The sequence below is a fragment of the Marmota flaviventris genome, chromosome 10, assembly GCF_047511675.1.
Source record: "Marmota flaviventris isolate mMarFla1 chromosome 10, mMarFla1.hap1, whole genome shotgun sequence".
Classification (NCBI taxonomy): domain Eukaryota; kingdom Metazoa; phylum Chordata; class Mammalia; order Rodentia; family Sciuridae; genus Marmota; species Marmota flaviventris.
The window spans coordinates 80,849,095-80,993,273 of NC_092507.1; the positions used below are offsets into that span (position 1 = coordinate 80,849,095).

Genomic DNA, 144,179 nt, shown 5'->3' on the forward strand with positions numbered 1-144,179 from the left:
TCCAGGCTCTGCAGGTTTGGTTCTCACTGTAGTACCCGGAACCCGGATTCTCTAGGGTGGACAGTGGGGAGACAGCCTGCAGCCTCGGGATATACCATCCTATAGAAACAGAAACTGCAGGGGAGACACCGAAGTGTTGCTGGAGGAGCCACCTGGAGAGCCTGCCTCTTGGAGTGCTGGGTTCAGTTCTTGCCTCTCTACAACTTCCTAGCTGCGTCTCCTCAAGTTACAACACCGCTGTTCTGTGCCTCCGTTTTCCTCACCTGTAGATTGGGGGTATCAGTAGCTTCCGCCTCGTGGTTATTGAAGAATGCCTGTAAAGCGGGCACAGCAGAATACGGCCCACAGTAATTGCTGCTCACCTGTCATACACCGCTCTCACTTCCCCACCCCGCAGGACAATGAGGTGAGACTTCACTTCCTGCTCACTGCGGTGGCAGAACACCTACATCAGGCCGCAGGAGGGCTCGCCCTGGGTCGTGGCGCTTGCAGAGGTTAGGCGACATCCTGGGAGCCACTGCCGCGCAGGTGGTTGATCCGGCCGGCAGCGAGGTGTCCGGGACCTCTTCCCCAAACAGGGCAGGACGCCGGCCAACAGCGGAAAGAGCTAAGCAGAAAATCAAGGCAGAGAAAGGGCGGACCTCAACCCAAGATCGCGGGGGAAGGCGCCCAGGGCCCAGCGCAGGGCGCGCGGAGGCGGCCGCTGTGCAGCACTGCGCCCTCCGCCCCTCCCCGGCGGACCGGCCCCGGCGTCTGGGCTCTGCACGCACCGCGGCCGCGGCCGCTCGGAGTCCCCAACACAGCCGCCGAGGACACGATGCAGTGCCTGGGTGCCGAGTACCTGGTGAGTGCCTACAACTTGGCTCTCGGATTAGAACCCGGAGGGAGGAGTCGAGGCTGATTCCTGCAGGCACCTGCTACCTGCCCAGCCGGGACACTGCTGCCCCCAGCCCTCGGGGATAAGCCTCTGGTCAGGCACCTCCATACCCCCGAGGGCACCTGGCCGGGAGGACTCTGGGCCCCCACTCGGGTGCTGGGGCAGAGATGAGGGAGACGCTGGCCGCGGGGCGGGACAGGGGGGCTGCGGTCAGGTGCACCTCCAGGTAAGAACTTGGCGGCTAGAGATTTAGCATCCGCTCTGTGAGGTTGGGTGTCTACCTGGTTGTTTATTCTTTTTCTCACCTCTCCTTTTTTTTCTGGAAGGTTTCTGAAGAGAGAGCTCCCAGGCCAAGAGAGTGGCGACCCCAGATTTATAGGAAATGCACAGATACAGCATGGCTATTCCTGTTCTTTTTCTTCTGGACCGGTTTGGTAAGCGTAGCTGCTTGGCAGGGAAGAGGCCAGTGTGTGTGTTCCGAAATAAATGTGCCTCAAACGTTAATTGCTTAAAGTTTATGCTGCAATGAAAAACTTCTGTCATTAGTCCAGAATGAACCTTAGTCCGGGGGAATTCTTGTCTGGCACTTGCTGCGGAATCTGTCTTGCTGCAGGCTCCACTGGTTAACTTCATTAGGAAACTGAGAATCAAGAGTTTGCTGTGGGATCATTGTATAGTAAGGCCAGTGAGAATTATCTGAGCTCTCTGAGTGGAAGTTCTCTTACCGTCTGTCAAACCCCTAAATCAAATATTTCTCAAGCTTTTGCTATCCTCTAACAAAGGCAAATCCAGAGAGAGCCTAGAAATACATTACTTTTGTTTTCTCTGAAATGCATACACACTCTTGGTATATTGTGTTTAGTATCTCGGAATGAGCCCTTTAGGTAAGTAGGTAATAACTGTTCCCACTCTAGTTTCCAGGTAGTTGCTGGGAGACCTCATCTGGCTGTGCCATGTTAGTCCTGGGAGAGTCTCTTGGAAGCTGAACCTTGACACATTTATACTTATTTTAGAGTTGTAAGTGCAGCAGAAAAAGTCTCACTCAACTTTTTTCAAAGGCCATGTTCTTGAAATTTTCCATGCCAGGTTGAGCATGCTATTTGCTGCATGGTAAATGATTAATTTATAAAACCTGATAATAACTACCAGGTAGTAAGTAACTATCTTTGTTGAAAGAGTTCAATTAGAATAGACCCTAAAATATCATGTTCATTGTTCTAAGTAAGAAAAGCATTCATGTGTTCACTTGTTGACTTTGCAGACTGGTTTCACATAGCCAGACTGGATTACAGGCACAGTGGCAGGTTGGCCTGAAATTTTATGTTGTTGCTGATGCTGTTTATACCATGGCCTCGAGGAGCTGAGAAAGGCAGTGCACCTTCAACACCTTCTGCCTCCCTTTCCCACAGATGGCAGGTGCTTTTATCTGGGTCTGCTGTTGTATCAGTGCAGGGAGCAGCTGTCCTGCCTTGTGCCTGGCAGCTTTGACCTTGGACTGCTATTGTCATTTAGCGATCTTCCCTAACCCCTCTATGGTTCAAAGCTAATACATCACTTCCAAATCTCAGCCCAGCAACTGTCTGTGGGAAGGATTTATAGATGGTCCACTACAGCCTGAAGAATTATGAACCAGCTGAAACATGACATGAAGCTGGAAAGTGCTTTAAAATTACACTTATTTGCAGAATAGATCTGAAGATTTCCATATATCCAAGTTCTCTTCACTGAGTTCAGATTTAATAAGGAGAGTCCTTTCTTAGTTGACTTTTTGTAGCTTCTGCAACATTTTTAGCCACAAAACATATTTAAAATACAGAAAAAGGTCCCCCCCCCCCACCGTCTTTGCGGATCTGCTTCTTGTCTTGTGACAGATGTTCTAACGGGTGATATACTGGACAGGATTATTGTTGATAGTGCTGCCCTGAGTTTGGGCTAGACAATGAAGGCTTGGGGGAAGATGTCTGAATTACAACTATGGTCTTTTGCAGATAGGAAAAGCACCAGCTAGTGCTTATGTTTGCATAAAATACACAGAACAGAACATCTCCAACTCTGGGTCAACTCTGCTTCTACTTACCTCCCCACGATACCCTCCCACCTTGTCCTTTTCTATTCATATTTCAAGTCTCCATTTCCCTAATATCTCCCATGCACATTGACAGTAATCTCTTTGGTGACCACAACCTCCTATATCACCTCTCAAGTGCAATTGCACATGTATGTTTGCAATTAGAACAATGATGGTTTAGGGTACTAGTTGTGTTATGGCAGGGACTCAGGAAAACTCAAATCCTATTCCTACTTCCTCCTAAAAACTTTCCATTTCTCCCCACAAGCTTTCCAATGAAGAGATCACATACACTCTCATGGCAAATGAAAAATGTCACTTCATAATTAGGTCTCTAGTGAGCTGTGTAGAAGTATAAAACCCTTTTCTTCCCCCTGAGCCCAAATGTAATCAGGACCTTATTTACTGTGCTGCAAGTCAGAAGGACAGGAGGTGGGCATGTCATTGCTGGGTAAGCTTACCATGCCAGCTTTGTGGGCACAGAGTCATCTCTACATCCGCAGACTTTAAATGAGTGAGACCCTGTCTACTAGTAAGGGTGACCTACTCATTCTCAATGAATGACCTACTCATTCTCAAATCTGGTCTCAGATCACAGAGAACCCTGGAAAGTGTAGGAGCAGGAAGGTCAAGGTCTGAGCTGAAAAGTCCTACTCTTTTCTAGGCTGAGTTTCTTTTAATTTTATTTTGTTTTATTTTTTATTAGTTCTAATTAGTTTTACATGACATAGAATGCATTTTGACACACCATACATAAATGGAGTATAATTTCTCATTCTTCTGGTTGTACATGATGTAGAGTTACACCTGTTGTGTAATAATATATGCACATAGGGTAATCATGTCCAATACATTCTACTGTCATTCCTACTTCCACACCCCCTCACCTCTTTTTATTCCTCTCTGTCTAATCCAAAGTACCTCTATCTTCCCTAGCCACCCCACTTTATTGTGAATTAGCATCCACATATTAGAGAAAACATTTGGCCTTTGGTTCTTTGGGATTGGCTTATTTTGCTTAGCATGATATTCTCCAGTTCCATTCATTTACTGGCAAGTGCCATAATTTCATTCTTCTTTAAGGCTCAGTAATATTCCATTGTGTATATGTACCACATTTTCTTTATCCATTCAAATATCTGTTGAAGGGCTCCTAGGCTAGTTGCATAGCTTAGCTATTGTGAATTGAGCTGCCATAAACATTGATATACTATAAATTGTATTATACTGATATTAAGTCCTTTGGGTGTAAACCAAGGAGTGGGATAGCTGGATCAAATGGTGGTTCGATTCCAAGTTTTTGAAGAATCCTCATGCTTTCCAGAGTGTTGCACCAATTTTCAGTACCACTGGCAATGTAAGAGTGTATGTTTTCCCCCCTATCCTCTAAGCTGAGTTTCTTGAGGACAGGGACTAGGTTTTGTTCATCCTTGGATACTCCAACAGAGTCTCTGGCACACACTTGACACTTAAAGAATGTTTGTTACTTTTACTTCCAAATTAGTATTGAAAGCAGAATATCTGAAATGTATTTGACTTTGGATGCCCCTTTGGAACATATATCCATATAGTATGTTACTGAGTGGTATACTATATACTCGGTCCCGCAATGAGCTTGTTTGCATCAAATACTAAACAGTATTCTAAGTAGGTATTGTATTTTGGGAAACTAGCAACACTAAATTTGTGTTATGGGAAGAAACATATTCAATATTGGCAGAAGGCCTGGTAATGCATACCAATGAATAGTTGTTTGAACTGAAATTTCAAATATACCGCATTCACTATAAAATTAGATAAAAATGACCATCAAGCCTGGCATGGAGGCCTCAAGCCTAAAGTCCCAGCTAAGGAAGGAGGACTTCAAGTTGGAAGTCACCCTTAGCAACTTAGTGAAACTCTCAGCAACTTTGCAAGACTCTGTCTTAAAATAAAATTTAAAAATTAAAGGACTGTGGATGTAGCCCAGTGGTCAAGTTCCCCTGGTTTCAATTCCCAGTACAAAAAAAAAAAAAAAAGGCTATTGATTTCAAGATATTTGTGTCCAACAGAATTCCTGAAATTCTCTTTTCTTAAGTTCTCTATTTTGTAAATTTAAGCAGTTACTCCAAAACACTATTTTAAGGCTTCTTGTAAATAATATTTTAATCCACTTCAACTGTGACCTTTACAGAGATCACTAAAAGACGCCCCCCAAATTTTTTTTAAGAAGAAAGGAAGAAAACTTGGGGGAGATAATGAGCCTGGCCTTGATGCACTTAGATAAACCAAAAACCTCAAGGAAAAAAAATTAGTTGTCCCAGTGAAATGTGTCAAAAAACAAAAATTGACAGATTCCTGAAGAAAGTCAGAAGGTGAAGAGGTAAGAAAATGGAGAGGAGGGGCTGGGGATGTGACTCAAGCAGTAGCGCGCTCGCCTGGCATGTGCAGGGCGCTGGGTTCGATCCTCAGCACCACATAAAATAAAAATAAAGATGTTGTGTCCACTGAAAACTAAAAAATAAATATTAAAAAATTCTTAAAAAAGAAAATGGAGAGGAATCTACGTGTTTCAGGTTGCTACCCCTACACACACACCTAACCTGCCAAAACCCAGATTCTAACAGCAGGATACTAAGCAGATTCAGTTGTTGCTTCTAAAGGAGGGAACTGCTGGGGACCTGGAGAGATTTGTGTTTCGCCTGGTTCCATCTTATATCGACATCTTCAGGGACACAGGGGATGGTGTCTTGTGTCCTGTGAGCAGGTCCTCATGTACCCCTGGGCTTTTCTAGATGTTCATCATGGGCTACTCGGCAGTGGCTGGAGCCACAGCAAGACTCCTGTTCGGCTATGACAGCTTTGGCAACGTGTGTGGCAAGAGGAACTCCCCAGTGGAAGGGGCCCCTCTTTCAGGGCAAGACATGACCCTAAAAAAGTAAGTGTCAGAGTTAAGTCCCCAACCTATAGAGGGACTGTGTTTCAAAGCTGTACGAATTTGTGGTTTAGAGTCTGGAAACTGTTTTCCTATTCAAAACTGTCAGCCTCTCTCATTAGCAGGAGGGTCATGTGTGTGTGTGTGTGTGTGTGTGTGTGTACTGGTGAGGGTGCAGCTGTGTCGTCCTAGGTGCAGCTTCAACCTCTGCTGCTTTTCAGCTCTGTGGCCTTGGGCAGAATCCTTAGCCTGTCTGAGCCCAGTTTGCCTAATGATAACTGCGATAGCTAGGGCACAATAAATGTTGTTACTGTTATTATCCATAATGTAATAGAATCACTAAAAGGAAGGGGATTCCACTTAAGAGGTAGATAAAGTAGTTATCCTCAGAAACAGGAAAAGCATGGTTTCCAGAGGAGGAGCAGGGAGAATGGGGAGTTACTGTCCACTGGGAACAGAGTTTCCATTTTGCCAGAGGGAAAGAGGTCTGTGATGGACGGTGGGGTTGGCAACACGTGGTGGCCACACAGTGAATGTACTTAATGCCACCCACCTGACTTAAAATGACCAAGACGGTAAATTCTATGTCTATTTTAACACAATTTCAAAATTTTTAAAAACAAAATATCTATTTTCCAAACACCCAGGAGATGGGTCCCCCTTCTCTTTGTGCACTGCCTCCCTTCCTGCCATCCTCAGCTGGAGGGAAAGTGGCTTCTGAGACCCCTCCTCAAGGCCTCTCCCATAGCAGACAGCCTACAGGGCTCTTCCTTTGACATTCCTGATTTCAGCAGCCTGGTTATGTATTAGACAGTGGCCCAAGAGCTGCCACTGCCTGCAAATGAACCATGAATGGTGATACCAGTTTTTTTCTTCTTGTTGTTTTGTTTTGTTTGGGGCTAGGGATTGAACCCAGGGGCACTTGACCATTAAGCCACACCCCAGCTTTTTTTTTCCCTTAGTTTAGAGACAGGGACTTTTTAAGTTGCTTAGGGCCCCCCTAAATTACTGAGGCTGACTTTGAACTTGTGATCTTCCTGCCTCAGCCTCCTGAGCCACTGAGATTACAGGCATGCACCAGATTGCTGGGCCTGATTTTGTTCTTTGCCCTATCTTACCCAGCCGCTGGGTAGCTGTAGGCAGGGTCTTCTAAATGTCCTGGCTCTTAAACTGCATTTAGTTCCCAACATTGGCCACTTTCTCCTTTCCATTTGTCACTTCCCAGTATTCTGTGTTCAGCTGTTCTCTGGAGTTTATTTGAACACTCTTGGGCAGGATATAGTTGGCAGGGATGCCAGTGTGTACTTTATGCATCCATATCTGGCAATCTATGGGCAGTTTAACTAATGCCTTCTCTCTCTCAGGTACCTCTCAGAATTATGCCCTGAAAATGCTGAATCTAGAGAAGGAAAGTTTTGTTAACATTTGAGTATGGTTCACAAGCTGTGCTACTCTGTAGATGACCCCGGGTTGGCATAATATATATTCAGTGAAGCTGAAACATTTGATTAAAAGTTTGCCTTATTAATTCTCATAGTTGGCAGTATGTAGATACTTTTTTTAATTTTTATTGTTGGTTGTTCAAAACATTACATAGTTCTTGATATATCATATTTCCCACATTTGATTCAAGTGGGTTATGAACTCCCATTTTTACCCTGTATACAGATTGCAGAATCACATCGATTACACATCCACTGTTTTACATATTGCCATACTAGTGTCTCTTGTATTCTGCTGCCTTTCCTATCCTCTACTATCCCCCCTCCCCTCCCCTCCCCTCCCCTCTTCTCTCTCTACCCCATCTACTGTCATTCATTTCTCCCCCTTGTTTTTTCCCTTTCCCCTCATTTCCTCTTGTATGTAATTTTGTATAACAATGAGGGTCTCCTTCCATTTCCATGCAATTACCCTTCTCTCTCCCTTTCCCTCCTACCTCTCGTCCCTGTTTAATGTTAATCTTCTTCTCCTGCTCTTCCTCCCTACTCTGTTCTTAGTTGCTCTCCTTATATCAAAGAAGACATTTGGCATTTGTTTTTTAGGGATTGGCTAGCTTCACTTAGCATAATCTGCTCTAATGCCATCCATTTCCCTGCAAATTCCATGATTTTGTCATTTTTAATGCAGAGTAATACTCCATTGTGTATAAATGCCACATTTTTTTTATCCATTCATCAACAATAAGAAAACAAATAACCCAATCAACAAATGGGCCAAGGACCTGAACAGACACTTCTCAGAGGAAGACATACAATCAATCAACAAGTACATGAAAAAATGCTCACCATCTCTAGCAGTCAGAGAAATGCAAATCAAAACCACCCTAAGATACCATCTCACTCCAGTAAGATTGGCAGCCATTATGAAGTCAAACAACAACAAGTGCTGGCGAGGATGTGGGGAAAAGGGTACTCTTGTACATTGCTGGTGGGACTGCAAACTGGTGCGGCCAATTTGGAAAGCAGTATGGAGATTTCTTGGAAAGCTGGGAATGGATCCACCATTTGACCCAGCTATTCCCCTTCTCGGTCTATTCCCTAAAGACCTAAAAAGAGCATACTACAGGGACACTGCTACATCGATCTTCATAGCAGCACAATTCACAATAGCTAGACTGTGTAACCAACCTAGATGCCCTTCAATAGATGAATGGATAAAAAAAAATGTGGCATTTATACACAATGGAGTATTACTCTGCATTAAAAAATGACGAAATCATGTAGATACTTTTTAAAGTCTACAGTTAAATCCAATGAGAGGCCATGCTCTAAGACATGCTTTCTGCTTCATTTGTCTCCTTAGACATGTGTTCTTTATGAATTCCTGCAAACCGGATATCAAAGATAGGAAGCTTGGTTCCACTGCCCTCTGTGTGTCCAGCTGTCCTGAAGAGCAGCTCAACACCTTGGAAGAGGTTCAGCTCTTTGCAAACACCAGTGGTAGGCACCAAGGGGCCAGTTTGCTCTCCCTGCCACACCTTCCCACAGTGGAGTAACCTGTGGGGATCTAGAGGGGTTAATTTAGCCTGACCCTGCTTTCTTTGGAAAGCTACTCCTTTGGAGGTGCCTCATCTTGTGTGGAAAAGGACTTAAACATTTTCTCATGAGCTTACTCAATTTCATTCCGGCCTCTCTGGATTTATGAAACCTAGGCTGTTTGGCGCCTGCTCCCTGCAGCAAAATGGTCTTCCACAGAGAGTAAGAAAGAGACATCAGACTCTTTTTTTAATTATACCTTTTTTTTTTTAAGTTTTATTTTTCGTGGTACTAGGGATTGAACCCACAAGCACTCTCTCACAAAACTACATCCCCAGACTTTTTATTATGAGACGTGGTCTAAGTTGTTGAGGCTGACCTTGAGCTTGCAATCCTCCTGCCTCAGCCTCTGGAGTTACTGGGAGTATAAGCATGTACCACTACCACCTGAGAGACAGCAGATTCTTAAGGCCTGAGGCTTCAGGTCGAATTGCCTACAAGTTGGTCCTTTGATGAAATTGTCAGGGCTGGTAAATACTTTTGTTGACCTGTTGAATAATCATAAACTGTACCAAAAGCATTCATGTAGCTGAAATACTTGCTCTGGACACACTGGTTCAGATTTTTGTTTTAAGAATTAAACAAACAAAGGAAAGAAAAGGAATGTGAGGCAGCCCACTGCAAATTTTATCTGCCTAAGAAATACAATGCCAGGTTTTTAAAAATTATTTCCAAAGCCAAGTTAAAAATATCAAGCTCCTGCAATAAATTATCTTCAAATAACTTTCATGTCATTTTAGTACCAATCATTTAATGTTTAGTTTTGAATTTGTGGTTTTGGAGAGAGAGAAAAGAGGCCCTAACTCAATCTAAAATTGTGTGTTTATTCATTTTGTTTTTAAGTCACCTGGTTCCTAAATCCAGGTAATGTATTCTGTCTCCTTCTGGCTTGGCAAAATGCTGTGATTTCTTTAGTGGTTTCCCCAGGAAAATGGGTCCAATATAGGAAAATAGTACTGTCTGTGTCTTGTGCTTTCAGGGTCTTTCCTGTGCATCTATAACTTGAATTCCTTCAACTATACCCGGAATCCAAATGCAAACTCACTGTGCCCTAGGCTACCAGTTCCTCCAAGGTAAAATCTTCTGTACTTCTTTATGTATCAACAATAGCTATCAGGTACTTGTCTTCTACTCTTCTAGGCATGTTTTGTAGAAAACATGAAGGACATATTGAGTAAGCTCCTGCAGGGAGCTTAAGGTCCACAGAAGGCCAAGGACAAACAAGGAGGGATCATTTGCAACACACACAATGGACAATGTACTAGTAACCAGGATAAATAAGGAGAAAATTTAGCAAACAATAAAGATATATATAGTCTTCCAACAACACCCTACAGCTAGCCATATATATAATATACATAATATGTAATTTATTACCAAATGAGCGATTTTTATGAAGTAGTTGGTATGTGTTTTTTCTTTAATTGCAAAGTAAAAACATTATGCTTTTTCATACAGCTACACATTGTTCATTTTGTTTTTTTTTTTGTTTTTGGGGGACTGTTTTTTGGTACTGGGGATTGAACCCAGAGGTGCTTAACCACTGAGCCCTTTTTATATTTTATTTTGAGACAGGGTCTTCCTAAGTTGCTTAGGGCCTCGCTATATTACTGAGGCTGGCTTTGAACTCACAATCCTGCCTCAGTCTCCCTAGCCTGTGCCACCACACACAACTATTGTCAGTTTTTATAACTAGATTCCTCCACAAGAAACAGCCTGGGAGAGCAAGGCAGAGTGGGTTCCATATCTTTCTTCTCAAGGATCTACTGGGTGAACTCCTTGCAGGTGTTATTCCTCCCTATCAACTATGGTACAATGTAGGCAATTTACAAATATTTGTAGAATCAAGTTGTAATGATGAAGTAGTGATTGCCAGGGCAAACCGGTTCACATTGGCACCTTCACAAAGTCTAAAGGGAGAAATACAATTCATTATCACAGTCAGGCTACTGAGATTTGTTAATGGAGAACTTGGAATGGGTGTTGCTATCCTTTTGAAAAACATAAGTATATTTACAATGAGTAAGAACTGAGAAAAAAATCCCTGAGAAATAATAATAATTTAAGTGAAAGACTTGTGACAACTTTCTAGTAGTACAGTCTTTGTTAAACTCTTGGTTGGGACCCACATAAGTAAAATAATATATCACAAACCCAGTGTATCTATACCATCAAATTTACTTAGGTATAGAAAACAGAAATAGAGATCTTGCAAAATAAGACTTCCCCTGCATAGGATTCATAATAATAGTTCCTATTCTGCTGCACTTTAAAAAATAATTTATTTCATGTTCTTCTAAGTGGTTGTAAGTACAGCTTGAAAAATACTAATCTTGCAGGTATTCAAAAAAGACTCAAATAAGTTTTAATTACATATGAAGCAGAATATAGTTAGTCATTTTGGTGAAATTCTTTTCTTTTTATTTGTTCTTTTTAGGTATGCATGACAGTAGAGTATATTTTGACATTCTATACATATATGGAGTATAATTTCCCATTTCTGTGGTTGTACTTAATCTGGAGTTACACTGGTTGAGTATTCATATATTGGCATAGGAAAGTTATATCTGATTCATTCTACTGACTTTCCTATTCTCATTCCCCATCCCTGCCCTTCATTCTCCTTTGTCTAATCCAATGAACTTCTATTCTTCTCCCCACTCCCCTATTTTGTATTAGCATCCACATATCATAGAGAACATTCAGCCTTTGGTTTGTTGGGAGTGGCTTATTTCACTTACCATGATATTCTCCAGTTCCATCCATCTACCATAATTCCATACCAAATGCCATAATTTCATTCTTATTTATGGCTGAGTAATATTCCATTGTGTAAATGTACCACGTTCTCTTTATCCATTCATCTGTTGAAGGGCACCTAGGTTGGTTCCATAGCTTAGCCATTGTGAATTGTGCTGCTATAAACATTGATGGGGCTGTGTCACTGTAGTATGCTTATTGTAAGTCCTTTGGGTATAAACCAAGATGTGGGATAACTGGGTTAAATGGTAGTTCCATTCTAAATTTTCTAGGGACTCTCCATATTGCTTTCCATAGTGGTTGCACCAGTTTGCAGTCCCACCAGCAGTGTATGTGTGAACCATTTTTCCTACATTCTTGCCAACATTTATTGTTACTTTTATTCTTGATAATTGCCATTCTGACTGGAGTGAGATGGGATCTCATCATTCTAAATGGAGAAAAATTAAAAGCATTTCCTCTAAAAACCAGAACTAGACCAGGATGCCCTCTTTCACCACTGCTGTTCAACAGAGTCCTTGAAACCCTAGCCAGAGCAATTAGACAAAAGAAAGAAATTAAAGAGATACGAATAGGAAAAGAAGAGCCCAAATTATCCCTATTTGCCAATGACATAATTCTATATTTAGAAGACCCCAAAAACTCCATCAGAAAACTTCTAGAACTCATAAACAAATTCAGCAAAGTAGCAGGATATAAAATTAACACCTGTAAATCAATGATATTCACACACCAATGATGGATCAGCTGAAAGAGAAATCAGGAAAGCTATTGCATTCACAGTAGCCTCAAAAAAAAGAAAAGAAAAAAGAAAGAAAGAAAGTACTTAGGAATCAATATCACAAAAGAGGTGAAAGACCTCTACAATGAAAACTACAGAACACTAAAGAAAGAAATCGAAGAAGACCTTAGAAGATAGAAAGCTCTCCCATGTTCTTGATTAGGCAGAATTAATATTGTCAAAATGACCATACTACCAAAACATAATACAGATCAAATACCATTTCTATTAAAATTCCAATGACATTCTTTAGAAAAAGTAGTCATAAAATTCATTTGGAAAAATAAGAGGCACAGAATAACCAAAGCAATCCTTAGCAAGAAAAGTGGTGCAGGAGGCATCAAAATACCAGACCTTAAATTATACTACAGAGCTATAGTAACAAAAAAGGCATGGTATTGGCACCAAAACAGACATGAAGAAGACACAGAGACAAACCCACATAAATATGGTTATCTCATACTAGACAAAGGGGCCATAAGTATTCATTTGCGAAAAGATAGCCTCTTCAACAAATGGTGCTGGGAAAACCGGAAAGCCATGTGTAATAGAATAGAATTGGTGGCATTCTTTTCTAAAATGAGCACTTGTGTTGTAGGTAACTGAAGGAAGCCAAAATTATTTGCAGAAGAGAGTACTCCGTCCACGTTTCAATGTTATCTTATTTTTTAAATTCTGGTTGTTGTCAGATATCATCAAACATGTCTCAACGAAACCTTACCCAGGAAAAAAACCTAGTATGTTTAAATGGGTTGAAGAAAAATTATTCAGTGCTTAAAGAAAAAGATTTTTTTTAGGAATCCCATTTGTACCTGTACCTACAGATGGAATTGACGAGAATGGAATTGTTAAGGTTGCCACTTAAGCAGAGTTGGGTGAACTCTCCTCTTACAGTATATGGGATGACAACCCAAATTCCACAGCAAGCCTCTATCTTGATACTGATGGCAATCACAGAGAACATTTAACTGAACTTTCGATACTTACCAGGTACTTTCTAAGTTCAAGTTTGTGATGTGTATTAACTTTTGGGGCCTCACAAAGCTTGTGTGCCACGGGTATTTTTTTCATCCCTGCCCTAAACCTGCGAAGACTGATCAGAGAGAGGGGAAGTCAGCCACCCAGCCAGTGGGATGACTGGCATTCACACCCCAGCAGTGTCCGTGTTTGTTTCTAATCCAGTCTAAATGTTCAAGGCCAGGCTGAACCACCTGGCCAGTGGCCTCCTTAGGCTCCCACCAAGCTAGGAGGGAAACCATCCCTACCTTGTGTCCTTGGGTCGCCATCTTTCTGCCTCTCCCGCCAGTCCTAGCCCTTTCCACTCTCAGATTCAGACCTTTCCAATACTAACTTTTCAAGTGAAGACAAAACGGTTGATTGACTGGCCTTTTCTTGGACAGAGTGAGGAAAACAGAAATAGGCTCCAGGGCTCCGTTTCCTTTTCCTACACAAGTCAGTGTTTGTTTAGGATGGAAATTATCATATTTATCGTGGAAGAATGGTGCCAAGATTCAAAAGCTAGAAAACATGAGAAGTGTGGCTATAGGGCCAAAGAACATTTTCCAAATACCTCTTTTTGACTACACCAATTGTTTCGTCTTCCTCTGTTGATCCTATGAGGTATTAGCATCCCCTTTTTATGCAAAAGCTGAAAAAGGTATGAGCTTTCAAGAGCAGCAAAAAAGTACTGCAGAAGATAACAAGCAAGCATATCTTTTTCCTTTTGGTGTTCAATATAATACTGTATTTTGAGTCTCCTGTGTATTTAAAAATCTAAAAGGTTTGAGACTCCCCCTCCAGCCCCAGTAAATTCTAGTTCTAGCCTCTCGCATAGAGGTTCCAGCTGGGCGCTGCTATGTTTGCTCTGAGAATTCCACAGACAGGGTCACCTAAATATGCAGGCAGCTCTCCAGAGAACTTCCTGAAAGTCTGACTGGCTTTGCTAGTGGTAGGAAGAAAAGGAACATGGAGAAGAAACCTCAGACTGTGTCCTAAAGACAACCCCCTGCCTCAGTTAATGATATACTCTGGGGGCAACTAGTCAACTACCCAACCTGGGTGGCCCATACATCACATGCTTCTCTGTGTTGCCCTCAGGGTAGAGATGGGTCATTCTTTCCCAGTATATGGTCATTAAGTGCCTAAAAATCACTATAGTTGACAAAATGAAGGTCTTATGAAGAATTGTGTTTGAGGAAAAAACAAAGTAGCATTAAAGCTGTATCTGAACTTAATGTTCAGAAACACTGAATGAAAGCTCAGAAAACATGTGCTTTCATAACATTTCCGGGAGAGTGGGGCTCAGAAGTGCTCAGAAGCTCAGCAGTAAGATGCTTGTCTAGTATGCATGAGGCCCTGGGTTCCATCCCAGCACCACCATCACCACCAAAACAAAAAAGAAAAGAAAAAGAAAAAAATCAGATTTATTGGTGTTAAGAATCTGTTTAGTGGTAGAAAAAGAAATTAGAGGTTTAAAAATTGAAAAGCAGAACGTAAAATTACTACTCTGCAAATGGTATGATTATAGACCTGGAAACCTAATGACTAAAATGCTCCTATGAACAATAAGAGAACTCATGTAGGTGGCATGCAACATGATTAACATACTGAAACCTAAACATTTGTGCTTTTACGAGAGCAAGAAAAAACACACAGAAAAACACAAAAGTGCCTAGAAGCCAATTTAACTAGGAATCTGCTAGATTCATAGGAAGAAAACCTGTACATGTTCTTCAAATACAAAGAAAACTTGAACAAATGGAAAGGCATACTGTGTGTTCTTTTTTTTTATTATTAGCTACACATGACAGTACAATGATCTTGACAATTCATATATTTGAATCAAATGGGGTATAATTTCTCATTTTTCTGAGTGTACAGGTTGCAGAATCACATTGGTCATACAGTCACGTATATACATACAGCAATAATAATGTCTATTTTATTCTGCTGCCCTTCCTATCCCCCCTTCCCCACCCCTCCCCTCCCATCACTTCTCTCTACCCAATCTAATGTGACACGCTTTTTTTCCCCTCTCATCTTCATACATGTATTCTGTATGACAATGAGGGTCTCCTTCCATCTTCCGTGCAATTCCCCTTCTCCCTCACTTTCCCTCCCATCTCTCTTCCCTATTTAGTGGTAATCTTCTTCTCATGCTCTTCCTCCCTACCCCATTTTGAGTCACCCCCCTTTTATCAGAGAAGACATTCAGCATTTGTTTTTTAAGGATTGGCTAACTTCACTTAGCATAATCTGCTCTAATGCCATCCATTTCCCTGCAAATGCCATGATCTTGTTATTTTTTAGTGCTGAGTAATATACAGTTTGCTAATATAAAGAAAAAATGTCAGTTCTCCCTAAGTTGATCTATAAATTTATCATAATTAGAATAATAGGATTAGACCCAAATGCTTACAAGAATTTACTACATGATAAGATTATCTTCCCAAATAAAGAACTATTCAACAATAGTATTGTACAACCAGTTAACATCCAGGAGGAAAGTACTGGAAGAAGTCAAGGGAGAATTCTTTTATAACCTAAGAGTAGGAAAACTACTATTTATGGCTTAAGATTCATAAGACATAAAAAATTCATTAATTTGACTACATAAAAAAGGAATCATTTCTGCCATACAGAAACACTGGAAGCAAAGTTAATAGGAAAATACTCATAATTCATATAAGAAAAGAAATTGCTTTCTCTAATTTGTGAAAAATCTTGCAAATCGACTTTGAAAAGACCAAAATCTCAGTGTAAAAATGGGGTAGGGCCAGGCGTGGTGGTGCATGCCTGCAATCCCAACAGCTCCAGAGGTTGAAGCAGGAGGGTTGCAAGTTCAAAACCAGCCTCAGCAAAAGTGAGGCGTTAAGCAACCCAGTGAGACCCTGTCTCTAAATAAGATATAAAATAGGGCTGGGGATGTGGCTCAGTGTTCCAGAGGCCCCGAGTTCAATCCCCAGTAGTCCCTGCCAAAAAATGAGGTAGGAATCTGAATAAATGCTTCAAAGAAAAAAATAAAATGTTTATTTTTTTAAAATATTTTTTAGTTGTTGATAGACCTTTATTTTATTTATTTTTATGTGGTGCTGAGAATCGAACCCAGTGCCTCACACATGCCAGGCAAGTGTGCTACCATGAGTCCCAGCCCCAGCCCCATAAATGTTTCTTAAACATAAAAGAGGCTGGACCTCCTTGTGATAGAGGACATGGCATCTAAGTCTCCACTGTCTTCACCTATCAGATGGTCAGCCTCTAAAGGTTTGATAATGCTGTTTTGGGCCAGGGTCTAGGGAGATGAGCACTTTCATAGATTGTTGAGCCAGTGCCCCAAGGAGGGCATCCTTGGCCCTGACAAATGTCATGGCCCTTCACTCTGTTGCCAAAGCCACTCTCCCTCCACATTTCCCAGGGTGGTTCAGATCTTAACCTTTGGGCTTCCCTAAGCTCAATGAGTTTCCCATGAAGCCCTTGTCTTCTGACTTAGGAGAGGTGCCCATGACTCTCTTTCCCTTGGGGACAGGGAGGGGGCACATGAACATTCTCCAGAAAAAAAAAAAAAGAAAGAAAGAAACCTTCAGAATTGCTGTTCTAATGACTCTCTGCACTTGTCAGCACCCGAACAGTAGTGAATTTCACTGTATACCAATAAAAAATAAAATCAGCCAAGGTGTCAGGAGCTCTCAGGATAGAACATAGACAATTAGGAATCTAACTCTATTACAAATATTTCACAGTCTCACTGAAGGAGGTGAAGAAGTTGTCCTAAGTGATTTTGGAAAACAGCTTTGTGACTGTATGCTATAAGCTAGAGACAAAAAGAGCCATATATAAACACTGCTTGATTGAGTGAATTTATCACAGCAGTACCAACTAGCAATTCTTTTTAAAAAACTTTTAAAAATTATTTATTTATGGACTTATTTATTTGATAGTGGGGATTGAACCCAGATGTCGTCTACTTCAGAGTTATATCCCCAATTCTCTCTTAACTTTTTATTTTGCTGGGCTCAGTGGCCCACACTTGTATTCCCAGTGACTCGGGAGGCTGAGGCAGGAGGATTGAAAGTTTGAGACCAGCCTCAGAAGTTTAGCAAGGTTCTCAGCAACTTAGTGAGAAGCTGTGTCAAAAAAAAAAAAAAAAAAAAAGGCCGTGGGGTGGGGTACTGGTAATGTAACTCAATGGTAAAGCATCCCTGGGCACAATACCCACTGCCAAAAAGTAAAATATAATAAAATTTTGTTTTGAGACAGTTTCTAAAGCTGGTCTTGAACTTGAGATACTCTTGCTTTAGTCTTCCAAGTAGCAGGGATTAGAGGCATGGGCCAACACGCCTAACCTGACTAGCAATTCTGAATGTGCCATGGTGGGGGGGTTGATTATAAGGGGACCTAGAATAGAGATACCTGAGTAGCAATAAGCATGTCCAATACTCAGGTTTTTGTTTCTAATTGCTGTTCTCTAAAGGATCTGTGGAGAAATGAAGGATTCTACAGCTTAGATGAGGAAAATACTAGCTAAGCCTGGTGTCATAGCCAGAAAGTAAAGAAGTGCTCAAGGAAAAAATATAAAAAGGACCAGGCATATCAGAAGGACACAGGGGTCCACCTTAAATACCTGCTAGTGACTAATTAATGATCATATTAGATTTTAACAAAAACAATAGACTAAATACCCACGAGCCTATGCTGATAAAAATGAATAATTAAATAAGTAAATAAATGGAGTAAAGAGGCTAAATCTTTACAGAAGAATCCCCATAAGATAAATACTTCTCCCTCCAGGAGATAGAGCTTAATTTCCCTCCCCTTAAGAGTGGGCAGGTCTTAGCAACTTACTTCCAAAGAATAGAGTATGGAAAGAGAAAAATGGCAACTCCACAGGGGAGAGACATGGCTATCCCACCTTAATCAAGCCACCAAGTTCAATAGTGATGATAATCATGTTCCCTAACCATGCCTTTCTCCGATCTTTTCCAAAAACCCATAACTGTGGTCTAACTGCATGAGAAGACATGACAGAATTCCTACAAATGGAAGGACATCTTACAAAATTCCTGACCATAAATCTTCAGAAATGTCAAGGTCATGAGAAACAAGGACAGACCAAGAGATTATCACAGACTAAAGAAGAGATATAACAACTAAATGCACTGTGGGATCCTGATTGGACCCCAGAACAGAAAACAGATATTGTAGAACATGATGAAGTCCAAATAAAGGTTGTGGTTTAGTTAATAGCATAGTGTCAATGTTAAGTCTTCATCCTCTCAAGAGCACTGTTTTGTGTAAGATGCTAACATTAGGGAGAAGCCCGTGAGGGGCACATAGGAACTCTCTTTCCATCTTTATACTTTTTCTGTAACTCTAAAATTATTTCAGTATTAAAAGTTTATTTTTTCAAAATGCTCTTCTAACCAACCCCCAGCCTTTTTTCTGTTGTTGGTGTGGGTGTGGGAGTTAAGAAAAATCTAACCCATTACCCCTTCCCCACCCACGCCCTCTTTTGGCAAGCTCAGCATGGCAGCATCTCACATTTTGTTTTTTGAGTATAATTTTTGTTATTTTTGAGCTCAGCTACAAACTTCTATTTAAATTTCCTGTTACATTTGCATATGCTAAAAAAAAAATGTCTTTAGACTGATAGGCGAGAAACCAAAACCAAGGGTTCCTGTGAGGAAACAGACTCAATGACTCAGGAATGAGGATGGGTGATTTCTAAAGCTTTAGTCTAGTGTATTTTTTTGGAATTTGAGCCAGGTGGCTGTTTTACCCCTTTCAAGACTTAAATTAAATTTTTCTACAGTGTTGCTTCTCTCTTAAATCACCATTTGGTGACTCAGGGACTATTGCTATAATATAGTCACCTCCTAAAGAAGCTCATTCCACGTTTTGTTCATTGAAGTTCCAGAAGCCTTGCCTTCTTCGTTGCATGGAGAAGCTTGCATTTGGGTAGTCCTTTGTTTCATCTTCATACATTTCACAAAACAATTAGTGACTCCTTAGTTTTTTTAGCAACTTGTTAGATAATTTGGTATTTCTTGGGTTGGTATTATTTCCATTGTTTGGGAACCATGGAAAGAAAGCAAGCCAGGAGCCTATGAAGGTATTCATGGCCTCATTAAGATTCTTTAGAATTCTTTAAAATCTGCAGAATATATGTTCCCAGGCTATTTTCACATCTCAAGAAAGAATTCTAAAAGATTAGCTTTCTTGGGTTGGGGATATAGCTTGGTTGATAGAGTGCTTGCCTTGTATGGACAAGGCCCTGGGTTCAATCCCCAGCACCACCAAAAAAAAAAAAAAAAAGTTGCTTTCTCATTTACCCAAGGTGTCACTCATATGTTATTACTCATTTTTTAAGCACTCACTCTGAGAGTGCTTCCTGGGAGGATATAATGAAGCTGGTACTGTCATTAACACAGCTTCAGGTTGGTCCAATGCATATACCTACCAGGGCCTTAAAGAAATCTGATTCTCATGTTAGAGTTGGTAGTTAGTCCAGAAAGGACTAAGACATCAGAGTCGAAAATGATGTTCCCCATAAATAAAATGTGGTATGTACATATACAACAGGATATTATTCAATCTTAAAAAACAAAAAAGAAGAAAAAGAAGGAGGAGGAGAAAATCCTGCTATTTGCAGTATAGTGAACTTGGAGAACGTTATATTAAGTAAAATAAGCCAGAAACAGGACAAATACTACATGATCTCACTTATAAAGAAAGTCTAAAAAAAAATCAAGTTTATTACAACAAAGAATAGAATGGCAAAGAGTAGAATGGTGATTGATTACCAGGACAGAGGAAGGGAAGATGTTGGTCTGGGGTATGTTTCACTTATTAGGAGCATACCACAGACCAACTTTCTAAAGATATAGTGTATAGCATGGAAACTATAGTTAATAATACTGTATTGTAAACTAGAGTTAAGAATAGATCTTACATGTTTCATCATAAAAAAAGAAACTGTAACTATGAGGTGATGGATATGTCAATTAGTTTGTGGTAATAATTTCACAATGTATATATCAAATCATCACATTGTACACCTTAAATATATACTGTTTTCATTTTTAAAGTATTGTTCTGGCTGGGAGTGTTGCTCAGCAGGAGCACCTGCTTTGTATGCACAAGGCCCTGGGTTTGATGCCCAGCACCAGAAACAAAACAAAAATGTTGTTCCCCAAGTTCAGGTTTCAGGCTTCTGTGGGTCCCCATCACCTGCTGCCTGGCTTCCTAAGGTGTACAGATATCTAAACACCCTTTTAATACTACAGATCTTAGCCTTTCTTGGTTGTGCAGAATTTTAAATGAACATCTTTTTAAAGATGAATAATGAAATAAACATTTTTTCTATCACTTCTTTTACTTTTAGCAAGTCTTTCCCATTGTTTAACCGGTGCGTGCCTCAAACACCTGAGTGCTATTCCCTGTTTGCATCTGTTTTGATAAATGATGTTGACACCCTCCATCGAATTCTAAGTGGAATAATGTCAGCAAGAGATACAATCCTTGGCCTGTGTATCTTCGCATTAGGTAATTTTAATTTTATTTTAGCAACTATTTGTGGAATGCCAAAATTTCTACTGCTTAAATATGTAGTGCCTTGAAATTAACTTCTTAACTTAAATATAAAACTTTATGTTTATTTTCTTTGAAGATATTTTCAACATTTCAGGTTAAATTTGGGAAAGGGACAGTGGGAATGGAAGAGGTCAGCTGGCTATCTGCCAGGAAGCCTCACTGGATTATATTCACCAGTTTCCGGGGGTTTTTTGTTCTCAGCTCTGCATGAGGGATGGATGCATAAAGCAGAGAGTAAGTTTGTACTTTGGCTCTGAAAAGTACAACCATCAGGGGATAAGAAAACACATCTTCTGGCCAACGTGCCTTCTACCTGTAGGTGAGCCAGATCAGCGGGCTGTCTGGTGAGCCCGGGAGGAGTGTGCATCCACATTAAGAGGGTCAGACTGCAGTGCCCGTGAATCCAGCTCTTCAAAGGAACATACCTACTTTGGGTTGTACTCAGAAGAAGTCCTTGGGCCAAGACATGCCTCTCCTGGGCATTTCTGGAAGCAGTGACCCACTCTTGATCCTTGACTTCCCACTTTCTCTCTTTCCACTTGCTGAGTCCCTGGAGCCAACTGTCTCTTTGAACAGGTTAACGCCCTCTGCAACTTTAGACCATAGCAATAACCTATTATCTAGTCCCTTCCCAGTTGGTCATCCATTAACATATTTTGGCCATTTCCACAAATTGAGTTTTCCTCAATTTCATTACCAAAAGGTTACTAATTCCCCAGTGCTTGGGGAAACTTAAGTAATCACCATATATAGGGTCCAAACTTTTTACTTAGACTGAGAATGACTTCAAATGACCCAAATAGTATTTTCTGACTCCCAGACACTGACGTGGTAACCACAGATACAAAAAAAAAAAAAAAAAAAAAAAATCCAGGCTAGTCCTGATATCATATACCTCAACCTAATGTCCCCACAAGGGCTGTACTTGTTAGATTCATAATGGCATTAACAGCTGTTATTTCCCAAGCAGTTCTCAGGTACCAGGCACTGTGCTTATTATCACATTAAGGCTTTAATGTGATAAACCCCATTCAGCTCAGAGTAGAGGAACCTGAGGCTTAGAGAGTTTAAGTGCCTTGGCCAGTAGTAGAATGGGTGGCAGCTAGTAGAATGGATGACAGAGCTGAGACTCAAACCCAGGTATGTCTAATTCCAAACTCCATGTTCTCAGCCACCACACTGAAATATCTTTATGCAATCCTGATTTTCTGTTTAGTAAAAAAATAAATAAAATAGCATTTATAGATTCACTGAAATATTTAGAAAAATTCATAAGCATACAAGCTCAAATATTGGAAAGTGAAATGCAATGCTTTATACAGCTTACTTTATATACTTAGACTCAAATTTTTTATTTTAAAGGCATTATTCTTTTAGGTTTAATAAAAGTACCTAAGGCCATTTAAAGTCAGAACTTTACACAACTCAGTATGAAACTTAGTATAGTAAAATTTTTAAACAGTTCAGTTAGACTTGTAAGGTAACTTGAACTTTTGGGAATAAAATACCTTCTTTTTAATTTTAACTCAGGAAGACTGGCTTTGTTACAGCCTACTAAACCCCACATGCTTCAGAGGGTGCCCTGGTTGTATCCTGTATTTTCCTTTAGCATTTAGCAGGTGTCCCAAGACATTTGGAGACGGAGTAAAACCTGGGCCCTCACTTTTCCTGCTTCTGCCACCATCACCCTCGCCCTTTGCTGCTGTTTGGGTTTATGTGTTTTACTTAATTTTTCAGCCTTGTCCTTGACCATGATGTTCACCTTCCGATTCATCACCACTCTTCTGGTTCACATTTTCATTTCAGTGGTTATTCTTGGATTGCTGTGTAAGTATGTCTTCTTGATGGATTTCTTTTTGATTAAATGAAAAGCCTTTCCATTAAGTACAGAACTTTAAAGTTGGTATTTGTGAGCTAAATGGAGTCTCAGAGAGTGTCTCATCCAGCCCCATCGGTTTGCACGTAAGAAAAATCAAACCCAGGGAGATTGACAGGAGTTGCTCATGTCACAGATCATGGCAAAGTTAACGCCAAGTCTGTTGTCGCTTCTAGTATATTTTGCGGGCCTGAGATGAGCCTGGTACCCATAATACTAAGAGAGAGTTCCAGTGCCATCACAAGCATTTTGGAGGATCTTTTCTGAACCTGCACCTCACTCATTGGCATGTTGGTGACCACAGTTGTCGGGCAAAGGCTCTGCAACCTGGAGAGCAGGCCTGAGTAGGCATAGGGTTCTGAAGGCCCCTGTGGGCCCATCATCAGTTGCTGGATTGTGGGTCTTCCTAGGATCATTGGGAAAAGGGTATCAGTGTCTTTTATTTTTAATGAGAGACGGTAGTGTTTCATTCCTCTGAACTATCAGCTCTGCGCTTAGCATGGGAGCACCCCAGAGCCCTGTGCTGGATGGCAGCACTGACTTGTGAGGGGTGCTTTCCTCACCTATAGTTAATGGGTGGCTGTGACCTCTGTAGAGTTCCTGTGGAGGTGGCTTATAGTAGTGTTTTATAGCTAAATGCAAAGTATTTGCAATGTCAAGGTATCCTCAGAGTAAGCCTCTGATATACGTGAGTCCCACAGCCTGTGTAAGTTGCCTGGATTTGGTGGGTCAGAAGCCAGTGTCCAGGCTCCTGTAGCAGAGATCTCCAGCAGAGTTTGCCTGATCATTTTAGTCTTTGGACACTAGCAGAGTTCCCCTCACTATCCTGTTGATGTAGCTACTTTCCTGTTCACACTAGACCAACCTGTGGGCTAGGCACCTGTATTCTGGGGCCACCTCCTGGGTCTCCCAAAACCAAAGGCTCTTATGGGCTGGGGGGTACTCTGTGGGCTACCCTGGCTCTGCCCAGCTCCTCCAGAGGGTAGCTGCTGGCTATAAATGCCCCAGGAACTTGGGACCCACCTCCTAAGCAGGGCCACCCAATGGGCTTACAGTGGGAGGACGTTACCCCAGGGCGTGTGTGCTGAGCCCTGCTGGTGTTGTTTTCTAGTTGTCTGCGGTATCTTATGGTGGCTGTATTATGACTATACCAACGACCTCAGCATAGAATTGGACACAGAAAGGGAAAATATGAAGTGTGTGCTGGGGTTTGCTATTGTGTCTACAGTCATCACGGTAAGAAACCCCCTCCAACTGGGTGTGGTGGTGCACACCTGTCATCCAGCGATTTGTGAGGCAGGAGGATCACAAGTTCAAAGCCAGCCTCAGCAACTTAGCGAGGCCTAAGCAACTCAATGAGACCCTGTCTCAAAATAAAAAATAGAAAGAGCTGGGATATGGCTCAGTGGTTAAGCACCACTGGGGTGAATCCCGATACTCACCCCTCATCCCCTCAAAAAAAAAAAAAAAAGAAAAGAAAAAGAAAACCCTTTCAGCAGTGGGTTGAGTCACCAGCCAGAGCTCTGAAACCCGGATCATTGAATTTTAGTCAAAAACAACTAGCATTTGTTTTTCTTTCACCTCAGAATGTGCCTACATGATGGGGTACCTTCTTTGGATTTCAGATACCTATGTAGGAATAAATCAAAACCTTCAAAAAAATAAATTCTTTCCAAGTCATTTCTGTTGTCCTCCAGAGGCTGATTCTATATCCTTGCTGTTAGGCCATTCCTACCCAAGGGGCTCCAACGGTGGACCTGCGGGGAGGAGGGAGCAGTTTATGACAGCTCTCATTTCCTGTTTGTGAGCCAGTGGGTACTGAGCTCTCCCAGGGTGTGCCAGCTCCGCTGCCCTGAGCACACAGGGCCCTTTGTCTCCACACCTGCCAGCCACTGAGTTATTTTGGTTGGCAGACAACCTGCTGCCTCCTCAGTGAACTCCCTAGTTAAAAACAGGAGAACTGGGAATATTAAGGCAGGGGATAGTGGTTGTTGGAGGAGGGTGACTGGCAACCAAAAATCATTTCAGTCACTCCTCAGGTGGCATAGAGGTGCTAGAATCACCAGGCTCTGGGCAGGGGGGCGTTGGTGTTGAACCTCTGGTAACCCCAGGTCAAGTGCTAGCTGTTGCTCACTCACCGTTGTGCAGGAGAGAGGCAGCCAGGGCCTTCCACAGCCCATTAAACCTTTCTGCAAATGCAGATTCTCTCACCAGCTCCATTCTCTCTTCTGAGGAAATCCTTCATGTCTCATATTGGGTACAGGCTTCACATTTTCTCCTTTCCACAGTGAGTTTTCAGGTTTATGTTCTTTACATAAGATGTGTCAGGGAGCAAGTGACATCAAATAAAGCACCCAACTTCTTCCTCAGTCAAGGGCCAGGCTCGCTGCTAAACAGGGACTGTGAAGGAGGCTGTAGAGGAAAAGGCTCCCCAGCAGCCAGGCCTGGGGCTTTGGGGCTCAGGGGAGGAGGAGCGGGGCCCAGAGCTGGGGAGAGAGCCAGGTCCTCCCCAGCCCTCCACAGGGTCCCCTTTGTCCTCACACACTGCACTATTCATGGCCACCAGATCTCAGGGTCAGGGGTGACTTCTCCTCTTCACCTAGTATGAGGTGAGGGAAAGGTGAGTCTGTGTCACCTGTCCCTGAGTGTCACAGGTGGCTGTACAGAGGGCAGAATCCAGCCTTGGCTCATGTGCCCTCATTTGGCTTGGGTTTCTCTCCTGTGCTGGCCCGGCTGGCTCTACTCTTACCCTCACAGGAGCCCAGATCCTTTGTCTCCGTCATCAGTTACACGCAACTTCTAACAGACACAGGGCTCAGCACTAAACAGTGGAGCTAGAGAGGCCCTGACACAAGCCAGCACAGCCTGTGACCAGGTGAAGTGCACAGCAGGCAGTGCCATGGCACAGCGCATAGGAAAAGAGCCCAGTCTCGGTGGTCCCAGGCCTGTGCCCAAATCCAGGGCCCACCACTGAGACCTGGGAAAAATTACTTGGTCTCTGAGGCCCTGGTCTCCTCATGCATCAAATGGGAATGCTGTTGAGAGGTATGGTCCCCAGGGACCACAGAGGACCTCCTAGGCAAGGATGTGTTCCTGTCTCCTGGAGTTCTTAGCAGGAGCCTTACAAATGAACTTGAGCACATGTTCTGGGAAGATGGGGGCCAACTATGAATATCACTTAAGGAGTTTCAATATAACCACTCTAAACAATGAGGAAAATGGGGTGAGTGGCATTATATGCCCACTTCAGCCAATACTCTAGGATGATTAGCAGAATGCAGCTCCCTGCCACTTAGAAGTGAAGCCTGTGTGGTGAGCTCTGCCCACCCACTCGGTCCACACCCGCAGCACTGGGTGGTGACACTGATCTCCATCCAGATTGGGGAAAGGAACAAATTAGAGTCAACCCTTTCCTTGTGATGGACATGCTCACAGTGTACTCTAAGTGTGAGCAGGGCATCAACTGGATATTTCTAATACAAGTTGTAACACACACACACACACACACACACACACACATTTAAATACTCACCTAGATTAAGGTTCCTCTTAGGAGCCAGAGCCAAATTTATTTGCCTAAAGATTATATTGTTTTGCTTCCTGAACAGTTAAAGTGAAACAGTCCCTTCCTTGTTGATTGTGTTAGGCATTGAGAGCCCTTTGCAGTTTAAAGGTCTCTTCTGGGCTTGGCTTCTCAAGAACCCCCCACAGTAGGGGTGTGCTCGCAGATCCTGGAGTAGCTTCTGCACAATTTATCCTACTTTCCTCTGAAGTCTTTCCTCCACTTTGTGAGAGATCTTTGAGGGCAGAAATACTCCAGTCCACTTGGAAGAAAAAGGGCAGCTCAGGCAAGGAAACAGAGTACACAGGGTCACATGGATATGTGCCCTCCATGAAAGTCTGAGGCAGGTACAGGGAGGGCTCATTTCTATAAGATCCGGATCTGTGATAATAATGAGTCTGATCTTTATCCAGATGTTCTGGAGAACCATTGATGGATTTTTAGCAAGGAGATGACACCCTAGGCTTTACCCTTTAGAAAGGTCCCTTAGCTGTGAGGTGGAGGAAGGATTGAGGTGGGGGCATATCAGGAAAATTAAATGCAGACAAATAATGAGGAGGCTATTGGGGGCCAGATAAGATATGATGAGACTGGACCTGGGACATCATCAGTGGTGTTGGAGAGGAGAGGATGACTTAAGAGATATTTAAGAAACTGAATCAGAGGTGACAGGGATTATGCTGTGTGCTAGCCTCAAGGAAATCAATCTAAGGGGAGATTCAGATATAAACATATGCAGTGGAAAATGCCAAATACTATGGTTAGGAAACCATAGGACAGAATGCAAGAAAGGAATCTTGGAGTCCAGAAAAATTAGGACCACTAGAGGTAGGGAATACAAGGAAGAAGAGATTTTGGTATAAAGATATTGAATTTGGTTCAGGACAGGGTGAGTTTGAGACATTTAGGATGTGTATGCCCTTTTTAATATCTAATATGCTTCTTCATCCAGTGCTTAGAGAAAGGTGAGGCTGGGGTTTTTATTTGAAGGTCATCAACATCTGGGAAGGAAGCTAAAACCACAAAGGAGCAGAAGATTCCTTCCCCACAATGATCCTAAGAAGCAATAACTGAAATAGTAGAAGAGCCAGAGAGATTGTGGAAGGGACCAGAAAAGGGAGTGAACAGTAGATTCAAATGCTATGCTGTGGCCAAGCAAGACTTGGAGGGGCTGGGGGTGTGGCTCAGTGGTAGAACAGTTGCCTGGCATGCACAAAGTCCTGTGTTCATTCCCCAACACCGCAAGGAAAAAAAAAAAATACTTGGAATGTAGAATATTCTATGGGATCTAGCAGACTTCACATGAAGTGACCTTAGGAGGAGAAGTTTCAGAAGAGTGTGGGGGTCTAGGGGTTTGCAGGCAATTGGAGATGAGTGTAGATGCCAGTGTAGACAAGCTAAGAAACTCGGCTGTGAGGATAAGGAGACAGAAGACAGTGGCTGGATCAATGTAGGTTGGACGATGATTACATCTTACATGAGAGACTCATAGATACTTATATACAGGGCAGAAAAAAGCAGTAGAGAAGGCACAGAGGCTACCTTGGGACATACTCACTGTCCTTTTCCATCACACTCATATTCTCTTGCCCTTTGCTGTCTTCTTTGAGCATCTTGGGTTCTGGGTGGAGGAAGAGAAGATGGTTCCTGACTCTAGAGGACTTAATTCTCATTTGCCTTTGCTTTGTGACCATACTGAAAGCTCCTTTGGGAAGGGACTAAGCAGCGTTCACTGTTCTAGCTACAGGATCTAGCACAGGGACCAGTACATAGTAGGTGTTCAATTCATGCCTGGGAATTGACCTGTTCAGTTATAACAAAAGTCATGCATTACTATCTTAAAAGAGCTATTTGCTGAAATGTCAGTAAAATAATAGGGCTTGCTTTAAGCTGTACCCAGTTCCCCCATTATTTTGAAATAATTTACTCTGAACCCTTTCTCACCAGGCAATTCTACTCGTCTTGATTTTTGTCCTCAGAAAGAGAATAAAATTGACAGTGGAGCTTTTCCAACTCACAAATAAAGTCATCAGAAGCTCTCCTTTCCTGCTGTTCCAGCCACTATGGACATTTGCCATCCTCATTTTCTTCTGGATCCTTTGGGTGGCTGTGCTGCTGAGCCTGGGAACTGCCGGTAAGGGACAGTGGGTGCAGCTTCCTTCCCTAGGAGTCGCACGCAGGAAGACCTCACCATTGTGAGAACATTGGCCTGCTTCTGTGGGCACCAAACCTCTCATGCAACCAGCGGCATCTGATGACAGCAGTGATAGTGCCAGGGCTCTGTCACAGGGGTGGGGGGGGACACGGAAGTTCCCTTCCCTCTTTTGTATTGACTTTGAAGAAGCTGGGCTTGTGTTTCATGAGAGAATAAATTCAGTCAGGACTGAAAGCGTTAGGAAAAATTACAATCTAAACGAAGGCTTGTAGAAAGAATATTATCAAATGTCTCCAGGTTTAAATTTTATCAACCCCTATCAAATCAGTAGGTGATAAAGAACTCAGGAAGACTATCAAAAGTTTGTTGTGCCCAGCAGGGCCAGCTGAAGTTTAACATGGGTGCATGCAGAAGTTTACCCTTTGTGGGTTCTGAAAGACAATTCTGCATCTTCCCGTGGTACCCAAACACTGGTCCCCTCCAGGAGTACTCCTCAGAGTGGACTGTGGTGCTTTGTTATAATACGAATACATGAACCCCATTCTCAGAGATTCTAATTTATTGCACTTGGGGTAAGAGTGTGTGTGGGTGTGTGTGTGTGTGTTTTAAATGTTCCATAACAGGGCCACCATATTCTAGAGCAGTGGTAGTCAAAGTGCTCTGAAACCAGACACAGAGCTTGTGCCTGGAATGTGTACCACTCCATTGCTATGAAAAAAAAAAAAAGTCTTGCTATGAAAGAAAAAAAAAATCAGCTGAAGGAATCATTGTTCTCTTGATGCTGTTGATCTTCATTCTGGCACAAGCCTGTCATCTCATTGCAGACTCATGACAAACAGTGTGAGGGCAGACAGCTAATCTATGAGCCTCACTTTGAATGATCCTACTCAAGCTCTTCTCTAACTCCTCTACTTGATTTGGTGACAATCCAGAATCACGCCCTGATGTGAATACAATATAGAAAGTTGCTTTCTAAGACTATCACCAGGCAGATAAGAACCACAGCACATGTCAAGTTAACAAGACTGATGCAATTCCTGAATGTTTTATCAAGTTTATTCTGCTCTTCATTGACTCCAGTGAATGGAGCCAATATGTGTGATCTTGCATGTCAGAGCAACTGCTGTGGTTGTTTCTTAGTGAACCTGGTACCCTTTCTCTCCTCTGGAGTGAACTGACCCTCAGAATCAAGGTGGTCAGAAGCCCTGGGAAGCCCCTATTTCTGGCTTCAGAGATGCTGTAGGGATGGTGTCTTCTGCTGCAGGTCTCTGGAAGCTTCCTGAAGGCCTGCAGTGAACTTCTGATATCCAGGGAGGAACCTTTCAAACAGACTAATTAATCAGGATTAGGATTGTCTGGAAGGGATAGAAAAACTCAAAGGAAACATTGGCTCAAACAAGGTGTCAAATAATTTCCCTCCCATATAGATGAAGTCCACAAAGAGGATTCCTTATTAGCTGAGTCTTCCAGAGTTCCGGACTCAGGTGTCTTCTTGTTCTGTACCCCTACTACTTGCTTCTACTTCATAGTTGAAGTGGCCACTTGGACTCCAGCCACCATGTCTTATTCCAGCCTGTAGGAAGGTGGCAGGGAGGAGGATGAGCATGCACCCTCCTGGAAGTCATAGGCTGCACTTCCCCCTCCACCTCACTGGCCAAATCCTAGGTAGGTGGTAACACCCATCTGCAAAGGAGGCCAGAAAATGTAGTTTCATTTTGGTCAGTCATGCACAGTTTAAAATTTAGAGGTTCTATTACCAAGAAAAAGTGAAGCAGTGCTAGGGATATAGCTCAGTGGTAGAGTGCTTGCCTAGTATGCATGAAGTCCTGGGTTCAATCCTCAGTACCACCAAAAAAAAAAAAAAAAAATAGGGAAGCAGTTATCACGGGACAGTTGGAAGTCTCCCCTAGCACAGAACTGAACAGCCTTCCTCTAGCTCACTGGCTTGAAGTGCTCTTAGTCCTGGTCAGAAGGGAGCACAGGGGTCTTGGTACATGCTGTTGAAAATGTTCTGGATTCTAAGCTCTGTACTAGATTCTTCTTTGTGTGTTCCCCTTTGAGCATCTTAATTCTCTTGCAACTTATGTGCTATTCTCAAATTACAGGAAAGAAAACTGAGTTCTGAGCAAGTCATTTGCTGAACGCCACACAGCTAGGAGCCCAATCTGAGAGTTGGGGGACTGAAGTCAGAGGGGGATAGCCCCAAGGCTTGACTTGGGGTGAGCTACCAGCACTGTGCCTCTTAACTTCCTCCTGTTTGGACCCTAGTTGGGCCCAGGGCCTACAAGGCATTGGACAGCCTCAATCTCAGGATCGAAAGCAGGAGGGCCAGGAAACAGGAGGTTCTTCCTCAGGGCCGAAGGTAGCAGGTTGCTCCACAGGCATCTCAGAGGATCATGTATTGAAGTGTGGCAGTTCCCTATCAGTGGGAGAAGCAAAAGGAGCAAGAATGAGAGGAGTAGAAGGCAGGAAAGAAAACAGGTGCCCAGGACCTACTGTAAAAGTCTACAAGCAAGACTATCTTAACTTTACAGGAGAGAAATTTCCTTACAGGGCCATGCCCAGCTCTCTCTGGGAACTTGTTATGGTTTGGATGTGAGGTGCCCACCAAAAGCTCATGTGTGAGACAATATGAGAGGGTTCAGAGGGAAAATGTCTGGGTTGGAAGAGCCTTAAGCCAATCAGTGAATGTATCACCTGATGGGATTAATTGGGTGGTAATTGAAGGCAGGTATGGTGTGACTGGAGGAGGCGGGGCATTGGGGATGTGGCTTTGGGGTATGTATTTGTATCTAGCAAATGGAGTCTCTCTGCTTCCTGATAATCATGTGAGCTGCTTCCCTCTGCCACATTCTCCCGCCATGTTGTTCGGCCTTACTGGAGACCTAAGGAATGGAGCCGGCTGTCAATGGCTTGAGAACTCTGAAACTGTAAGCCCTCATATAAACTTCTCCTCCTCTAAAGTTGTTCCATTTGGGTCTTTTAGTCACAGCAGCAAAAAAAAAAAAAAAAAAAAGCTGACTAAAACAGACCTGCATAATGGAAACCAGATTTTTGGCCCACTCCCTCGCAACACCTGACTGCCCTTTCCACTCACCTGTGGGCTGGCCAAGTGCACAGAATCCCCTTTGTTCTCAAATGCCTTTTCAGTGCCAGAGTGACCCTGCTCTGGGCTGGGCAGGTCAGCAGCTGCATCACTTTTTGATCTTCAGAAGATGCCCCAGCTGTGAGCAGCTTTCACTTCTTATGAAACTATACCCACCAGGTGATGAGGGCTCAGTGCCCTTTTCACAGAGCTGGAGGGTCTCACCTCTTGGGCAGCTACAATGAGGACAGGCTCACTCTTCAGTCTAGGGTCTAGTTGTGTATGTGGGGCTCCTCACTAAGTAAATAGTTGTGAGAGGTTTTTTTTTTTTTTTTTTTTTTTTGGTGGGGGGAAAAAATAGGAGTGAATTAGGTGACATTTGTTAGGTCACATTTGTCCAGATGAGCTATTTCTCTAGTGACTGTTTATCAGTCTATTAAGAAGCTGACAAATTGTGGATTGGGTGCAGGTCATTTCAGCAGAGCATGTCAATCTCAGCCCCCACCCTGCCCAGAAATGACATTTATTAGTCCACCGGGATTTGTCTATGACAAGCAATGTGACAGATATTTTTTAAATTCAGTGGGGATTGGGGGGGGAGGGGGAGCAAAAGCTACAGGAACCATTGGGAATCCAGCAGGTGCTATTGGTGAGTGGGAAAGAACCCAGATATTCTGAGCACCCTCTATGGTCACTAAAGTGGTCTGGAAGCCTCAATCTATAAAATGGAAAAGTCCTGTGGGTGGAGGTGCCTCCCTCCAGGTCCTTGCTGCAGTTAGAAGAAGGAGCTGCAGGATGTACACAGCAGGCTTGGAACAGGCAACGGGCAGGATTGGAAAGGAGTTAGTAGATCCAGACAGAATTTTCTCATCAGAGGGCCTGGTATCCTGTGTATTAGTCATCTGTGCTCTCCTCTTGCAATTTGTTCAGTGGAAAAATGATGTGAGTCTGCCTCCCAAGGATGTTAGAAGACGGAGATGGAAAGAGAGCTTTGCATTGCAAATGAGGGGCCATATGTGTTCTTTTTATTAGGAATTAGCATTGACTAAGGAATATCTAGTACTAGCTTCAGCTTTGTGGTTTATTCTCTGCTCTGCCTGGCATATTTGAGAACACTTTATAAAAGAAAATTGCTGTTTTTTTTTTTTTTTTTAAAAAGCAGAGATCTAAATGATAATTGAAGTTATTTCACAAAAGCCTGCTCATGGCCCAGCCTTGTCCTAGGAACAAAATGGAGACAGATTATGCAGAAGAAATTGGAAATGGCCCCTGCCTTTGAGACGTGTAGGAAGCCTCTGGCAGAGGCAGAGAACAGCAGCCTCCATGCTTGGCTCCCTGCCTCACCCCTGTGCCATCTTCTCTGGAATCTGCTCCCCACTTTTACCCCAGCTTCCCACCCTGGCTGCATCAGAAATCAGCCATTCTCCAAGATTCATTTTCATTATTAGATTTCTTAGAAAAGCTACAAATTTCTCAGGTGTACCTAGATATTTTTTCTTCATTTCTTAAATATTCTTCATTCATTCAACAAATATTCATTGCATGCCTATTATGTGCTCAGCACCAGAGTTGTATTGTGTGTCACCTACTGTGCGCTCTAGGTACTCAAAATACAACACGGAGCAAAACAAAGGCCCTGTTTTCCAGGCACTTAGTTTCTAATGGGTGGTGACAGTGGGGTAAATAAGTGGCTTCCCATGGTGATAAAGTGCCCTGAAGAACAATAAAGCAAGATGTGCTGTTACCCACAAGAGCAAGCAGGCCCAAGGGCAGGGACCATACCTTTCTCTTTTTCTCCCTGTTAGAGATGCTGGAGATATGGCTTTCCTTCTAGTTTGAGGGAGATAGGTGTAAATAAAATAATTAAGTGAACTGTATAGAACTTTAAAAATCTACAAAAGTCTATAAAGTCTCTTGGCTTACTGTGTCATGCTGGTGTGGGTACAGGGTCAACTGACTTGGAATTCAATTCACCTGTCATTGAGTATTGATTGTGTGTACAGGGAAGAACTTGATATTTTGTAGACTTTGTCAATGAGATATTCATATTCTCTCTCTCTCTCTCTCTCTCTCTCTCTCATCCTCAAGCTGCCAGAGCAGAGGCAGAATCCAGTGAAGACATAGACAGGGGGGAGGTAAGCAAGATGGAGGTTCAGTAGCATCCCTGGACCAGTTTGGTGGAAGGGGCCCAGAGAATTACACACAATGTGCTAAAAAATAGAGTCCTTTCAAGTTGGGCCTGCTCCCTTTGGATATTATGCCAGCTGGACTGCTTTCCTTAAGAATCTGCTATTTGCAATGATCACTAAATCACCTTAGTCTCTTAAAATGCTAAAGACTGCCAGTAATGTCCAAATTTGCAGCCAGGTGCATGGTGAATATCCTCCAAATTATTCTGATGCATTTATAGGGAGATATCTAGAAAGCTGTCTCCTGCCTCTTTGATAAAATGTATGATTTGAGATTAATTCATTTATTCATTCAACAAGTACTCCCTGAGCATTTACTGTACGTTAGACCCTGTTAGATATGCTGGAGATATATCTTTCTTTCTAGTTTGAGGGGAGTAGACAAATAAAATAACTAAGTAAATTCTATAGAAACTTGAAAGCTTATTAGTGATATGAAGGAAAATACAGCAAAGAGGAATAGGAAATGCATAAGAGGGCAGGAGTACAATTTTAAATTTGGTGATGGGGTGAGTCTTGGAGGAAAGAGCCACAAAGTATCTAACCAAATGGGACCATGTCCCAGCTAGAGGACACTAAGAAGCCAGGGTTCTAGGACACAACAAGGAAGCCCAATCAATCAGAATGGAATGGTTGAGGGAGAGTGTGGTTCAGAAGGGAGATTAGAGAGGGCACAGGTTCGGAATTTGTGGACTTAGTAGCCTTTGTAAGAATTTTGGCTCCTGATCTAAGATGGGAAGTCCTGGCAGGGTTTTGAGAGAATAGAAACATGACCTGATGTGCATCTTAATAACAGTGGCCCAATGTGATGGTGGTACAGGGGTGGGGTAGTGTGACATGTTGGATTCTACCTTTACTTTGGAGGTAGAGCCAATAGGATTTCCTGATGAGGAGTATGAAAGAAAGAAGAGCTAGCAGTGACTTTGGGCTTTTGTTTGGCCTAAGCTACTGGAAGATAAGATGGTCATAAACAAAAATGGAGCAAGAAGTTGAGTGGAACTTTTTAGGAATAGATAAAAAATTAATTGTGGTTGTATTGAAATATCTTTTAGACTAACAAATGGAAATACCCAACAGGCAGTTAGTTATCTGTGTATGTCTGAGGTTCATAGGGAGGTCCCCAAAAAATTTTTATTTGGGAACAGATAAGTAGTATTTAAAACCATGAGATTCAGATGAGTATAGATAGATAGGGAAGAAATCCAAGGACTGCTTTGAAGCACTTCAATGTTAAGATGCCCTGGAGGGCTGGGGGTGTGTTCAATGGTAGAGTTGTTGCCTAGCGTGTGCAAAGCCCTGATCCCCAGCACTGAAGAGTAAAAATGAAGAAAAAAAGAATGTTGTGTCCTTGAATTCAGATGAAGGGTTTCGAGAGGATTCGAATGGTCCAGTGTCTCAAGTACTGCTGATAAGTAAGGTGAGAACTAAGGATTCACTATAGAATTTAGCAACCTGGAGGTGAGACAAAATAATTTCAGAGATGAGGGGAAGGGGTCATGATTGGAGTAGGTTAAGAGAAGGTGGAAGGAAAGGAATTGGAAAGAGTAAATATGGCTAATCTTGAGAAATTTGGCTGTAAAGAAGAAAGAGAAATGGGGAGGAAACCAGAGGAAAAAAGACTTCAGAATAGGTTTTCTGAAAGATGGGACTACAAACAATTCAAGGGAGAGGAAGAATTGCTGAAGAAATATCTTCAAGTAGGTAAGAAAGGTGGCATTTAGTGGAGAGGTTGGCCTCAGTATCTTGGGCAACTTATCATATTAAGGAAGGGGTCAGATTGTGGAGATATGTTGATAGAAGGTAGATATGGGGTGGGCATTAGCAGAGTTCTGTTTTGTTGGTACCAGGAATTGACTCCAGGGGCACTTGACCACTGAGCCACATCTCCAGCCCTTTTTTACATTTTATTTAGAGACAGGGTCTTGATGAGTTGTTTCAGGCCTTGCTAATTTGCTGAAGCTGGCTTTGAACTCTTGATCCTTCTCCTTGGCCTCCCAAGCTGCTGGGATTACAGGCATGCACCACTGAGCCCAGTTTAGCAAAGGTTTTCTGGTTGCTTCATTCTTCTCAGAGCAGCAGCAAATGAGGTCATTGGCTGAGAGTAAGGGTGGGAAAGAAACTCACAGGTTGGAGAAGTTATAAAACAATTATTCAGAAGAAGGTTAGAAGATGAATAGATCAACATGGTAACATGTGAATTCTTGTCTCACTCAGATGGTATCTTCTTTCTGATTTTTTTTACCTCTTTTATTTTTCTAATATCCAACATAGTGCTAGCATGCAGATGCTCAATAAGTGTGCAAATTAATTTCACAAATGGAATCATTTATAACTAATCATGCATTGCACTTAGTATTCTAAACACCTCACCCATTTATTATACTTATTCTTAGTGGCTACCTGATTGGCATTTGGAACCACACTGAGATGAGATAGATCCTCAAGAGAGTGATAAGTAGGTATTGCTATCCTCAGGTGACAGGTGAAGAAACAGATTTTGTATTTGGCCTCACAACTTGCCCAAAGTTGGCCAGCCATCAGGGGATAGTGCAGAGATGTGAATCTCAGCCTGTGCGACCCTCAAGCCCAAGCTGTAACCATGGCCCTGGCACTCATCTTGCCTACCTACTTTACCTTTACCCTGGGAACTGTGGCCCAGATTGCTTTGCACATGTGTCAAAGCTGAGCCTAAAACGAAGACTTATCCAAGTGTGGGGCCTTTTCCACTACCATCTTCCAATTTCCATTATATCTTGGGATCTGTCCATAGTTCAGTTCCCACTATCACTTGCTGGCTACCCTTAACAGTAGTTGTAGTGTACAGTCCCTATAGCCATGAAGCACCTGGTCCTTTGGAGAAAGGATCTTGCCTGCACTGACACAGTCATCCAGAAGGGGGCGGTCGTATGCACAGAAATGCTCCTGCCCCACCCACGGGCTCTGTAACCCACAGGCTCTGCTTGTATCCCTCCTGTTTTCAGCCTTTCCCTGAAGCCAGCCTTTTCCTTTCAGCTTTTCCCTGCAGCGCCTGATTGCTCAAGCGAGCAGTATTTCTCCAAGAGTGATTTCCCCCAGGTGGCATTTGGCAATATCTGGAGATGTTTTGGGTTGTCATAAGTGGTGCTTAGAAACAAAGCATGCCCCTAAACATTCTGTAATGCACAGGACAGCCACCCTCCCCCAACAAAAAAGTATTTGGTCCAAAATATCAATTGGTGCATTGAGAGGTTGAAAAATCCAGCCCTAAATGAAAACTTGTAAACAGTCCATAAACTGACCCAGAGGAACAAATGGGAAATGACTTCAATATCAAACAAAGCAATTGATAAAAAAAAAAAAAAAAAAAATTTGTGGGAGCTGTCCTTCTTTGGGGAATGTCAAAGATTTTGAGGGCTAAGTGGATCTTGACCTATCACTGACTGACTGTTGCCAACAATGTGCTGAGCCAGAATGTGTGTGAAGATGTGCTGTTGACCACCTGGGGCAGCTGAGAGAAGAGATGGTGCCCCTTACCATCCAAGGACTACATACTGTCCTTGTGTCTCTCTGAGGAAATGATCCTTCCTGTTGTGTGGAAACATTCTCTGTCTCCAAACCATCTGTGATGTTGAAAACCTGTTCTTGCAAAACCATAAGCTATGCTTGGAACTCAGCAGTGTGCTGGTCCCTGGCCCGAAGCACTTCAGATAGTCCCCAGAGTGGTTGTCAAGGTCCGCTAGCCTGATCAACATAAACTTGCATTCCAGTTGTGACATGCTACCCACCTCCTCTGGAATTGGGAATGTTCTTCTGAAACATGCCCATTTTGGAAAGCCTAGGCATTTACCCAGGACTTACCTGAAACAGATTGCCTCCAAGTCAAGAACCCAGTGTCCAATAAAATATTCTCTGTGAATCAAGCCACTCCACTATTTCTCACTATGTAACTCTTGTTCAGCAGAACACAGAGCAAAAGCAATGAAGACCAGCCCTAGGCCATGCTCTCAGTTTTGTTCTATAGTACAACTATCTTCCTCTCTTTCCTTCATGCCTAGAACCTATTATGAGTGTCTAAAACACATGAACTATAAACCTAAAGACAGTTTATGACAGGAAATATGAAACCATCTTTAAATTTTATCCAACCTACAGGTGAAACCAAAGTAGTCACCCTCTTCCTTATAGTAGTTTATCTGACATGCAAAAAGGGAGGACATCTAGGAATCAAATACAGCCACAAAACTGGGATATGGATACCAGTGTCTACACAGCTAATTCAAGGGTTTTTTTTTTTTTTTTTTTTTTTTCTCTCTCTCTCAGTACTGGGGATTGAATCCAGTGGCACTCTGCCACTGAGCTATATCCAGAGCCCCTTTTTTGTTTTTATTTTGAAACCAGGTCTCACAAAGTTGCCCAGGCTGACCTTTAACTTGCAATCCTCCCGCCATAGCCTCCTATGTAGCTGAGGTTACAGGTATGTGCCACAGTTCCTGCCTCAGGATCTGCTTCAGATAAGGGGAAAGAAAGCAGGGTATAGACATCTGAAAGGCAGAGCATTATTAGTGTTTTCTTGCTGGCTTCAGTTTAATAGAGTACTGTGTGCTCCTGAAATTTAATAATAATTATTATTATCATCATTATTATTATCACTTATAGAGTGATAGTTCTGTGGACCAGACCCTACACCCAGCACTACTCAGGTAATCTATCTCCATACTCAAACTACTACCAGGAAATGGGTACTCTAGGCAAGGATACTAAAACTTCAAGAAGTCAAAAAATGTGTCCCAGACTACCAGGAAAGGGTAAAGCGGAGATCTGAACCTAGAAAGGCAGATATTTTAAATGTGCTAAATGAGTTTGCTCTTGTTAAAATCTGAACTGAATCTCTGTCAAAAAAGCAAAGATCCTTGTCTCTCTTATAAAGTCTTAATTTGGGTAAAGTTAGGACCCATAACACATGGCTTGTGTGCTTTCATGTGCATAACACACTTGGTTTGCATCGCGAAGTGCATGGTATGAAAACCACGGGGTTTGAAGTCCAAGATGCCCTTCCACTGATCATAAGCAGTGAGACCACGGGCATCCCTTGACTCTCTCAAACCTCAGTTTTCACACCCTCAAAGTGCCGTGAGTTTTAAAGTATATGTCAAGTGTCTTGCAGATTGCCTACTGGTCAGTCACTGAAATTATTGTTGTTGATGTTATTTAGATATGTTCTTTCTGGTTTTTGCTGTGGAGATTTCAAATTACACTGGGTGTTTCAAACTTTTCTCTGGCATCTGTGTTTCACGGATTGCCAAAGACCAAGAATGAAGAATCATCTTTACACTTAGGAAAACACTGGTGTAAAATATGTTTGTGTTTAAAACTTTAGGCACTGCCCAGGTCATCGCAGATGGCCAAGTGGAATATCAGCCTCTTTCAGGCATTCGATATATGTGGTGGTACCATTTAATCGGCCTCATCTGGACTAGCGAATTCATCCTTGCATGCCAGCAAATGACCATAGCAGGGGCAGTGGTTACGTGCTATTTCAACAGGTAGGTCCAGCCTTGTCTCTTACTGGAGTGTCTTTGTGCTCCATGTTGTGTGTCTCAAAGATGTTTGGGAGTTTTGACCTGACTCTCTAAAAAGGGTTGACAAGAGTAAAAGGCTAAGCTAAAAACTTAGCTCAGACTTAAAACTTTGGATTTAAAAAAGCTACTAGGGGCTGGGGCCATAGCTCAGTTGGTAGGGTGTTTGCTTTGCATGCATAAGGCCCTGGGTTCAATACCCACAAAAAAAAAAAAAGCTACTAGTCTCACCAGTTGTGGTGGTACACACCTGTAATTCCAACCACTCAAAAGGCTGAGGTGAGAAGATTTCAAGTTGAAAGCCAGTCTGGACAACTTAGTGAGACCTTGTCTCAAAATAAAAATTGTAAAAGAGCTGGGTTTAATCCCAAGCATTGCCAAAAAAAGAAAATAAAAAGTTGCTAGTCTACTTTGCATATACTTTAATAACTCTGGGTTTTTTGTTTGTTTGTTTTGGGTTTGTTGTTATTGTTGTTGTTTTAATGTAAAATTGGCAGAATATTTACCTGGAAAATAATTTTAAATCCTAAAGGAATCATGTGTAACTATAAGCTATACCTCATGTCCATATAGTTAAGTACTAGTGAATGAATTACTTGCTTCTATGTTAAAATTATAGACATTACCTCATGAAAATAATGGAAGACACACACACACACCCTACACACACCTGAACCCTTCGCCTCTCTTGTGTGTGACTTTACCAGCAATGAGACTGCAGCCGGAAGAGCAGGCCTGGGACAATGACAGGGTTGGACTTCGAACAGGAAGTTTACTCCCGATAGGGCTGATCCTCCTCTAATCTCTCAAACCAAATGAGTAGATAAACATGACTTTTTCCTGAGGTAAGAAAGTCAACCAGGGGTGATTCATGCCATTGACAGTTACCTCCCGACAATAAAGAGCACTGTGGGTTTTTAATATAATGGTGTTTTTGGGAGCCCCATCATTAGTGACTTTGGAGGACCCGCTAAGGGGCTGTTGCTCTTGGCATTAAGACTCCCCGCAGCAGCTGGGGGTGGAGGGGCTGCTTGCTCCTGAGTAGGAGAGCAAAGCTCATCCTAGCCAAACTGGCCAAAGGTAACAGTTGTCAGGCAGAGAGATCCTGTGTTATCTTAGAATAACAAAACCAAAGCATTCTCCGCAGGGGCTTTGATGTGGAGCTCAGTGAGGCAGACACATTTATCTCAGAGTCATCCCCCCTTCGCCAACCCTCCCCCCAAAAATAAGATCATGAAAGAATGAGAAAGGAGTAAACACACAATCACAGTGAGAAACAGAGACTCAAGGACAGCGGATAAGAAACATGACATTAACAAAATGGCCAGGGCAGCAAGAGGTGACTGGCCATGTTGGGCAAAGCTGAAAAGGCCTCCGGCATGTGTTGGCTTTTGAGAAGGTGCAAATAAGATACAAGCTGAAGTGAGTCACAAAAAATCCAGAGAGGCTCAGGAATTTAAGTGCAAAATGTAACCCTGGAGATTAGTTGTAAGTTCTCCTGAGGAGCAGTTAGAACCCAAAGACCCTCCTCCAGATGTGCAGAAGAGATCTTTGCTTTCTGGACAGATCAACTAGAGAGGGTCTGGACTTGGGGTATCTGGCACAGCCAAGGCTGGGGGCAAACTCAGTAATGAAGCGGGGGTGGGGGGAGGGTAAGTGAGAGTCTAAATGCTGAAGAGGGAGAATTCCCCCACCACCAACACCCCACATTCCATAGCTCAGTTCCCTGTGTGTTGGCAGCGAGGCTGATCCCCTAAGGGGAGGCTAGGGGAGTCTTCTGGGAGAAACTTTGGAGCCCAAGGCACAGGCCCAAGATAGTACCACATGGGGGCCCCGGGTGAGATGGATTCCCTGACTCCTAACCACTGACCCTTACCAGGCACCAGGCTGCACTCCTCACATGGTATCCAAGCCATTCTGACTTTGGAATTGTTAACCAGACTATTACACATTTGATGAAAACCACTAATATAAGAAAGAAAGAAAAATGAACAAAACAAACAAAATGGATTTAGAGAATTTAGCCTACACAATGTAGGCTGCAAAAGAAAACAAACAAAGAACAACAAGAAAGCCCTGTAATATTATCAGAAAGAACAGATATATTGCAACCATAAACAAAGCCCCTTCCCCACATCCCCCACCAAAAAGCAACAGTGAGATAGCAAGGAGGACCCTTTAATAATTAAAAATTGCAAAAGTAAAATTTTTTCCATTGAATGATCAGAATATAATGTTGAAAAATTCTTTTAGAGGGCAGAATAAGACACAATTAGAAAATGGCAGAAAGGGAAAAAAATAGAGTTATTTAGGAGAGTCACCATCTGACTAATAGGAGTTCTAGAAACAGAGAACAACAAAAAATACATAAGTAAATAAATAATCAAAAAAATCTCCCAGAACTGGGCTGGGGCAGTAGCTCAGTGGTAGAGAGCCTGCCTCACACGTGTGAAGTACTGGGTTCAATCCTTAGTACCACATAAAAAATAAATAAATAAAGATGTTGGGTCCATCTACAACTTAAAAAAAAAAAAAAAAATCCTAGGACTAAAAACATAAGAAGATATCCTAGAATTTTCTCTCGGGGGAAAAAATAAATAAAACATGACAAAAGATCAAGAACCAAAATGGGATCTGACCTTCAATAGCAACTTTGAATCAGAAAAGCAAAGGAGCAAAGAAAAGACTATTCCCAAGTTTTATTTTATTTATTTCCAAGACTATTTCAGAGTTTTATACCTATTCCCACCATCAATTCAGAGTAAAGGAGAATAAAGTCAGGCTCACGAACACAAAATCCCCAAAGGTCTCCTCCCCACACCCTTTCTAGGAAGACCGTTCCCAACCGAAACTCATGAGTAAGCCAAGGAGGAAAACATGAGTTTCAGAAAAGAAGGGAAGGGAATTCCCTAGAAGGTAGTCATGTAGCCATTGTTGAAGAAGAAGAAGGAGAAGGAGGAGGAAGGAGAGGAGGAGGAGGAGGAGGAGGGGGAGGAAGGGGAAAGAGGAGGAGGGGGAAGAGGAGGAGGGGAGGAGAAAGAAGAGGAGGGGGAGGAGGGGGAGGGAGAAGAGGAAGAGGAAGAATGAGAGGAAGGAAAAGAAGAGAGGAAGAGAAAGAGGAAGAGGAGGAAGAAGAAGAGGAGGAGAAGGAAGAGAAGGAGGAACCAGTTCAAGATGGAACTGGAAGGCAGTAGGAGCAGTGGGCTCCAGGAGAACTCTCCAAAAAGACAATGTCTCCAAAAACACAGTGACACTGAGAGGAGACTAAATGTGCTTGGATATTTTGATGAAGCATTCAGTGAAATCCATGGAAAACAAAGGGAATAAAAAATGTGATGCGATTATTAACTCCAGGAAAAACTGAAAGTTGTACAGGGAACAAAATAGAATTGGAATATGCTTCTTGGGTAAGTTGTGAATATTATTCACCATACATTTTACTTTTGTACTAATAGTGTGAACATGAAGCATTAACTAAAAATTTCAACCGAACTCTATTGGGAAGAAGTCAGGGTGAAAGATGAGTGTGTCAGGTGGGGGCACCAAAAAGAGAAGAAGAAAAATGAAGAAATAGCAGTAAGAACACAGGATTTTAAAGTGTGGAGTTGTATTATGGTAGAAATAGCTAGATTATTATCTCTAGGGAAAGAATTAAGGATGGGTAAAGAAAACTACTCTTTTTCCCATTAAGCCCACCAGTACTGTTTGGCTTTTTAAGATGCTTTGGCTATTATTTTCATAAAAATAAATAAATTTAAAATAAAATGTGGGATAATTTATTTGTAACATTACTATTTCATTTATTAAGAACTTCTGCTTTCTTTTGGGCTGTCTGCCTAATTTTGAGACCTCAAGCTTTTTGCTTATCTCAAAGTTCACAATGCCGTGTCTGCCCTGCACAAACAGTGAGGATAAATACCACAAGAACGCATTCACCTTTGTTACTCTTTTAAGCCCTAAAAGGTCTGAAGAGTTCATACAAAGACCACCAAGTACCAGGACATGGGAAAGCCCTAAAATTTACCTTGTACAATCATTTGCTTGAAAAGGGGTCAATAGAGACCCATAAAGATGCTACTTAAAGCCAGCACAGTGGTGCACACCTGTAATCTATGCTACTGAAACCGTGAGAAAAGAAGATGGCAAGTTTGAGGCCAGTGTTGGCAACTTAGAGAGACCCTGTCTCAAAATAAAAAGGTCTGGGGATGTAACTCAGCAGCATAGCAATTGCTTAGTATATGCCAGGCCCTGGATTCAACCCCCAATACTGAAAGAAAAAAAAAGAAAAAGAAAGAAAGAGAAAGAGAAGTACTGCTTAGAGATGTAGTTGGAAGAAGCTAGAATTGTTCAACTTGGAAAAGGGACACTGGAGGCATGACTTCATCATTATTTTCAAATACACAAGAGATGGTTTCCAGCTGCTCTGGATCTGCTGGTGAAAAGGTGAGGAAATGCATTCACAGCAGAGCATAAAGAATTGAGGTAGAGATGGGTGAATTTCTAACCCTAACAAGAATTGCCCAGGAGAGCTAGGGGAAAAAAAAATCTGTTCTTCATAATAAAGCCAGTTTCTATTTTCTGTAGGACTGGAAAGATTAACTCTATAGCCTCCCAGTCCCATCTTGCAGTGATTTTGCTGAAAGAGACATCAGGAAGGGACAGGGTCTTTGTGGAAGTCACACTGTTCAGCTTCCCTCAGAAGCTGAGTGGGAGAGGCCAGTCATCCCTTGCAGCCCAGACTTTGTCCAGGAGACTTAGACAAAATTAATTTTCCATTACATTTAAAGAGTGTTTAGTGCACTGGGCTGGATATAACTAGAATTAAAACTTGTTTCTAGGACCTGAAGTTGCTCGATTGGTTTTAAAAGGCTCTATGTTGTCTGATGCAACTACAAGTTGAAAAATGGTACTTATATATCATGACCTGAAGGTGCTATAGGACTTGTGTGGGTGGGACCATTAAACCCTTTGCCCAGCAATGTGGACTAGTGTAGTGTTCTGAGGACCTGGCTCTGCTGTATGGGGCAGGAGACCTTCAGCATTCAGGCAGACATGGCTTTAAAAGGAGAAGGAAGCTGGACTTCATGGGAAACATCCTGGAGTCCCCTTACCCTCTAACACTGCCTGGGTCGTCCTTACTGCCTTCTCTCATAAACTTGGGGGAATGAAGCCCAGTCAGGAGGTTCCCAGCACATGTCACCCGTACCCCCAACCCCTAGAGACAGCTGAGTGATCTTGATGGGAGCCCTGGTCCAGCCTCCCCAGCCTCCTAAGGAACTCATCACTGAGTTACTAGTGTGCTCAACACTGCAATGTCAATCCTTGAAATACAGTGAAGTCCAGAGGTAAGTATTATTTTAAGCTTCATTCAGTATAATTAAATCAGATTTTGCTGTTGTAAAGGGAGCTGACATACAGCAGAGGAGGGATGACAGGATGCTGTTACCTGTGAATATAGAATAGAGTCTAAGGAGAGAAGGTGGTGGCCTCAAAGACACTACTCTTAGGCCCCCTTTTTTTTTTTTTTTTTTTTGTAGTGCTGTTTCTAGTTTTGAGGGAAGGTATTGAGTGACTCCTGGCACAGTGAGCTGGCTTGGGTTAAAAGGACCTTCTTTTTAAGTTCGTTCTCTCATCATGTGATAACCCAGCTGCTGGAACCTCTGTATCTTCTTCCAGCCAAGCTCTGCAGAGCCTAGAGTCATAACCAGGGTATGTTATGGACTAGGGGAATAGAGGCAGTGCAGTCTCCCCTCTATTTGAAATGGCTCATATCACTACAGTGAAATCTTCTCAAAAAGCTCACATCCAATCCCAGACTTCAATACCTTGGAGGAGCAGACCCTAAGAGTCCCATTCACAGAGGCCTGTGAATCATTCCGTTCCCTCCCAGATGGAAAGTAGGTGTCCTTCTCTTCTCCTCACCCCCATCCTAATCTCTTCAGCACCATAATAAGTTCTAAGGAACATAAATCTCAATAGAAAAGTAAACATTCTTCCTTTAAAAAAAAATGAGAAAAGGGGAAAAAATGTGTCAGATTTTCCTGGCCTGTGCTACTCTGGTAGTTTATCAGATCAGAATGAATTCCTCTCTGTGACAGCTTTCCTGGTCTTTCCATCTCCAACAAGGCTGGGTTGAAACACGGCACCCCTTTGTGGACAACTGGGTTACAGTTCTGCGCCCAGTATTACTGTCATGTTCTCTTTTTCTTCCTGGATGATTTAAGTAACAGAGAAATGCAGTGGTTGCCAACTCTTGAAACATTTCTGGCTGCAGTTCTTTCCTCTCTCAAAACCCAGGCTGTTGTCAAAACCTTAATTCATAGTGACTTATTAGCAACCCAGGCAAGTTGTAGAATAATCTATTCTGAAGAAAGCAAGCTTCACTTGCAATCCATGGCGTTGCTTCTCAGAAAGGGCCTCGTTTTCTAGAGCTGGTGTCCATGGGAATTCAAAAGGTCTCCCCCAAGGTCGCCTCAGCCCTCCTTTGTTTTATCCCATCAGGTTCAGGGCAGAGGAAAAACTGTGCCCATTCTGTTCTTTTTTACTCTTTTTCTCTGCCTGTGAAACTGACTTGGACACATTCTTGGGAGCTGTGTCAGGACAAGTCCTGTAAATGATTCACACTAAAGTGACCTTTAAAGAGTAGGGAGGAAATCAGCTGGATTTCAGGAGCCCAGAGCTGTGCAGAAGCCAAGCACCAGGGAGCTCTGTGTCCCTTCCCTTTAAACTTGAACTCACCGTTAACCTCACTGGCCCTGGTCCTGGTCATGTGATTGGGTCATGATTTTAATCATCAAGCTGATGCTGGCCACATTTACAAATGCGCCTGTGTAATTTAAACCTTGGAGATTGTGATAGAATCAAACTTCCGAAAATGAGATGAACGGGCTACTTGAAGGGTTGGTGGAAGGAGTAGGAGCCGCTGTAAAGAGGGAAAGTCGTTCATTTTAACTCATCACCATTTTCAAAATAGTTTTTTATTTTCTGTTCTGTGTTTGTTTGTTGCATTGAATGCCACTGAAAGGAATCACATTAGTCCAGAATATAATGAATGTCACCTTAGCAACCAAGGAGTATAAAAATTTTGCTGAATGCTTATTGCATCATTGCTTTGAAAGTTGTTAGTGCCATTGATGATTTGAACAGAGAAGGGTTTTTTGGTTCCTTTTTAACAATGGTTTTAAAAATAATCTTTTGTTTTTTCCTATTCCCAGAAATAAAAATGACCCTCCTGACCATCCAATCCTTTCGTCTCTCTCCATTCTTTTCTGGTACCATCAGGGAACAGTGGTGAAAGGGTCTTTTTTAATTACTGTGATGAGGATTCCAAGAATCATTCTCATGTGCATTTATGACACCCTGAAAACGAAGGTAAGGCTGCACCTAATAGAGAAGAGCTGAGGGCTGGGCAGCTGCAGAGGGTCCCAGGAGAGGACCCCTGACAGTGGCCTTTCAGACTCCCCCCTACCCTCACCCAGACCTTGTTCCCAGCCTCTGCCGTGCTGTGCCATGTGGTCTTGTGTGTTGGGTGGAGGGTGGGCAGGGAGAAGTTCTGGTTAGCTGGCTTTCCTTCTTATTTAAATGCTGAGATAAAAGGACTGAATTCTGAAGGTGAAATTTAAGCAAGGTTTTGTGGCTATTTATCATGCTTTTTTTTTTTTAAGTAAGAAAATACTTTCTAAGATAGGGATAATATTTCTTTCAATTTTGTTTGTTTGTTTGCACCAGGATTGAACCCAGGGGTGCTTAACCACTAAGTCACATCCCCAGCCTTTGTTTATATTTTGTTTAGAGACAGGATCTTGCTGAGTTGCTTAGGGCTTCCTAAATTGCTGAGGCTGGGTTTGAACTCTCGATCCTTCTGCCTCAGCCTCCTGGTCTTTCAGTTTTAATGCTCAAATATTCCTCGCCTGTTTTGTTTCCAAGAGGGTGTCCTAGGAACTTCCTGGTATGCATGGGGAAGAAATGAGTGGGGACAAGGGAGTTAGAATGAGTGTGTGTGAGAGACAGGGTGTGTGTATGCAACTGTGTGCAAGTGTGTGTGAGTGTGTAGGTATGTGTGTGAGAGTATATGTATGAACACACACACACACACACATACACACACACACACACACACACACTTGAAAGTGAGAAATGGGCAAGCTGACCTACATCTCAGCTCAAAGGACAGAAAACTGTAGGGCTTTTGTGCTGGGGTCTCCTCCCTGGTTTTTATTTCCATGCACATTTGGGTATGAATGCCAGTGGAAACCAGAACACCAGGAAAACAGCTGTTCTCATGGTATTTCTGTCCTGCCAAACAAGGGAAGATTGGACTTCCCCCAACTTTTTGGTTCTCACACAATGCTAATCTCTCCCCACCCCCACCTCAGGGTTCCTGATTTGGCCAGAGTTTCACAAACCTGCCTGATCCCAACCCTTTGTGTATAGTTATGTGTCCTTAGTATATTGGAGTAGTTTTACACATGGGGTCATATTAAACTTTAGAATTATTTTTGTTTTGGTATTTTAAACAGAAATCTGAGTTGTTGATACTTTTAAATCCATAATCAAGATTTAAGGTTAGTATATCACTTAGGAGCAATGGATTCAATTTCACATAAAATTGTCTGGCTTCCTTAATCTTGAGATGCATGCTAAGCAGCTGCCCACTGATTATATTTTCTTCTATTTCCATGAAAATCTTGCCTGGTGACTTAAAGAGCCATTTCCACATCCAGGACAAATCTATTCTGGCTCCTGCATTTTGAAATTGTTCCTTCAATCTTAGGAAACTTGGCTAAGGATTTCTTGAGGGACAGAACAGCTTTTTATTTTAACTATATTGTATTTCTATGTATATTTACATAGAAATATGTATTTATATCTTTTATGAATACATATATTTACTTTTATATACATTAGTAATAGGTAATCAAACAAGACATCCTAAACTCTCTGGGGAAGCCACTTTCCATAAATCTAAAAGAGAAATCAGTAGAAGACCCATGGTCTGTCTCACCAAGGTCTGAAAAGTTTTTATCACTCCTCAGATCCCATAGGACCAAGAGGTCAAACTCCTTTTTAATGAAGTCGCTGTTGGAGAAAGATGTCCTTTCTCAGGTTATAAAAAGAAAAAAGTGAAAAAGCAGTAGTCTTACAGCCCAGTACAGTCTACAGTTCAAACATTTCACACAGCTACCGGTGATCTTTTCTACTTAAAGAGCCTCATTCACAACGGCTGCCAGGCCCAAAAGTATCCAGATCAAGTTTCATCCAATTGAATTAACACTGGGACAAGAAAATGTCCATATAAGGCTGAGTTATTCCTGGGGTCTTCATAGTAGGCTATTTCAGGATTGTGAGCAGGGATTGTTTTACTCTGGGCCGTGGGTTGGTCACCCCTCCCCCAGGCAGCTCATTCAATTATTCACTCTTGAGTTATGCACAAATTCAAGTTGTATTTCGAAAGACTGATTTATACATTGAAATTTAGTCCCCAAAATCTCAGGATAGGATTCATTTTCTCTAAGGTTAAGCTTGATTCTTTCTTTACGTGGGCCCACAACTAGTATCTGCAAATGTACTGTTTGCTTGCTTGCTTGCATTTCTTTTCTTTTTATTTATCTATTTATTTCTTTTTCTGTCTCTGGGATGTGAAATTTTCAAGAACATAAACTTTGGGTTCAAAAGGCAAAATGCACCATTTGAGACACTTAGGGGCAGATGGAGAGGGAGGAGAGAATTTTTTTACTGGAACCAAAAGGCTCCCTTTTCCCTTGCTATTGAATATGGACTAACCATTTCCCTTTCTATTGAGGTTATAAGCCCAGGAGAGAATCTGAGTTCTTCCCGTTAATAGTAATCAGAAGTATGCACAAAACAGAATTTCTCCCATCTTCAGTGAGGACTGCTCTGGCTTTTCCCTGGGTACAGAAGTCCATAGGGGAAGCAAGCATACCTCTCCAAAGCTGCCTGCTTACCTTCTATCTTTTGTTTTCCATTTCTCCTGTGGTCTGGACTGATCCCAGCAGCACAGCAAATGGTCAAGGGGCACATTCAGATGCTGCTACTGCTGTTTCTTGTGTCTTGACAGATACCTGCGCCATGTCAACCAGGTATGTGCCCTACCCTGTACCCCAGGAAAACACAGCAGGCTTGGAAGTTAGTCTCCATCATTTAGGTCAGGGATTGGCAAATTGTTCCATAAAAGACCAGATTGTGGGCGGAGTGTGGTGGTGCATGCCTGTAATCCCAATGGCTTCAGAGGCTGAGACAGGAGAATTGCAAGTTCAAAGCCAGTCTCAGCAACAGTGAGGCGCTAAGCAACTAAGTGAGACCCTGTCTCTAATAAAAATACAAAATTGGGCTGGGGATGTGGCTCAGTGGTTGAGTGTCCCTGAGTTCAATCCCCCGGTAACAAAAAGAAAAAGACCAGATTGTGTAAATATTGTAGACTTTGGGGCCATATAGTCTCTGTGGAAACCACTTAACTCTGCCAGTGCAGCAGGAGAAGCCATTGACAAAGGTTGAATGAACGAGTATGGCTGTGTTCCAAAGAAACTTTTTGGTGGATGCTGAAATTTGAATTTCATGGGACTTTCACATGTCAAGAGAGCTTCTTCTTTTTATCTATTTTTTCCCAACCATTTTAAAATTGTAGGAATCTTTGTTAGCTCCAGCCAGAGGAAAGCAGGTTGTATGATAGACTGGCCACCGAGTTGTAGTTTGCAGACCCCTGCCATGGAACTTTAGGCATAAAAGGCATTCTTCAAATTCTAAAAGAAATGTGTTTCTCTTTTCCAAAATAAAAAGGAAAGGAAGTCTTTAGAACCCCAGCCTAGTGAATACATTATCAACTAAGAGCTAAAGTTCAGGGTCTTCTTTAAGAATTATAATTTTCCTGAGCTAGGAAAAGAACTGCCTCCCTAATTTTTATATATTTTGCCAGGCTTTCCCTTTCAAGCTATAAATATTCCTTTAAATCATAAAAATGATATCCTGCAATTGTTTGAACTTTAAATTATTTTCTCTTCTAAATCTTCCAAATTGGTGGAAATTTAAATATATGTTTTGTTTTCCTGTAGATCGTTTGGCAAAGTTTAATGGTCCTTGTCAAATTTACACAAAGCGGTATTTTTGTAAGAGAGCAGGCTGCTTTAAAATTTAAGTGTTCATGCAAATCTCACTTTGAGATTATAATAATAGTACTTCTTATTATTACCTATCTTCCTAATAAGTGTACCCTCAGAAGTAAAGGGGCTAATTAGACCATCCATGTTTATGTCTTAAGTAGTGTTTAAAATATCTTTCATTATTCAGGGAAAGTGTAGACTTCAGTACTATAATAGAACTTACAAGGAAGCTCTATTCTTAAGGCTTTTCTTAAGAATCTTGGAGTACCCTTTACAGTGTGTTTAGTTTTCATTTGCATTGCCACAAGCCCAGCACATATAAAGCACAATAAAATCCCATATCACCTTTGAAAATAGTGGATCCAGAAGCAAGTCAAGCCAAACCTCGGGAATACACTTGTCATGGGGTAAGATGCCACGCCTCTCTTCCCAGAGCTGTGTGTGTGGATCTGGACACCAACTTACTCCATGAAGATTTTTGAGATGCATTACAAAAATATATGAACAATGGCAAGAATTTTTTTGCACAAAAAGTCAAGACTAAGAAACATATAGGGAGACTAGAAAGACAAAAACTATGACTATAAACCCAAATATGTTGGTCATAGGGTCCTCCTGGGCTCCAAGCTAGAGTTGCCATCCCTCTTCACCGCTTTATGAAATTCAGGTTCTTTCTGCATCCCTCATTCACTCCTGGTTTCCAGCCTGCTCCACAAAAGCCTAAAGGTTGCTGACATGGAGAGGTCAAGAGGGCAGAGAAGCAGGTGAGGAGGAGGAAAGGTGGCCTAGCTCCATGCCAACCACCCTGCCTGGACTTTCAGCCAGAGAGCTCCACTCATGTGGGTGAGGTGGGGCGTCTCCTGAAGCTTCCGTTTGAAGATAGGATTCTGCCACTAAACATATTTGAAAATAACTATCCCATACCAGCATTACACTTGTTCCCTCTTCCCTGTTATCCTGAAGGACATGTTTTCTGCCTTCTGAAATTTCACCTCTTTATATGAATTCAGGACCTTTTCCCTTGGGGGTTCAGGGTGTTTATATTAAATCGTGTTAATTTTAACTCCACTCTAATTACCATGGTAGAGGGGGTGAAACCTTGTAACAGACATAGGGTGAGAGTGATCTCGAATCACAGAAAAGTTAAGCTAGTCTTGACCCGGCTCTTATAGTGAATCAGTGGTGCAAGCAGGGATAGGTCTTTGGGATTCCAATCACGGTGGCTGAACACCAGGCTGTGACCTACACCAGCTGTCGCCGTATCCTTACATGGGGGTGATGTGGTACAACTGACATGAACACTTCAAGGATTCCCGAGGTTTAGGAGATTGAGGAAGAAGAAGAAGAAGAATGAAAAAGACAAAAGAACTGATGAGAATGATGGCGGGGGTGGGGGTGAGGGTCACCTCTGATCTAAAATGACCACCAGAAAGCAGAATGAAGTAAAAATGTTTAAGGAGAAATATGGTAATAATGAAATGGTGACCAGAGCTATCGTAGGTCTCATCTGGAAAAAAACAAAGCAAAGTGAGCTGAGAGAGAAAAAAGGAATTCAGATTAGGCTTTTAAGAAATGTCCCGGTGTTGGAATGAGTGGCTAGGGGAGGCTTTAGCATCTGTGTCTGGAAGTCAGATTTTGAAGGGCCGAGGGCCTACTTTATTTTCTTTGTTTTATGGAAGGGAAGCTGGGAAAAGCTACAAAGGGGTGAGATGCATTTGTCACCCTTGGCACCCAGATGTTCTTCTCTCTTTAACATCAAGGAGCTGGCTGTGTCTCGCCAACGCTTTTGAAAAGCCTCATCCATCTTCACTGTGCCCTGTGAGGGGAACAGGTGACAGTTGTCACATTTTGTGGACACCCAGCCTAAGACGGCACAGTAATTCAGTTGCAGAGTGCAGAATAAAACCTCAAACCTCATCATTTCTAATCTACTTCTCTCTGCATTATAAATACCAAACATGGGTATAAATTTTTTAAATTGTGTCGCCTCATGTGTTCATTTCTATAACAACCATTTGCTTATTTACACTGGATGTGACCAACTGAACCTGGCATTGTAAGTGGGGGCGATGAGGATTCAGAGTCAGTATCAAGCATAAGCTAGGCCTTCGTGTAGTTGATAGGCTATTTGGGGGCATAGATGGCGGAGAGAGGGGTACAGTAAGGGGTATATGCATGAGACACTTATGTAAGTGGTACAAAAAAATGCAGGTTAAGTGCTGGAATGAGGGCTGCAGAAGTTTAGAAAAGGAGAATCTTGGTAGTTGAAGGTCTTTTAATGCAATAATTAGGGTAATTCATAGAAGAGATCGGACCCCAGTGTGGAGCACTCACCGGAGATCAGCAGCTCATAAATCCCAATGATAGCTGTGAGAAGTTGGCACTTGCTATACTGCCAGTTGTAGCCTAAGCACTTTTCCTACATTATATGGATAGCATCTCCGGTTCACAGATAAGGAAACTGAGGCTTAGAGAAAGCACACGGTGACAGAACTAGAAGTTGAATCCAAGCCTGTTTTGCCTCCAGGACCAAACTTTTAACCACAAAGTGTTTTTTCACCAACCAGAGGACTCCAGACCACCATCCAGGGCTGTTCTCTGCAGCCAGCACCTTTCCAAGCTAGGACCAGACAAGCTAGTTTGCTGACAGAGCGAGTCTTGTTAGTGGCTGGCTGGTGGAGGACCGGAAAGGCGTAGGGCTGTCAAGGGCAGTGAACTCTGAATCATGCAATTGTAGAGGAGGAAAGCCATATCAGGTGGGGTGACCCCACCTTCACTCCTCAGGAAAGCCAGTGGTCCAAGCCTCTGGCAGTGTGAGCTAACTCATTTCAGAGATTTACAGACAAGGAGCCCCTGTGTAGCCTCTCTGCTCCCTCCCAGCACTTTGGTGGGTCCTGTCTGAGAAGTCCCCTGTGGGACTGTGCAGGCTAACCACTCAACAAGAAGAGCACACCTCATAGTGTTTCGTAAAGTGCCCACCTGCAGTCCCTTGTGGAAGTTCCTCCCCAAGTACACACAGGCATCTGTCCCAGCTCTGATGTGCGTCAGTGTTCCTCCAAGTGTGAAACCCGCTGGTGGGCACGGCACTCTTCCCAATGGTTCCAAACTGATTTGAGCACTTCAGGAAAGCTCTTTCTCAATTTTTATAGGCAAATAGCAGAATTCTGTAGATTTTCATGTTTTGCTATTTACCAATAAGTAAACTAAAGAGTGTTTTTTTAAACTTATTAAAATAAGTTTGATAAACTTATTTGATAAACCCAAATTGGTATTTCATGAGAACTCATATTCATTATTCTGTTAAGATATAACATTGCTGCCAAGGCGAGGCCTCCCTGCGAAGTTTGTGAACGTGCACAGGCAGAGAATTGGGATTTTGCACATTGCGGGTAGAACACCTTGCTACAACCAGTGTTGCCTTGAGTTGGCTGTGCTGTTCTATTGCAGTCATTCCTGGTGTAATGAACATTACACTTCTATTGATTACTTGGTTCTTATTTATTCATTGTATTTTTGTCACCTTAAGCATTGCTTTCCTTTTTGATCCTTTTTCCTTCTTCCAGCAGAAGTGGGAATAGGTAGAAAGTGAACTGTGGGTTGATGTCAAAAATATTTGAGATATCCAGGTGTAGTGGCCCATGCCTATAATCTCAGCCGCTCAGGAGGTTGAGGCAGGAGGATCCCAAGTTCTAGGCCAGCCTCAGCAATTAGAGAGGCCCTTAGCAAGTTAGTAAGACCCTCTCTCAAAATAAAAAATAAAAAGGACTGGGGATGGATGTGAAACCCTGGGTTCAATCCCCAGTTAAAAAAAAAAAAAAGTTTAAGAACCACCATTTCTGTCCAGTCTCCTGGGAGATGCTCCCAGAGGAAGATGACCCCTTAGTCAAGTGTAGCAGCAGTTTGCCTCTCTGCCTCTTCCTTTGTGTAACTTGGGTGAGTCACTCAACTTTACTGAGCTCCTGAAAATTTAAAGGGTAGAATCAAATAATCCCTAATGCCCTTTTGCAGCTTTCTGCCCTGTGTTGGGGTACTTAGCCCAGGGCTGGGCCATGTGGGTATCATCTGCTCCCCTGTGAGGGATCAAGAAAAGGGGAAGACAGAAGAGACATTTCTTTTCCTGTTGTGTTCCAAAATGACAGGGTCCCTTTTTTCATGTTGAACTTCTTATCCATGGCAAGGCCTTACCCTAGAATCACAGAGATCATTGATGCTTTATCATGTCCTGATCCCAGAGCCTGTGAATGTGACTGGATGAAGGGAAGCCATCTATCTGTACCCACTTAGGAGATTCTGCCAGTAGTACGGCTCGGTGGTGATAAATAAATAACTGGTAGTAAGATTCAGGTAAAATGCCAATCACCTCCGTCATTCTCAGCAGAGGGAAAGTACCATAACGGCCAGCGCCTTTTATATCCATTTCTCTGTGGACCTGATAAACTGGTGCTACATCTCCTTGAGGAGGAGGGAAGAGGGTGAATCAGATGTACCTTGGTGCAGGCTGTGAAGCGTGTGGCCTACTTTCCTTTGGCCCCCATTACATACAAGCTACTGAGCCAGTGCCCTGATTGTCGCCTCTTGGTGTTTGCTCAGAATTGCTGGTGGCTTCCTGTCTTCCTGATGAACAAATATACTGGCAAAAAAAGTCCCAGAAAGTCTCGTGGAGTGGAGCGCAGAGAAAAACTTGCTGCTTCTGGGGAAATACACGCATCTCTCCCTCCCTGCCTCAGAGTCCCCCTCCACCTGCCCCCTCCACCAATACTTTTTCCAGTGGACATAATGTCAGTCTGTCTTCTAAGCCTTTGTGGTAGACTTGACCTTGTACAATCTCAGAGCCTTCTCTTCCCCTCATCCCTACTGTTAGCTCTATTTCAATGACTCCCTTTCTCTCGGACCATCAATAGCAGCAGCACCCAGTGACTTTTCCATGTCAGGTTTTGCTTCATCCCCAGCCAGTGGGCACATCTCCAGTTTCTCTTCTCTCCCTGCCCTCAGAGTAGCATGTCCATCTCAGGGGAAAAAATAAAAAGTGAATAGTGTGAACTTTCTCTAACTAGATTATAAAAATAATGTGAAAGTTCTTAAGAAGAGAGTTCTTCCAGAATTGGCAGTGCCATAATAGGTGATCTTGTTGTACAGTATGCTATCAGTCATTTTTTTTTCTTCCTATGACAGAGTTGGTCCTGAATCCTGCCTCTCCCACCAGCTGGTTTAAAGCTATTCTGGGGCAGCCAGCTGATGGTGAGAGCCCTAAAGAGATGCATCATGTGTGCGTGTTTTAGAAAGAAGCTCACATTTGTGTCAATATGATAGTTTGCATTAAGGCTCATTTATAGACAAAGGTAATCCCCTTACCCAGCTGTTTCATGGCAAATGCTCCTACTATCCTGGCTTTAAATAGAAAGGAATTAAGGCACCTCTTTGTCAGAGGCCCCAGACTGTCTGAGAGAAAACAAACTGAGTCCTCATGTTTCCTGATGCATGGCTCCAAAGCTGGGGGTATGACCAGGTCTTTGTGTGGCTTTCTTGGGAGAGAAGTCTTGAGAGCCTAGCTCCCACCTGCTGTGGGTATGTTGCAAAGGCCATGGCTCAGGAGGGTGGGGCTCTAAAGCCTTCTTCCCAAAGTAAGCCTCAGCCCCCTCTTCTCTTTGGGGTAGGGCCCAGTGAGCAGCTGCCATCTTAGACTAGACTCTAAAGCATTTCCTGACTTGAATACCTTCCGGGAAAAGCAATTAATGATTGTTCAATGAATGATTGCATCACTATAAGCAAGAGAGGGAAAGTTATAAAAAGCACTGGGACCATTAGGTCACTCTCTAGGGAGGCAACTGAGTGTTCACCATGAATTGCTTTGACTTCTTCAAAGTGTGTGGCTCCCCAAGACAGGCGTACCTGCTGTTTATCAGGCACTTTCTATATGCCAGGTGCTGTTCTACTTTATATGTATTAACTACTCATATACTCACAAATCACCCTGGGAGGGATGTACTATTATTATGTTTTCTTTTTAAACAGATGATAACACTAAGGTTCCAAAAGGTGAAGTAGTAATCTGCTCAAAGTGAGAGGGAAGAAGAGCAGCAGAGCTGACTGCTGAGGTTTTTGAGGAGCCTGTAAGGCCTCCTTCTTCTTTCTCCAAGTTTGGAACAATTGAGAGGCAAAGTGTCAAGCAGATGAAGATTTAAAATATCAGCTTGAATACCAAATTGGCTGGTTGTACAGTGCACCACAGGATCAGCTGTAGGCGAGTAGCTTGTCAATGTTTCAGCCTTAAGTTAGAAGGACTGAGTCCTTCTCTCCCAGGCCTGACCAACAAGGCAGAAGCTGGGTCTAAGAAGGAACAGTCTTCATGACAGGTGGATCCCGAAAGAGTGAGGAAGGGATGAGCTGTCTTGGTCACCTAAAAGCCCACCTCCCCGGAACTCTTTCACTCCTGGGCAAACCAGGACCATAGGAATGGCCATGGAAGAGTCATGTCATTTATCCATATTCTGCAAATACCAAACAGCCCTGGAGCCATGGTTGGGACACGGACTTCTGTTCTTAGTTCTCCTAAGCCCAGGAAAGTCTCATTTTCTATTCTGCAGGTAGAGGAAGACCTGCCTGCATTCTTACCCCTTGTTCCCAAACATTCTGCTCATACTGGGAATCCCTTACCTTCACCTTTCTTTCTCGGCTCCTCCCTCCAAACTCACCCAGTCCCTTAAGTCTGCCTCTTCCAAACAAGAGAGGTATTACCACAGAAGGTCTCTTGCCTTGGAAATACAAAGTCAGGGAGATCGGGGTTACTCTCACACCACTATTCAAGCCTAGGTTTCTCACCCGTCCACTAGGAGCCTCCTTCCACAGACTTGGAACTCAGAACCCCAGAACTCTGTAGAGGTCAGGGACACCCTCCCCTCCTTGTAGCAGAGTCTGTGGTATGGAGAGCCTCACCTGGGGCTGCACGGTGGGCAGTGCTCTTTCTGATTCACCTCTTCTTTATCCTGTGTCTGCTCTTCCCCCGCCTTCCCCACTTCACTGAGAAGCCTTTGCTGACCAGTCGGCCACATTACACAGTGTCTTCTGCAGAACTAAATGTAGATCTCCCCTATCCCTTGAGCAACATGGAAGACAGGTACTTGAGAGACAGAAGGGTGAGGGGCTTTGGGTCCTAGGAAGGTCAGGGTCTTACCTTTTATTAATGGTACAAACTCCCAGCTTCCTGTGCCTTGCCTCCCCTATTCTCCTCACATTTAGCCCTTCCTTTCTTTCAGGAGACAGTTACCCACATCTGTGAGAGTTCCCTCTCCTTCATTCCTTCCCCCTCTTTGAATCGGGATTCATACGCCCTTTTCCCAGCAGTGTGATACAGTGGGAGGGATGCAGACTTTGAGGCAGACAGGTCCGGGTCTGAATCATACTCCTTTATTCAGGGACCTGGGATAGGATTCTTCACCTGTTTCAGCCTCTATTTCCCCACTTACAAGGCAGAATTCTTAACACCTACCTCACAGGCAGTTGAGAGGGTTAAATAAGCTAGTACATGTAACTATTAAGGCTTGGTGTCTGACTCTTAGTACATACTCCAAAAATAGTTTCTTGGAGTGGGGGAGGTTTTAGCCATCCTTGCTTTTTGATTCATCAAATACTGGAAGTCTCTGTGCCAGACACCTTTGTATAAAAGCATCTGTTTCCCAGGATTATGATAAATAAATAGAGAATTTTTGGAAAGCTCTTAGTTTTGTGCTTGGCATGTAGAAGTACTAGTTGAGTAAATGAAAGTTATTCTTATCAACCCACCACCCAGTGTGTGAACTCCCGGTGAGACGCTGTGGCGCTTGGAATCACGCTTGTTGGCAAGGCTGTGCATCAAACCTGCTCAGTCAGGGCTCCGTCACATCCACCAGGAACTCTTCCAAATACGCCCTTCTCTTCTCCACCCTACCCCCAGTCAGAGCCACTACGCTCGTCACTTGTTGGGTAGAGCTGAACTGCTGAGAGCACCACTTCTGCCCCTGCAGTCAAGAAAAATGCCCAACTTTCCCCCAACGTGAAGGGCAACGAGGGAAGGGCTGGCCCTCAAGTGCAAACCTGTGAGCAGGAGACAGAAAATGACTGAAGATTGGAAAAAAACAAAGATTATAGATTGGTTTCCCCCGCAGCCCTCAGTCCTCAGGTGGTGACCTCTGACCCTCCTCTCTTTTGCATCTGGCCCTCATTTTCTTCTCTTCACTCCCATCTTGAGCCATCAAAAGTAGTTATGTCACTGTTCGGCAAGGGCAAATGGGACACTTTCCAACAACACTGATTGATCCAAGGAACTGCCATTTTTTTTTTTAATCATGAGATTCCCTTCACACACCTGAGCTTCACATAGCAGGCACAATGCAACCCCTTTATGTTCTTTGTAGCTTCCCGTGGTGACCTGTTCTAGGTACGCTGATAATGTGCTGAGGGAGACTGCGCATGTTTTTAACTTTGATTCCACCTTTGGAACCAGCAAAACCCAGTTTCCTCATAAATAAGGAAGGAGGTGACACATGTAAACACTGCTGTGACAGTGTTTGGGTGTGAGGACCTGGCAGCCACAGACTGAAGTTCTCCACAGTTCTTCCTTTCTGAAGGTTTGCATATGCAGTGGGTGCAGGGTGTACCTGTAAAGCTCAGGGCCTGCTGGGCTGTCATCGGTGACCACGGCCAGGGTGAGGGATGTACGAGGAAACATTCACAATCTAACTTATCAACATTACCTCATATGCTTGGGAAAGGCAAAGATTATAGATTGGTTTCAACATTTCCCAAATTCATTTAGTGTGGGAAATGAAATTAAATCACCAAGTAGCTCTGACTCCAAATCTAATTTTCGTCAGGAGGGACAGCAGGTTTCTCCAAGGCATTTCTGTCTGTCTCTTCTTTTTGTCTTCCGGAGCTGGGTTGTTGTCAGAGGGCTCCCACTCCCCACCCCTGAAGCCCACAACCCCCCTCCCTTCCATGCCTTCTAAGCAAGGCCCTGGCCGTGAGTACATTCCTCAACTGTCATTCTCCAGGTGTCTTTGTCTTAGATATTGAGACTTGTTGAGAGAAGGAAGTGACTGTTGGCTAGAAACTAAAGAATTCATTCCTGAAAAGAAATATCTAAGAAAGAAAGGAGATGTGTCATTGTGGTTAGGGAATAAAAGCCAGTTCAATGTAGCAGTCACTAATTCCTGTTCTGTTGTGAACTGGAATGTAATGATGCTCCCGGCTGCCACCAACTAAGTCCCATCTTGGAATGGCTTCCACATGGATGTGAATCTCAGCCACAAATGCAGATGTGGAAGAAACACTGTATCATGTCTCTCCACTGGATTTCTGACTTCAAGCTCCGTTCCACTGGATTGGCAAGAAATTTAATCTGTTATTTTTGGACTATTCCCCCATAGAGTTATACAAGGTTTCAGGTATCCCCAGACATTAATCGACACAGATCACCTTTGAGACATCCATCTTCCCATCGTCATGGTTCTTCAAACCCTGATTGGCAAAATGGGAATCTTTCACAAGGCCACCTAGAGTCGTATCTGCCTGGATGTGCTAGTAGTAGGTGACCAACTGTCTTGGTCACCTAAAAGCCCACATCCCTGGAACCCTTTCACTCCTGGGCAAACCAGGACCTTAGGAATGGCCATGGAAGAGTCATGCCACTTATTCATACTCTGCAAATACCAAACAGCCTTGGAGACATGGTTGGGACAACGACCTCTGTTCTTAGTTCTCCCAAGCCCAGGAAAGTCTCATTTTCTCTTCTAGGGGTAGAGGAAGACCTGTATTTCTTACCCCTTGTTCCAAAACATTCTGCTCATACTGGGAATCCCTTTCCTTCACCTTTTCCACTGTGGCTAATGGCTCAAAGAGCTTAAAAGTTTGGATAACAAAAGCCAGTAAGAGTTGTAGACTGGGTATCTTCTTTCCCTGTAACCTCACACCTGGGAATGAGCACAGAGCCTGAGTTCTGCTTGAATGGGGAGTGGAAAGAGGAGAAAAAGAAGAAAATACATGAGGCTGGAGAAGAAGAAGTCAAGAGAACATCACACAGGTATCAGGGACAGCTGGACAGCCTTCCATTTGGAGTCTCATCTCTACAGACTTTGAGAACAAGGGACCTAAAAAGTCAGAGAGGAAGTGATGTAGATAAATTTGGTTTAATTAGCTTTTGTAGGTGGGGCTAGAAAGTTCCTAAAAGTTTTGTCAGTTGGTGGCAGGCTTTGGCAATTCTCCAAGTGGTTTCTTCTCCTCCTGTCGCCTTTTATGGAATGCCTCAGTTGGTACTGGGTGGGGTAAAGAGGGCAGGTGCTAGCCTGCATTCCTCCAGCAGCTGAGACTCCCTGACTTCATCAGGACGCACTCCATGTGGGTGGAGAGGGCTCTCTGGGCTTATTTGCCTTGTCCATATCTCGCCTCCATCAAGGCAACAAAGAAACTTGGAGAGGTCCAAAGGAAGGAGAGGCTGCTGATCTCACCTAGTGCCTGTCCCCACCGTTCAGCCTGGAACTTTACTAAGGGAGCCCTTCCCTGCATGTCTGGGGATTGAAGGGCACACGCTGCCTACATGGCTCTTGGCATCTGCCAAGAGTAGCAGGGAGGTCATAAAGAAAAAGGAAACACTAGTAAAAACGGTTGCCCTACTAGGTGCATTGACATACGCCTGGAATCCAGAGACTCGGGAGGCTAGGATAGGAGGAGGACAGCAAGTTCAAGGTTAGACTCAGCAATTTAGAGAGAACTATCTCAAAATAAAAAAGGGCTGGGAATGTATCAAGTGGTAGAGCACTTGCCTAGCATGTGCGAGGTCCCCGGTTCAATCCCCGGTACTGCAAAAGTTAAAAACAAAAACAAAAACAAAAAACAGCTGAGCTTTCTTATTGAAGCTGCTCTAACCACACTTAAAACTACAAGAAACATTGATTTCTAAGCAGAAATGCCAGTGGAGAGAGGAGGCTAAATTGAAAAGGCCAGTTGTCAGTCTTCCAAGCTTCAAAAAGAGAACTATCACACCACAAAGTTATACTAAATAATATGTATGGTTCTGGCATAAACATAGATATAGCTATGTCACATCTATGTATATAGATCTTATGGATATATAGAGCCCAGAAATAAACCCCTGCTATATATAGCCAAAGAGAACAAGACCACAGTGAGGAAATGACAGTCTCTTCAATAAATAACCTTTGGAAAACTAGATATTCACATGCAAAAAATTGAGGTGGACCCTTACCTTACACCAGATGGAAAAAAATTAACTCACAATGGATTTAAGACCTGAAAGTGAGACGTAAAACTATAAAACTCCTTTTTTAAAAAATAAGGAAAAGTATCCTAACATTGGATTTGGCAGTGATTTCTTGGATATAACACCAAAAGCTTAGGCAACAAAAGAAAATATAGACAAATGTAACAAAAGTTACATCAAAATTAAAAACTTCAACACACCCAAAGGAATCCTTCACAGAGTGATCCACAGAGTGAAAAGTCAGCCTATGGTTTGGAAGAAAATAATCATAAATCAAAGATGATAAATGGTTAATGTCAGAATATAGAAGAAACAACAAAAAGAAGATCCAATTTTTAAAATGGGCAAAGGACTTGAAGAGACTTTTGTCCAGAGAACTTACACAGATGTGCGGCTGGGGATGTGGCTCAAGCGGTAGCGCGCTCGCCTGGCATGCGTGCGGCCCGGGTTCAATCCTCAGCACCACATACAAACAAAGATGTTGTGTCCGCCGAAAACTAAAAAATAAATATTAAAAAAAAAACTTACACAGATGACCCATGAGCACATAAATGATATTCAATGTTGCTAATCATTAGTGACATAAATCAAAACTACAAGATATCACCTCATACCCATCAAGATGGCCACTGTCCAAAGACCAGGAAATGGCAAGTGTTGGTAAGAATGTGAAGTTGGAGCCCTCATGCACTGTTGGTGGGAATGTAAATGGTGTAGTCATTTTGGAACACAGTTCAGAGTTTCCTCAAAAAATTAAAAATAGAAGCAGGAAGGGAGGGGAGATGGAAATAGGAAAGACGATAGAATGAATCAGACATAACTTTCCTGTGCTCATATATGAATACATGACCAGTGAAACTCCACATCGTGCATAACCACAAGAATGGGAAGTCATTATACTCCATGTCTGTATGATATGTCAAAAATACATTCAAACTGTCATGTATATCTAAAAAGAACCAATAAAAAAATGAAAAAAAATAGAACTACCATACGATCTGATTTAGCAATTCTGCCTCTGGGTATAGGTCCACAAGAACTCAGAGCAGGTCTCAAAGAGATATTCGTGCAGCCATGTTCATCATGGCATTATCCACAATAACCAAGAAGTGGAAGCAACTCCCATCAACAGATGAATGGACAAAGAAAGTGTGGTGTATGCATATGGTGGAATATTATGCAACTTTTAAAAAGAAGTAAATCTTACTAGGGCATGGATGAACCTTGATGATATTATGCTAAATTAATAAGCCAATTGCCAAAGAACAACTACTATATGATTCCTCTCTTACAAAGTGTCTAAAGTGGTCAAAAATACAGAAACAGAAAGTAGAAAAGCAGTTGCCCCAGGCTGGGGCAATTAGTGTTTCATGGGTATAGACTCTCAGGGCTGCAAAATGAAAAGTTTCTAGAGATCTGTTACCCAATGCGAATATCCAACTGAGCCTCTATACTTAAAAATGGTTAAGACAATGAATTTAATATTATATTTTTACCACAATAAAAAGAAAAAAAAGATGTGTTATTATGGGAAATATCTTTTAAGCAAATCCATTTTTCTAATGAGAGACTTTCACTATAAGACAGACTAAGCTGTGGTTCAGAGCAGTAGGTATTCCCAGCAACTAGTGTAACCTTTTGATTTCATGATGCTTTGGATCTGGAGTGTCCCACAAAGGTTTGTTTCAGAGCTTTGCTGTCTTGGTCACCAATGCAGCAGTGTTCAGAAGTGGAGCTTTAGGGAAGTGACTGGATTGTGAGAGCTATAACTTCATCAGTGGATTAATCCATTGGTCGATTCATAGCTGAATGGACTACTGGGAAAACTGGGAGGCAGGACCTGGTTGATGAGAGTGGCCCTTGATGTGTGCCCTTGGGGCCTATATATTGCCCCCATCCCTTCCTCTTTCTCTCTCTCTCTCTCTCTCTCTCTCTCTGATCCCTGGCCTCCATGAGGGGAGCAGTTTTGCTCCCCAGTGACCTCCCTGTCATAAAGTTCTTCTCATGCCAAAGCAATAAAACCAGCCAACCATAGACTGAAACCATGAGCCAAAATAAATCTTTCCTTCCTTAAGTTGATGTTCTCGAGTATTTTGTCACAGCAATGCAAAGCCAACAGATTTATTGCCAGATTCTCTTAGGCCCTTCTCATGTGACCTAAGAGGTCAGCTTTTGTTTTGCCAACTCCAAGGTCATCAACAGTGTGACAGACACCTGACTTAAAATTAATTCCCAAGATCATGAAATCCATGAAAAATGTGAATATTCCCATTCGCGCTCTTCATCTCCCTCTTATCTATTCCACAGTTCTGAGCTTCCAACCAGAGATGTTTGACATTCTCTTAACCAAAGAACCAATCTTCTAAAGTCTTAAATACCGTGGCCATGTGTAGAGGTTTTACAATAGGATACATGGTACATATTTTGCACATGCTGTCTGAAGTTATCCTCTCAAGGACTCTGTATTAGGTAGATGTTACCCCTTGGTACAAATGAGGAAATAGACCCAGAGCTTATCTAAGATGATAGCATTACTATGTGGTAATCTATGTGACCCCCAAAGCCATGGCCTTATAGCTTCATTGTGCTGCCTGGAATTCCTTGTCAAGGATAAGGGTCAGGAGGAGGAGAAGACCAGTGGTCTTCGATCTACGAGTCTTCCTAATAAAGCCTGAAGTCAGTAACTGTATAAGCACTCCTCATGCCCTGCATCTCCCATTTCACGGGTCCACAGTTTACTTTTGCCTTACAAAACACCAGGCCTCCCTTTTGGCTTGCTCATTTCCTCTACTGATTATGCACAGGTCAAACGAGATTAGTGGGTGTGAGAGTACTCTGTAACTGGGAGAGAGCTTATTGGACACAGTCAGCACTTCTATGTGGTCCTGTATCCTGGGCCTGCAGGGCATTTGGAATTGTTTTGTTCTGCTGGTCTGTCCATTCCTCCTCCTTTCTGCCTGTGTATATTTACAGAGGAATGTTGGGATGAGGTCCAGGTTGATGTTAGCAATGGTCATTTCCTGGTGGTGGTAGTGGGGTATCGAAGTGATTTTCTTGCTTTCTTCTTTTTCTCCATCTGGGTTCCTCGATTTTTGATGATGAGCATGGAAATAATAGAGCCATTCTTAAAATTAAGCAAAACACACACACACACACACACACACACACACACACATACCAGGGCTTGAACCCAGGGGCACTTAAACACTGAGCCACATCCTTAGCCCTTTTTATTTTTTGAGACAGGATCTCACCAAGTTGCTTAGGGCCTCACTAAGTTGCTGAGGCTGGCTTGCAATCCTCCCAAGTCGCTGGGATTACAGGCCTGAGCCACTGCACCTGGCTAAAATACAAATGAAATTTAAAAAGAGCAAACTAGGCAGCACTGCCTTACCTCTGGCTTTGCAAGCAGCAGTGGCTCTCAGTTCAGAGAGCTCCTCCTTCCACCTACCTCCACCCTGGCCCAACCCTTGAGGGGACTGGCAGGTTTCCCAATCACCATCTTGTTGGACATTGGTTTGCAACCTTGGGTCCAGTGAATTCCTGAAGGGATATGAAGGGTGGACGCCAGGCCCTGGAAGGCCCAGAAGCTTTTGTGCTCTGCCCGCCCCTCTGCATGTGTTTATGATAAAAACAGCTCAGGATGAAACTGCTTTGGGGTGGTTCCTGCAAGTTTTACTGTAGGGCCACAGAGGACCCTGGATGTACAGGGATATAGCCGGACTCAGATTTCACTGCATTTCTTTCATTTCTGAGGAAAGTATGAATATCACCAGTGTGTAATTTGTTCATCATCCTGTTTCTCAGTTGGTTTTAATAGATCTTGTTTTATTTTGAGTTAATAAATATTAGAACTCTGTTGGGAAGCCATCCGAGAAATAAAGCTGAGTATTCACGGCACATGGTTTTGGCAAGTACTTTCTCTCCTCGGAGGAAGGGAACTCTGTTTAACTTTTCAAAGTCAACAGAAACTCAGGTTCACAGTTCTGCCACCAAAAGAAGAAACCACTTCAGCTCAGGGGGAGGACTGCGGCTGCGCTCAGCTGACGCGGGACAGAGGGCTGAACTGTATGGGCTTCGGTTTTGACTTAGGGAGCAAAAAAATGTTCTTTCTATCTAAAAGCTGTGATTAACATTCTTGGAAACTCTCAATGTAAATTAAAGAGCTAATCTAGCTTTTTCTGGTACCTAAAAGAACACTTAACTCTTTCATTTTTCTTCGATATTTAGAATTTTCTGTAAAATGAGAATTGTAGGACTTATGGTGATCATTTCACTGAGCTGTGGTGAGAAGTAGAGAAAATCAAATAAGGTGATAATAGGAAAGTGCCTGGTCCTCTATAAAGCACTGCACAAACATGAAGCATCTTTAACATAGGACTCTGGAGCCGGCAGGCACCTTAGACAAGCTGTGAGACAGGGTGCCTGAGAAGCAATAGACTTACTGGAAGCCACTCAGCAAGTCTTTGAAGGCAACAGGATTGGAGCCCAGTCTCTTTCCACCAAACCATCTTGCCATGTTCTTGGCTCTTTGTAATGGTACATCTTATGAGAGCACCACTTTATTATTTTGAACCTTTTGGAAGGAGAAGCACAAAGTGAACATTTTTCTGGGATGGGCCCAGATGAATCAGGCCTACTTGGTATAATAAGGGTACCACACCAGTTGTGTGCTTGTGTTCAGGGACATGATGCTTAGCTTCTCTATGCTTTGATTTCCTCAGTTACCTATTGGGCTGGATTATTAGGAGGATTAGATGAGTTAATACATTCAGGAAGACACAGCCTAGAAGTTGACACAAGGTATATACACTCACACAGTGACCATGTAGTTACATATAAGTTGCGTACCTGCATCGTGACCGAGAAAAATTTAAAAAGACATAGATACAAAATCAGGAGGCTTTTGTCAGGTCTGTGCCAAACTATTTAGAACATGTGACACAGCATCTCCTGAGGTGAGGATCTTGGGGAGGTAGACTACCTAGGAAGAATTACAGTTCCTTCTATTTTCTCCCAAAGTAAGAGTCTGGCCCTTGGCTCATGACTGCTAATGGGGCCAGTGTGCTCCATGGATGTATGGTCACAAATTTATCATACCTCTGCAGAGCCCAGTGGGTATTATGGAGGTACTTAGAGGCTCCCAAGGTTTGAGTGGGAATCAGTCTGGGGAAGTGTTGATATTATGTCATCTATATATTTTTCTTTTATTTCTGTCCACAGTCCCTGGATCACTACTACCATAGCCCTTGTTATTTCCTAAGTGACTAGATCGATGTCAGGGCATTTAGGCCTCAGAGGCAGGCCTCACAAAGCAAAGTCTCTCTAACCATCTCCTGCCCTCCTTTCACCTACTCCTTTTTCTTCCCAAGGCAAGCCATTAAAACTCTAATCTTAAATTTTCTGATCTATTTTGCTTGATAGTAGATGATAAGCCCCCTCTGTTATGGTTCATATTTGAAGTGTTCCCCAAAAGCTCATGGGTGAAAAAATGCAAGAATGTTCAGAGATGAAATGATCAGATTATGAGAGCTGTAAACTAATCAACCGATCCACTGATTAGATTGGTAACTGTAGGCAGGTGGCGTGTGGCTAAAGGAAGTAGGTGACTGGGGACATGCCTGTGGAGCTTTCTTCTACTGGGCCCTTCCCCCATGATATCTGCTTCACTTTGAGCCCAGAGGAATGGAGCCCGCCATCTACGGAGTGAAACCTCTGAAACTGTGAGCCCCCAATAAACTCTTCCTCCTCTAAGTTGCTCTTGTTGGGTATTTTGGTCACAGCAATGCAAAATCCAAGTAAAACACTCTCATTTCAGAAAAGGGTCCTGCCCCATACCTCTTAGGAAGAAATGCTGAAGATGTGAACAGACAGGTCATATCCTTTGTGTTCATGTTTCAGTCATGTCTTTGCAATGAAGTCCCCAACCCAAAAGGACAGAGTTTGAAAAACTTCCAGATGGTTCCTAGAGGATGGGTATGCCCAGACCTTGCCTATGCATCTCTTTGTATCCTTTGTAATACCCTGTATAATAAACTAGGCAAGGTAGTGTTTCCCTGAGTTCTGTGAGCCACTTGAGCAAATTAACTGGATCCAAAGAGGTGGTTATAAGAATCCCAACTCATAGCTAGTTCATCAGAAACAGGTAAAATGACCTGGGGGACTGGTGAATGGTACCTGAAGCCGGGTAGGGAGCAGGTTTGTGGGACTGAGTCCTCAACCCGTGGCATCTGATGATACCTCCAGGTAGACGGGGTCAGAACTGAATTAAAGGCCATTGAGCTGATGCCTGTAGTTGCACCATGGCTTGCTTGGTATCAGAAGTATGTTGTCAGGGTTTTAGTAGAAGAAACTGATTCTGAGTTTGAGTTCATTTTTGCTTCTCAGAGGTGCATGATTTTGTGGCTCACAGAAGACGGTGATAAGGAACATCTGCCCTGAATGTTCCCAGGGCAGCCTGGGAGAGCCTCCTGAAGCATGGGGTAAAAATCATGAGTCCCAAAACTTCTTGTTGATCCCTGAGTGCATAACAAGGCCTTTCAGCTCCCCCGAGTGTGGTTTGTGACTCTTCCAGATCCATGCCCCGTTGCCCTCGTCTGCTGGCCTCGCAGTGCCTGACAGGTGTGTTCGTGTTCACACGCACACCTGTCTCACTTGCTGGCTCCCAGTGCTGCCTCACTCCCCACCAGAGTCAGCCAACACCAGGACCAGCTCCAATGCCCCATCCATGAAATATCCCCTAAGTCCCCCCCATGCCCCACTTCCCTCACCCGCAGTTTGTTGTGCTACTTCTTGCTGCTCTCACTTTTGTGCTTCCCAGCAGCTTAGGACAGTCCCAAGTGGGCAGTCCAAGAAAGTCTGAGATCTGTTGACCTGGAACTGAGAGTCATCTTAATCCCAGGCAAGGGAACGAGAACAGGGACCTCGATACTGTTCAGGTGTGACCATTGTCAAGCCTTAATAGCTTTCAATATCAAGGCACAGAAATATCCATGTTTTGTTGTTTGGTTTCTTGGGTACTGGGGATTAAAACCCTGGGGTGTTCTACCACTGAGCTACATCCCCAGCCCTTTTTATCCTTTTATTTTGAGACAATACTCACTAAGTTGCCCAGGCTGGACTCAAACTTCTGATCCTCCTGCCTCAGCCTCCCCAGTAGCTGGGATCACAGACGTGTGCCACCATGCCAGGCTATCCATCCATTCTGAGATGCTAAAGAAGCATACCCACCAAATTGTGTGATACATTGGAAGCCAGAGATCACCACTGATCCTTGCCTCCTTGCTTGAAGTTGAGCCTTGGGGTCTCCCGATTAACTTTCATCACCAACACCGTGTGCTTCCTAATCCTCACCAGTTCCTTCCAGGCACCGTCAGGCTCTGCAGATGACCCTCACACATAAACCCCCCGGGGTCTACAGCCCAGGCACATACACACTCTCAGAACAGATTGACAATATGGAAACTTCAGCACAATTCATCTTCCAGCTGTCTGATAAGGAAGCAGCTTCTCCTCTGAATAAGTATGAATTAGCTAATGCTGAGCTGGCAGAAACATTCAGGCCATATCCTGCGTTGAGTGAGCCTTCCCTCCTCCACCTATTCATCCAGACATTAATTCTAGGTCTCTCTGTGGCACTCAGGGTTGAATCCTGTGTTAAAATGCCGGTGGTGTAGTAACTGCAGGAAGGCACATATAATTTCCCTGTCAGAGTGGTTTTAATGTCCTCTTTCAGTGGCACATGAGACATTAAAGGAAAGATAAATGGCTATGGGTCCCCAAAAATCTGTGGAGTCAACACATGCATGAGAAACTATCACTTTAAACTTTAATCCTGTTAGCCAAGAAGCAAAATCTATTTTTATTGCTCATGAGCAATGGTCCTAAATTGATTATAAGGCAGTAGGCTTCAGGAAAAAGAAGCTCCCCCCACAAACTGCAGTCCCCTCAGGGCTCAGGAAGTACACTGAGGACTTCAGTGTAGAGGGGGAATGTGAGGGGGTTGGTGGGCTGGGGACAGAGCTTGAATGAAAAGACAGGACGCAAGAGGCTTGTGGCATGGTGACCACACTGGCACTACCATCCTAGATCCGGGAGTGTGAGGGTCTCAAGCCTGAGGATAAAGGAAACTCGGGTCCTTCCCACACCTCTCCAGGGGTGCAGGGAGTTGCTCTGTGTTGCTGTTGTAGGTGAGGTCATTTCTGGTGAGATCGCGAGCTAATTACAGCCTTTATTGCTTGCTTTCCATTGCCGGGTTCTTTGCTGAATACTTTATAGGGAGCAAATATGTCCTTTAATCCTCCTGGCGTCTCTGTGCAGTAGGTGCTCTCCCTCCCTTTATAGACCAGGAAAAGGAGGTCTCAGAGAGATTGAATCACTGGCCCAAGACCAGCAGCTCCTCACTGGTGGAACTGGGCTTGAAACCCAGAGACAGTCTGGTTCCAGAGCCTGCGCTCACCTCAGCCACCACACTTTTAATAGCATTTTGGCCTAATGAAAACTGCTAGTGTAATATCCAAAAGGTTAGAATAATAACAACAATAATAAAAGTTATCTGTCTCACTGATTCACTAGGGATCTGAGGAAAATGCCCTTGATCTTGGTTTCTAGTCTATAAAAGAATAAATAAGCCACTCTTCACCCACCCACCCCTCGCGTGTGTACGCACGCATGTGTGTGTTGTTGTTGTGTTGTTGTCTGTTTTGCAGTACTGGGGATTGAACCCAGGGCTTCACCCATGCTAGGCAAGCTCCCCACATGAACTATGTTCCCAGACCTTTTTAATTTGATTTTGAGACTCACTAAGTTGCCCAAGCTGTCCTGGAACTTGGGATTCTCCTGCCTCAGCCTCCAGAGTAGCTGGGATTCCAGGCATGCACCACCACTCCTGGTGTTTTGAGAACTAACGAATAAGTCATCAGGACTCAAAGAATCTTAGATGGTTGAAGATGTTTAGTTAAATAATGTGTGCAGCCGGACATGGTGGTGCACACCTGAAATTCCAGCAACTCAAGAGGCTGAGGCAGGAGGATTCTCAAGTTCCAGGACAGCCTAGGCAGCTTGTGGAGGAAACTGGTCACCAGCCTTTTGCCTTTGAGAAACAAACATTCTTCTCCAGTTGCTGTGGTGAAGAGGGAATTTGGTAAATTGGGGCAATTAGTTCTATTTCCTTCATCCCTACTAGTTACACCTCTCTCATTTCCTCTTCTGCTTTTTTTTTTTTTTTTTTTCCTGGATCTTTTCCACTAGAAGCTGGAAAACAGCAGTGGACTCCAAAATGGTTTCCTTATGAGGTTCTGGAAGGGTGTTCCAAAGTGTCGATTTGTAGACCATGGGCTAAAAAAACTTTTATTCTTTAAAGAAATGTCAACCACCGAGGCATGTGTAATAACCTTGTGTGTTTTCCCAGGAAAGTGATAATTCTTACTGTGAACTGCAGTACCAGGTAGCATTTTGAAAGATTAAGGAGAAAATGGTCTTGAAATTACATATAGCCATAAGGGAAAGGTATTGTGAAAAATGGTCCCAGAAATCTTTCTGGAACCTCCACTTCCTTTCCTGTCCTCATACTGTGCTGTGCCCTGAAGAGTAATTTATGCTTTATCCATCATTTCTACGTTTGTCATGGGATGTTCAACCCACCGTATGGACCATATTTTACCTTTTCCATTTATTGCAACTATATGAAAATATTTTTCGAACACCATCAGAAACTCAAAGTGACTTTGAAAATGAATGGATTTGTTAAGGGTAAAGATAATGGGTTCATAGTCACCATCTTTCTGTACTTCCCCCCTATTCTGTGTTATCCCTCTATTGTCTTCACAACAATATTTTAATGAATCATTATATTTTTTACTATTGTCTTTTGTTTCAGAATGCTTATACTACCACTGCCATTAACGGGACAGATTTTTGTACATCAGCAAAAGATGCGCTCAAAATTGCATCCAAGAATTCAAGTCATTTTACACCCATTAACTGCTTTGGAGACTTCATGATTTTTCTAGGAAAGGTGAGATGTCTTGACTAAATAAAGAAACATGGAATTCCAAAAATTAAGTCACATACCAGTCTGAAAGGAATGAATGTTTCTTGTGTACTTGCTTTATAATAAATGCTGTGCTCCATTGTCTCATTTATTCCTCAATCCTGCAAGGTAGTCCTGTTTTACAAATGATGAAACTAAGGATCCCATATTGGTAGGGTCAGGATTTAATTCTGTTCTTACTATTTTTTTTTTACCTGTGACCTATTGTCTCTATCATTCTGATTCTCACTTTTTCAAGTCTAAAATGAAAATGCTGCTAACTTCAGCAAATAAGTATGTTTTTGTGGGTTATAAAAACACAGAAATAAGGGAGCTGGCAATATAGCTCAATTGGTAGAATGCTTGCCTAGCATGCACAAGGCCCTGAGTTCAATCCCCAGTGCCACAAAAAACAAACAAACAAAAACAACAACAACAAAAACTAATATTGATTTGATGAAACTTGTACGTTATTTAACAGTAATAATTCTATAAATAAGGTAGATTATTAATATCACAAGTGGAGCCAAAGTTCCATGTCTACTGTCATCTGAATAATTTTTTAAAAAGGAATTTATCATAGTCTGTGGAGTAAAGGAACATCTTAGAGCTCCAAAATTTTATGGTGCAAAGGACAGAGCCCTGAGCTTGGAAGCTTTCACAACTCAGAAGTTCAGTTTTCAGATCTATCACATAATGATAACCCATGCTCTGAGCTATAGGGAAGAGTCACAGAAATGATTATGAAAATGGCACAAGCCTGCCCCCATGGCCTGACCACAATGTTTCCTTAGGTTTTTCTTGCTGTGCAACACAGTATGTCTCTTTCCATGTAATTTTCACTCAGTGGGTCTGCGCATCTCAGGTTGCCTGATTCCACTTCCTCTTGACTACAGTTCAGATTCTTGACTACAGACACTCGCCCAGTCCTCTCTAGCCCAAGCTAAGCTCTCTAGTCTGTGCATTTTCCAACCATTCCCTCCACATGTGACATGAATACGTTGGTTTTCAGCAGTGCCCACAAGTTAACAAGGGCTTGGTCACCAGTTGTAACCTGGCCAGTGTAAAATATGGGGACTGTGTTCTTCATTTAAGATTTTGTGCTTCTGTGGTATTTAGTTATGTCTCTGTTACCATCATAGTTACCTGTCAGTAACCAGTTGTAACTTGCTTGGCTTTCACAGGGGTGTTAATTGCATTTATATTTAAAGCTCAGCAAGGCCTCAGAGACCTTTCATGTGACAATAGCAATAGAAGCACAAAATAATTATGCCTTTCAAATCAGCCTACGTACAATGAACTCTACAGTTGTATGTGTGCTTGTTTATTTAGCACTGGGGATTGAATCCAGGGATACTCTACTGATGAGCTATATCCCCAGCCCTTTTTGAGATAGGTCCTCATTAAGTTTCCAAGGCTGGCCTCAAACTTGAGATCCTCCTGCCTCAGCCTCCCAAGTAGCTGGGATTACAGTCATGTGCCACGCTACTCAACCTTATAGTATTTAAGTGGATAATACTGTTTATATTATGCTGACTTGGTAGGATTGTGGGTTATATAGTTTCTATAACTACTTCCAAAAACTTTAGGAATGAGGTCTCATCTTTTTTAATAGACTCATTCTATTTTACATTAGAATTTATTTTCTTATATTTTCCATAAGAAATATATAATGACCCATGAGTTTTTAATAAATATGTGATATCTGGTGATTCTTAGGGTTTTGTTTGTTTTGCCATCCTGATCAAATCCGGGAGCTTGTGTACAATTCTTTGGGTTTTTTTAGTGAAGTAGCATTCGGGCATCCTTGATCATCCGGGGACAACAGGACCCTAGACAGACTCCATTACATCAGTAAATGAATTAGGTACATCATGGCCTATAATTATATGCCTTGAAATGTAATAATTGCATATCATAAAAGCCTGAAATAATCCTATTATCTCTCCACACCAGCATTGGAAAACCCACTTTAATCCCTGGGGTGGGGGGTAAAACTAATAACTTGTTCAATTACAATGCATCCACTCAGTGGATCGTTGCACAGTTTGAAAGTTATTTTTATAAAAAAAAGCTCATAAGTAGAAATGCTTATTGGGATATTAAGTGAAAAACCAGAATAAAAATTTGGGGTATTGTTACATCTGCATAAAGATTAGGCATGGACAAAATGCCGGTATATTTATCTTCCAACCCACTCCCATTCACTTTAAACACAAATCACACACACAAAAATGATGACTTGGAACTGGGGGAAAAAATCATTACAAAAATATCCTAATTGATTTATAATTTTCAACAAACTCTCATTTCAAACAGGTGTTGGTGGTGTGTTTCACCGTTTTTGGAGGATTGATGGCATTTAACTACAACCGTGTGCTCCAGGTGTGGACAATTCCCCTGTTACTGGTCGCCTTTTTTGCCTACTTAGTCGCTCATAGTTTTTTATCTGTGTTTGAAACTGTGCTGGATGCACTCTTCCTATGTTTTGCTGTTGATCTGGAAACAAATGATGGATCCTCAGAAAAGCCCTACTTTATGGACCAAGATTTTTTGGTAAGCAAACGGTTCACGTTATGTTGAAATCTCCAGCCTCACAATCTCAAAAGGCTCAAAGGAGGCTCATCAAGCCTCAGTTCTCACCCAGAGGGCTCTGTGGGCTTCTGCCACCATAGCCTGTCCATCCAGAGTTGAGATTTTGGCTCAGCTTTCCAAGGCTAAACCATCTCCCTTACTGAAACCTTCTCCCTAGAGAAAAGTGAAGCTGACAACAATTAACACTGATTGGATAGGTTCCTCGTAGGAGCAGTACCTAAGGACCCTGGGTAGAAGGTATTCTGGACACAGCTGTAGTCCGTGTACCTTTCCTGTTCATGGTGTGGACTGGCCTCTTGGGCAGTCTAGGAAGTTTAACAATGATTTTTTTTTTCAAAGTCAGTGAAATTCTTTATTTTCTTTATTGTAGCAATGGATACAAAAAATATTAGTTATTTGCCCAAGATTACATGGTTATCACATAGTTAACTTAGATGGGTTTTCTAAAGCAGTTGCATATCCCCCAATGTCACATCATATGCACTGAGCTTTAGGGAGAGCTGGCTCCAATGTAGACTAATCGCCTTCTGTGCCAATATTGACAGATCTGCAGCCCTCAGGCCCTTTATTAACCAAGGCACACCCTCTGCTCACCTCCCCCTTCCATGCCGCTTATATCTGGAAATAGCAGGCAGCTGTTTCCAACAGCTTTTCAACACAGTTGTTGCTGGTTTGCCTTATCCTGTGTAGACAGGGATGTTTTAACAACCGAATAATGCCTCATCTTTCGGTTGTCAAGGTCATGTGACCTTTTAATAATTTTCTTTCCTTCTGTTGACGTAAAACTTAGGTTAAAGCCCGGTTAGCTTTCAGTGGTGCTCAAAACACTCAGTTCTACAGGCACTGAAGTTTAACAAGCATTTCTATAGTTTTAAATTAATCTCAATTCTAATCCACATAAAAATATAATTTTTACTTGTTTGACTTATTTGTATGAGCTCTAAAGGAAGTGCTTCTGAAGATGGTATGAGGCTAGCTTGGTCTTCTTTCCCTAATTTTATACTGTTCCAGTTAAACATTCACTCTGAGCCAGGCCAGTAGCACCTGTAATCCCAGAAACTTGAGAGGCTGAGGCAGCAGGATCAGAATTTGAGGCCAGCCACAGCCAAGTCAGAGAGCCCATCTCAAAAATAAAATAAAAAAGAGGTGGGGATTTAGCTCACTGGTAAGAGCTCACCTGGGTTCAGTCCCTAGTATGGGGGTGGGGCGTCCCTTTGAAATCTATCCCTAAAATATGTTGATTCAACAGAGAAAATTTTAAGGATTCAGTTCCCCCAAGCTTTATGGCCAAGAAACCTAGTAAATGGTTACCAATGGTGCAGATACATCCACTGGTCTCACTCACTGTTTTGTTTTTCAGAATTTTGTGAAAAGGATCAACAGAGTTAACACTGCAAGGGCTCAGAGAGACATGGACTCATTAAGGACTGAAGAAGGAACAGAACTCGGGCCCATTGTGAGATAGCAGCCCAGGAGACATTTGTACCTGGAGGAAGTGACCTTCAGAATCACTGACAGAATAAAAAGTTAAGATAGACCCTATTCTTCCTCATTGTTTTTGCTTTTGTTTGACCACATTACAATACTGTAACCATAAAAGTTAGTCTTTTTTGTACCATGTAGGACAGAAAAACTATTTTTATAATGCATCAATTTAAAAAGCACTATATGGGCTGGGGACATAACTCAGTTGGTAGAGTACTTGCCTCGCACGCACAAGGCCCTGGGTTCAATCCCCAACACCAAAAAAAAAAAAAAAAAAAAAAGGCACAATATGTAAACATGCATCTGAGTTTATGAGGGTTTAACTGTAAATAAAAATTTAAAGACTGAATGTTATCAGAAATCTCTGGAATGTGGCTCTTATACAGGGAAGGACCTTTCCCTACTCATCTAATCCTGGAAATGAGTATGATTATTTTCAGAGTATAATTATTAGTGACATAAAAACCCAAAGTTTGAACTCTTAATTACAATAGGGCATACACAGGAGACAAGGCAGAAATTTAACCAGATATAACTTAGCTGGTTAAAAGCACTAGGCACTTTTACAAATTAGCATACATTCTGGAAAAGCAGTTTTCAACCACAGTCCCACCTGAGAATTGCCTGAAGGAAGATTTTTTGGGTTACTTATATCTGCACCCCACCTGAGATTTAGATAGGGTTTAGGGAGAGTTTTCCTTTTTTAAAGCTTTCAACAAATACGAATACTTAATATGTTGATTAGCAGCTTTATTTGTTACATGACTAGGTAGAATTAATCACCCTCCTAAGAGGATGCTCAAACTGATTTACTTGGCAGGGCAGGTAGGAAGATGTAGGGCTTCCTTCCCTTCCCTAAATGTCTCTTCAAAGATGACAAGAAACAGCCTGACTGATCAGGTCTACATTAAATACAATTTTTTTCTTATTAGCACTGAGTTAATTTAGTTTAGAAGTCTCCTTTATGAAAGGGATTTGTAGAGCAGTTTCTCAGAAACATTAAACTTGGTCATAAGAATTACAAGCAGGTAAACTTCACTTTTATGGATTCATCAAAACATCCTCTCCTTATTTGCCTTAGCAAAAAATTGACAGGCACTTTTTATCCCCAAGCCTAACAGCCAGTTCTATCAGAAGTCACTTGACTGGGACAGTGTCAGAAAGTGTGAGTTTCCAATTTCCTTTAGTGACTATATTCTTGTCATTTTGACATTTCACTGTTGTCATGATAGAAGGTTTAGGTTTGACTATAAACCCTTGGTTATTATTGAACAACACATCCTGTTTCTGACCCAGAATGTTTCTTATTTTCCTTAGGATATAATAAAATTCCCCCCTGCCCCCATCATAATTTCTGAAGATGATTTTAAGATTATTCCAAGTTGAATTTAAGATGAAACTGCGTCTGCCAATCACAGTGAAATCAATAAGATCAGATATTTCCTGGCAGTCATTTACTATGTGCAATGGGCAGGTCCCTTTATTTTTCTAAGCTTCAAGCTTCATTCTCCTGAAGCATGGAGTGCAGTGTTATGTGGATTAACTAAAATATCTTATCACAGCAGCTGGGAGAGAATATTTTTTCCCCAATTTAACTCTGCCTATCTGGAAGCTAGCCAGAAAATAATCAGCCTGTGGTTCATATGAATGTTCAAAAAAAATATTTATTTATAAAAAATACAATGGGATAAGTTTATGCTGAGAAATGCAGCAATAAATACAGTTGGAGAAAACAGAGCAACTCTACATCGATACATTGGCACAAACGAAGATTTTGCAACCGCACCACCCAGACCTAAATGTCTGCAGGCCGTTTTCTTACATGCTCCTTTAGAAACACCACTCTGAAAAGATCTTGTCAGCTTAAGGAAGAGAATGAGTACACATATAATCACAAATGCACACTGATCATGACTTTATTTAAAAATTAGCAAACAATACTGTAGAAACAATGATATGTAAATTTCTAAAATGCTGCATCTTAGAAGATTTAGTTGGCAAAGACCACATTTAGCAATAAGCATGAACTTAAGTCTTCCATGTAGAAACCAGATACACTAAACTGTAAAAAAAAAAAGGTTCCCTATTGTTTGAAAATACAGTAAGATTGTAAAAATGTATAGATCTTTAATAAAAGAACTGGCTGTACAAGAGTACTCCCCTTTCACAGTATTCCTTTTTACTTCATATGCAAGTTATTGGTTATGCTGTAGGATTTAACTGTTACAGCACTAAAAGGCAACTATTTAGGGAAGAGGCAGAAAAAGGAATGTATGTAAGGCAAGTTTTTTGTTTTTTTTATTTTATTTATTTTTAAAGGTACAATAAGCATAATAGTGTTTTAGGAAGACAAGATAAAAATTACTCAAGGCTAGCTTGGTTCTCACTGAATAAAAACAATGGACTAAATACTGAACTCCTCCACGAGAATCTAGTAATCAATGCCTTGGTCACCATACTGGTAATCTCTGGGGTAGTCATCTTGATACTCGCCATGGTACTCATCTGGGTATTCTGCCTGATAATCACTATCACTGATTTCTGAACCATTTGTTCCCGTGCCTTGGCTTCCATTGTGAATGACAGGTTCTGTCGGAGCAGCACAGTATTTGGGATCATACACTTGCCGCCCAAGCCCATACACACTCATGCCTTTCTGGGAAGCAACTTTGTTGGTACCCATCTGTAGAGAAATTGTCGAGTTGTCCACTGGCTGTAATGTCAGCTTTTGATCGTAGATGTCTCTTCTGGTACCTGGTGCTAACATCCCCGCCTGGTAGCAGAACATAGTATTAAAAGTTGAAATGGCAACTAAAATCTATTCTTGTCAATATTTTATAAATTATGAAATTTAATTTGGTTCAGAGGTAAAGCTAGCTTGACATCTAGATAAAACTAGATGTCAAATCACGGTTTTATTGCCATATTCACTGCCTTTCAAACAAGCTCAGACTATCCTTTGAATCCTTGCTTTACTATAGTATTGCTATTGGCCTCAACTAAGTTAACTTACTTTTAGTTTTAGGTTCTCATCTGCAAAATGGAAACAAGACTACCTACTCTGGGCCCAGGAGAGGATAAGACAAGCAGAATGTAAAATCAAAAGCATAATGCTGACACACCTCAAAGTCACATTTGAATGCGTATTATGACCACACACCCTGGTCCAGCTTACCAATTTTTAGCATTTACAATTCATTCAGCAAAAACTATGCTTCAGCATACCTTGAGGACTTCAGTCTCTTCAAATGGCTCTGGATCACAGAAAAGCCAAGCACTTCAAAAACAGCTTGCCCCCATCTTTTTCAGGATAATATAACTCATACCTCAGTTTCCCATTTAGGTTAAGCACACACTTTCAGATGTAAAGTGGGTGAAAAAGCAAACACTTGAGTGGTAGCAAGGAAAAACTGTGGTGGGACATGTATCATTTAGGGCAAGTAAGTCACATCTTGGGGTCAGTGAGAGAGGATTTTGTTGCTTGTGGAATCATCTGAGGTGCTGTAATTTATTTTTAACAAGGAAGTACTTTATCTTGGATGTGGGGTTTGAATGCTGGTGTTTTCACTATGCTGCATTCCCATCTACTATTTACGAACTACTTTATTACTATTTTAGGAACTATTCAGCATTTCATAGAAATGCTAATTAGCACTTAATAGAAAGAACATCAGGTAATTTTATCTATCAACTTAAAAGGGATCCTTCAAAAGGCCAGCACTTAAATGAGCAATCTTTTACATGGATTTTTGAGCAAGAACTCTAATAAACATAACTTTTTTTTCCTCCTGGTTAGGTAGAAAGGTTGGCTGTTCTAATTGCCAACAAAAAACATAAGCCAGACCATACTTTCTTTGCTGTTGTAAAAGCCCTTTATGTTGCTTTCCCAGCAAAATATACTTTCCTGATGCATACACTCTAAATATACCAAATATATCTACTTTGAGCTTTTAGTTAATAAGGCAAGTGCTCATTTAAAATAACCCTTTTTTACTCTTTGCCATAAGTATTAAAAGTTATTGCTTACCTGACTGGCTCCTTTGTTGGTGCCCATCTGGAGACTGATTGTGGTCTGGTCAAAAGGTTTGTCAGTTTGCATTTTGGGATCATAAAGGTGCCTCCTAGTCCCATAGGCTGTCATGCCTGCCTGACTGGCACATTTGTTGGTTCCCATCTTTTAAATTAAAAATAAAATTAGCATTAGTTATCAGAAGTCAACAATATAAACACAAAATTCTGTGGTACTAAAAAGATGGAAAGTGGACTGAGGGTGTAGCTCAGTGATAAGAGTGCATGCTTAATATGTAAAGGATCCTGGATTCAATCCCCCCCCCCCACACACAGATACACACACAATGATGAAAAGATACAACTGATGAGCTCTTGAGCCTAGTCTTTGGTCAAGTAGATACAAACTCTCCTTTATGCTTTTGCAAATAAATTTCTAATAATTTTAAAAAGAAAGTTTTCAAAAAATTCACAGTATCTAGAACTTCATAGCATAATTAACCATAAACTTGCACAATGAAAACACTGAAGGATGTATGTTATTAAAATGGCAGAATAACAAATTCCTCCTATTCTCTGTAGCACAGATAACCAAATTAAGGGGTATCTGCTTTAGTCACAGAAGCAGACAAAAGGCGAGGCAATATGCCTTCCTACTTTAGCTATGGTTCACATAAAACGGAAAGGCAAATGCCAGTCATTGTCTCTGGGAGCTTAACAAGTACTTCTTTAAGTTTCAAAACTGCCAACATTTTCATGGGAAAGGGATCACGTTTTACTCCTTCAACTCTCATACGCTAGCCAGAGCAGGAAAGAGGCAGAATGAGGAATCCTAACTCTACCAAGTTCAGAGGAACAATAATTAACTTCTCCACACAGAACTATATGGCTTCAGGACCAACCAGTACACCCTGTTCTACTGGCTGGAAACAAGTTTCTACTGTTCCCCCCCACACACCTTAAAAATAACACTGAATAAAGAAAACCTTTATCACTAAAAGTAAAACCCATTCATTAGAAAAGATTCAGAAAATATATATTAGCAAAACGGAAAAGGAAAAAAATATTATTGTAATACTACCATCCACACATTTGCTGTAATTTGTGAATGACTTTTAGCTTTTCTAAAAAAAAGGCAGGGAGGTGTCTGTGTATATATTTGTAGCGATGCATACAATAAGCACACACATTTACATACAAGAATATGCATGCACACTTTTTAATTAAAAAAAAGCCACACTGATCATAGTATTTTATAACCTAATTTCTTTTCCTTAGGCTATTTGTCAAACACAAGTGTATTTTTACATTACAAGCTCCTTTATGGAGTTATAATTTAACCTACTATTATACTATTTAGAAATTGAGGTTCCAATTTCCCAACACTTATATACTTTATAAAACTAAATCCACCTCACATAGATTCAATTGGGCAGTGAATTCAGCAGGTAAGAGAGAGTGAAGCCCATAGTACTTAGGCAATGATGTTTCTGTGACACTCAGGGGACAATGTGATGAGAAAAAAGACATCTTAACCAAGTATTTACCAAGAATTAAACCAATAACAGGGCTTAGTTGCTGTATGCTTTACTAGGGTAAATAAATGACTCTGGCATTAAGGTTTTGTAAAATTGCTTCATTTGGCTGATAATATTTAGGAATTAAAAAAGTACATTTTCTTAAAAATAATAATATGTTCAGGAAAAACATTCTTTTCCTAGAGACACCATTTTCAAGTCAGATGACATACCTTAAGTTTCTTTAAAAACCATCATCACTGTCTCATAGACTTTAAAGAGATATAAATTGTTTAAACACATTACATCCCAGAAATCCACATTATAGTACTTCTATCTAGGCTTTACTTATGAGAGATTTAACTTTTGCACAGCAAGGATTAATGGCATTGAACAAGTAAGTAACTCAAAAGCAACACCACTTCACTTACCTGCAAACCAATCACACTCTGGCCAGCCTTTAACTTCCCTTCATCAAAACGCCTTGTTTGTTTTTCTGCATACTTAACTCCAATATCAATGGATGTATGGAATCCTTTTGTTTTAGCCTAGGCAGAAATATAGTACTGAGAAGCAACCCTCAGATATTTTGCTGGCAATGTTTTATAGAAATGATATGTCTTACATTTTACAAAAAATGATATGTCCACAGACACAGGCTTCATTTTTGTGAGACCAAACCGAAGGTGAGAAACATATGTAAGACTATTCAGCTGCACTGTCCCCTCTGATCCCCAAGGGCTATAATTAACCTATCTAGTATAAGGCAGCTGATGTCAGCAGCATTCCATAAAGCTAACAGTTACAGAAGAGACAGCCCCTCTCCACCTGGTCTGAACCCCCAAGGGAGTACAATGATGCAATTCATCACCAATGTATGGGGGATTCTTTTTTAAATGAACATTGAAAGTCATGTACGTACCAGACCTGCTAAAGCCACCAGTGTAGTCTGAACCTGGGTCATGTTTCCATTCTCAAAAAGATCATTTGCTTCAAAAATGTCATGTGGCTTCATACCATATGCCTGAATAGCTTTAATAAAGTTGCCAATATTCTCCAACTACAAAGAAGAAGAGCAAGATATCTTTTAGAACTAAATGTTAACATTTTAAAAATCCTGTTATTGCCAGGTACAATAGCTCACTCCTGTAATCCCAGCTACTCAGGAGGTTGAGGCACTTGGTGAGACATTGTCTTTAAATAAATTAAAATGGCTGGGGATATAACTCATTGGTACAGCACTTGCCTAGCATGCACATGGCCCTGTGTTCAATAACCAGCACCTAAAAAAAAAAAAAGAAAGAAAGAAAAAAAAAAAGAAAAGAAATCCTAAGTCTATGACTAGTTAGAAGATGCCAGACAGAAAGCTACTTGGCAAGTATTCTTAACCACATACATACTAAGCATAGTGTTCTCTCTCGCTCGCTCTCTCTCTCTGGAAAAGGAGTTATATGATGGTTTAATATTTTTAAGGCTTCTAATGGCAAAATCTTCCTTACATATTTTTAAGACTTCTGTCAAAGCTATTCAGACCTGGAATTTTCTTTGTTAAAAGTTACATAATGCCAGGTATGGTGGCACGTACCTGTACTAAGTGGTTCAGGAGGCTGAGTCCCTAAGCAACTTAGTGAGACCCTGTCTCAAAATAAAAAGGGCTAGGGATGTGGCTCAGTGGTTAAGCACCCCTAGAGTCAATCCCTGGTACCAATCAATCAATCAATATGGCTACTAATCTCCTGTTCTCTCATCTCAAAACATACACAGATCAAATAAATTTCCAATGTTACATGTACATTCATGAGTTGAGATCATGTCTGACACAGTATTCTGTAGTCAGTCAGTAGTTATGTTAAATGCCTTGCTTTCTCCTTCACTTATTCTTATGGTCTAGATTGTATTTCTCTGTGTAAGTTGTGTCAAATCCTTTCTAAATGCATACACATCGAATATAGGAAAACTTCTAAGTTAAACACTACTGATATTAGAACCAGTTCAATAAGTAATAATGGAAACCCTTATTTAAATTGCATAAATAAATACAGCCACATGCATAAATTTCTGCTAATATCTCTATTTTAAAATTGTAATAAAAAATAAAACAACAACAACAAAAAAAAACCCTGAAGTTTTCCTCTACATAAAGAGAAACCAACCAGGACAAGAGAGTGCTAGTTTGGCTGTTACCTGAGGCCAATTTAAGGAGGACTCGTTGACCTTCTTCACGGAGCCGGGCTGTAGCTTGTTTATAAGTCTAGAAACAAAAATATAAGTCACCTTACTGGCCACACATAAACAAGGACTGGAATATTACACTGGCTCCCTTAATATCAGTAAAGCAAAAACATTAAACACATTCTCAGAATAACAAGATTTGACACCCTGGACCAGGAGGAAACAGGGTCAGACCAAAGCCTGCAGAAAGGACCAGAAGAGAAGTGGACTCCTGGAGGTCTAACTTACTCGCAGAGTATGATGCCATCCTTTAGGCCCAGCTGGAAGTTGGTGCCAATGCTCATGCCTGTCACCTCTTCTATCCAATTGCGAAGATCCTCTTCCGCCTGGTGATCATACTTGGAAGCAATCTGAAATACATGTGAACTAACTTCAGAACACCATCTCCAAACTGCTGACTCACAATGCGCTCTGTTTTCATTCATTATCCATCCAGACCACATCTGTGACAGGCAGTAAATTACACTCTAAATAGAGTTCATTGGTGAACTTAATCGACGGTTACAGCTTCAGGAACTAAGCACAAATTGTGAAGACAGTATGATACAAAAATCTGAAGAGCAAGCACATATAGAGAAGCTGGGGCTGAGAGCAGAAAAAGATCCATCAAGATAAAACAGTCCCATTCAAGATGCAGGGCAAATGACAAAAAAGTGACAAGGATTTAATAGTGTGGTACAATCTGCCATCGACCATGGCTTAAACTTTAAAGATTAAGTCATTAATCATCATATTCTTAAAAAGGAAAAACAGATGGGAGAGGATTCTGATGCATGCAGCTATATCACACAGCAACTCAGCTGGCTGAAGCATATCATTCCAATCGTTGTGTTGCCTGGAAAGTACTGGTGTTTGCCTTCTATTCAACCTAATACTTGCTACACACTACACACACACACACACTTTCCTCAGTACTAACTGTACTTATGATATCTAAATTCTGTTAGTGTAGTTAGTCTCTGTCCTATTAGACTCCTCACAGGAAGGCAAAGCATTTAATTCACTTTTGGTACACAGCACAGTGCCATGACACTCAAACATTTATTAAAACTAAAGAAAATTGGTTAATTTTTACAATAAAGTCAACTTACAAACACAGACACTATGGTATTATTACACATGTTAAAACTACCTGTTAAACACAGGTTTTAAAAGATCCCTTCATAATAAGAATACCACAGAACTCAAATTTTAAAAATATAAATTTTATGAAAAAAAATCATATACTCAAGTTCTTAAGCTATTCCTGCCCTAGAGGCTGGTCAATGAGTTATTAGGAAGAACACAGCAGGGGACAAGGAAAGATCATGTATCATTTGTCTCCATTCAGCACAGGCAAAAGTGCCAACTACATACACATAGGTGAAGCCCAAGGGACAGAGTTCATGGGGGAGTCAACTGCAGCATTTCTGGAAATGGAAATGAACAGAAGAAATGTTTGCTGTCCGTAAAACACAATTAGGTTGGATTACTGAACGAAATGGCACCATGACATTTGGTCACGAGGAGGCCCTTCCAGCCCCAGTCTAACAAGTCACGCAATAACCACGCACAACTGAAGGAAATGCTTAGTTAGGCTCCTGGTGCCAGAGCGCAAAACTGGAGGCTACTCTCAGGTTCTTTTCAAATGTGAGAACTATGGTCAGCAGGAGCAGGACAGACATTAAGCAGGTGGCCAGCTTACTTTCAAGTCACCCAACAGTGAAAACCAGCACTGAGTCTTAAAAGCAAACTGTCATACTTGATTACAGTCCCTGTTCATGTGGGTCCACAGTCATGATAGCCTAGTTCCCAAGATAGGAAAAATATTCTGTTTCTCAAGTCACATAAGTGGAAGAGTCATGTCCCCCTCTTGCAGGCTCACTATGTGCCTTCACAGGCCCTGGAATGTTATTAGACTACACTTGAGGTTTTCAGTGATACTCTCTCCATCCCGCACAATCAAGAATGAGGTTCTACTCTTGAGATAGAGAGGAAATGACTTCACTAATCAGTGTCATTTAGAGCCAGTTCTTTATCCCCTATAAAACTCACTCCCCCAAATGAGAGAAATGACTGTACAGTATAATGAATAATTTAAACTGTAGATTTACTTAACCAGGAGTACAAAAGGAAACCCAACAAGTTGGTATCCGTCCCCCCCCCCCCCCTTTTTTGGGCAGTACTGGGGATTAAACCCAGGGCCTTTCACAACTAGGCCAGTGCTCTATCTCTGAGCTATAATCCCAACCCTTTCTATATTTGGGGACAGGGTCTCATTAAATTGCCCATGCTGGCCTCAAACTTGCAATCCTCCTGCTTCAACCTTCTGAGCAGCTGGGATTATAGGCATGTTTCACCATGCCCAGAAAGTTTATATTTTCATACTAATATAACTAACACTGCAATTTGCATGAATCAAATATTCCCTGGAAGTTAGTTTATAGAAGAGTGCTCAGACACAATGCAAAGCTACCTGATGTGTGGCAATATTCCTGCCCCCTCATATCTTCATTCCCTGAAAAACATTGTATTTTTAAATTTTGTGCCAGTTTGGGTTAAATTGACCTCTGGAGGGGTTATCAACAAAGGGGAGACAGGGATGATTTTGACAGAGATGTACCTTGTCTCTGGTAAAGAGGAAGCAATCACGGATAAATATTCTTGGATAATTCATCTCCTCCAACATATCAAACAAATTCACTTATGTTATGGTACCTTTAGAAAATGGAATAGATATTAAGTTGTAGACAAACTTTTAACTCTTGACTATATTCACACCAGAGTATTGTTCTAGGTGGAGAAAAACTCTCCATATAAACAAGAGGCACAGACAGAAGGGGACAGGCAAAGACAAGAAGGAGAAGCCAGTACGCCTTAAGTACTAGCTCCAGAAGGCAAACTCTGATCATAAGTTGATTTATTTGAATAGTGAAGGAGGCACTCTCAACTAGGAGATGTGTTTCAATAGATCTGAAGAAAGATATAATATAGTCAGGTGAGGAATTCTGCCTTGATGCCAGCTGTCTTTGCTATGGACCAAATTTGTCTAACTTTGGATCCAATTCCTGGCTATCTGATAGGAAGGCTGAATTCAATGAGTACACCAAATCCCTTCCTACTCTAACTATCTACACAATTTGGTCAATCATCAAAAATTGTAAGGAGCCATGCATGGTGGCACATGCCTATAATCCCAGCCTCAGGAGGCAGAGGCAGGAGGATGACAAGTTCAAAGCCAACCTCAGCCAACTCAGCAAGGCCCTAAGCAACTTGGTGAGACCCTGTCTAAATAAGAAATAAATAAGCACTGGAGGTGTCGCTCAGTGATTAAGCACCCCCGGTTCAATCCCCTGTACCAAAAAAGAAAATGAAACTTTTGTGAAGAATTATTCTCAGTTTTTCAAATACAGAAAAATAAAAGTATGTGGCAAGTTGTTTTTTTTTTTTTAATCATGATGGTTTGTATACCAAATAAGGCCAATGTTATTTAACCAGAAAAATATGTATAAAAGCATATTTATATTCCCTTTGTTTAAAATGCATCCAACAGATTTGGTACCATACCCCAAACCACAAAGTGATTACAGACCTGACTCCTAGATCCCAGTGAGAAATTTCCATCTTGCTTTCACAGTTCTCCTCAAGGGAAATACAAAAAAAAAAAAAAAAAAAAAAAAAAAATCAAGTGATGGAGTCAAATGGACCTGCTTCACATCTCAGCCTTAACAATAATGGGTTGTGGAGTGGGGCTCTGGCAGGTGATTCTGACTCTGACACCCGCTACAACAGCATATGCACAGAAGCAATTCCCAAGTACATCCATGCAAAGCTTGATGCCTGATAAACTAAAACTCAAAACTAGGATTGCATCAGGTTCATAGTATTGTTGGTTTTGACTCACAGTTTCCCTTTAACTAAAGGAATAACAAAGATTTTTTTCACCCAAGTACCACTAATATTTTTCTAAAAAGTGGAGATTCCTACAGTCAACCTAGCTAAATACTATTGCCTATTAAAATCAAGGGACTTAAGACAATAAAAAAGTAAGCCTTGAGTAGGATATGGGGCACACACTTATAATTCCAGCTACATGGGAAGCCTGGGGCAGGAGGATCACAATTTCAAGGCCAGCCTGGGCAATTTATTGAAACCCCATCTCAAAATTAAAAAAAAGATGGGGATATAACTGAGTGATGAAGCACTTCCTTAGCATGTGGGAGGCCCTGGGTTCAATTCCCGGTATTAGGGGGTAAAAAGGTAAGCTTTGGCTAAGAAAATTTATTCACTAGTTACATCTAAAAAGCTTTCATATTTCTGAAGATAGGGCAGAAAATGATGGTATTTTCTTCCTGTAACAACAACAACAAAATGTTAGCTTTAACAATCTTACACTCATATCTCATGGAAATTTCACTCTAATTTTTTTGAACGGAAAAAAGTCACCCTTTGAGCTGTTTAGTTTATTTTCATCATTCTTCAAGATTTATTTTACCTAAAGTTCTAAAGCTACTTTCTCAGACTTCCAGCCTGAGTCCAAGCAACAAGTCCACAGCAGCCCCTTTGTTTATATGCCCACTTTTCCTTCACAAGTTCTCCACAGAGGTGCCTCCCAACCTTTTTCATGTCAAAGCGTGCTCTACATGTGTGCTGAAGGCTCCTCACTGAAGCTCCCCAACCTCCTCTTATCAAACACCCTCAAGACCAAGAAGATGAAAACCAAGGGAAAGGCCTCAGAGCACTCGATGGGTTGACCATCCTCCCTGTCACTCAGTGCTAGCCTGTTCTGCTCTCACTCCTGTGGCAGTGCCAACTGTCCTGAGGCTTCAGGAGATCCTGGGCTCACCCCAGGGGGCTTCTGGTTTCCTCACAGCCTCTGCAGTTTGCTCTCTCTCTCAGGATGGCACCAGTTTGGAGTCATGCTTCAGTTCAAATGCAAATCAGCCATTTCCAGTTGCCTGGCCTTTCTTTAGACCTCCCTCACTTAATCTTTAAGAGCTCTAAAATAACATTAATTTTTAAAGAAAATTAAGCAGCTCATAAGAATGTAGAGCAGGCATTCTCAGCAAGCTTAACTTGGGGGTGATACTGACCCTAAATGTGGCCCCAAACTGGTCCTTGTGGATGGTGAAAAGAAAATCAGATTTTATAAAAAGCTTGGCACCCTCCAAATAAAGGAATATTATTCCTTTGTGTTAAATCTGGCAGAGCTGGGAGGCAACTGGGGAAAAGATCTAAATTATGAATTACTCCAGGGGACAGTGATAATGAAAACAAGGATAAGAAAACATTAAGAATAATTAAAACGTACTGGTCTCTCTTCACTTGGTATCCTTTGGCCATGTCTTCCTGACCATGGATATTTTCTATAGCTCATCGCATATTAAACAGCACTGGCATAAGATCCTCTTCAAAAACACAAGTCCCAAGAGCCTGTACTTCCTGATAGTAGGAGACACACCAGATCCCATAAAAAGCCTTCTGGTTACTAAGAAACAGTCTTCCTGGCACTAAAGGGCTTTGACAAGTTTCTTTCTCAGAATCCTCAAAAAGGGAGACACATTAAAGGGAGAAACTAAAACTAAGTTTCAAAAATATCTCAACTACAAATTTAAAAAAAAAAAAAAAAAAACATTCAACAACTGACCTGAAACCACGACTCTTACACTGCTTTTTGGTGCTTCTTGGTCTAAGTAGAAAGCATTCAATGAAAATGCCATTCAGTGAAAAGATGGCTGGCATAAGGTAGGGTGATAATTCTCATGTACAAGAACTGTCTGACGGCCTCACTCACACTCAGGAACATTCTAGAGTGGACTGAACAATTAACACTACTTATCATATATCCACCATAGGGAACTGTTCCAGGACCCCAGTGGACCCCCAAATCCACGGAGGCTGAGGTCCTTTAAATAAAAGGGCACAGTGTTTACATACAAACTATGCATACCCTGTATATTTAAATAATCTCTAAATTACTATAGAACTTAACATAATGCAAATGCTCTGCACATTTGGCATACTGTATGGTTTAGCAAACATCAAGAAAAAAAAGGTATGTCCATGTTTTGTATAGACACAATCTTTTCCCTAAGTATTTTGGATTTGTGCTTGGTTGAATTCACAAACGAAGCACCCATGGATATGGAGGGTCAACCTGTATATTCCTTTTCACTGTGTATTCTTATCAAAGAGCTTAAAAACCTAGAATCACAATTCCAGGTTATTGTCTCTGGTGATTACAATACACTCTCGCAATCTCAGGAGACGGCCTGGTTTTGAGGCACTAGGATCAGTCAGCATTTTCCCAACCTTTCTAAGTAAAATTCCCCTCAATTTCAGCATCTTTCTAGTGTCTCCTGGATTCTTCTTGCAACTTCTCTATCCATTACTAATTCTTTCTATCCTTCATTCATTCAAATGGCTAGTACATACAAGGCATGGTTCAAAGGCAAAGCTCTTGCCCTGAAAGCTTCATTTTAGAAAAGAGATAAAGAAGGTATGTTAAAGAAGTTTTAAAAAAATAAAGATATTTAAAATAAAGGGAGAAGAGAATAATAGGGGCTAAAATAGGAACAATCTCAAAATAGGTAACAAATAGATTTCCACCTCAATATCAGATTCCCCTTGCCTTCCTTTTTATTATCACTTGTCATTCTTACTACAAGGACAAACATTTCTCACCTACTTAAATATCTCCCACAATAGATCTTATAAACCTTTGCTTTAGGGAAAGGGGGATGTGGTCTTGCTAACTTGCCCAGGCTGGCCTGGAACTTGAACTCAGCCTCCAGAATAGCTGGGATTACAGGCACATGTCAGGCCACCAGGCCCTTTGAAATATTTTTGGGTATTCTCATTGGGGCTACAACAGACTAAAGATCACGTGTTGAAGTCAAATTTCAAAAATCTGTGTTCCCAATTCCATTGAGACCAAAGTGAGTAACTTAATCCTGGTCACCCTATTTCCACCCAGGGAAAAAATGGTGATCATCCCTCCAGGGCCACTACAGGTAAAGGAGCCTATCCCAGCATGTGATACATCTCAGAATTAATACCCTCCCCTTATATTAGCTTAAGAACAGAGGCACAAAGCTTTCTGTTAATGAAATCCCACTACAACCAGTTTACTTTATTGTCTACAATCAAACAGACAAGCTCAGCTGGGATGAGTCTTCTCTATGGTGCAGTCCCATGGCCCTTCTGGATGCTCCTGCCTGCTTCTCTGTCTTTGCTTGAACTCTCCTCTCAATTGTCTTGGCATCCCCCACCCCACCACCACCCCCTCTCCCCACCCCCACAGCTGGGGATTAAACCTAGGGCTTTGCCCATGCTCAGCAAGCCTCCTGCCACTGAATATACACCCAGTCTCTCTACTTAGAATGTCTTTGCATCCCAAATTCTCATTTTTTAAAGATTGTTGCTCATGCAAAGGTTGAACTCTTTGTTAAAAGCAGTTTTAAATCTTACAGGGAGTGAGAGTACGCATTCTATAAGAAAATCACTTTACATTTGGGACAATGTCAGAAGAGACAGCATATGCATTTCTCATGGTTACTACAGGATCCTAGTCATTCTCTGGTGTGAACATGCTAAAGATATTTGAAAGCCACAGAAAATTTTGCTTATGGCAGGTAAACAAGAGTGAAGCTAAGAGCATCTTAGAGTCAGGCCTTTTCTTCAAAGGCATAGCATAACTTCAGATCAAGGTATCTGCACATGGCACCAGCATGATTGTTTTCCTCTAAATACACAAAGTCAGTGTATTAGTCAGCTTTCTGTCACTATAACAAAATACTTGATTAAAAAAAAGGAGGAAAGATTTATTGTGGCTCAAAGTTTCACAGGTTCTAGTCCACAGTCACTGGGCCCTGTTGCCTTTGGGCCTGTGACAAGGCAGAACCTATTGATGGGGAACACAGTGATGAAAAGTGCTCACTGGGAAGGGAGAGAGAGACCAAGAGACCAGCATCCCAACAAACCCTTTAAGGACACACTCATACTGACACAACTTTCTTCCATTGGGCCCCACTTGCTTAAAGTTCCACCACCTACCAATAGTTTCACAGGCTGGCAACCAAGCCTTTAGCACGTGAGAATTTGGGGGACAGTCCAGCTCCAACCTATTACAGGCAAGCAACTACAAAACACTTGATGTACAAACACTTGAAACGTACAAGAGGTTAAAGTTTTAAAGTAATCTAAAAAGAAGGCTGGTGCAATGCCTAAAACAAATATTTTTTAAAAGTAGGAAAAATGCAAAACAAGGTCAACTTTTGTCTTCTCTCTCTAGAAAATAAGCTTCAGACTATGAAGCTGAGAACATACACTGTCTAAAGTGAATTTTGAACATTCAACTCTAAACAAAGAGGGAATAAGTATGGAGGAAATAAGTCTTCTGAATTCCCAGAAGACTATTAGAAATAGTTATAGGATGTGAATGTTGAACAGCTCACTGCAAGGAATCCTGGTAAAGAGCTTTCACAAGAACCCAAGATGGACCTGTTCCCTCTCTACCCCAAAAGCAAGGGTCTCTAGTACTGGCAGGAAAAGAGCCTAGGTGACCTGGAGCAGACTCCTGGGGGGGCAAGTGAACAGCAGACTTCACCAGCAGCCAGCAAGGCACACTGAGTATGCCCAAGAACACCTGCCCATGTCCTGTCTTTGAAGTTGGGATGGGTACTTTTGTACTGTTTCCCCCCTCCACCAAAAAGCAGTGAACAGGTATGTTAGATCTGTTCTCTTCTGTTTTGTTAACTAATGAAACTCTGGGGTATAATTACTAAACACAAACTGGGAATCAGAAAGATCTTTAATGTAATAAACTATTCGAAATATATGTAAAATCCTGCCCATGCCTGTGCACAATGGGTACTCATAAGTGAGTTTTTACCCACTGATAGGGTCACCTGACTAGGGAAATGCCTCAGACTCAAAAGAGCTATCTCCTTACAGAAAGAAATCTGCATTTGAATGCTACTGGCATCACATCTTCTTGATCTGCCAATCTAGTAATCTTAGATGGATCAATAAGGACACATTTGTTTCACTCTCTGATAAGAGTCTCCTATGTTTACTGCACTCCTCCAGCCCAGCATAGCAGTCCTCACAGAAGTCGGATCCTTCAGAAACACCAGGTCCACTGAGCTATGTTGAGGTAGGAGGAGCTTGAAGTGATATGGACCAGGGGGAGCCTGGTTTTAGATCTGTTCTCTTCTGTTCTGGTAACTAATAATTTGGAAACTCTGGGGTATAATTACTAACCATAAAGAACCTGGGAATCAGAAAGATCTTTAGTATAATAAATTATTTAAGATATATGTAAAATCCTGCCCCCAAGTTTTAGAAGTAGCTATGTGTTATGGTTTGGATCTGGATTGTCCCTCAAAGGCTCGTGTGTTGAAGGCTTGGTCCCCCAAAGCAGCAATGTTCAGAGATGGAGTTTTGGGGAAATGACTGGATCATGAGGGCTCTAACCTCCTCAGTGGCTTAATAATTTGATGGCATTGCTGGAAAGTGACGTGACGGAAACTGCAGAAGGTGAGCCCGAGTTAAAGTAGTAGGAACTTGAGGTTATGCTATAGGCAACTACATCTTGTTCCTGGCCTCTTCCTGTTCTTCTCTCTCTGCTTCCTAACTGCCAGGAGGTAAGCAGCTTTCCTCTGCCCCCACTTCTGCCATGATGTTCCGCCTCATCTTAGGCCAGGAGCAATGAAGTCAGCCAGCCATGGACTGAAACCTCTCAAACCATATGACAAAGTAAATCATGTGTTCTTTAAGTTGTTTTTCTCAGGCATTTATCACAGCAATGAAAAGCCAACTCACATAATACCCCAGTGAATCGAGGACATTGAAAACATCCCTGCCTTCAAGAACTAATGCTATATTGGTCTGTACAGCTACAAACTCTTTGCTTGTATTATTTGCTTGAATCCCAACATCTCCATGAGATATTCAAGGAAAGCATTATTTATAAAAGCAACAGGTGTGAGAGCGGGATGTGAGCTGTAAAACCTATGCCACTATTATCACCCTACTTTACAGAAAGGGAAATCCACTCACCAAAGCAAGGATTGGAGCCCTCCCTCTGCAGGAAGATGCCTCATCTGCCTCACCAGGTCCTTACATTGACCAAAGCAAAAGGAATTAGTGCTTTGTAGCCAAACACAGGAAGTGAGTTAACCCCACCATACCTGCTAGGTTAACCGTACCTGTGGCATTACTATGGTCCATTCCGAGAAATGAATTTTAAAAGAGGACACAGACAAACTGACATCAGTTTCTAGAAAAATCAAACTGGGTAGTAAAAGGATTAGAAAAATCAAGATACAGCCCACTAGGAGAAACCGGCTAACCAGAGGTGGCTATATACCACCTAGAAGGAACCTGGAGCGGGTAGAAGAACCAGGCTAACTACCATCTAAATATTTAGATGTAAGCCATACAGAAGTGGGAGTTGATTTACTTTGAATGCCACAGAAGACAGACCCAAATAAACATGTAGAAATTCCAGGGAAATGGATTAAAAGCAAAGAGGAATGAAGAAATACCTTGGGAGCTCCAAAGGAGCACAGGTGGGAGGACGAACTTTGCAAAAGCCTGCTGGAGAATGAATCTCTGGTAAAAAGGCTGGCCAGTCTTGAGTTTTAGAAATCTGTAAGATTTTGCTGAAAGGACCTAGTTGAAGCCCCATAGCTAAAGTGAATGAAAACAGAGATGCTCTTCAAGTTGTGTTTTCTTTTGTTCCACCATTAGAATATACACCACATTCCTATCTAGAGGTGCCAGCTTTTGGCTGTTGTCTAGATTCCCAAACACTTGATGCTTCAGCAGGACTCTGGGTGCTTGGTAGGACTGAAGTCACTCTGGAACGTGGAGGCTGCACCATTTCAGTATCTTTGGAATGTTCATATATTCATTCCTTATCAATTCTTCAGGAAGATCCTCTGAGTATGGGTCCTGTGACTTGAGGAAGTCATGAAGTCCACCTCACCATGGTGGGCCCAGGAGTCAGCTGTGTTGACCTGGGAAATCTTCTGCATGCCCATATCACTGACCAGTCCATTGCTCCCATCAGCCCACCAGGAAATGGAGTCAGAACACCACACCACTCCCTTACTATGAGCTACATATAGGACAAGTTGGGGTGGGGAGGCCAAGAAGAAAAGGGTCTCACAGCACTTCAGTCAGTCGTGGGTAATTCTGGAACTCCTCTAGGGTACCCAGATCTAGGTCTAAGACCAAGAATGCCTTTTTTGCTTACTACAATGGAGTCCATCCATTTGAGGGAGATGGTTTTACACAACCAGCTACAAAGGTGAAACATCTCATTTTAAATGTAGGACAGATGCTACTAGTGGGATTACACAGAAGTCTTGCAAATATATTAACTCTACAAGATAACACCAAATTTTTCTCCACAAAAATTAAAGATATGAAGTTTCCATTAAATAGTAGGATGGAATTTCCTATTTTTAAAATTTGTACTCTGCCTTATGAAATGGCATATAAAGACAAGATACTTTCTGAGGCCTTAAGTAAAGGGCTTTGGGCTTATTTTTATTTAATGGTATCATGTGAAAAAAGATTAAATCAGTGTTAAGGTTCACACACCTGCATGCCACCAAGTCCTACACAAATGCTACCCAAAATAGGTTACATGCATCCTATTGTCTAAGCTTCTTACCCACCAAGACAAATAAATAAATAATAAATTATAAGATTTACAGAGTTCCTGGGGAGAGTGGGGAGTCTGAACAAGGCTCCCTTTTCAGTCCTGAAGCTGGAGAGGACACTGATGAAGCACCCTGCATCAATAGTAAGGGCAACTCCACTTTTCACATGATTGTAATGCAATCTGAAAACATGAAAGAGGAAGGAATGAGTTCCCCAGAAGCACTGTGCCTTCCATCCATGTTATGCCCAACACAAAGGTCTCTAGGAGATGATGTGGCAAAGGCCTTCTATAGACAACCAGGCACCAACATAATAAACCCAGCTTCCCATCCCTTCCACATCAAGAGCCAAGGGAGTCAATGGGCAGAGAGAACAAGTATCCAGGCTACAAAGCGGCCTTCATAGGACTCAGCAGAGAGAAGCTGCAGAGTCAACAGTGTATACACTACATGCAGGCATCAGCCCAGGTCATCTCTTCCTGCTGCTTACCTCATTTGCTCCAGAATACCAAGGTCAGGAGCCAAGTAACACCTCCATTTCACATAAGAAGAGGAACACAGCAAGGCAAAGGACACATTCTATTTCCATTAGTTCTGCGTTTCCACAGTCCTCTTCTTTACCTCCCCCTGCTAACCCTGTTCCTCTGCTCTTTGCTCCTACCCTGTCTGTACTGAGCCCTTCCCTTTACTGACTCTCCTACAGGCCCAGGCTAACCCATCTGGACCTGCTGCTAGCCTCAAACATGGACCTGCTTCTCTTATGTCATGCCAACTCCTTCCATTTCCTCATTTAGTATTCCTTCCTAACACTCTGGAAATCTGTTCCATTGAAGATGATCTCTCAAAAGGTCACCAGTGACTGCTCAGCAGACACCTCCAGTAACCCGTTTCCAGTCTCCTGGCCTCCCTGCAGCACCAGTGCTTCCTAGGGGCCCCCTCCATCTCTTCTTTCCTCAGCCTTTTGTTAAAGGATACTCTCTTGGGGCTTCACCCTCTGGCCTGCTCTCTCCAGATTAAGTACCCTTTTTCTCTTCCCCTCAAAAGACATCAATTCTCCCTGAGCTCTGGCCTAGGATTAAAATGGTTAGGAAAATGGGCTCTGGAAACTGCTTCCTTGGGTTAAAAATCTGATCTCCACTGTATACCAAGTTTTCTCTGCTATAAACCAGACATCACTAATGGCACTCACATGGCAGGGTTAACTCATGTACTCTACTAAGAACTTGGTGAGTATCAACACTGTCCTATCTATGCTTCACTGGCCATTTCTAACCAGATACTGGAAAGATTTCCTCCTTCAAATTGAACACAACTGTCTCTAAGTATCAAGGAGAGATTGGATCCAGCACAACTTTCCCAGGAAAACCAAAATACACAATGCTCAAGTCCTTTACCTAAGGCGGTAATTAAAATAGTATTTATGCTGGGTGCAGTGGTGCAGTTTGTAATCCCAGTGGTTCCAGAGGCTGTGGTAAGAGGATCACGAGTTCAAAGCCAGCCTTCTTCTCTTTCCCCTCAAAAGACAGCAATTCTCAAAGCCAGCCTCAGCAACTTAACAAGGCCCTAAACAACTTAAAAAAGCCCTGTTTCACAATAAAATAAAATAAAAAGGGGCTGGGGATGTAGTTCAAAGGTAAAGCATCTCTAGGTTCAATCTCCAAAACCAAAATAAATAAATAAAAATAGTATTTCCACATGACCTCTGTACATGTACACTAAGCAGGTGCTTGACTTCTGAATTCCATTTAGCCTCCCTCCCCTATACTTTAAATTATTTCTAGATTACTTATAATACCCAATACGATGTAAATGCTCTATAAACATTTTTATCTTTATCTTATTTATTTTTAATGTGGTGCTGAGGATCAAACCCAGTGCCTCATGCATGTGAGGTAAGTGCTCAACCACTGAGCTACAAGCCCCTCTATAAACATTTGTTATACTGTGTTGCTTAAGGAATAATCAGGGGGAAGTTAGTACATTTAAAAATTATTATTTTGTTTTTAATATTTGCAATCTGCATTTGGTTGAATCCACAGATGTAGAACCTTCAAAGATGGAGGACTGACTATATGTCATAAAAGCCAATTACTCCAAACTGTTTGGTTGCCATTTTGATGCTGCCTTAAGCTTTCCACTTTAAGAACTATTTATATTATCAAATAATCTATAAAGGAGATAACCTCACCCCTTCCCACTGCCAGCTCCCACATAAGTCTGATAGAGGTGAGATAGAGCAGGGATTACAGATGTCAATGACTCAAGGCATTATAAAAAAAACCAAAGCAAGAGACTTAAACTTTGACAAGGCCACTTGGATATAATTTTGGACTTTAAAAAAAAAAATCATCCAAGGAGATCTTTCTCCTCTTTCACATCCTTGATAATAATTATAAATAGATTTTTCAAAAGAGCAATTTGATAATACCTAATGACACCTAAGTGTTAGGTCCAGAATTTTGCACATAAGTACTTTGAAAGAAACATCCACCAATAGGGATGCAGTTAATAAATGCTGAAAATTCAAACAGATTGTAATTCTGTTTCTAAAATGATTGATAACTCAGTTATACAAGTGGTTGGGGTGGGGGTGAGAGAGAGAAGATTTTTTCTTTCTTTCTTTCTTTTTTTTTACATTTTGGCACTGTTTACACTTTTTACAACAATATTCCATTCACAAAATGATGATACAAAGAAAGATTTTCATAAGCAAGGAAGATGACAGGCAGAGGTAACCTATCCAAAAATTGTAGGCTCAGCAGGAATCTGGACCCAGATCTGGCTCCAAAGTCTGACTCTTTTCCACCACTGGCTGCTCCCCCCACCCCCATCTCCATCCCCACCAAACCCCTGTAGCCCTCTGCCCAGCCTAGGCAGGAACTCCACAACTGTACCATATGCAAATCTTAAGAACAACAAGCAGGGAGAGTGGCCTGCTTAGGCTCTGTGGCTGAGCAAAAACTCCTTTTCAATTCATGAAGAAATTAAGGGACAGCAGATCCAAAAACACCTCTAACTACTGGGGGCGGGGGGGGGGGGGGGGGCGCTGAGGTGGGAGGATCCCTAGGAAGTTAGAGACTAGCCTGGGCAACATAGTGAGACACTGTTGCAAAAATAATAGTAACAATAAAGTGGCTACCACTGTTGATACATAGTATCACTGTGGATACTTTGAACATGTACTTATGAACATGTTGCCAAGTTAAAGAGCACTGATTCAGCCCACCTGAATCTGCAGTCTCAAAGGTCTTTGCCAGCATGGTTCAAAAGCTCATAAGATTATTTGGCAGAGATGTCTCAGACTAACCCCTCTAAAAAGTAGCCTCCTGCCACATAGTTGGAAGATTCTGTAAGACCAACTGCAGGAAAGGCTGTTCCACAACCTGTGAAAAGATAAAGAGAAGGGGAAAGAGATCAAGACCAAAGAAGAAAGTTAAAAATGAAAAGCTGGCCAGGCAAGGTGGCTCACACCTGTAATCCCAGCAGCTTGGGAGGCTGAGGCAGGAGGATCACAAGTTTTCAAAGCCAGTCTCAACAACTTAGCAAGGCACTTAGCAACTCAGCAAGACTGTGTCTCTAATAAAATATAAAAAAGGGCTGAGGATGTGGCTCAGTGGTTGAGCACTCCTGTGTTCAACTCCCAGCATGCGTGCACGCATACACACACACACACACAAAATGGCTGGCTGGCAAAGTACATGCCCGTGTGTGAACACAGTGGGGAGTGAAGGGTTTTTAATACAACATTCAGGTCTCTGAAGTAAGGTAAGGGTAAACCAGGACCAAACTTCAGAGCATTCCATTCAGGGGAAGGCATCTAGCCACATGTGGGCTGAGGAGCAGCCCAAGGGTTCCAGCTCTGTTGCTTTGGGGCAGGGACCCCCAAAAGCTCACAATATGAGGTTTCCTGTACACGTGTGCTTTCTATACTTGATCAGTAGTGTGATATAATTGTTGTTGCTATTTTTGCATTCAAAGTAGAATCACATGTTTGAATTAACCAACAGTAAGAGAGATTTGCCACACATGGAACTCATTATTTTCTCTCCTATTTCCTCCCACGTGAAACAAAAGGAGAGAGGAAAGTGCAACAATGAAGCTTATACTATAGCCACTGGTGCAGCCTGTGCAGCACCAAGGAGGGCTGAGAAGCTGCGGATAAAGAAGAAGGAAAGACCAGTGTCCAAAGATTCAGAGAAGAGAAGAAACAAGGCAGGAATCTCAGTCAGTTCAGTCCAGTTATTTCACAGCTACTTTTCCCTTAAAAAATTCTTAAGGAGAGACAGGGAAGTAACTATCCATGCTTAGGTTAGGACTAGCCAGAAAAGTTCTTGCTAACACAAAGGGATTCTACAATTTCCCCATCTTCCCAGAGACTGCAGATGCTGTAACTAAGAGTCACAGCCACACCCTAAAACTTCCCAGTCCTAGGGGCAGAGAGAAGATACGGAGGAAACTCCCTCCCTGCCTCATGAAGGCAAAGCAGGAATGTACTCTCTAACCATAGAGTTGCTTCACAGGCATTGAGGTAGAGACTTTAGCTTCATAAAAACATTTAAAACTGAAAGCTTCCAATAACAAGCAAGATGCAAACACTTAAAGGTACAAAAAGTTTACCAGTGAGCTGAGAAGGAAAACAGCCCTATATAATCAAGATATGAAAGATTATCTTGTTTAAGAGGAATCAACCTTTTAGGAAAAAAAAAAAAGCAGAAGATTACCATGCCCAAATCAAAGACTCAGGCTTTATAGAAAGTTCCATTTGTTAAGGGCAATGTGGACAGAAGGGAGCACTAGCAGAGATCCTGGGATTTCACTGTGAAATGCATCACAAGCTGTCAGGTAGTAAAGTCCTGGATAAGGACACCAAGGGCAGATCACATTCCTGACACAAAAGTGAAACACCATTGCACTGGTCCTCTACCTGCCAGAAGCCTCAATCAGATACAACAGATCTGAAAATGAATGTTCAGCTTCTGGAGATAGCATCAATAATTGCAAGATAAACATAGCTCAGAAAACAAGACAAAACCTATAAGCAGAGAGCCAGCCAGCCAGCCAGCAAAGTTGAACAATGGTTATTTTTATATGATCTGCATTTTTGGTTCCAGGCATTACTCTAAACACTTTGAATGAATTACATTATCTATTTCTCCCAACAACCCTGTCAAGGTGAGCATTACCATATATTCATTCACAGATGAGACACACACAGGTTGTCACTGGCCCAAAGACGACATTAAGACAGAACCAGGATTCCCACACAGTGATTGTGTTCCTAGCCACTGACAAGAACAATGGATGAGAGCAGCCATAACATCTTCCAGTTCACAGGGATTCATATGGTGATGGTGGTGTGTGTGTGCATTTTGCAGTACTGGCAACTGAACCCAGGGCACTTTACCACTGACCTATACCCCAAGCCCTTGTTAAACATTTTTTGAGACAAGATCTCACTCAGTTATCCAGGCTGGCCTCAAATTTGCAACCTTCCTGCCTCAGTCTCTCTAATAGCTGGGATTACAGGTGTGCTTTATTTTCATAAAGCTTGCAAGATATGTTTGCATTTATTACAATGAGGACCTCAAAAACTGTATAAGCCTGAGTCTGCCTGATTTCTGCTCCAGAAGTCTTTAACAATAATCTAAAGGTACAAGAAAACATGATTAACAGTAAGAGTTCACTTATAGCTAGAAAATGTGTTCAGAATTAAGGAAAACCAACACACAAGCCATAGGAGGCTAATGTCTAGAATAAAGGAGAACCTGCCAAAAATTCTAAGGACAAGCTTTCTTCCACCACCACCTAGCTAGCCATGATGAAAAGGAATGTATAGTATTTGCTCACTCTCCTTGATAAAAGGGTAAAAATATATTGAAAAAACAAACAAACCCATTCAATTGTGCTTTTTAAAAAAAAAAAAAAAAAGTCAGATAATATCAATCATAGCTCATTATTAAGTGGAGTGGGTAGATTGGGGGTGGGTAACCACTCACTAATCCTCGTGTTACCACCTGAAAGAGAAACAGGCATAGGGGAAAAAAGAGTATATTATCTCTGGCGGATGGTAGTATCGGGAATGTCTTCACTGTGAAGCCTATTTCTGAAATCTATCTAAAAAACTGGATAGAGGCAGAGAGTATAATTTCCACAAAGCAGGGGATACAAAAAGCTGTAGATCTCAGGACACTAGAGCACAAGGATCCTCATTAAAATTCCAAAGTCTGAATGAGTACTAGAGGAAGCATGGCACCTCTTCAAATGTCAGCAAAGTGTATATTCTTTATCTGCTTTGATCAAAACAGGTTAAAAAATAAATAAACAATAACAACAACAACAACAACAAAAAAAAAAACCCCAAGCAGACAAGCTTCAATGGCCAGTCTCTGCCTGGAGCAAAGATCCTGACCTGGGAAATCCCTTCTCTGGCAGTCCTCTGGGAGACTGCCTTGCAGAAGGGCCCTCCACCACTTCTCCCTAACTGAGGAGTCTAGGAAAGAACCCATACAAATCAGCAACAAAGACAGAATTATCAGTGATAAAATGTCAATGTAATCTTAAAATGAAATGCTTAAGAAAAACAAACTATAAAAATTATTGTGACCAGCAAAAGTATCTTACATACACTATAGAATCGTCTTATGCAGAATACTTTAACAGGGTTAATTTTTAGTTTCTAAAGATCTCAAATTCCTTTCATGGTAGATAAAGCCATTAAATCAACAAATGTTTATTGAGCAACTACCATGTGCCAGATTATATTCTAAAATATAGACCTTGAAATATATCAGTGAATATCTCTAGTGGAAAGAGATGAACAATAAACAAAAACATTTTTTAATGTTTTCTATGCAATTTTGTAAGGATACTGGCACTCCACCTTAAGATATAATTTATAGCTGGAGTCACTTTGTGTTTACTCTCACTTTCAGCTGTGCAGACAGCTGGGAGTACCTTGTAGGGCACCAGTTTATTAATATAAATGGAACACTTACTCTATGATTGTTTAACTTGTTCTTCAATGACTTAATAGTTGAGTAATATGTCTTCCAAAGTGGTTTTCAGGTGGTTAGGAATATAATTTTGTAACCAACAAGGTTCTGCAAGCAGCTACTTTGCTCAAATAAGATATTTCATGTGAACAGAAGACTGTAAGAATGTATAATCCAATTTCATTTTTTTTTTAACACTTCAATTAGCCTCCTCCCCGAAAACATACTGAGGAAAGGCCATTTGAGGTCCCCTGCAAAATCCTTTCCACCCCAATTTATTTTCTCTACTTTCCCTGAGACCTATAAGAAGAGTTCCTGTAACATTGGCCCTGACTGGTGAAGGTATGCTTCCTTGCATCTTCAATTTTCGGACATACCCTGACTCCAACATTTTGTTTACAGCCAACTGTCAGGAAATGTTGTGCTTCTCCTGAGAACATTTTACATTTTGTTGTTATTGTTGTTGTTTTTATAGCTGATTAGGCACAGAGCTGATTCTTTTTTGTATTTAGGCCCCAAGAAGCATTTAAGGGCCTGGCTCAACTTTCATGATATAAAGCATATCACTTTATGAGTATTTTCATCCTCCAAGAAATGATCTGAAAAGCTTCTACTCTCTCCTTGGTCTTCTTATGGTACTTTGTAGATTGTAAAGTTATTGGTCCTTTTGTTGTTGTCTTCTTTTGTAGTTATTAAAAGAGACTTTGTTAAGGTTAAAGGAATCAAGTTTCTTGGACTGGTTTCAACATCTTCTTGCTTCATTAAAAAAAAAAAAAAAGTTAATTTGTATGTTCAGCTAGATATCATCAACTCAACCAGAAAAATGTCTCAGGTTTAAAGATTTTTCCTGAAATGATGTTGATTAAAAATATTTAAGATCAAAGCCTCCTTTAATTTATTGATGAACTGCTTTCACAGCTAAACTGCATGAAGATCAAGGCTTATTAATATAAACTGGACCCTTAGAGGTGGCAGAGACAAATCCAATAAGTGTAATACTGAAACTAATTTTCCATTACTGAGTTATTAGTTACAATACAGCAATTAAATAACTTAAAACTTAAGTCAGGATGCATCTCAACAATGCAGTGATTTGGAGGTGGTAACTATTTTTCTCCCCATTTTACAGTTTGGGAAACCAGATGACCATAAACAATTTACCAATGCCATACAAGGCAGTAAGTTGGGGGGTGAGGGGGTCCAGAACCCACATTTGCTTGATTCAAAGTCTACTCTACATTGCCTCCCCAAGATGTTTATGCTTGTTTCCCTCATTAAATGAGGTTTTTAAGAAAAATAAATCTGACATTTAATCAACACATGAATTATGCAATAAACAAGCAGCAAGAAGGAATTGAAAGGTGCCCAAACCAAGCAACGTCAAAGTTTATGTTTCTATATAGCCACTCTTTTATCCAACAGTCCTAAACCATTAGTTGAAATGCAACACCTGACACAAAAGCGTAGCAAGCATGGATATTTGGTTTCCATTGCCCAGATTAGAAATAGCACTACACAATTAACCACAATATCCAGAAATGACAGGTGTACAACCAAAATAGGGAGAAGGGGCAAATAACAGTGACTTGTGGTAGAACAAGTCTAAGTCCTTCACTAAACTAAGACATAGTTTTTAGGATTGAAATTCTTAGAATATTCCAACTTTGTGATCCTGAGCCCATCACACCCTTTCTGAGCTTCAGCATCCTGATCTGTAATGATTCAGGATAATCCCAGCAGTACTCCCCACCTCACAGGGTTGCTCTGCTGTTAAGATCAAAAGACTTCCTATGAAAGGATACTGTATGAAAGGACCACATTAATGAAAGGGGTTATTAAAAAGTGGGTTTGGTGCTTAAAGGGATAATCCCACAGCCTTTATAACTATTTTTTCCAAAGGTTCGGGAAACTGAGGTTTTACTGTTTTTATTCTTTAAAAACATTTATAATTATAGTGATCTAGCCTCAGTCTGTGCATTTCTTAGGGGTCTGCTCAGTAAGAAGTAGAAGGGCAGAAGCTGTTACCTTAGTCAGCAAAAAGAAGACTCATTTGGATATTAATATCCAAGAAGTCAGTCATCTGAAGGACAGCCAAAGTTATCAGTACCTTATTTACAATACAAAGGTAAAGAGGCTTAACTGCTCCCAGTTGGAAAATCACCAGAGGAATTAAAATTAGTGTATACATGGAGTGAGGGGATTGCATCCAACACTTTAGACATGCTGATTCCCTCAAAGGTTTCCTAAAGTTGGTTTGTAAACTTTGTTGCTAAGTATTGAACCTTCCTACCAAAGTTTTCAGCTGATGAGGTGATGAGGTTAGTACTCAATCATAAAAGAACCACTCACAAAACAGTTTAGAAAAAAATGTTTTCTAACATGGGCAACATATTTGAAAAGGTAAAACAACTAAAGAATTCAACTTTATATACACGGGACTCAAAAATCAACTCCTTGTTCCAAAGATTGTTCAAAATCTATTGGCTGATTAGAATGCGGGAGAGAAGATTCACAATTCTTGCTTGGGTTTGACAACAGTGCTCTTCGTTACCTCTTTGTAATTCACACCGCGGACACCGGCAGCCCTGGGATGTTACAGCTCTGCCAACGCCAGAGTATTCTACCAGCGGTGGGACGGTGCGGTGGCAATCCTGACATGCCTGGGCTCCCGGGAGGTTAATGGGAATTAAACCACAGCAGCCCTCCTTTGTGGCGCTTTGGCCGGAACAGCAGAAAGAAGACAATGAGCGGTCTGTGCGCAGTTCCACGCCGATTGGCTAGTCTCTCCCCCCAGAAACCCCTTATGTCATGGGCTTGGAATGCAGGCAGGGAGGAAGGAAGGAGAGGATTTGGGGAGGGGGACGCCTCTCATCTCTTTCCCAGGCCAAAAGTCCCAAAGATAAACCCGACGCATTCTTAGGCTCAGAGGCAAAGCTGAGTGTCACCAAATCTCAGACACTTCAAACTATAACCCGTTTCAGCAAATAAACCCTTCACAAAAGCAACCCACAAATATACTCTTTGATATCTTCGACAGTCTCTGGTACTACAAACTTCTCGGGGTTTTACAAAAAGTCTCAAGTCTACAGCAGATACCACTCCCAAAGCAGCGCTCTCAAGGCTTTGTCTCGGTTTTCTGCAGAAGAAATAATTTGCCCCAAGGTATATGGATCGGCTCCCGATCTTCTGAGGGGCCCAGGGGTCTACGCTAAGCTTAGGTCTCCCGCCCCAGGAGATGGCGAGGAACAATGAGGGGCCCCCTTTGGCCACGTAACCGGCCTAACTTCGCTCAAGGCACAATTCGGTGGGGAAGGAGGGGGTCGAGGTGGGAGGAGGCACAGGGTCCGAGCGGACGGTGGGGGAGCCAGCGGCTGCAAGCTGGGTCCCAGGAGCGCGGACAGGCCCCGCCTAAGAGCGAATGACCACGCAGGAGCGCCCTCTTCCCAAAGGGGCGCAACCTACAGCCACCGAACAGCCCCCGCAGCCAGAGAGGCCGGCGCTGCGGGGTTCCAGACACCCGGGAGCCCACAGCCCTCCGCTAGTCCCGGCCCTCGGCGCAGGAACAAAGCCAGGAGAGAGCCCGGGAGCCAGCGCCTGGGGACAGGACGCGACGGGAACCCGAAGCAACTCTCAGGCCGCCTTGACGTCCCCTCTCACGAAGCCAGAGGGCCAAGGCACTCCGGGCGACTCACGGCCCAGCGTCGTCCCCAATTGGTGGGGTGCCCCGGGCAGGGTCTCACCACCCACCCGTCCCGGGCATACCTTGTTCTTAACCTCGGCCGAAAGCCCGTAGGAAGGGCCCTTGTTGAAGTGGGTCATGGTGATTCGGATGGCGGGAAGAGGCTGCGTCGGGGTTCGGAAGTCTCTCGCACTCGGCTTCCCCGCTCTTGGCCCGGAGAAGTGGCCGCGAGAGAGATGCTCAGATCTCGCTCCTTTGGGCCGCGAAGAAGGCGCCCGGACTCGACGGTGGGGCGCGGGCGGTGCCTCTCAGACTCGGTCGGGCTGGAGCCTCCGGGTGCGCTTCAGAGTCGCACTGGCCGCCTCTCGCTGCCGGCACCGCAGCTCCGCACGCACTGCCCCCAGCCTGCTCCCCGCGGGCTCTCGGGGATTGGCTCGCGAGCCCGACCAATGGAGGGCCGCCTCCTCCCGCCTCTCCCGCGAGGGGGCGGTGCGGCCAGTTGAAGGGCAGCGGGCGCCGTCCTCCCTCCCCGCGCTGGGCCCGGGCCCCCGCCCCAGCCCCCGCCCCAGCCCCAGCCCTCACGCCACCGAGGCCCGCGACGAAGCGGCTCCTCCTCCTGGCCCGGCCCCGCGGGCTGGAAGCGGACGCTCCTCCGCCCCCGCGCTTGGCGCCTGGGGCTTCCGAGCCGCGGTGGTTCACAGCAACTTTCAGGCTTCCGCTGCTGTGTTGGGGGGGCCTCGGAGCTCAGACGTAACCCACCCCGAATGGCCCGAGGCTGACCGCCATCCCTGTCTGCGTCCTCTCGGGATCCCAGCAGCCCAGATGGAAGAAGGCAGGGTCCCTCCGCAAACACCAAGAACAACCTCGGAACCCAGATGCCAGAAAAACGGAGGCCCTCCACTGAGGGCTTGTTCCTTCCTCACCTGGCCGCCTCCCACACCTGTTGGTCTGGCTTCAGAAATGGTCAAGGTTCTTGGCCAAATTTAAGCTGGAAAATGTGCAAAACCTGGGGCTTTTCAGGTCCTTGACATCAGGGGACCTCTTTGAATCAGGAGTTGATTGTATGGGAACAGATGTTCTTTAATTCAAAGGAGCGCCTCCTTTTTTTTTTTCCCCCTACCCTCCCTTTCTTCTGATCCGGAACTCATTTGATAGATGAGGAAGGGAACAGAACACTCAACTCTGGCTTGTGGGCATGGCACTGTATTACACTATATGTCTGCTGAAGATTATCCAATTAACTTGCCCCAAAGTACTATTAGGTGGTCTTCGTACCCGTTTTAGAGGTGAGAAAGCTGAAACTCAGAGACCCCCAAGTATCCAGGTCAAATTCTACCACCTCCAAAACTTCACTCACTTCTTGCCATTGCTTTTTTGTGCACACCTAGGGCTGGTTTCATTTCTCTGAATCCTAGGGTGAGAGCTTTGTTTGCCAAATTCCAGCTGACGTGACAAAAGAGATCACCGTACCAGGTGTGGCAACCTGCTTGAAAACAGGAACCCAAATATCTCGCCATAGTTAAGCCATCCTGGAATAGAAATGAATAAGGCAGATTGAAAAGGAAATGTACAACACTGCTAATTAACTTTGTAAGAGTTTTCCAATGACTTTGGGAGATAGAACTTGAGGGAAGAGGGAGGAAGCAAATAAAGAGAAAAGTGAAATGCTTTATAAATGATTGGCTAATTGAGTCTGGAGGTAGTAAGCATAATTAGGGCATTCTTTCCACACAAAGATATCACAATTGACCCACTATTTGTGGGGCAAGCAGTTTGGGCTGTTTTTCCAGTAGTGTGACAGTGGCGATGTGTCATTCATAAAACCTCACCCACTTTTCTTCAATACCAGTGTGTGTGAGAAATGGCAGAATCCAAATTCTGATCACAGTCCCCAACCTGTAAAGCTTCCTGCAGCAAAGTAAGTCTGACACCTTCTGTTCCACCACAACAGAGATGGAAAGCACTGTCAAAATCATTGTAATCTACTTAAAAAGTTATTCCTTACAGTATGTTCAAGAACTGTATTCTGGCTTGAAAAACACAAATTTTGTTTAACAGGAGTTATCATTTAAGAAATAGAGTTTCAGGGGCTGGGGTTGTGGCTCAGCCGTAAAGCGCTCACCTAGCATGCACGAGGCCCTGGTTCGAACCTCAACACCACATAAAAATAAATAAACAAAATAAACGTATTGTGTACAACTAAAATAAAAATATTTTTAAAAAAGAAATAGAATTTCAGGTGGAGATGATGAAAAAGTTCTGAAGATGGACATTGGCAGTGGTTACACAATGTGCTTAATGCTGCTGTACACTTTAATAGGAACATTAATATTTGCTACATTTATTTGGTCAATTATTATCCTCCCCAAGGTATTTAAAGTACTTTCTGACATTAGTATTGAAACGTATTTATTGTTGGCACTATTGGATTCCACTAATGGTCTTGAGGCTTCCTTCTTCTAGTTTACCTCATTGCATAGGAAAAAGTAATGCTATGTTTAAGATAAAATGAGAAAGGATTTTAAAACTGGGGACAATTGCTAAGAGCCTTATTGAGATATAATTGATATATAATTATCAAAAACTACATATTGAAACTGCATAATTTGATACACAAATACATATACACACCTGCAAAACCCATTATACAATCAATGGACATACCATTTACCCAAAAGTTTCCCCATGTAACCCTTTCCTTTTGCCCCTCTTTGCAACCACGCCTCACTAAGCAATCATTGACATGTTTTATGTTCCTATACATAATACCATAGAGTTTTACATAAATGGAATCATTCGTTGTATATTCTTCCCTATCTGGCTTCTTTCACTAACAAAATTATCTTGAAATTCACACGAGTTGTAGCATGTATTATTGGTTAATTTGTTTTCATTACTCAGTAGTATTCTATCATAGGGATATACAACAGTGTGTTTATTCATTCCTTTGTTGATGAACATTTTGATGTTTACATGTTGGGGCTATTATAGATACATGTGCCTTGACTTATGATGGGGTTCTATCCCAATAAACCCTGGGGCTTCCTAGACGTGGTGGTTCACATCAACTTTCAGGCTTCCGCTGCTGTGCTCGGGGCCCTCAGAGCTCATGGTAAGTTGAAAATATCATAAATTGAAAAGGGTTTTGATGCACCTACTGAACACCCCGGTTTAATAACAGTACACTGTAGAACATCTATCAGTTGCTTACCCTGGGAATCATGTGGCTGACTAGGAGCTGTGGCTCACTGATGCTGCTCAGCATCAGGAAAGTATATCACACTGCGTATGACTTTCCCAGGAAATGGTCAAAATTCAAAATCTGAATGTACTGTTTTTACAGTACATATCACCACCATAAAGTTAGAAAGTCATTAGAGCAAACCGTTGTAGGTCATAAATCATCTGTAAAGCCACTGTAAACATTCATAGGCAAGATATTGTATGAACATATACTTTCATTTCTCTTGGATAAATAGCTATAAGAGAAATGACTGGACCATGTGAGAAGCATATATTTAACTTTTTAAGAAATGCTTATCTTTTCAAAATTGTTGTACCATTTTATACTCCCACCAGCAAGTAGGAATCCAAGGTCCTGTACGTCTTATCCTAGTCAATACCAGGCATGGTCAGTCTTTTTAAATTTAGTCATTGTAATAGATGGAGAGTGGTATCTCATTATTGTTTTAATTTATATTTCTTTAATAAATAATGATGTTGAACATCTTTTCATGGGCTAATTTGCTGTTTTTTCATGAAATGTTTAAGTCTTTTGCCCATTTTTATTGGGATGTGTGTTTTCTTAATATAGTACATATCTTTTATCTTATCACTGTCGAGACAAATATATGAAATCCTGACCAAATTCTAACAATACAGTGTTATGAGTAAAATAATACCAGCATGTGGCAAAATAATCTTAAGTATTTTCATGGGAAGTTTCCTTAATATGTTGAATACTTCAGATTGAAATAAATGCTCTTAAATAAATCAACTCTTCCAAATTCCCATTAATTAAATGCAAGTATTGGAGAATTGTGAGAAAGTATTCTGTCACAGATACAAATCTGTGGATGATATTTTCATATCCCTTGCCACCAGGATAATAGTAACAAATGTTTGGTTGATTACACTGTGTCTTAACAAAAGTACCCGAGACCAAGTAATTTATGAAGAATAGAGACTTCTTTATTTCACAGCTCAGGAGGCTGGGAAGTCCAACAGTACAGTGTCAGACTCATGCTGCCAGCAGCATCAGTACATGGCAGAGGGAACCACATTGCCAGACAGAATGTGCCCACTCAGGTCTCTAATCTTCTTCTTATAAAGCCACTAATGTCACCACAGGGTCCCCCGCCTCATGACTTTCTCTAATCCTAACTAATTTTCTCCCAAAGGCCCTACCTCCAAATACCATCAAGATATAAATTTATTTCCAATACATGAACTTTTTTTTTTTTAACCAGGGATTGAAACCACGGGTACTTAACCACTAAGCCACATCTCCAGCCCTTTTTTAATGTTTTATTTAGAGACAGGATCTCGCTGTGTTGCTTAGGGCCACACTAAGTTGCTGAGGCTGAACTTATGATCCTCCTGCCTCAGTCTCCTGAGCCACTGGGATTACAGGCATGTGCCACCACACCCAGCATACATGAAATTTTGAGGAACACGTTCAAACTATAACAGCAAGTAAATCCACAATGTCCAAGAATTACAAAGACCTAGAAATTGATCAGCTTTAACAAAGGCAGAGGAGAGCTTAGAATGTTCAGAGACCAAGAGACTTTTAAGTACCTTCTGTGTACTAAGCATTATGGGTGGTGAGATTATCACCCAAACAGAGACATGGAGACACTTTTCAAAAAAAATTTTTTTTAGTTGTTGATGGACCTTTATTTCTTATTTATTCATACATATGCAGTCTGAGAATCGAACTCAGTGCATCACGCATTCTAGGCAAGTGCTCTATCACTGAGCAATAACCCCAGCCCAACAGAGACACTTTTGAGAGTGAAAGAGGCACTATTTTGTGTGAGCAATAAGCACTGGGGACTCAATCCAGGGATGCTTTACCAATGAACTACATTCCCAGTCCTTTATCATTATTATTATTTGTAATTTTTAAGACCGGGTCTCACTAAATTGCCAAGGCTGGCCTCGAACCTGTGATTCCTCCTGCCTCAGCCTTCTGAATAGCCGAAATTACAGGCATGAGTCAACTCCCCCACCAGGAATAGGTGCTAATGATAATATCATTTTGAGTGTCAGGCAGTTCAGATAAAACCCTATAAGGAGTGCTCACTTTCACCCTCAAAAGTGTCCTTGTTGAGATGATCAAGCACTTAGTCACCCCACTTATAAGCATCGCTCATAACAACCCTGTCATGGTGAATATTAACTATGCCCTTTTTATAATAAAAAAAATTACGGTTTAATGAAGAAGGATACACAACTTGGCCAAGGTAAGATGAATAACAGAGAGCAGAATTGGGATTTGAAACCAAGATGATTTCTCAAAAACTAATTTCCCAAAGCCCTGAAGAATCTGAAATCACTTTTTTTGCGGGATAATGCTCAATGGAATTCATTATTAAAATGCTCCTTTCTTCATTGTCTTTTTCCTTATAATAACAACTTTGTACAGGATTTGATCATGATCTTCTGCTGTTGTTCATCTTCATGTGAAATCAATTTCCCCAAAGGAAGAGCAGCCAGGTGAAGGAGAAGCAGAGGGCATGGCAGGGAGAAGCAGCAGAGAACTTCCATGCTTTCTCCAGGCACACATTCCTTCAGGAGCCTCCCAGTGGTCAGCTCTCTGGACGTTATCTGAGATCCCTCTCGTAAGGCACATTTGCTCCTACCCCTGTCCCCTCACTTCATTTCTCCTCTTTGAGAGTGCTTGCCACTCACTCCAGGTGACACGTTAGTGCAGCAGTATCCTTTGATGCCCCTGGATAGGTTCCAAGACCCCCAGGGGATGCCTGAAACCCAGGACCCTATACAGACCATACTGTATTTCCCCCTGTATACACATACCCATCATAAAGTTTAACTTACAAATTAGGTACAGTAAGAGATTAACAGCAACCATAAAATATGGAACTATGTTGTAATAAAAGTTACATGCATGTGGTCTCTAAGTATCTTATTGTACTGTACTCCCCCTTCTTCTTGTGATTCTGTGAGATGATATTTAAAGGAAACCCTTTACGACTGATCTTTGGCATATCCAAACTGCCAGCTTTGCTGCCTTTGCACTTTGTGGCCACTATTAAGTAAAGTAAGAGTTACTTGAACACAGGGGTTGTGGTCCGCTCGTAGATCTGATAAGCAAGTCCACTACTGAATGAGTAAAGGAGAGTGTGCATATGCTGGACAAAGCAATGATACACATGCCAGGAGGCACAGAGCAGGATAGTGTGAGATTTCACCATGCTGCTCAGTCAGTGTATAATTGAAAACCTATGACTTGTTTATTTCTAGAATTTTCCATTTGATATTTTCAGATCAAGCCAGTAGCTGAAACTATAGAAGTGAAACCATAGGTAATAGGAGTCTATCTATGGTACTTCAATCACACTCCACCTTTCCTACAGAGGAGTCATGTGGAAGATATCAAAGCAATTACCATCTCCTCCTAGACCCGATTACCAAGCAGGTCCCACCAGAGTTCTTTATGGGATAGATACAGAAGCTTAATGTTTCTGTTATAGCAGTTATAAAATTAAGTTAAACTGACTTAGGCAAAGAGTAGACTCAATTGGTTCATGCGACAGAAAAGCTAGGAGATCTAGCTTCCACCATGATGGGATTCAGGGACTCAATCAAAGGCATTATAAGCCAGCAAGTCTCCACATACTTCTTCAGTTGACTTCCTCAGCCCTTCCCTGTTGGTGTGGAATTCACCATTTCAAGGTCTAGGCCCATCCCCTAGCCTCCCCGCAGCACAACAAAAGAACAAGCATAGCAGAAAAATGAATAATTTCCCCCATAGTTCCAACAAAAGCACCAGAAATGGCTTGGTTTGGGTCACCTTCTGTATTAGTCAACTCTCCATTGCTGTGACAAAATGCCCAAGAAAATCAACTTCAAAGGAGAAATCATTTGGTTTGGACCATGCTTTCAGAGGTTTCTATCCATGGTTGCTTGGCCTGATGGCTTTGGACATATGGCCAAGCAGAACATCATGGCCGGGAGAACATGGTGGAGAAAAAGCTGCTTACCTCATGACAGTGGGTAGTAAATAGAGAGGAAAAGTTGGGATTCCAATATCCCCTTCCACAGCAAGTCCTCAATGATCTGACTCCCTTCCATGAGGCCGTACCTGCTGAAAGTTCTATCACCTTCGAATAGCATCACAGTGGGCAACCAAGCCTTGAACACATGGCTTTTGGGTTTCATTTCAGACCCATTACACCTACATCTACATCTTCATACTAATCACGGTAGCCACAGGGAGGTGGGTCTGGGTATGTGACCCACAATGGTGTGGGAGGTGTATAGGCAGCTTTTCCAGCTCCATGGGAGCTGAGAGAGAGAAGAAGTATAATCCCAGATAAAACTGGAAGGAGGAAGGGGTGGCCAGCAAATGAAAAGATGCTCACTGCTTTTCCTCCTCAGGTCCACAGGAGAAGGGCCCCTCACTTCCATGGGCCTCTTCAGAGTTCTGTACTTCATCTTTTATTATTTATTTTCCATTCTTTTGCTCAAGGAGGACTCCTAAAGTTAGACAAGCTTCAGGACTCCCTAAATCTAGAGCTACCCTATAATGTCCACATCCCCTTCAGTTATAGCCAATCAGGCACCAAGTTCTTGCCAATGGCCTAACAACATTGCCTTCCTCCCACCCAACAGCTTGAAACGGAGGTTCTTATCATCTCTTGTCACAGAACGGCATCCTACCTCCATCCTCTCCCAGATCCATCTCCAGAACGGAAGCCTTATATCCTGCTGATTCCTCAAAAAAAATTAAACATGGAATTATCATGTGATCCAGCAATTCCACTGCTGGGCGTATACCCAAAATAATTGAAAGCAGGATCTCGAAGAGATATTCATATACTTTTGTTGGTAGCAGCATAATTCACAATAGCCAGAGGTGGAAACAAACTATGTCCACTGATGGGTGCACAAGTAACAAGAGGTGGAATATAAATTCAATTGCATAGTATTCAGCCTTAAAAAGAAAGAAATTCTAACACACATGATAATACGATGAACCTTGAAGCAAGTCAATCACAAAAGGATAAATCATTCCACTATACCATACTACATAGCATTCTAAATATGATAGATTCAGCCAGGGGAGTTATTGTTTACTGGGGACAGAGTGTCAGTTTTACAAGATGAAAAGAGTTCAGTGGGTGGTTGGTGGTGATGTAGTTTAACAGTGTGAATGTACTCAATGCCACCTACTTGCACACTTTTAGTGGCTAAGATAGTCAATTGTATGTAGACTTTGCCATGATTTTAAAAAAGAAACCCAAAATTGATGCCCTTAATAACTTTTCTAAATACACATGAGATTATGGTATCCACCCTACATTTAAAAGCCCAGTGGCTCTTTATTTGGCCACTGAACCAAGCCCAAACTCATCAGATCTCAAGATTGCTCCTAATGAGGATTTTAAAATCATAAATGCAAAGTGCTTAATTATGTAGCACCATCTAATACAGAGTAAGTGCTCAATAATTGGAGGTGATTACCATTATTATTATCGTGTTATCTGGCTTCTCCCTACCTCTCCAGTCTTGTCTTCTGCCACTTCTAACCTTATGTTTCAATTTCAACAAGAGTGCTGACTGGGTCATGCAGTGTCACACATACGTGTCACACAGGTTGTTTTCTTGCTTCTACTTGTTAACATTTATCCTTCAGAATCCAACTCAAATATCACCTTTCCCCAGAAGACTTCCTTGCCTCCAATAGATGTCTTCACCCCCCTTTGTAGGCGTCCTTTCTGTTTGGAAATGTTTCTATTTTTGCTTCTCACACGGTGTCATGTAGGGTATGGGTTTCCATGCCCCTTCCTAGATTGCAAGCTGATTTGGGGCAGAAAACTGTTACTCATTGCTTCATTCCTTAGGATTTTGTATTGAATCTGGCATAAAGTAGATGGTTAACAAAGGTTTGCTCAATACGACAAGCACTTCCTTAGATATTTTTACAAATTTTACGCCACATAATCCTCAAAACTACAGCTATGAGGAACTATAATATGGCCCTGTTTTTCTTCAGATGAAAGCCAGGTTCAGAAAAGTTAGTAATTTAAGGTCACATAGAAGTGAGATCAGAATCATAATTTCTTACTTTTTTTTTTTTTTCTGTCTGAAACCTTTCTCTCTCTCTCTCTCTTTTGGTACTGGGTACTGAACTCAGGGGTACTTAACCTGAACTACATCCCCAGCCCATTTTACTTTTTAATTTTCAAACAAGGTCTCACTAAGTTGCTTAGGACCTTGCTTATGAATTGCTGAGGCAGACCTCAAACTTGTGATCCTCCTGCCTCAGCCTCCTGAGTTGCTGGGATCATAGGCAGGCACCACCATGCCTAGCTGAAATCTATGTTTCTCTTGCTACACCATATTACATCATTATAATCAATAGTTTCCTCATAGAGAGAGTGTAAAGAAAATTTAAAAGTGAGAGTTAAATCCTGGGGTTACTCAGATTTGGAGGAAATGAAAAAGAAAAGCAAATAGATTCGCAGAGTACCAAAAAAAAAAAAAAATCACTACTATGAACCCAGGAAACAAGCAAGAAGAACATTTTAAAGGAAAACTAGTCACCATACAAGGTAAACAAAGACAGAAGACAAGACTATTTTATTTTTCAGTATGGTCCTTCTCATTGAAAACCTCAAGGGCACAGGTCCATTTGGAAATCTAATTATTGAGTAAGGGAGGGAAGAGATGGTAAAGAAAAAGAGGCAGCAGATTAGAACACCATGGCAGGGGGAGGAGGCAGAGAAGGGGGAGGTCCTTAAGAAGGCAGCTGAGTTGAGAGGAGAATCCAGAGGGTCCTAAAGGAAGCGGGCAGGAGGGCAGAGAAGTGGTCCTTGGATTCCAGGGAGCTATCAGGAGCCCAGGGAGTCAAGTACTTATCCTCAACATCCGGAAGGGAGAACAAGCTACTTCCCCCATCTCCCACCCGCTGCCTGCTCTCCTTTTCTTGGTCTCTTGCCTTCATCTCCTCATTCCCATACTGATTCATAGATTCAGTCCCATTTCTTCTTGTTTTTTTTACTTTTGTCTCATTCCTCCTTGTAGCAGTTGGTAATAACCCCATTAACTTTACTAACTTTACTGTCACTCAGAATCCAAGAAAAAGCAGACTATCTACTTGAGGTGTTAACAACCAAACGTAATGCCCCAGGACTCGACAGCTTGAAAGGTAAGTTTAGCCAGAGGGAAGGACCCAGTCAGGGCTATCTTGTCTGGTGTTTGAAACCTTCTCAAGACTCTGATGCAATGATTTTGTGTGTGTGAATGTGCTCATGTACATTTTTTTTTTTTTGGGGGGGGGATTCCACTGCTTTTGTGGATTCCCAGAAGGAAAGAGGATCAAAAAGTTTCTCAGCCCCACTGCTTTTCCCCTCTGTCAAATAGTTGCTCAATTTCAGCTCTTTCATAATCATGTATGTCCTTGATTTTCATAAGGACATACCTTAAAGCTTTTGTTGGTAAAGAGTGGGGTGAACAACAGGAATCTCAGCTAAGGAACTCTTTAAAGTACAAAACAACTTGAATTCCAGTGTGACATTCCAGTCTTCTTTGTTGCTTATCAGAAACCTTAGGTAATTTGATTTAAGATCCTATCAGAATACTAATGCAGTTTAATTCCTTTGTAAACTTGTTTATGCTGAATGGCAACTGATTCCTACTGAAATGCAGTTCCTTTAGCACTGTTCTGACAAAGAAGAGTAGTGCTGAAAGTAGTTCAGTATCTGTTTCTTTTGAAACAAATGTGTTTGGTTCCATCCCCAGCACCAAAAACAAACAAGCAAAAAACCCCCCCAAAAATCAAAACCACACACACAAACAAAACAACCAAAACTAAAACTGTGTTTACCTTTTGATAATGAAGATGCTGGGAAAATAGGCACTTAGTTCAATGGTATTAAAAACATTAAAAGAAGAGCAGAAAAATCAACTATCTGAATTTTTAGAATTTTACTTCTTTTTTTAAAAAATATTTATTTATTTAGTTTTCGGCAGACACAACATCTTTGTTTGTATGTGGTGCTGAGGATCGAACCCGGGCCGCACACATGCCAGGCGAGCTTGCTACCGCTTGAGCCACATCCCCAGCCCAAAATTTTACTTCTAATTAGATTATAAACCCCTAATCACTTTTTGGCCTTTTGGCTAGATCAAGCGTAGATTATAAACTAGTAGAGGTCAGGAATCATTCTTTTCAGCATTGTATCCCCCACACTTTGTACACAGTAATCATTCAATAAGTATCTTGCTTAAATAATTGAGAGGCCATTAAAACTCAACTCGGCTGGAGTTGTGGCTCAGAGATAAAGTGCTCGCCTAGCATGAGTGAGCCACTGGGTTCCATCCTCAGTACCACATAGAGTAAAATAAAGACACTGTGTCCACCTATAACTAAAAAATAAATATTTAAGAAAAAAACACTCAACTCGATAAAAGGAGTAAATGAAACATAAGCTGAGCCAATCAGAAATCAGAAAATCACCAACCATCCTCTAACCAGGTACTACCCACTTTAACTAATCAAATATTTTCTTTGCCTTGCTTTGGCAAACACCTTATACAACTCTCCCCTCACACCTTCTTGGTGGAGCGCTGAGCTCCCTGTGGTCTGCTGCTTCCCGATTCATGAATTGCAGTCTACTCAAATAAACCCTTAAAATTTTAATGTGCCTAAATTGATCTTTTTACAATCTAGTAAATGAACATAAAAAAAAACAGATAACAGAATATATACTTTACAGAAAACATCTTTAGAGGCATAGCATTACTTCATTTGGCTAACATTATTTTATTCAATTTATTCATTAACTTATTTGTTGGGTGCCAACTCTGTGCAGAGCTCTTGTAGGCCCTGGGAATACATGGGAAATGAAATGGTTAAGATTCTTCTGGCCGTCTACAGTGGCACATGCCTGTAATCCCAGCAACTCCGAAGGCTGTAGCAGGAGGATCAGCAACTTAGGGAGGCTCTAAGCAACTTAGTGAGACCCTGTATTGAAATAAAAAATATAAAAAGGGCTGGAAATGTGGCTCAGTGATGAAGCACCCCTGGGTTCAATCCCAGCACCAAAAAAAAAAAAAAAAAAATCCTTCTGTAGGAGTTTTTAGTCGAGTGAGGGGCAGGGCATTGACCATAATCAATCAAGTACTATAAGGAAGATTATTTCAGGGAGCCAAGCACACCAGGAAGACTGTCAATCAATATGGTTCACTAGTGTGAAAGTGCTGATTAAGAGAAGGTGGTCTGGGAAGAGGGAATGCTCAAGTGGAGATATGAATGCAGGAAAGATAAAGGAGAAATGTGTTTTTTGTAAAAAAGTTGGCAGAGCAAATTATTGAGAGAATGATCTTGAAACACAGAAACAGAGAGAAGTGGCTGGAGGCCTTGAGCAAGGGGGAGAAGGATGAAGTGGGAGGGGTAAGGAGAGGCCATATCAAGCAGGATTTTGAAGCCGGGAAGAGTGTGGCATTAAAGGGGTAATGCTGTGATTTGGGTAGGATTTGTCCCTCAAATGTCCATGTACTGGAGTCTTGGTCTCCAGTGTGGTGGAACTGTGGTTGTGGAACCTTTAAAAGGAGGGGCCTGGTGGAAGGTAGTTATGTCATTGGGAGAATGAACCTTCTAAGGGTTGATGTAGTTCTCTTTGGACCCTGGTTAGTTCCCAAAGAGTGAGCTGTTATAAAAAGAGCAAAATAGGCCCCTCCCTGTCATCTGACTTCCTGACTCATCATGTGATCTCTCCTTCTTACATGAACTTCTGCCTTTGATACCGTTCATGCCATTGATACCATGTTGTAATATGGCCAAGGAGACCCTCATTAGAGGCTCTCCTATGAGGTTGCTTGTCTTTGACTTTTAGCCAAAGTCTAAGAAAAACCTCATCTTATTTATAAAGTATCCAACCTTGGTTATTTTGTTATAGCAACAGAAAACAGACTGATTACAAGTAACAATGGGGATCTGAGATTGGAAAAAGTCTTTGGGCTTGTTTCTGAATTAAAGAAAAATTAAATAAGTCCAGATTAGTTAAATATTGTTACTAGTTAAATATTGAGATGATTTAAAATAGAAAGTACTTGAACTGTAGCTCAGTGGTAGCATGTGTGAGGTACTGTGTTAGATCCTCAGCATCACATAAAAATAAATAAATAAAATAATGGTACTTAAAAAAAAAAAAAGGAAAGCTCTGAGTGGTGTATCTGATAACTCATCTAAAAAAAGTAAATAAAACTAAGCAAGTGGACCCATTGTCCAGTTTATTCTGGATAAATACGCTTCTATTATGTTATAATACTGGTTCATCTGAGAGCTTATGATTTAGGGGAGGAATGTGGTCTAAATAATAGGAAAGAATTTTTCCACTCCTTTTTGTGTGTTTAGAATTGGCCACTATACTAGTTTCCATTTTTCCCCCCGACTTTGCATTTTAAATTGCTTGGATCATGATCATGGATTTGAAAAAAAAAAATAATAATAACCTCCTCTAACTCCCCCCTCCAAAAAAACAAAAGTTTTGGGGAAAAATTTGTAATGTGACTTGAGCTCTTACAACTTTTAGCTCTCAGCTGAAAGTATGGATATGATTTATAGACATTATTCCAAATGCCTCCTCTGCCAAACACACACACACACAAACATACACACACACACACACACACACACACACACACCTAAAAAGGACAAAAACAAAACACTTCAGCTCTTAAAACTTGCCTTTGAATTGCTTGGTTTTACTGCTGTCTTACCAGAGGTGCTAGGGTCTTAATATGCCTCCCTAAAATTCATTTGCCATAGTATTAAGAGGTGGGGACCATAGGAGGGGATTTGCTCATGAGGGCTACTCCCTTGTGAATTGAGTTAAGGCTGTCAAGAAAGAGGCTTCACACAGCAGTTGGCCCTTTTAGCTCTTCTGCCTTATGCCATAGGAGATGTATCAACAAGGCTCAATCTTGAAGTGAAGAAAGGAACTCCTGCAGTCATTGAACCTTCTAGTGCTTTGATCTTGGACTTTCCAGGCTCCAGAACAATGCGAAAGTTCTATCGTTTATAAATTACTCAGTCTCAGCTACTTTGTTACAGTAACATAAACAGACTAAAAGTTATACATAGGTGGAAAAAAAATCAAGAAATCTAGCTACTGGCTGCTTATGGCAGTATGCACCTGTAGTCCCTGTTACTTGGGAGGCTGAAGCAGAAAGATCATTTGAGCCCAGGAGTTTAAGAGGAGACTGAATAACATAGCGAAATCCTGGCTCAAAAGGTTGAATTAAAATTAAAGACAGAAAAAAAATCTAGCTACTGAATTTGATTCTTTTTGAAACTACAGTGTACATACACTATAGTTTATTTGGTTTATTTCTCCTAGACACATTTTCTGGAGCTGATTTTTAATAAAAGTTTTGAAATTAAGTAGGAAGTACAGAAGAGGAGTTAAGAGCAGCCTCCATTTGACCTGAGTCTGAAAACATCTAGCTCTGTGACCTCAGGCATATTTTTCATCTGATCTTCGTAAGCTTCAGCGGTGTCATTTATAAAAGGAGAATACTTACCTCATCTGGTTGTGTAAGATTTAAGTGATAATGTATCATTATTTCTAAGCATATGTTCTCAAGGCGAAATTGCACTTGCTTTATAAAAACTAACCCTCAATTATTTTTCCTTACACTCCATTTATTCCTGAATTCCTAACACATACAAGTTAATTCATGCCAGTCACTATTACATGACTACCCATGGTAAGACCAATCCTTTTTTATGCATGCTATTTCCATCTTTACATACATCTTACATCCATGGGACAGCGGTTGTTCCTGAGTTCTGAGGACAAGTAGTGCAATAGTTTGGATCTGAAATGTCTCCCAAAGGCTCTTGGGAGGTGGTGGACCTTAGGAGGTGGGGCCTAGCAGAAGAAAGTTAGGTCACAGGGGGCATGCCCTTGAAGGATATATTGAGACTCCAGCCCCTTCCTCTCTTTTTTCCTTCCCAGCTACCATGCGTTGAGCACCTTTTCTATAACATGCTCCCTGCCACGATGCTCTGTTCGACTACAGGTGCAGAAGAAATAGGCCAACCAATCATGGAGCTGTGAGCCAAAATAAATCTTTCATTATATATTTATTTATTTATTTATTTATTTACTTTTTGATTTGTAGGTGCTGGGGATGAATCAGGGCTTTGTACATACCAGGCAAATGCTCTGCCACTGAGCTACATTCCCAGTTCACTCTTTTCCTTTTAAGCTGATTATCTCAGGCACTTTGTTACAGTGACGGAAAGCTAACACAGCAGACTTATTATTTCGGCCCACATATTATTTTTGAGTTATACTTGCTGTAGACTTGAGTCCTCTTGAGGATTGCTGTGTCATCTACGTAACCTCCCAAAAGACTGGTTAATTAAAAATTAATAACTTGTTGGCTTCTTCAGATGTAGAAAACACTGTTCTAGTCAGCATCAACCCACAAAGGAGGAACAAAGCTTGGCAATATACACATCTTAAAATATATACATCTTTCCGTCCAGTTCATTCACTCACTCAACAAATAACCCACTGAGTGTCTATCGCATGTTAGGTTCTGTCCCAAACTCTGAGGACTCAGGAGCCAGAAAGGCAAAATCTATGCCTAGAAAGTCATGGCTTTCTTGCTTGGGTTTTATTATTTGAACCAAACTATAAAAAGTCAAGATGTTTGTTTTTACGTCTTCCATGTAACCCAAACCACATGTGCCCAAGGCTCTCAGCACAACCAACCTGTCCTTCCAGTGCAGGACTCACCTGTGTTTCCAGGATGAACTCTGATATTTAAGAGTTTAAAAATTCCTCTTCACCTAAAACATCTCTTTGGTAAGTAGGATGGGAAAAACAGAGTCTCTGAGCCTTCCTATTCCATTTTCATATTGTGTTTTAGTCAAAGACTTGCTTTTAGTAATCTAGTAAAACATTTGTGTCCAGACAGCCTTGTTCCATATGGTCCTCTCCTGCTCGCTTGCTTTCTCTCACCAACCTCAGTCGTCCTTGTCGCCCATCTACCCAGTTTGGTTAAATACTCAATTCTGGGTTCTCATGTATTTTATTTTATTTTTATTTTTTGAGAGAGAGAGAGAGAAAATTTTTTAATATTTATTTTTCAGTTTTCGGTGGACACAACATCTTTATTTTATTTTTATGTGGTGCTGAGGATCAAACCCAGCGCCCCGCGCATGCCAGGCAACCGCACTACCGCTTGAGCCACATCCCCAGCCCTATTTTTAATCTCTGTCATTGAAGCTAGTGCATTATAATAGTCTCATCAGTCTTTTCACTAACACTGTATACCCCTTAAACTTGTACACTAATTATGTTGTATTTGTAATGACTACATTAAAAGAAAGGGGAAAAAAAAGAAAGAAGAAAGGGGGAGTATGTGGTAAAGTGGATAAGAATTCTCCACAGGACCTATTTTTTGGAGTCAAATTCACTTGGTCCAAACCTAGCACCACCAATTTTTTTTCTATTATTCTTTTTTTGTTTCTTTTCTTTTTTCTTTCTTTATTGTGTGTGTGTGTGTGTGTGTGTGTGTGTGTGGTGCTGGGGATTGAACCCAGGGCCTTGTGCATGTGAGGCAAGTACTCTACCAATGAACTATATCCCCAGGCCCCTATTATTTTTTTTACACTATAAATACACACAACAGTGGGATTGGCCGTTACATATTTGTACATGCACACAACATAACATAACAGTATAATTTGGTTAATATCATTGCAATTCCCCTTTCTCCTCCCTCCTTCTCCCACTGGTCACCTCCCTCTACTCCACTGGTCTCTCTTCTGTTTTCATGAGATTTTCCCCAAAACACCTTTTGTTTTGTTTTCCTTTTCCCCCTGTAGCTCCCATCTATGAGAGAAAACATATAATCCTTGACTTGCTGAATTTGGCTCATTTCACTCAGCATGATGTTCTCTACTTCCATCCATTTAACAGCAAATGACATATTTTCATTCTTCTTTATGACTGAGTAAACTCCATTGTGTATATATACCACATTGTCTTTATCTGTTCGTCTGTTGGTGGACCCCTAGGCTGGTTCTATAATTTGGCTATTGTAAATTATGTTGCTATAAACATGGGCATGCATGTATCACTATAACATGCTTATTTTAAGTCTCATACTGAAGAGTGGTACAGCTAGGTATTCTAGTCTTTTGAGGAACCTCCATACTGATTTCTATAGTGCCTGTACTAATTTACAATCCTACCATTGTAGAAGTGTTTTCTTTTCCTTACACCCTGTCTAGCTTTTATTGTTATTTGTTCTCTTGATGGCTGCCATTCTAACTGGAATGAGATAAAAATCTCAGTGTAATGTTCATTCCCATTTGCCTGATTTCTAAAGATGTTGAATATTCTTCACTTATTTGTTGGCTATTTGTATTCTTCTATTGTCTGTTTACTTTATTTGCCCATTTTGTTGATTGGGTTATTTGATTTTTTGATGATAAGTTTTTAAGTTCTTTATATATTCTTGATATTAATCCTCTGTCAAAAGAGTAGCTAGCCAAGATTTTCTCCCAGTCTGTAGGTTCTGTCTTCACATTCTTAATTATCTTCTTTGCTGTACAGAAGCTTTTTAATTTGATGCCATCCCATTTATTAATTCTTGGTATTATTTCCTGAGCTTTAGGGGTCCTATTGAGGAAGTCGTTGCCTGCAACTGTGTCAGAGAGATGACTCTATATTTTTCTCATAGAAGTTACGAAGTTTCAGGTCTAATTTCCAGTTAGTTGATTCATTTTAATTGACTTTTGTGCAAGAAGAGAGATAAGGATATAGTTTCATTCTTCTACATATGGATAACCTGTTTTCTTAGCACTACTTATTAAAAAGGCTGCCTTTTCTCCAATTATGTTTTTGGCATCTTCAACAAGGATCAGGTGACTGAATCTGTGTGGATTTGTCTTTGTGTCTTCTGTTTATTTCCACTGGTCTATATATCTGCTTTTGTGCCAGTACCATGAAGTTTTTATTACTGTACCTCTCGAGTATAATTTGAAGTCAGGTATTGTGATGCCTCCAGCATTGCTTTTTGGGCTTAGAATTGCTGTGGCTACTCTGGATCTTGGATCATGAGGACTCTGACCTCATTGGTGGATTAATCCCTTAATGGTTGAATGAACTAGTGGGAGGTGGGACCTAAATGGAGGAAGCAGATCACTGGGGACATTCCCTGGGGGGTCTATCTTCTCCTTTGACTCCTCTCCCTCCACCTCTCAGCTGAGCAGCTATCCTCTGCCATGACCTTCTGCCATGATGTTCTACCTCATCTCAGTCCCAGAGCAACTGGGCCCGCTGACCATGGACTCAAACTTCTGAAGCTGTGAGTCAAAATAAACCTTTTCTCCTCTAAGTTGTTTGTGTAGGGCATTTTGGTCACAGCAATGAAAAGCTAACTAATTACAGAAGTGGTAAAGGCCATTCTGATCAGGTCTCAGATAGAACTGAGGAACAGGTTATTAGAAAACAAAGAAAAGACAATCCTTGTCACGAAATAGCAGAGAACTTGGCTGAATTGTTTTTATGTTCTTGTGTTTTGTGGAAGATAGAACTTGTAAGTGGTGAAATCGAATATTTAGCTGGAGATTTCTAAGCAAAGTGTTGAAAAAGAGGCTTGGGTCCTCCCAACTATTAATAGTATGTGAGAAGGATGAAATTACTTGAAGACAGAAATATTAAGCAAAAGGAACTAGCATTTAAAACTAGAGAAATTTCTCAACCTATCCATATTGTAAAAATGAGAAGGTGTGTTCTGAAGAGATCACTCAGAGTATAGCCAAGCAACCATTCAGTAAGGGGATTAGCTAGGGGTAAACCATGGATTTGATCATCTCATCAGTTTGAACTGAGAAGAAAGAAGAGGAAAGGAATAAAGGAAGGTTGGAGACTATGCATATTTTATTTTATTTATTCATTTATTTTGGTACTGGCAATTGAACTCAGGGATGCTCAACCACTGAGCCACATACCCAGCTCCTTTTTATATTTTATTTACAGCTAAGTAGCTCAGAGCCTCACTAAGTTGCTAAGGCTGGATTTGAACTCGTAATCCTCCTGCTTCAGCATCAGTTACAGTGTGCATCACAGTGCCCAGCCCTCGTGTATTTTATAGAACAGGATCACAGAGCTATTTGGAGTCAAAAGTACACTATTCTTTAAAACAAGAGAATAGTGACTCTGAAGGCAATTTAGAGATTATTAGGGCTCCCGTTGTCACAGTGAGGAACCATTGCTCACTTTCAAAAGGCCAGATGATCTCACGGCTGTGATGGCTCCACCCCTGCTTGGTAGAACCCTCAGGACAGGACCTGTGCTTGGCAGAGCTACATGGTAGGGACTGGAACCCAATGGGTCTGGAACGTGGGACTGCCACCCCATTGGGTCCCAAAGGCAGACTGCTACCCCAGAGGAGTATGGAGGACAAAGCATGGAGCCCAGGAGGATTATTCTAGAGCCATAAGAATGCATGGAGATTGCCTTGCTAGGTTTTGAACTTGCTTAGGACCTTCTCCCCTATTTCTTCCTTCCCCTTTGGAAAGGGAAGTACTATCCTATACCATCCCACCATTTTATTTTTAAATCACACAACTTATTTGTTTTTACAGATTCATAGACAGTGAGGTATTTTGCCTCAGGATGAACTGTACCTTGAGTCTCACCCATACCTGATTTAGGTGACATTTAGATGAGACTTTGGATGAGTCTTTGGTGCTAAAAATGAGTTAAGAATTTTGGGGTTCTTGGGCTAGAATATCTGTGTTTTGTTTATGAGAAGAACATGAATGGGGGGAGGTGTCCATGGCAGAATGTTATGAGTTGAATGTTTGCATCCTCCCAAAATTCATGTTGAAATTGAATCCCTCATGTGGGTCTTTGGGAAGTGATTAGGTCATGAGAGTGAAACTCTTATAAATGAGATTCGTACCCTTACAGGAGGTAAGAGAGCTAGCTTACTCTCTTTTTGCCACGTGAGGATATAAGAAATATGCAATCCGTGGGCAAGGAAAACAGCCCTCAGCAGAACCAGCCCATGTGGCACCCTGGTCTCAGACTTCCAGCCTCCAGAACTGTGAAAATAAAGTTCTGTTGTTTATAAGCCACCCAATCTAGGCTACTTTATTGAAATGGCCTGAACTAAGACACCTTCCTTTCATATAAAACTCTTTCCTACCTACCCAACAGATCTTATATAAGCATATTATTATTTATGATTTGAGGGCCTAGCAGAACGCAGCTCTTTGGATACTCTTTATTTGGGGGCAGGGTAGGCAAATTTATTTAGACAGAAAACGTCCATTTATAAAATGGATAAATTAAGGCTGTTAAAAATAACTTCTCATCAAGACACAATGTAATTTGAATGTAACAAAATCAAGACACAATGGAAAAATATTTGCAAAATAATTGACAAGCAACTTGTTTTCAATATACAAGAATGCCTAGAACTGGGTAACAAACACAGCCAATAATATTTTTAAAATGTGACACTTAAATTCAAAGATACAGCAATAACCAATAAACATAAGAGAATGTTCATTAGAGGAATGCAGATTAAAATTACACTGAGATATTAACTACCCACACAGACGTCACACAAAAATACTTGTGCTAATGTTCATAGCAGCTTTATTTATATTTGCTGGAAACCAATAATACCCAGTAAAAAAGAAGAAACAAATCATGAATGTATTCATACAATGGATTATTCATTATTCAGCAGTTAAGATTGTTTGAATATCAGTTTTTGCTGAATTTAAAGCATTATACAATGTACCAAGAAAAATTTGAAAAGGCAACATTAGTCTGTGATGTCAAAACTGGGAAGTGGTTAATTAGGTGAGGGGTGGGAAAAGGATTAATATTGTTAATTGCCTAGGAAGGGACTAGGGGAGATCCTTTTGTCCTGAGAGGATGTGAGCTCAAAGGTATATCCTTTTACTAAAATTATAGCTACAATTTTTATTTCAATTTAAACAGATTTTATCTACAAAGAGCATGTAGCGAGTAGATGGATATGATGGAGAATGTTGAGTTGTTAAAGCTGGCATATGATGGTTCATTGTTGTTCTGTTTACTTTGTGTGTTTAAAGACTCCACATGAACAAATTCAAGGCCAGCCTGGATAACCTTGTGAGACTATGTCTCAAAATAAAAAATAAGAAGGTCTAAGGATGTAGCTTAGGGGTAGAATGCCCCTGGGTTCGAATCCCAGTACTGCCAGTTAAACAAACAAATAACAAAAACCTCCAGAAAAAATATTATAAATATCAACTTATTATTCTTTTAGCCCCTGAGGCCAGATATTCAACAGGGTACTAGACATCCATGGATAAGTGCCTTTCTTGCCATAAAAATTGAAGTCAGAAGCCTCTAACTTTGACTTTGCATCAAGTTCATCATATTCATAGGTTTTCAGTGTCCTCCAAGAAACCAGTAGACATTTGTTAGTTTGAGTTCAGGTTCCACCTGACTCCCCCACAAACAGGACTGAACCCAGGGGCACTTTACCATTGAACTATATCCCCAGTCATTTTACTTTTTGAGAAAGAGTCTCATTAGGTTGCTAAGGTTGGCTTTGAATTTGTGATCCTCCTGCCTCAACCTCCCAAGTCATTGGGATTAAAAGGGTATGCCACCACACGTGGCTCTGTTTTTTTTTCCCTAATATTTGCATATTCTTTCAGATTTTTTTCCTACATCCATCATAATCAGCAGTGGAATTTTGGACAGTTTGTTTTTACATCTCCATTTTTGAGTGTAAAAGATGTACCACGTATTGCCTTAGTAATAATTAAACAAAGGGACGTTTAATGAGACAGGGTATTGTTAATTTGCTGAGGCCAGCCTCAAACTTCTCCTGCCTCAGCCTCCCAGACTCATTTCTGGGATTACATGTGTGTGCCACCATGTGTAATGGGTTGTTTTTAAATAACCGGTCTTCTTTCAAAGATTAACACAGAGGCCTGAGATGAAGTCAAAGGAAGGGAGGGTGGGCACTGGGAAAATAAAACGAACTGATGGAAATGTTTTAACAGTGACCAACAGAATATCTGCAAAACTCACAATTCAATGTCAGAGACAGAAATATAAAGAAAGAATTCATTGAATAGTCTTTGAAGGAATGGAATCTAAACCCTCTTCTTGACAGCAAGAGAAAGGTGGATGAGAATGACAAGTTTGAAGGGTGAGGCGGCAGGAGTTGAAGTAATTGGTGGCAGCTAATTTGTCTGGAAGAATATTACCACCTATGTGCTTGTGATGGAAACACAGGAACCTCTTTTTAAAATCAATGACTGCTCATTGTTGAATGTAAAAATTCACTTGCCTGGTTAAATAGGTACTTCACACAATGTAGTATTTTGTTTTTCTAAGATTATCCATCAGTCAAGGTCAAGCTATCTTGCCTAGGCTGGCCCAGGACTTCTGGGCTCAAGCAAGCCTACTGACTCGACCTTTCAGATAGGTCTATAGGTTACTCTACCAAACCTGGATTTTTGTTTTGTTCTTAATGGAAATTTTTCTAAGTATTTTCTAATTTAAGTTTATTCTAAGATCAGGATATATACATTTTCATAAAATTATTTTCAGCTTATTAGTGACAGGAAACTAGACATGAAATTCTGTCAATTCAAGAAAATGAGAGGGGTTGGGGATATAGATCAATGGTAGGGTGTTTGCCTAGTTAAGAGGCCCTGGGTTAGATCCCCAGTATCACCACAAAATAAACACAAAACAAAACATGGGAAAATATACCTGTATGAAAAAATGATTAAGCTTATAAATCTGTTCTGTTTCATAGAACCAACCATAAATGAAATCCTCTATACCCCATGGATTAAAAGCATAAACTATAAAGATCCATAGTATTTGGTCAAGTAGACATAAAACAGATCAACAGAAAATTTCTGATTATCACTAGACAATTAAGTGAGCCAACTCTTATTTAAGTTTAATTGTGATACAGAAATACATTTCAACTGATTTAAGTCCAACACCAATGAAGAGAAAAATTATAGCACCAAACTTTGCCTTTTTCTATCAGGCTAGAATAGATTCTATTAAGTCTAGAGTTTTTATTTCTCTAGGCTTTGTTCCACACAAATTTGTGCAAGATTTCAACACTGGAAGTCTTAAGTCTATGATGGAAAAGGGAAAATAAAATAAAATAAAATAAAAGTCAGACCTCAAGCCAACAAAGGTTACCAAACTACTGGGATACTGCTCTGAAACAAAATCCACCTTGAATATAGGTCCTCACAACAGAGCAAAACATTAGGTGCTGTGTTCATTACAGAACCAAACAGATCAAGTTGATGGAAAGCTTTGTTAATGAAACATTCCATCAGCAGTATGCTTGAGATATAAGTCAAAACAGTGTCCAATGACTTGATTTCAAACCAAGTATATTTTATGTTTAGAAACACTGAAAAAACATATTTCATTTGTAATTATGGAAGGAACAAAGCATCATGGCATCAATCCAGAAATTATCAAGAAAATATTGTGAGTTTAAGAAAGACAAAATACAGTCAATTTTGCTGTTCTCTCAGTTGCTTGAATATCACAGTATTTGCAAATATAGCTAAAAGATCCCAACTCTTAAAAGCCTGTATTACTAGTCATTTTCCACTGGATATTTTTAGGATTTTAATGTTTTTTAATCTATCCATACATTCTGCTACACGGTAATATCTGAATAGCCGGGACAGTTTTCATTCTGGGCAGTCATTCATTTGATCCTGTGAATGTCATGGTGGAAGAAAGATGATACAGGAACAAATGAAGTCAGAGTACTCACATGAGTCAATCACAGAATTTCTGTCTTAAGATGGAAAACCACTGATTCTGCTTTGAACCAAAGTTTACAGTATCCTATTAAAGGAAATGAGTGGCAATGGCTACTAAAAGTTAAGTGGATGATCCAAGAAGAGAGGACTTAATGAATCCAGGACAACCTATATGCTAAATTTCCCTACTTATTTTACTTAGTGATAAAAATCCTTTTATACCACTTCGTAGCAAGTTAGTAAAGGCATGGTACTCCATTAGAAACTAATCTCATTTATTACAGAGCACAGTGTACAGTTCAGTCATACACTCTAATCTTGATCTATAACTCTATGCCTCCTCCCTGCTAGTCAACATTGGAGATGCTTAAAATCTTTTGTGGGAGATGTTTAATTTTGTCACTTATCTTCCAAAAGAGCCCATGTCAATAAAAAAAAAAAAAGAGGCCAAATTAATATGCTCTTCAAAGAAAATTAAGCCCAGAGACTTTTCCCCATTTCCCCACCCCGGGGTATAAGATTAGTATATAAACCCACAACGTAAGTGTATTGCTTCATTTGTGGGGATGGAGGGGAAGACACCAGGTTGAGAGAAGAAATCAAAGGACTCCAAATGCAGAAACAATTATTAAAATAGTAATACACAAAATGAGTAATGGGATCCATTTTCTAAAGACTTGTCTTGGGAAAGAAAAATTTAATTGCTGTTGCACAAAACATCTGTATGAATTAGAAACTGGCTTCAGTAACATTAGCAGAGAATATGTTCTAGAAAGTGGAGGCAACTGGATATAAAAGTCTGGCAGCAATTTAATAGAACAGTCCCAGATGGTTAGGCTGAGGCCAACACCTAATGAGGACAAAAGCCTTGTCTGTGGGGAATTTTGGACAACACTTGCAGAAATAGTATACTGTGAACAAAATTGAATTGTTTTCACAAGTGTTGTAAAGTCTCATATAGTTAAAATTTTTTTTTTCCACATGCAATTTTAATTTTACAACAAGAGTGGCATAGAATACCTAAACAGAGAGGAGAACATTCATGCAAGATATCTAACTCCTTGATATAATAATGCATACACTCCAAAATGATCACAACATCTAGGGCTTTCTACAACTACAGGTGGTGGTTATTGAAAACATGGCCCCCAGTACCAACATCTATAAAGCAGCCACCACCTTCTCTGTGTGTTCTCTTTTTGTGTTTTTTTTTTTCTTCATTTTCCTTAATTAACTCTGCTATTGTTGCTGCTTCTTGGAAAAACTGGTAAAAACAAAATTGTAATCATTGAACATAGCACTCTGGCTATCAAGACATTTAAAACCTTCAATCTTTTGGGGTGAAGAAAGCACTGTGTGACATTTAGAACTCTGATTAACAAACATGGTGTTCACAAATTTTCCTGGCTTGAAAACTTCCACAACTTTCCTGGTCAGGTCATCATAAGAGATCTGACTTACGTTTGTTTCAAAGCTAACATAAGAAAATTCTGGTTCTGGAGTGATGAGAATAGTCCGATGAGTTCCATCCGATTTCATTCTATTCACTGAATACTCCCACAAGGATTGAACACTGTGGTGTCAATGACAGAACCTGCATCAGATCACAAATTCCACGCTGATGAATGACATCCTTTGCAGTAACACCATCTTTCATGTAGAACTGGTCCATAACTATTGGATCAAGCTCACTTATCAAAATTTCCAGGGTTTGATCTGGCTGACTTATTACCCAACTCTCTGGGAAACCCACAGTATACAAGTACCAACAGTCAGAATTCATATGTCCCATACAAAATGCTGCTCCATTTGAAAAAAAAAATCTATTTCTTCCCAGAAATTCTGGTGTGGGCATCCTTAATGAGAAGGCTTCATGAAATCCTTGCAAGAATAAAAGATGCTTTGAATTGAGTCAAACCTGCGGTAATCCCTAGCAAGCTTTAACAGGGGAGCCAGTGCTTTCAGCAAGAGGGTGGTACCACATGTCTTTAGAAGGAAACATCTCTTGGAGACAAATATGCTGTCTCACTGAGTATATAAGCTTCCTGCTTGTCAGTTTTTGTCACACTTGTGATTGAACATTGCGCATCCTTCAAAAGTGCATCTCATTCAGATCTTGGGATAGTGCAAAGATCCCCAGACCCTTGGTTTGCATCATGTTGCTGCCGAGAGAACCAAACCTACAGCAGCTTCTTGGTCCCTTCGAAAAAACATGCACCTTCCATCACCACGAGACTGCGAACTACCAACAACCACAGAAAATCAACTAAATTAAATCTCTTCTCCCACTGCTGCCAATGCTGCAGATTATTCCAGCTGTCATCCTCTGACAAAACAGCATCTTTGGAAGGTCTATGTGAGAGGACAAGATCATTCCCTAGCTAGCCATTCTACTCTCACATCCAAAGGAGGTAAAAAAGAGAGAGAGGTTTCCTTTCCAATTTCCAAGTTTCCCTTCTCACTCACTAATCTGCTTAATGCATTGCTTGGCTTTTCCGTGTTATAAATTATTTATTTCTAAGACAACATATATGCCTTTAGAAATGGTTGGTCTCAGTACATAAATATGGGTCAATAACATAGATGAAACTCTATAGAGAAATGGAATCTCCACTTCACACCCCCCAGAGGCTGGGTGAGCTCCAGTAGCTAGGCTTATATTCTCCAACTCACCCCTCTTAATTTAGTTGACTGAAGACGGCCAGTCAATTCTCTTGCCTGGATAGTCGAAGTTGAAATCCTTGTTTATCACTTCTATTGAGGCCTGGTAAACTTAGAAGGGACACAGCTATCATTTTCCATCTTATATGTAGAAAAGTAGAGAAAGTAGGTGTATTAAGTTATAGGTTCTAACTTTTAAAATAAAACCCAATCTAATTCAAGCTCAAATGACATACAGATCTTCTCTTTTGTATAATAGTTTGAACCTAAGTAGACTGGGAAGGGTTAATAATCACATGAGCTCCATGGAGTTGGGGACCCAGGCTCCTTTCATCTTGTTGCTCTGCCATCCTCAACCTGCAGCTTCCATCTCTAGGTCAAAAACAGTAACTTCTCATGTCATGTTAGCTTACAACTAATCAGCAAGGGGGGAAAAAAAAGGAGGATCTCACTCTTCTTTATACCTGGAAATTTTACATCTTGCATTGGCCAGAGTTTAATAAATGTCTACAGTTGTGGCAAAGGAAACTTGGAAGAAATTCTTTAGCTGAGTAACCCCATCTGTCCAGCTAAAACTCTCCTCCTGTAGAAGAGGAAGAGTGATAGACAGGTTCAACATGTAGTCTGAACTAGTCTGACGCTGATTTAGCTGGTCAGCTGGGAATGAGCATCAAGTAGAGGCTCAGAGAAAAAGCAGCAGAGAAAGAGTTGGGCCTCCAGGAGGCAAGGACAGTAATATGGGTTCCTATTGGCACTCACTTCTTGTGTTCAGTCCCTCATTGAGACCCAAAAGGTTTTCTTCCCTTGTTTATAATAATCCCTGGCTTTGCATGAACCAGCCCAAGTGCTCTTCTGCTTCTTGACACCAAAAAGCATTGATTAAAAAAAAAAAACAAAAACAAACAAAAAAACAACCAACCCAATTATTTGCTCCTGGAGGGCGAGGACCACCTTCTAATTTTTTATTCCTGACCCAGGGTTTTGGTAGTACCCATGCCGAGAAGGCGAATATTGTTTTATTTAATGCATTGCTTCTTGTGGCAGCTGGATGAATTTAGCATCTGTCTCCACCATTTTTGCCAGTTATATAACATAAGACTTCCAATTTGCCTCAAAAACCCAGAAAGGGTGGAGTACCAAGGCAATCGGGAATGTCTCAGTTCCAAAACTGAAGAGGAAAATATTAACTACTTGGGCACAGGCATTCCCTGAAATCTGTCAGCACTCCGAGGGCAGGGCTGTCTGCCCAGCAAAAACCCAACATCAGATCTTCACCGCACTGTTATGCAAACCAGAAGGCTACAGGGTTTGCTTCCCTCCCCAGAGTGGACAAATGCTTGTGAGTTAAATACCAATGCAATCAGCTCACCCTCAAATGAAAATGTTCTTTGCCTAGATCTGGAGAAGAGTCTCACATAGAACACTTTTTTTTTTTTTAATTTAACCAACTGGAGAGAAGCACCATTTTATTAAAACTTTTTAAAATGAAGATTTGCTTTTTAATGGGAAATCTGCATTCCATCAACGGAATGAAAAACAATACTCTTGACTAGTTCATTTGATACAAAGCCCAGTACAACACAACTCAAATACACGGTTTTACTGATCATCTCCAACAGAAAATAAAATACCGGGATGTGAGAGGTTTGCTTCACAAGGACTTTTAAACTGACTTCTGTGTATTATAATAAAAACTTCAGGATTCATGTTAAACCAAAGAATTTTACATGTTTGCCTGGCATGTGGAAGGTGTTCAACTGATTTTTGCTGAATGTTTCAATGGATGCTGACAATATAGACTAGAAACATCTATAACATGATACATTAACATGTAACTTTTAAAACTTACAGGATTTGTGACTGAATATTGCAATTAGTTTCTCTTACCCTGGGAAGGAAATCAAGCCTGTAATGGAAGGGTAAATGACATTGGGGTGGGAGGACTGAGCCGCAGAGCTTTTAATATATAATTACCTAAAAATTGTAAATTACAGCATTGCTACTTTCTGCTTCACTCTAGGCAACACAGCTAAATTTTATAGCACTGAAGTTCTTAGGTCCTTATAATTTTAAAGAAGGCTCACTGCCTGGTGTGGTGGTGCATGCCTGTAATCCCAGCAACTTGGAAGGCTGAGGCACGAAGATTATGAGTTCAAAGCCAGTCTCAGCAACTTAGTGAGGCACTTAGCAACTCGATGAAACCCTGTCGCTAAATAAAATATAAAAAAGGGCTGAAGATGTGGCTCAATGGTTACGCACCCCTGGGTTCAATCCTCAGTACCAAAAAAAAGATTCACTGATGACAGGGTATTACTGCTGGGCAGCATTTTTTACTTGCTCAAGAATATTTTTTTTAGATCCTCTGAATCTTTTTATAGAAATGATATGTTCACCTACATAGGTAATGCTTCTATACCAGCATTCCCCCCCCCCAAAAAAAAAAAGTTTCTTGCAGAGGTTAACTAGTTCAGCACTACACTGGGAGACCCCCACTATCAACCCCAGGTTTTCTGATTCTCCAGGAGGACTCCTGGGACCCACATGCAATTGCACTCACAACTGTGACTCACTATAGCAAAAAGAGGCCAAAACAACCAGCAAACAAAAAAAGGAATACGGGGTGAAGCCTGGGGAAAACCAGGCCCAAGCTCCCAAGGGCCCTGTCTGTCCCAGGAGAGTCACAAAGGACACACATCCAGCAATGAGTTCTTCGATAAGCACAGGTGAGAATTGTTGTCAACCAGAAACACTCATTAGAGACTCAGCACCCAATATTTTATTGGGAACTAGTCATGCAGGCAGACTCTACTTGGCACACATGCAAATTCCAGACTCCTCAAAGGAAAGCAGGTGTTCATCATAAACCATATTGTTTGCACAAACAGCTTAGGCACAGTGAGCCACTCTTATCAGTTAATGATGGGAACCCTTGCAAAATCTATATTCCCAGACACCAGTCAACGGCCAACCTTGCAAGCAGGACTTCTCAGGGATGGTAGTTTAGGCTGCTGTGTTAACTCTTTTCTGTGCAAACACTATCATTAAAGTACCAGTAATCATGATAGAGACATTAATACATTTGATCTTTCTTTCTCTTTTTTCTCTCTGTATATTTCCCTTCTTCCTTCCTGTCTTATTTTCTTTTCTTACAGTGCTAGGACCAAACACAAAACCTTGTGCATACTAGGCAAGCACCCTACCACTAAGCTAAAAACCCCAGATCCTAATTTGATGTTTTTTTCCCCAACAAGTTAGTATCTAGTCCCTTTCCTAAATCATTTTGTAATTAATACATATGGAACTTGTATCACATGCCGGCACCATGATTTAAATCATTTAAATATTAAAATAAGCCTATTGAACAGATCCTATGTTTTTCCGCCCATTGTACAAATGTGAACATGTAGATCCTGTTGAGTGAGTTAAATAACTTGCCCAAAGTCTAACAACTAATAATTGGTAGTGCTGGGATTGGACCAAAGGGGCTAACTCTAAAACATGGGCCCAGAAGGGTTTTGAGCAATTTCATTAAACACCTCTTCCTTTTCTCCTCCTCCTCTTCTTTCTTTTTAATATAGTCATAATCTCTCTCTCTCTCTCTCTCTCTCTCTGGCTCTCTCTCTCTCTCTCTCTCTCACACACACACACACACACACACAACACACACACACACACACACACACACACGACCCTACATCTCTCTGTGTTGTATTGATAGAACACAAACACAATGAAGTTTAGAACTGGTGCAGGCTGGCCCTCAAGTCTGTGTTGAGATGAAAGTGTAATTAGGCACAAGAACTGATTGTCTAGCCTTTATATGCTGCATCCTTAAATTGTAAGCAATATGTTAACTCTTGAAACTCAGCAGAAGGATTCTAATGCAAGAAACCTGGGCCAGCTCCACCAATAAGTACTTTAATTGCTGTTCATTTAGATTTTTGTAAATTGTTTTAGTATTTTTCAAAGTTTAGAAGACCCAGTGTCTGATTTGAAATAATACCCATATTCATCACCTTTTTTTAGTTTTTACAATGTGGAAAGCACAGATTACTTTTTAAAATAAATTTATAAACAATGGGAACCTATTTTTCACTATTCTTGGGAGCTAGGAAGCACAAGACAAAGGTACTGGTAGATTTGGGGTCTAGTGAGGGCTGGTATCTGCTACCAAAATGGCACCTTGAAGACTATGTCCACCTATTGCTTTCTTTTAAGAGATGGATCACCTGTAGGTCCACTGGAGCTTACCTTCAAAAATTTAACTAAGGTTCTCACTCTTGCCACCTCTGCTCAAACCCATATGGTTGGATTGGTAGACACAGCCTCGAAATGGGCTTCTGTTTCTGTCAGTGTGCACAGAATACAGGCTTCATCAAGTGGGTGGAGTCATTCTGGAATGGGTTATCTATGATTTCTACTCAGCAAAGGAAGCATGCTAGCTCTTTATACTTAAGATACATTTAAAAAATAAACTTCAAAAATAGAACAAAAGAGGGGCTGGGATTGTGGCTCAGTGGTAGTGTGCTTGCCTAGCTTGTGTGAGGGACACATTGGGTTCGATTCTCAGCACCACATACAAATAAATAAAATAAAGGTCCATCAACAACTAAAAAATATTTTTTAAAAAATAGAACAAAAGAGTCACAAACAACCCAAAGAATCTGAGGCCTGCCTGCCTGGTGTTCCCTGTTGCCATTGGAGCTCACTGCTGCCCAAGTGAGGTCAGACACTGTTGTCACACAGCAGACACAGCCAAACATGTGGGTTTGGTTTGTCAGAAAGCTAAGTTGAGGACCCTCTGCTGTTTGAAGGACACAGTCTGCTTCAGAGACCTTACAAAGGGCAAGCAGGACCCTGTACCTGGTTGCTAATATCCTGAAGGCAGGGAGGGAAGCAAGTTTGGACAGAGCACAAAGAAGCACAAGACTGTCAAGAAATTGGAATTGAAAATACTTCAGATACCATGAAATTTAGAGGATGGTAATAGTTGTTTCTTTGTAGTTGATTCTTTCAGGGCTGTATCCCCAGGTGATGGCGATACCTTCGCTGCTTTTTTTTTTAACCGCAAAGTGTTTTCACACTTATCATCTCACATCATCCTCACAGTAGCCTGGGAAGGAGGACAGATCTGAATTTATTATGCTATTTCAAAGATGGAACTTAGGCACAAGGATAATGAGACTTTCCTCATATCTTAAGGCTAGTAACTAGTAACTTTTAATCTTGGACAGTGCTTCTCAATCTTTAATGGGCAGACAAAACATCCGGAGATCAGTAGGTACACTAGGTCTGGGGTGGGGTCAAGATTATTCATTTCTAATAAGCTCTCAACTGATACACATAAGAAATATGATTGCAGAATGCATTACAGATGGTAATGGGTAGATGTGATTTTTTTGACTATACAGTGGCATGACACATACCCATGCAACCATTCTGTTTTTCACTTTTAATACAGTGTTTAATAGATTATATAAGAAGTTTAAGTCTTCATTATAAAATCATGTCTGAGCATGTTTAAGGTAGGTGAGGCTATGATGTTTGATAGATAAGGTAGATTAAATAATTTTTCAATTTAGGACATTTTCAACTTACTATGGGTTATCAGAACATAACCCCATTCTATGTCAAAGAGCATCTGTACTTTAAATTTGACTTTTTTTTTCTTATAGTGATATAACATTCACAAAGAGCATAAAAATTCACAAAGAGCATAAAAATTGCATGAATATTGGTCAGGTGCTGTGGCATATGCCTATAATCCCAGCAACTCAGGAGGTTAAGGTAGGAGAACCACAAGTTTGAGCTTAGCCTCAGCAACTTAGGGAGATCTTGTCTCAAAAAATTTGGAGATGTAGCTCAATGGTAGAATGCCTTTTGGCTCAATCTCTATTGCTGAAAAAATATTGCATGAATATTTTAAAAAATTATTACAGAAGTGCTGGGGTTGTGGCTCAGTGGCAGGCACTTGCCTAGCATGTGTGAGGCACTGGATTCGATCCTCAGCACCACATAAAAAAACAAACAAACAAACAAATAAATAAATAAATACCGGTATTGTGTCCATCTACAATTACAAAATACTGAAAAAAAATTATTACAGAGAAAAATACCTATAATCCTATTACTAGGTAAGAATTAGAATATTACCCAAAGGCTTCTTCTCCCTCTCTATTCCTCTTCCCAGAATAAGACACTATCTTGACTTTCGTGATAATTATTCACTTGCTCTGGGAAATTGATGTTTTGAAGAGATTTTGTTTTGTTTTGTTACAAAGTTCCTATTTTGGAATCACCAGTGTTTTGCATCTGGTAAAGGCACAAAGTCCAAAGGAATTGATCTTGTCTTTTGAGATCTGTGATAGGATAAAATCCCCTAGAGGAGGATCACCAGGACCTGCTCAGTCCAAGGGTTCAGAAGAGAGGGTATGACTCACACACCAAATACTGACTTCCAGCACAAGGTATTTTTGGAAAAAATGGATTTGAGATCTTCATTACTATATCAAGTCACTATTTATTAAATCAGTTATAGTTGTTCAAAGTCTATCACTGATGGCAGAACCGATAAGAAATACCTGCCTCTAGAGGAGACAGTAAAATAGACAAAGGCGGTGTTCCAACGTGACGTCTACCTGAGTGGTCTGGCTTCTAGAAGTTCCAATTCCCCTCACTGGATGAAACCAACAGTCCTGATTTTTCAATAAACAAAGTTTCCTAAAGCAGCTGTCTGAAAATATGGATCTTCATTTTTGTCTAGCTCCCAGTCTGATTAAAGATGGGACTGGCAGCATACTCAAAAAGTCAAAAGCCTAGGAGCTGTCAGTGCTTACCCTCAGTACCAGGAGTCCAGGAAGTCTTGGTGAAACCAAGGGAAAGACTGAACCTCCCTGACAGCTTGTGAATAGGTCCAGGAAAGCAAAAAAGAAGAAGGAAAGACTCAAAGCCTCTTGTATCACTATAGACCCTTCCTCATGCAACCTGCACCATGTGGGTATCAAGTTAACTATTGCCGGGCAACAAACCACCCTCAAAACTTAGTAGCCTAATACAACAACATGTTATTTCTTAGGATTCCTTGATTTGGGGGAGAAGATCTTATGCTGATTTCTCCTGGGCATACTTCAGCTGGGAGTCAGCTGGACTGGAAGGACCAACATGGTTTTACACACAGCTGGGAGTTGGCACTGGCCATTGTCTGGAGTCTCTTAGATTTTCTCATTCTTGAGTTTTGTCCCAGGGCATCGAGTCCCTAGGATGTATATTAACCAGTTATTAAACCACTGGTAGCTTGACATCAGTCATGATGGGTGTATTTATATGACAAAAACTTGCAAATGCTATAAATCAGATCTTCTTTTTCTGGATGGCTGACTTACCTGAATGCCACTGCCCACACCTGTATGTGCCCTGCAGAGCCTTGCATTGTGTGTGCCCAGTTTGTGTTTGTGAAATGGAATATTTAGTCAAGAGGCAGAGAGTTGCCAACAACGCTGCAGTCCTCTCAAAATGTCAAATGAGGCTGGAGATGAGGCTCAGTGGTAGAGTGCTTGCTTAACATGTGCAAGGCCCTGGGATTTGATCCCTAGAACTGAATAAAAGAAAAAAAAAGTCAAACAAATTGTAAAATGAGGAGACTACATCCGAGACAGGTGAGTTTTTATATGGATACACCGTGATTACTGTACACACACACACACACACACACACACATACACACACACCACATACTATAAACAGCACAACAGCTCTGCTACTTTAAATACATAATTACATACCTATGCCCTGAAATAGAAATGGGATAATCAAGTTTCCCATAGGATGGTAAGTTGTCCATAAAGCCACACTGATGTTGTGACTGTGGGGGACAAGAAGGTGAAGAAGGGGTGAGACAGTTCAAGAAACGCACCTTTTCATGCACCCTTATCTCAGCCCTCACTGTGTTGTCTCTGTTCTGTATATTTTGATTTCTGCCTTTTTGGAAGCTGTCTCTGCACGTCTCTATCTCCTCTGGCATGGATTAGAGTGTCTAAGTTGTCTATTTTCCTCCCCATTTGTTTGGGTTTTCCTCAGACCTCTGTCTCAGGGAAAGCAGAGTGTGGGTACCAAGCCGGGTTGGTTGCTTTCTTCATGTGGTTTGCTCTGCTTCTTAGCTAAGCATTTCCCCAGAAACCTGGACGGCAACTGTACAGGTCTCATCACTGGCCTGTTGTGTTCCAGGGTTGTTCATATCCTGAGAATGAGTAGTTAGGTCCTGGGGACTTCTTTGCATTACATATCACCCTGGGTATCTTCTCTGATTTTCCTACTGACTTTTTTTTTTTTTAACCCTCCTTTTATGACTGAGAAAAAAAGTGAAGGATAAAACCAAAGTACATAAATATATCCTATCCCTTTTTAGTTGCATTGCAAAACTCAGTCCCCTCTACTGGCTTCCCTTCCTCTGCCCATCCTTAAACATTAGCGTTCCCCAAGGCTTTGCCTTCTGACATTTGGCTTCTGCCTCCTCTCACTCCCTAGGTGGTCCTGCTAACTTAATCTACTCTCAACTGCTGAAACTGATGACCGGATCCAGACATCTCTGATCCACCCTCCACCTCTCTCTGGACATTCTCCTGGAATGCCCCAAAGGCTCCCAAGGCTTATCCCACCTTGGTCTGAACTCATCTATTTCCTTAAACCAATTGATGAGACTCATTCTAAACATCTTCTTCACTTTCAGACAAATCCTGTGAATCTACCTGATTCAGTTATCTGTTGCTGCATAATGAACCACCCCAAAGCTTTGTGGCTTAAAACAATGATTTGTTTATTGCTCATAATGCTATAGGTGGGTTGTGTGTTCCTCAGCTCATTAATGTACATGCAAACTGCTCATGTCAGCTGGGCTGGGAGGCCCAAGATGGCCTCATTCACATGTCTGGTAGTTGATGTTGGCTATTGGTTATTGGCTAGAGTGCCTCGGTTCTTCTCCACACAACCACTGGTCCTTCAGTAGGCCAGGATGGCTTCCTTCCATTGGCGACTCAGGCAGGGCAGCTATCCAAACCAGAGAGCCTGAACTTACCAGGCCTGTTATGCCTAAACTTCAGAACTCTTACATCATGTCTACTGCATTTAATTTGCCAAACCAAGTCACAAGGTCAGACCAGGCTTAAGGGGTGGGAAAATGTTCTCCATTTCTCCTGGGAGAAGTAGCAAAGTCACATTGCAGAGGAGCATACTGGTACCAGAAAGAGAGGAATTTGTTGACATTAAACAAACTACTGTGTTACCATATTAAGGCCCGTGGAATTTATTCTATTCAAGGTCTGTCACGACCTGACCTGTTTTAGGAAGATAACTCTAGTAGTTTGTGTATGAATTGGAAAAAACAGAGATTGGAGATAGAAATCCCAAAGGGAGCTTGTTTCAATAGGCCAGGCAAGGAAGCAGAAGGCATTGTTCATAGGACAGGGATGGGGAATTCAAATGGCAGGATGAAGTAGAATTCATAGAATTGAGTGTTAAGTGTAAGCTCAGCACTAGCATAGGTGATGTGTTAACCATAGGATGTGGTTAACCTATTAGCATAACATCATGCAGCCAAAAAAAAAAAAAAAAAAAAAAAAAGTACTCAAACTATTTGGTAATGAGAACTTGAATTCTTAAAAAAAGGAAAACAAATTTAAAAATTTAGACTGTACTGGCCTGTGCCTCTTTCCTTTGCCTGATAACAGAATCTTTTTTCATGGTGGACTCATTTTAATGTTTCTTATGGGACTAACAAGCCTCTTATACCACTCCCCTCAATACTAAAAACTTTCTACCCTAGGGCATGTGGCACAGTGCTGGCCACAGATGTCCATCCCTATGGACAGAGCATTGGTCCAAGGAGGCACATAGGATCCAAATCAGAGCCATAATCTTCCCTGCAGGCATTACCTCAGAAGTCTCTCTCTTTCTGCTACACTTGCAAAGCCATGGGGATGTGAGATTAGAGCTGTCAGTGTCCCACGGCCCAACACGTAGCAAAGGCGGCAAGCAGAGTCAAGAGTGTGAGGGATGGAGAGAACAAATACTGTGATTGCTCTTGGATCTAGTCATGAATAAAACAGATGCAACCCAGATTTCCCTCTTACATAAACCAAGGACTTCCCTTTTTTACTACTTTAAGTTGTATTTCTTACACATGCAAACTAAAAACGTTCTGGATGATACAAACACAACCACAAGACTGAATAATCAGGGTCCTAAAGGTTCTGTTCCCTCTGAACCGCCCTGCACACCACTCTATTATTTTTCCAAAATATTTCTTTTGCCATGCAAAAATCTTCTAAGGACCTCTGTTACTTATATACTATTTTAATTCAGCTCAAATGCAATCCAGATTTAACTTGCCTTTTTAAAAAAGCCATATTCTCCTAGTTTTCCCTCTTGTCACACTGATTTGTTGACTCAACCTCAAAGACTACTTTCTCATTCCCTTCTTTCCTTTCTTGCTCATTTCACCTATTCGCCCACCTTGAAAAGCCCTCCCATCCCCCTCTGCCATTGATTCCACTCATACTTAAGGCCCCAATTCAACTGTACTTCTTCCATAAGTGCTTTCTCTGAACATGACCACCTAAGAGTTCTCTCCCTCTTTTGAACACCTATTGTGCTTACCATCTGTCCTGCTCTTGGCACACTTACTACTATACTGTCTTCTATTGTTATTTAACCTTTAGATTTGTGTTCACTTTGTTTCCCTTATGGAAAAAAAGCTCTTTTTTTTTTTTTTTTCAGTGATGGCCTTGTACATGCTAGTCAAATGCTCTATCACTGAGCTACATCCCCATCCCTTTTTATTTTGAGACAGGGTCTCTCTAAATTGTTGAGACTGGTCTCAAACTTGTGATCCTCCTCCCTTCGTCTCCTGAGTAGCTGGGATTACAGGTGTGCTCTCTCTTATTTGGTTGCCTTATTAAAAGTTAAATCTATGAAATGTTTACTGATGCAGGTTCAGTGTTCAGTTCTTGGTCTGTTTTTTGTTGCTATAATAATATTGCAGACTGAGTAGTTTAAAGAAATTTATTTCTCACAGTTCTGGAGGCTGGCAAGTCCAACTACATGGTGCTGACATCCCTCAAGGGCCTTCTGCTGTGTCATAACAGGCAGGAGGGCAAGCAAGCATGCACTAGATGTAGAGGGAGAGCAAGGGGCTGAACCTGCACCAACCTGCTCTCAGTGACAACAGCGATCCACTGATTGCACAGAGCCCTCCTGACCTGATCATCTCTCACTGGGCCCCACCTCCCGACACCACTGCATTGAGGATTAAATTTCCAACACAGGACATTTGGGGGACACATTCAAACCACAGCGCTCAGTAAGTTGGCAGAAAGCACTCTATGCAAGGTCAGAGGGAAATAAATTGGATGGAGACTCTGGTCAAAGAAAACAAAAGGAATTAGCGTAAATACAAGAAAGTGAGTATGT

The 144,179-nt window shown here is 41.5% G+C and overlaps 2 protein-coding genes and 1 pseudogene across 3 annotated transcripts; 1 reads left to right on the forward strand and 2 right to left on the reverse strand.

Annotated features, from left to right (window-relative positions):
* The first annotated feature begins 652 nt into the window (after positions 1-652).
* Slc44a3 (solute carrier family 44 member 3) lies at positions 653-75,973 on the forward strand. 2 transcript variants are annotated; one of them, XM_027935233.2, is made up of 15 exons: positions 653-844; positions 1,204-1,311; positions 5,720-5,862; positions 8,662-8,798; positions 9,874-9,967; positions 20,816-20,976; positions 22,762-22,851; positions 24,012-24,136; positions 28,410-28,596; positions 39,248-39,413; positions 46,661-46,817; positions 49,460-49,546; positions 71,692-71,829; positions 74,164-74,400; positions 75,800-75,973. In XM_027935233.2, exons 1-15 carry the CDS (start codon positions 818-820, stop codon positions 75,902-75,904), a joined length of 1,962 nt encoding a protein of 653 aa, XP_027791034.2. In that variant the 5' UTR covers positions 653-817; the 3' UTR covers positions 75,905-75,973. The 2 variants fall into 2 exon arrangements, with proteins under 2 accessions (XP_027791034.2, XP_027791033.2); XM_027935232.2 differs by having other exon boundaries at positions 49,463-49,546.
* A 1,597-nt stretch (positions 75,974-77,570) lies between these two features.
* Positions 77,571-106,412, reverse strand: Cnn3 (calponin 3). Its single transcript, XM_027935182.3, has 7 exons — positions 106,090-106,412; positions 83,910-84,031; positions 83,634-83,700; positions 82,372-82,509; positions 81,881-81,997; positions 79,952-80,098; positions 77,571-78,697 (listed from the first exon to the last, which is right to left on the reverse strand). The coding sequence occupies exons 1-7, from the start codon at positions 106,144-106,146 to the stop codon at positions 78,356-78,358; spliced, it is 990 nt and encodes a 329-aa protein (XP_027790983.1). The 5' UTR covers positions 106,147-106,412; the 3' UTR covers positions 77,571-78,355.
* Positions 106,413-131,285: 24,873 nt separating this feature from the next.
* On the reverse strand, positions 131,286-132,280 carry LOC114092535 (S-adenosylmethionine decarboxylase proenzyme-like; annotated as a pseudogene).
* Between the last annotated feature and the right edge of the window lie 11,899 nt (positions 132,281-144,179).

Excerpts from the sequence above, each read along its gene's own strand:
- Cnn3 (XM_027935182.3), bottom strand. The coding sequence starts at position 106,146 with ATGACCCACTTCAACAAGGGCCCTTCCTACGGGCTTTCGGCCGAGGTT. Across the intron at positions 84,032-106,089 it reads CGGCCGAGGTTAAGAACAAG|ATTGCTTCCAAGTATGATCA; the intron begins GTATGCCCGGGA and ends CATGTATTTCAG. Across the intron at positions 80,099-81,880 it reads AGAGTGTGATTGGTTTGCAG|ATGGGAACCAACAAATGTGC; the intron begins GTAAGTGAAGTG and ends TTAATTTAAAAG.
- Slc44a3 (XM_027935233.2), top strand. The coding sequence starts at position 818 with ATGCAGTGCCTGGGTGCCGAGTACCTG. Across the intron at positions 9,968-20,815 it reads AGGCTACCAGTTCCTCCAAG|CAAGTCTTTCCCATTGTTTA; the intron begins GTAAAATCTTCT and ends TTTTACTTTTAG. Across the intron at positions 39,414-46,660 it reads GTTACGTGCTATTTCAACAG|AAATAAAAATGACCCTCCTG; the intron begins GTAGGTCCAGCC and ends TCCTATTCCCAG.